Below are 112,506 nucleotides of genomic sequence, written 5' to 3'. Positions count from 1 at the left end.
ACTTTTATTGTTCAGGGGGTTTTAAGCAGTTATTGTACAGTATATTACCTACAGTAAAGGGAAATTTTACCGTTTTCACAGCACGCCTGTTATTGCAGCAAAAGAAGGACTTCATAATCATATTTTCTGTATTTCCTTCTAATTCTTTGAACATGTATTATAGTTGTTGCCTGTCTTTGTCTAAACTATGATTGAGAGTGCCACTTGAACCGAAGGACAAAATCATACCAGCATATGAATTTTAGCTTGGGTGGTCGGTCACAGTTCTGGCCTTTGTCATACATTTGTTTTCACAAAATAAGCATTTATTTTTTTACTTCAAGGGTTATTTATTTTGTTGCCAAGTGTCTGCATTATTATTGTGTTCATTGGTTCAATGGAAATACAATACAGAATATTGTTTTCTTACGGTAGGTATCCCCTCAAATTTCCCTCAGATTAAGGAGGTGAGTTCTGGGATTGGTTGGTCACACACCTGCTGATTGGAAGGCTGTATTTATTTGGCTGTGGAGTTGGCTTTGAGGAAACAGCAGTACAGGACAGCTAATCAGAGCAGAATTGTAGTTCTTCTTTGAGTAGAGGAATGCCAGCATTAAAGCTGAAAGCTTTTTGAAAGCTGCATTTAGATAAATGTATATCTCTGAAGGGCAATTAGCATGGAAGACAACATGTGTGTGGAATAGCTTTATCTGATTTAGAGGACAGCACATGAAACGTTAATTTTATGTTTCAAACTTTAGAATGAACTCTGTGAGCCAAGTTAAGCCTTTAGAACCAGAGCTGAGAAAGTTAAACTTTTCTTTAACTTTCTATTTAACAACTGATGATGAAGTGGAAATATTTTAAAACACTTCTGATTAAAATCTTATTATAGTACAGTATGGGTTGTGACAGAGGGATAAGAGGTGATTATTTCACCTTGCCAAAGGGATGCCCCATGAATCAGCTCCTCGGCTGCCCCATGTGGTTAGTTGCAGTACTGCCCTTGTGAGCTGGGGAAATCATCAACTTTATGCCAGGAAGGTTTTCTTACTAGCCATTAGAGATAGATACGGTACAGTATATGTACTGTAGCAATTTACTTTTACAGTACCTTACATTGAGGAGGTCAGCAGTGCTGATTTACAGGTCTGTAATTCAACCTTACAACAAAATTCAGGGTTTACAAGTATCCTAATGCTGTAACAACTGAGAATGTAGAAATGCTATTAAAATATTAAACTCGTACTAGAGACCAGAACGTACAGCAGTTTGTTGGTAATCAGTATTATACTGATAGTGAGCATAGTGAACATTTCTGAACAGAATGTCCTGTTTGTGAGCAGCAATGGTTGTTTGGAAGTCTGGGTAGGTTCTGAAGACACCCATGAACATTATAAAACCAGTAAAACCTGTTTCTTCTGCCTTTGTGTGCTAAAGAAAGCAATGTGTGTCTCTGGCATTCAGTGTATGAGGTGGTGGCGGGAGACACAACAAAAATGGGAAATGCTGCTTTCTGTGACCAGTGCCGGTGCTCTTGCTGCCACAAACAAGCGGAGAGTGAAATCCCTGACCCTTACAGTGCTTATGCATCTATTTATGACTACAGTCCTCGCACTCCTATGGACCTCACTGTCAAACGAGGGGATATACTGGAAATCATCGACGAGACAGAGCACTGGGTTTACGTGAGAAAACTGACTGTAAAGTCAGGTAGATACAGTCAAGTAACAGAAGAAAAGGGCTATGTCCCTAAACAACTTATCAGGCCTATGCACAGTCTTGAAGCTGCACCGTAAGTATACCATTTTAAAGAACTGATGTTTTTAAGTCTAATTTCTATCTTAAATCACATCAAGCCGCCTACTGTATCTAGAAGAGGCTGAATTGCAGTGTAGGAATAACATTTAGCGAAAAACAGTTGAAGACAGAAATTGACATGAAACATCCTGCAACAGATGTTTAGTAATCATTTGAGATAAACATTGCATGTACTGTATTTTTGATAAGTATTATACTATTTACCGTATATGGGCATGCTTTTCGTCCTAACTCTTATTTAGTGTCATCCATTATGTCAATGATACTTATACAAATGCAGAGTCAAATTCCTTGTGTTTTCAGATTATTTCCAGAGAAATGTGTGGACGTTTCAAAAATAAAAAAATAAGAAAGATTTATTTTTAATAACTGGTTATTGAAACATAGGACAATTCCAAGGAGCTAATGTAAATTTAATCAAATCTTTATACAAACACAGTATATATTTTTTATGTTTGGTCACCAGGCATGCTACATATACAGCACAGTACTCATGTCTGTACTTTTTCTTTAAAACTATGATGAGAGGTATGATAGGAATTCAAAGGAGTTCTTCCTGTTTCTCCAAGATCTGCTTCTTAAGGAAGTCAGGTTGTTTTCTTCTGACTTCAGGGCAGGTTTAAAATAATCATATGTGCAGCATAAAATGAAAGAAGAACATGTAGATAATCTAAATCTCACTAATAATAACAACAAAACAATGGTGTTAGAAATCTTGGCATATGAGTTGTTTGAAGTAAAGTATGGAAATAGCACAGATAGACATAAATTACTAAAACAAAAAAGGGTGTCCCAAATAAGACAAATATCTTAGTATCATTTCATTTAGGCCATTTTCTGGACAAACATATTTCAATGCAAGAAAAAAGATACATTTAGGTGCTGGTGTGTCATTTATTTCTTGACCATGGGTAAATTCAAAGTAGGTTAAGTACTTTTAAATGTCCCAAAGATAGCCATGTGGGTTTGACTCTGGTTTTGACATAGATGGGTCAAATAGCCATCTGTACATAAACAGCAGGGAGCACTTTAAGTTTGACCTATCCATGGCAAATTAAAGATGCATATTTTCTGTGCTTTTTTTCTGATATTGGCATTTGATGCAGAACTAAAACAAGCACTAAGGTGATGATTGTTTAAGAAAAAATCACTGTAGGACTTAGTTAAGTGTGTTTCCACTTTCTACCTTAGTTCCTTGTTATTTATACTGTATATCTATATTTGAAAGGTTTGGGAACTATTTTCCTACCCTCTCAATCTGGAATGACTAATTATTAATCAACTAAGCCGAAAACATAATAGAGTCCACCATCATATTTCACAGTGGATATGAGTGTTTTATCAACATGTATTTCACATTTTACACACCACATACAGTATAATGCAGATGAGCACAAAACCTCAGTTTCCTTTCATGCCATCATAGGATATGGTTCTAATTCTCATTCACATGTATGGTAGATAGTTAATCAGTCAAAAGTCTTGTTCCTTGCAACTTGACCATGATTGTGAGATTACCTGTAACGATGCGTAGGTCAGGACCCTATGCAGACGGTATAATCCAGAAGTAAGTGAAACAGACATGGGGAGGAGACAATGAGGAACTGGGCAGGTTGACAAACAGGAGGGCTTGTCGACTGTGCTCTGGTGCTCAGGGGGAGTGTGGCCATGGTGAACAAGTCCAGAGGAGTCCAGGTGGCAATCCAGGGCGAAGTCCAAAAGTCCAGTACCAGGTGATCAATCCAAGACAAAAACAAGACAGGGTTTAAAAACCGTAAAGGGACCAAGTGCAGGGACGGGGATTAAAAACAGGTTAACGGGGCCAGGCGCTTCTAGCCCCGGACTCAGATGGTCAGGACGCCGAGGTGAAGGCGATGCCGTCAGGTCACTCCAGGACCCGCTGGTAGGCAGGCTTCCTGGCGTCCATCTTCCAATGCTGAGCCCAGAATAGTGAAAGCGTCTGGCTTAAATAAGGAGGGGCAGGATAGGAGGCAGGTGCACATAATCAACTAAAATGTGAAAAATCCACAGCGCCCTTAAAGTGAGGGATTACGATTGTGACTTGTTGTTTTTGAAACTTTGTATCCTGACGATGCCAGCCCATGTCGGAGATCTACAAATCTTTCCTTCCAGATTATTAACTTTAAATTTCTTAATAATGGAAACTATAGAGAAAAGTAGTACATGTGGCATTTTATAGCTTCTTTTACAGCCGCCCCCATCTTGTGGAGGTCAATGACCATTTGCAGTCTTTGGAGAGCTTTTTAACCATGGTGATGCATGCTGATACTGCAAGTCTTACATCCCAGGGAAACTGAAAACCTTCAGAAATCACTATATTGTTCTATACAGGGACACTTATTTATAGGATATATAGAGATAGTTAAAATGTGGTTAAATTTTATTTAAAGAAATACTTAGAGATTTTAATAAATTTAACCCTTGCTTTTTGCAGGAAATTGATTAATGAATCATTTGACAAATTTGACTTTGCTCAGTGCAATGTCATTCTAGAACAAGTAGATTTTATATTTTTATTTTCAATTAAACAATTATAAGAACATAAGAAGGGTCATGATCGAGTCTGCTCATCAAACATCTAGCATGACTGATGATCAGTAAAGGATCTCATTGAGCTGTTTCTTAAAATTAACTAAAATATCAGCTTCAACAGCATGATTTGGTAGCTTGTTCTGTATTCCCACAAGCCTTTGGGTAAAACAAATAATCATTTTTTTCGAACATCAAACACATTTGTCCATACAGTATGTTTACTGGAGAGAAGGTAAAGATAGCATAAATAGAATTTCCTTCAACCTGTCATTGTAGAACATTCATTTGAGCCTTTAAATATATCAAAAAATACTCTTCTCTAGACTTCCAGAGAACTAATATTTTTTAAACATGGTGACCAATATTGTACAGAATTGTCTTAGTATATTGTACAATTTCAATACAACACTATTCAGTTTAAATTCTAGTTTTAAAAATATAAACCATAATTTTTGCCATATGCCAGGCTTAGGTTTTTCATAAGTCTACACCTCATACATTGTATTGTTTCACCTGTATGCAATATTTTGCACCAGCTAATGAGTTTTTGAGAAGTTTTTTTATAAACAATATAGAGTTTTATCATTTCTTAATTTAATCTGCTGCTATAGTATAACATTTATTCAATAAAGTCTTAATACAGCTGCTTCAAAAGGTTTCTAATTTTCTTGATATTAAGAACATACATTTATAAATAAGAGAATTAGGTACTTTGTAAGTGCTAAGGTTTTTTGATGTCCAGTATAGAAACATTATTTTTTGGTCATATTTAAACACAGTTTTTGCACTGTAGTACTAGAGACAGGTCATCTCAGATCTGAGAAGATAAAAAAGATAGCGTATAAATTTAGATGAGATATAGTAATTTGATCAAATGCAGGAAGCATCTTATTATAAACCCCTACTTTCGCAGGATTTTGTTTTTCAGTCCGAAAGAGTCATGTTCAAGTTCAGTCATGTTTGTATTGTTATGGTTTATTTTAATACTGTACATGTAGGTTGCTTGCTGACAGCGGCCTCCAATTTCAACTTTATGAGTCATCAGTATAATTTATTTTTTGTTTTTATTTCATTCTCATGAAGTATGTCAGCTGATTTGTCTTCATCATGAGGCTTTTCATTAGTTTGCTCCGGATAGGGATTGCTGTTTTTAAATTTTAGATGTAATATGATGTGTTTTTCACTATTCAGAAATGTGCCAGATACATTTCACATCAATATATCACACGTTTTTGACTTGGATTAAAAGTTTGCATAGACGCCAGTACCAAAAGTTTTTTTTTTTATTCTTATAGATGCAAAAGTCAATAAAATCAAAGTAATGAGAAAGGAAGACTTTATAGTATTTCATATTCATTTATTGTGGATCCTTATCTTATCTGTACCTCATTGTGTTATATGACGGTTATCATTAAGTTTATTTTTAAGTATAAGTGACAGAAGAAAAAAATTTTGGAACACAAAGATGGACAAGATGATAACGTAATGTGTTGCGAGGGCAACTTTTCCTTTAAACTCTCATTTGTTATGCAAAAATGACATGTGTTTGACATTTATACAGTATAGTGTTTTTTCATGGCAAAGGATTCAAAAGGGCTTTACACATAAGAGGATCCCCATCTCACACACCACTGAAGAGCAGCTCCCTCCTGCTTAATAGTTGATAGCAGCCATTATACTCCACCAGCCCCTCTAGTCAGCAGATCTGAATTAAGGGAGAACTTTAGGTAGACCAGATTGTGCAAGTCCAAAGAGTAACCCAAATGGTGGGTTCAAGACCTTACTGGAGACAGTAGTGTTGTGCCCTTGATTGAAGGACTGTATGAAGTACTTTCTCTTCTCCGCACACCTGTATAAGTGGGGACCAGTGAATTTTAAGGGTGCTAGGCCCCTTTTCACTCTCAACAGGTTACATAATTGGCACATAAGGTACTGCACATAATTGTTCTTTTTATTCCTCTAACATGGTCAGCGTATCACTATGTTCTTCATAAGAGAGCACATACACATCTATGAATTGGCTTCATTACTCTGTTCTCCTCCCCACTAATAGCTGATGTGTGGTGAGCGTTCTGGTGCACTATGGCTCCCTTCGCATCATCCAGGTGGATGCTGCACATTGGTGGTGGTTGAGGGGAGTCCCCATTACCTGTAAAGCGCTTTGAGTGGAGTGTCCAGAAAAGTGCTATACTGTATAAGTGTAAGCAATTATTATTATTATTATTATTATTATTTTTATTATTACACACAATATCTATAGGAGACACACACTTACAGAAATACATGAACATCGGGGTTTGCTGTAACCAAAAACTAATTTTCATTCATCATTCAATCTTTGTTCATTGCCAAATGTCCTACTGTATGTGGGAGGAATAACAAATAAGAAAGACAAACACACCAACCTGGACAAAGATATTAGTCATTTTAAGCATACTTAAAGTCAATATTGTGCCCAAAACCTTTCCCCACACCCACCTTCACCATTCTGTGGCATACAGTAAATACATAATGTTAGGTGCGAGACATAATCACTGAAAAGACAAAAATGGAAAAAAATTGTACTGCTAAGGTTGTGTTGCAGATCCCATTCCTCAAAATATGAATAGCCAGTTTACAAATGCTTGATATAACATAGCATGTCATTTCACATCTGGTTTTCTTATTACGAAGAGATTTTCACTGCATCGTGCGTATTCAAACAGACGCTATAGTATAATTAACTATAATTAATTATAGTTAACAAGTGTCCTCATATTGATGTTTCATGGCCCTGTTAGGTACAAACAAGTAATGCTGGGTGATTTTCTAAACCTCAGGAGCTATATTAACTGGAAGGTTTAACATGTAAAATAATAGAAATTTAATTGTTGATTTACGAATTTCCACCTTATGAACATTTTTCAAAGAATGAATTACTGTACATTCATAAATCAAAGGATGGTTGTATATATAAGAAAATTATAGTAGTTTACAATACAACCACCACTCTTGTTAAAGCTAATGTGCTTGTAAAGTGCATCTTTTACAGATACATAAAGTACAGAACTCTTTATCAACAGTTTAATTTCCATGGATAATTTTCCTATGGGAAATGTAAAGAGTTTTTAAAAGGATCAAACTATGTCTGATTGTAACATTTTAGAGAAAAATTAAATAAACCTGCAACTAATAATTAGAAGCATACTGTATATATGCAATGTGCTAAACATTTCATCTTCAACTTTTCTTTATCAGATGGTACTTTGAAAACATCACTAAGTGCATGGAAGCTAAGCGATGCCTGTTAAGGGAAGAAAATGGTGAAGGAGCCTTTCTTGTGTGGAGAAATACAAGAAAACAGCACTATTTTCTCACAGGTGAGCAGATCTCCTACAGTATCTATCATCTGCCTTAGCAGGACATTTCAAGTGTGATAAAATACTATGGAATTCTATGGCTTGGTTGTTCTATGATCATTTGTAATATTTCTGAAGCTTAATGACATAACTATTGAAAATTGTTGAAGCCCCTTTAGAGCATGACTAAGACATATTTGTGACGGGTGGGGTGATGACTGCAGAAATATTCGCAATGCCTTTAAGAACAGCTTTGTTTGATATACATACAAACAGAACATTCATGTTTCCTGTGTAGAAAATTGAGGTAGAGACTACTTAGTGCCAATTAAAAAGCAACAGATGCTATTGGTTTCAACTTCTTGTAATTTGAATGCCTCTCAGTATATACTGTACTGTATAGGCAGAAGAGGAGTATGTACTGTACAGTATACAGTAGGCAGAGACAGGTCATTACAATTGGTATGCTGTATCTGGAACAATAAAAATATTGGACAATGTGTTTACTTCAATAACGTATCCTCTCTTTCTAGCTGCAGTAGTGTTTAATCAACATAGATACATAGATACTGGATAATAATTTGTGAGACTGTACAAATGCTGGTTGTTTTATTCACTCCACTGTTAAGCTGATTCTTTAGCATTTTAGTGAGACTGAAGTCAGCTTTGTGGTGTAATAAATTCAGTGGTTTAAAGACTTCAGTAAATGTGTTTTGGTTTAACTTAAGTTTTCTCTATTCATAAAATACGTTTTCTTTCCTAGCAAATGTTCTTCAAAGGGGACTTTTCTACATAAAAGAACTATAAATAACTGTTCGAAAATATGTTGCATAAAACAGTTTTTTTATATTTTCCTCTCATGTTTCCTTGTTCCTTGTAAATGTGAATGAATGCTTAAGCTACGAAGTCATAAGGAAAAAGCTGACAATGGATCATGCAGCAAGATAATGGTCTTAAACATACTGAACAAACAAAAACAACAATAACAGAATGGCTAAAGAAGAAGAATTTTTGTATTCTGCATTACTCAAATCAAAGCCTAGCCCAAAAACCAATAGAAATGTTATCTAACAACCTGAAACAAGCTGTTTGTGCAAGGAAATACTCAGATGTCCCTGACCTGAAGCAGCTCTGTAAGGAAGAACCTAGGGGTTTACAATTGGTTTCTCAGCACCGTAATGTTTAAAATAGCAGGTATATTTGAACAATGCTTAAATCTGGTATTTGGTCAATCTGGTATTACATGCTCTTGTGGCATATTATAAAGAATATAATATTTATAATAAATATAGTATCTTTAAAATACTGTATCTATCTATCGTATCAATATACATAGTTCAGGTGGGTAGCTCGATCAGCATGCATAGGCTGCCAAAAAACAAGTAATCTTTCCATACTGAAAAGAGAAGAAAGAAAACACAACGTTTCGGCTGTGGAGCCTTCTCTGGGTGTAAGCAACACCGGAAAAGGCTCCAAAGCCGAAACATTGTGGGGTTTTTTTTTCTTAATGCTATTGTTGAAGCATTTGCAATTTTATTTAACATTTTACAGTGAGGAATGGGAATTTCGCAAGACATTACAGAATTCTGGAATCCGATGGGGACTGCTATCTGGTTAAAGGGATGAAGTTTAAGAATCTTTCAGAGTTGGTAGCAGCATATTCTGAAAACGCAAATGGACTGTGCACTAAACTTCAAAAACCTTGTGTTATGGTAAGTATTAAAAAACCTTTGTTTTCAGATCAATTAGTATGTTTTTCTTATTTCTTTCACAAATGTTTCTCTTGAATATTAAATCTTCATGCTGGACAAAAGAATATTCACTCTTGTTAGCTGTCAAAACATATTCGCCCAGGTTATAAACCCAAAGAAGGCTCCACAGTTGAAACGCTGTGTTTCTTTTCTTCTCTTTTCAGCATGGAATAAACCTTTACTTGTTCCTTGACCTTTTGATAAAGCACTGGCTTCATAGATTCCTTCCCTTGAAGTCATAGGGAAATGGAATGCATTTTTTCTGTCCTGTGTAAATTTTAAATTCCATGCAGTGACGTTCTTGACTTTGATGCATTCTGAATTAAGCAATTATATACACTTGCTGTTGTAATTCGTGTGTTCGCATCTTGGGATTTACAGTAATTATTTTGTTAAATGCAGACCTGCCCATGATTAATTTTCTCATTTTTACACCTTCAAAATAGTTTATTATCAATCAACTCAAATGTTTGGGACCAATCTACCAGCAGGTAGATAGCGGTCTTTGACAGAAATACGTATACTGTACAATGTTAAGCCACTCACTTCATCGTCACTACAAGCCTCAGGCTTATATCTATAACTCAGATAGATTTTGACAAAGTGCCTGGGAAGACAAAGGAAGAGCTAATAAAATCTTTTATCCAACTAACCGGAACAAAATATTCCAGCCTCAAAATAATTATGTCTTACTCTGTGTGGCATAATATGGGATCTTCCAATTACATATGGGAGCAGCTTTTCTAGTTAAACCATGAGGAGCTGAAAGTGTATTTACTATTTGTAGAAGTACACTTGTTTAAGGAGCACTTAAGCAAGTGTAGCTAAACTGGTAAAGGGGATCTTTGTGAGCACATGTGGCATCTATCAATGTGGGATCAATGCCATTAGCCAAATGTAACTTGGATTTCCTAAGTAGTGGTGTAATTGAACCCTTTATAAAATTCTAAATTGTGCACTATTTCGTTTGTTATACATTTGTTTCATTACAAGCAGCATATTATGGAATTAACAAACACTGCAGGATTATACATACAACACTGCACTTCTGTTCAGAAATTGTCATAAAACTGAGGTTTTAGTATTGAGAAGTACAGTATCAGTTGTAGCTGGTGATGCATCAGTATCGCCTGAGCTCCAGAAAGAGAAAGACTGGCCTACATCTAAAACAAGATATACAGTTGGTGTGGGCCTTTCTGTGTCTGGTCAGCTATTACCAGGATTGTATTCTCCAGTTCTCTAATCAAGCCAGTGACGTCACTGAGAAATGTGTCAGGAATTGCACCCACATGAGGAGAATGTGGTTTTTCTGAAAGTTTTATGTGTAGATTTTATGTGTAGAGCCTATACTAGTGGTGCCCAATTATAAGGCAGAATTCTTCTCCAGTGATTCCATGAATGCAAGATACAGATTTTTCATGCTGCCAGATGCTTCATATTAAAAACAGATTATAGAAGAACAGAGAAAAGTTCAAATAATTTTCAGGTAAAGGACACACATGGAATTAACAGAAATAAAAGGAACGCCCTTGATTAAAATGAAAAAAAAAAAACCCTGCATTTCAATAATAATAATTGCTTACACTTACAGTACCACTTTTCTGGACACTCCACTCAAAGTGCACCAGAGCACCCAACACTACCGCTATCAGTGGGTAGGAGAACAGAGTGATGAAGCCAATTCATAGATGGGGATTGTTAGGAGGCCATGATTGGTAAAGGCCAAGGGGGAATTTGGCCAGGACACCAGGATTAAACCCCTACTCTTTTCAAGAAATGTCCTGGGATTTTTAACGACCACAGAGAATCAGGACCTCATTTTTATGTCTCATCCAAAGAACAGTGCCTTTTTACAGTATAGTGTCCCCAGCACTATACTGGGGCATAAGGACCCACATACTGTAGACTGCAGGACCCCCAGCACCGCTGCTGGCCCCACTAACACCTTAGTGCAACCTTAGTTTTTCCCACAAGGTCTCCCATCCAGGTACTGACCAGGCTCACATCTGCTTAGCAGCAGAGGATTGCCAGATGTGAGTTGCAGGGTGATATGGCTGCTGGCTTATTTACATGGGAATACCTCATAATTGCAGGGAAGCACACAGACCAAAGACCAAACTTTTTTATTTTGTAGGCATTACCTTTGTGCTTTAGCTTGGAGAACAAAGTAGAGCCTTTCCCTTCATAGTTTAGGGATAGGAAGGCAGAGAAGGATACGATCAATCTATGGCAGTCCCTAGGTTCTAGGACCAATGTTCATTTGATTCATCCAAAAGAAGCCATTCTTGATGCAATAGTAGGGAGGGTGGGAGAGATTCAATACTTCTCACATTAACCCAATAAACTTCCTTTGGGTCAACTGAAACCCAAACCAGAAGACACATGCACAAACTAAGGGATAGAGCATTTAACACTGAAGGCACTTCTTGTACACAGGTGGCATGGGAATCAGGAACAAGCCACCCAGCTGTGTTGTTGAAATCAATGCTGTTGAAGTAACATTAGCTTCTTTCAAAAAAAAGGTTTTCACATTATTTGCTCTAACTAACATAACAAGATTGTAAAGGCAGACTAACAATTCCTTTTTCATGATATTGTATTCCTCTTAAAACTTGGATCCATCCATTTTCTAATCACTTTATCCCATACGGGGTCATGCCTATCCCAGCAAAGGAACAGGCGCAAGGCAGGGTACACCTTGGATGTGATGCCAGTCCATCACAGGGCACACACGGACACAAACACATACACACTCATACCATGGCCAGTTTTCCCAGAAGCCAATTAACGTACAAGTATGTCTTCAGACTGTGGGAGGAACCAAAGCAGCCAGGGGAAAGTTGTGCTACCAATGGGGACAGCTCCATACAAACTCCATGCAGATAGCAGTGCATGGAGATACCTGGAAACTGAACCCAAGCCCCAGCACTGTGAGGCAGCAATGCCACCCCAGCAACCTTTGCATTTTTAATTATTTCATTAGAGGTATTTGTTTTAGTATTTGAATCTGGAAAACATTTTTTGTCACAAAATGGTATGACAGTGTTGCCTATTCTGGCAGTTTTACTGCATCATTTAAAAATGAATAAAGTTGTTAAATCATAAATCAGTCCATCCGGTGCACACACTAAGTGTAATCTCTGTGCTGCTGCTTTCATCATCCCCTCAAAGGGCAATCTGCTCTCTAATTAGACAGCACCTCACATCTATGATTCTCTTCAAAGCAGATTTTCACAAATGTTCTGCTAATTGTTACATTTGATTGTTACATGTTTAATGCTAAATGTGCCCAGACCTCTTCAAAGCAGTGAAGCTTGGAATATGAGCCTTAGGTGCACCGTGTTTTCGCACTTAAAGAAAATAAAAAAAGAAAAGTTGATGACCACATATTTAACAATTTATGGGGTAGACGGTACAGTACCTGTGTCTCATAAATTAAATTATTTTTTCCTTTTATTTTACCATTTGCATTTACTTGGTCTAATGGTCTGGGGCTCTCAATAATGCCACACCCAAAGAAGGCTCCAGAGCTGAAACATTGCGTTTCTTTTCTTCTCTTTTCAGCATGGAATAAACCTTTACTTGTTCCTTTGCAGCCTACACATGCTGACACAGCTACTGTACCAACTTGATATATATTTTATATATATATTTTTAATTACACTTTTCCATTGATATATCAAACTCCATTTCTGTGATTTTCTTACATAAAGCTTCACAAGAGCTTTACATCTAAATATTTATATGTTTTTATACAATTTATATAGTACAGTATGTACTGTACATGTATGTGTTAACTCGTGTATCACCCTAAATAAAAGCTTTGGCAGTTCAATAAAATGATGAAGAAAATAAATACATTTATCTAAAGTTCAGTCTAGCCACTGTACAAGTTTGAAACTGTAATTGCCCACCTTCTGCTAATCCAATATGTTTTAATGTTTTTCTTTTTTGTTTTTTTATGAAATTGTCTAGCTAGACACACCATCCATCCCCACATTGTCCTACGCATCAGAGTGGGAGGTGGAGAGAAGCTCGTTAAAGAAGGTGAAGCTGCTGGGGAAGGGGGAATTCGGAGAAGTCTGGGAAGGTCTCTGGAACAACACGATTCCTGTGGCCATCAAAGAGCTCATGGGTAAGACCTTGTGACCAATTCAGAGAGATTTCTGTCCATCAGTAATCACTCTGTTGGGCAAATATGATACCTTAACAGTATGTATAAACAACAAAGGCAGTCAGGAGCAGACACTTAGATAACAGTTAGAGCAGATAAGATCAGTAGTATGTTGCTACAAAATCTACAGATGTTTGCCCTGTGGTTTCAAGGTTTCCTGAAATTCCAGGAACTGGAGAAGGATGGCCTCCCCTCTCCATTTTATCTGCAAGCACTGTGGCTGTCAGGATGCGATGCAAGTCTTAAAAATCTGCTTTAAATAACTTTGACCTACAGTAGATTAATGAATACTGTAAGTCTTTGATCTGATAATTTTGTGTCTATAATCTACATACATTTGAAAAAAAAAACAAGCAATGTTGTTTAACTATGGCATTTACGGTGTATGTAATAAAATATGTTTTTGCTTGCTTAAAAAATATGGCAAAGTAACGACCACTGAATGCATATACAGTACTATACAATGTGAGCTGCAAATTTTCTTATATTCCTTCTTTAAATATGTAAGGCCTGTGAGGCAATTCCATCTATTAATAAGAAACACCTCATTGAAAATGGGGCACACCAGGGCTACGTGAATAATTAGCACTCAGACAGAGTGAGATTCCACATGAGCAAGAAGGCTGTGTGTGGAACTGGCTACACCCCTTGACTAATTAATAAGTTTTATAAGAACCATCACGATGAAAAGTGTTTCTAGATTGTGTCTGGGCTTCAGTATGAGAGGAAAGAAAGAGAAAGTCTCAGAGGATGGTCTTGCTTCATAATGGGTGGAACTGACTTACAGGTTTATAGGATTGTGAGAAGCTTGAGAAAACCCAGTTTCAGCTCTACAAATGCTGGTGAGGTGGGCTATGTAGTAGCCCACTACACTGAACTGAACTGAACTAAACATTTTCTATTCAAGATTTGAGAGTCAAAGGATTTCCACTTCACCCCCCTCCCCCCAGCCTAGCCACAGTCAGTCTGCGACACCTTTTATACCTCATTCTCTTCCTTTCACCCTGCCAATTTGCACCTTTTCACCCCCGCCAAACTTCTTGTCAAACTTCTCAAGTTTGCAGACGACACGACCCTGGTTGGTCTTATCACAAACAGTGATGAATCCACATATCGGGAGAAAGTAAACCTCCTGGCTTCATGGTGTGGAGTGAACAACTTGGAGCTGAATACACAAAGAACTGAGATGGTAATTGATTTCAGGAAGAAGCCCACCCCTCTCCTTCCTCTGTTAAGACATGTTTATGTAAAGACGGTTAGCAGAGCACAGTCTTACAAATTCTTAGGAACTGTCATCCAACAGGACCTTAAATGGGACAGAACCATCACCACAATTACCAAGAAGGCCCAACAGTGCATGCATTTTTTGAGACAACTTAAGAAATTTAGGCTGTCACAAGCACTGGTGGTCCAATTCTACACAGCCATAATAGAATCAGTCATTGCATCCTCTATTTCTGTTTGGTTTGGCTCTGAATCATCGTACCCAAAGCAGAAATTACTGCGCATTGTGAGATGTGCAGAGAAAATCATCGGCAGCCCCCCCCCCCCCCCCCCCCTCACAGATCTATACTCGTCTAAGATAAGAAGGAGGTTGGGGAAAATCATGGCTGACCCCTCACACCCCAGCCACTCTCTCTTCCAGCATTTTGTTTCTCAGCAGAGACTAAGAGTGAGAGCCCTAAAAACCAGGACTAACCGACACCTGCACAACTTCTTCCCTCAGGCCATAACTCTTATAAACAAGGACACTTCTCTCATCCGTCCTCTGTGATCAGTTGTACATTTTCATTTAACGGCACATGCTACCGATACTTTCTGTAAATATACACAGTATTCGCTGTACATTTTATTACTCAACTGTACATACTTTTAGATTGTACATATCACTGAACCTTGTTTTTATCTGTATATTTCTTTTTTGTTACTTATATGTTATTGGAATTTATGTCGAAACCTGCACCAAGAGAAATTCCTTGTATATCTTGTTCATGGTAAATAAAGTTTCTGATTCTGATTCTGAATGGGCTGCAAGGGAACATGGCTGATATAGTGCTTTAGCACCTGGATATACAGGACTACAGCATATCTCCCAAAAGATGTGAGTAGAGGGAGTCTAGATAGCACAGCTAGAATTCTGAGCACTCCCTTGTTGCCTGCTCCACACAGTGCCCATTGTGTCTATTCCTCTCACATGTGGAATCTCCCTCTGGGTGCCAACTATTCAATTAGAACAGGTAGATTTTCATTCCATGCTGAATGGTTAAAAAAAGCCTGTGGAGCCTTCTTCAGGTGTGAGGGAGTGTGGGAAAGTAACATAAATGAATTGGCTACATTACTCTGCTCTCCTCCCCACTGGTAGCTGATCTGTGGTGAGCGTTCTGGCGCACTATGGCTGCCGTCGCATCATCCAGGTGGATGCTGCACATTGGTGGTGGTGGAGGGGAGTCCCCATTACCTGTAAAGCGCTTTGAGTGGAGTGTCCAGAAAAGCGCTATATAAGTGTAAGCAATTATTATTATTATTATTATTATTATAAAGGCATAGGAAAGCAAAAGACAGAGCAGGTAAGAAGGGGAGGGGAGTAGGGGGAAACGGGCATAATGCAGATGAGACTTAGTGCACAACCTTATGGAAAACTGGAGGAGACGTGGAAAACTGAAATATCTGAAAATGAATGGAAAGGGTTTAGAAGGATAGATGTGATCCAAATTTAAGGATAATTTTGGTTTTGGATGTCTTTCTGCAATCAGAGTTCTGAAACTACTGTGTGAGGATGCAGTCAAAAAGATTGTGGCCGTTATAGGTGAAATGGGGAACTATCGTTTTGGATCTTCTGTCCTTCTGTTTGGATTCCCTGAAATGGTTTGCCACTCTTCTTCCTGTCTCACCAATGTAAATGCCTGGGCATTTTCTACATGAAATGCAGCAAATGAGGCTGTTGGAATTACATGTTATCCAGGTGGCACAAAATTGTCCAGAGAGGCACTGAATGTGTGTGGTATTGGATATACACTGTACTTATATTTGCCGGTGATGCAGCAGATTCTGCTGCAGAGGAATGTGCCCAGTGTGGATAGCTGCTGTGGGAAGTTAAGAGAACTGTGAACAAGAAGTTTGTGCAGATAAGGTGGTCAGAAACGTGGGTTCCAATGGAAAGTTTATCTTGTAAGATGGGAAAGTTGTCATCCAAGATGACTCCTGGAAGATCAACTGTCTTCCCAAACGATTCGCTCACAAACCACCCATCATAAACCATATGCAGAAGATTTCCTACTAAATTAACCTCTTGTCTTACAGTGGTGAAGTCAGATATCCTGAATGAGGTGATGATCATGAAGAATCTGAATCATGAAAGGCTCCTGAAACTCTGTGCTGTGTGCACCAAAGATGAACCGTTCTGTATTGTCACAGAACTCATGAGGAACGGGAGCTTATCAAAATACTTACAGTGTAAGGTTCTTAATTGTTGCTTTGTCTTTATTTTAGTCCAGTTGTTTTAGTTTAGTTATTTTATTCTACATTTTGTATTAATAGTACAAATGTCTCAGGACACCTCAATATTTATCCATCTACTATGAAGTGGTGGTTAGATCTTCAAAACTGCTTGATCTTTGATTTGCTTCTAGACTGGACCAAACTCCAGTGAATATGTGTGTGAATATTGCATGTTCTTCCTGTGTTAATGTGGACTTTCATCTGTAACCAGTTTCTCCCCACCTGCTAAAGTCTTCGGTCTTGGCTGGGTTAATGGTGCTTGTATGTACTCCTTGCTACTTTTTGGAATAGGCTTTAGGTTGCTGCAGCCCTTACTGAGAATAAATGACTTTCTCAGTCCATGGATGGGTTTAAGAAGTATTCTATTTCTGAAAATAAAGAACAATTACAAATGAGAAGAGGCCATTAAGTCCATATAAAATAATCTCATATTTTACATTCAAATAATTTGGAATAAGATCAACTGATTTGAAGTGATACTTAATGATTTTTAATATGTACCTTTACCACTTTCTTTACAAATGAAGAAGCATGATGGATTATTCAAATACTCTGTGTTGCTTTTTTACATAAGAAAAATACAAAGATTACAAACAAGAGGAAGTAATTTGGCCCTTTGAGCATTTTATTGATCCAAGGATCTAATCCAGTTGGTTTATTTAAAGAAACAGGGTACTATACTTTATCAGAATAGCTACAGTAAGTAGCTTGTTCCATTGTTCCACAAAACGTTGGTTAAGACATGTCTTCTGTTCTAGGTTTTAAAATGACTTCTATGGTTTCTACTTGTGGCTCTAGTTTGTGTTTCACTCTTCATTCAGAAGAAGTCCACTAAGTTGACTCTGTCAAAGCCTTTGAAAATTTTGAATGCTTGTATCAGGTTCCTGTATAGTCCTCTCAGTTCAGGTCTAAAAACATTCAGTTCTTCCAGCCTGTCAGTGTAGGACATTCCCTTAAGCCCTAGAATGTATTAAGTTAGCTCTTCTTTCTTTCACATTAATTGTGTGTTCAGACATTTAATTTAACAAAAACTACATGATTCATTACCAAATTATGAATTACCACAAATGTGCATGTACTGTGAATGAACAAGTAATAGGTTTATTAAATGCTGAAAAGAGAAGATAGAAAACATAGCCGGAATGTTGTGTTTTCTTTCTTCTCTTTTCAGCATGGAATAAACCTATTACTTGTTCCTTTGCAGCCTATGCATGCTGACACAGCTACCCACCTGATGTACTGTGAACGCACAATATAGAGGGACAAAAATCATTGCCCACATTAATGTCTATACTTCTTGCAACTTAGAGGTTAATCTTCCAAAGGTTAAAAAGTCTTGTTAAATCACTGAAAACAAACAATATATATTTGTAACTTTTAATTTGATGTTCAGTAAAGCAAGGCTATGGACCGTGATGATACCAAAGTAGAGAAGTGTCTCAGAAAACAAGGGTGATTATGGATTATTAGGGATTCTTCAAGCATTCATTTGTCCATACTCCAAAGTCATCCCAATGACTTGAACAATCTGCTGAATGAGATAAAGCTATCTGCCTTCCTATCTGAACTTGTTTTCAGCTGAATGCTTACATTGTTCTGTTAGGCACTAGCACTTAACACTGTCACATCCTGTTATGTCATGCTATGTTGTGCCTTGCCTCTGTTTTTATTATTATCAGGGACTTTAACATAGAAATGTAACAAGGTTACAGATTAGGAAAGCATGAATCCTTTAAAAAATAACCACTTCACATTTAGATTAAATTAAAGAGAAGTTTCTATTGCTTGACATTAACTTTAACCAAATATGTATAAACGAATATTGCAAATGTGCACTAGACAATAAATCCAACAGGTAGGTTTACACACTGTCAATACTGGGATGGGAGACCTTTGTGCGATACTACAGTAGGTTGTTGTTGTAAGTGGAATCAGTGGACTGGTATATTGTGTTTTTTCCCTCTGAATCCTGGTTTCTAAAACCAATGTATCATTGTGGTGAGTAGGGGCACTGTTCTATAGGAGATAGCATCCTTTAGTATTTCCATTAAATGTTCTGTTTGGAAATGAACTCTAACTTTCTGGCCAAAATGTGTCTTGTCCTGCACAATCTGGCATACCTAAAGTTCCCAGCAATCCCTTACTTCTAAATCTAATCTACTGTGCTGAAATTTTACAGTACATATTGCTACATAATGCCTGCCAATCACCACCTAGGTGGGTTTTGCCTTCTGTGAAGGATAAAGTGGGTCTCCATATACTGTACAGTAAAACAGCCCACATGTAGAATTGAACCCAGAGCCCAAGCACCACTGTTCTGCCCACCCTACACAAATATATTCCTTAATAGACAGTATATGTATACAAAATAACATACTTCAACTTTTTACTATTTAAACATATCTATATTAAAAATCCTTAATGCTTTTTTTCTCCTCTGTTGTTTAGGTCACAGAGAACAGAGAGACATTGAGTACTCTCTCATGATAGACTTTGCTGTACAGGTTTGTATATATTTCAGATGAGGTAAAATATCTTTATGACTCATATCCTACAACAGCATAAAGAACTTAAACCAAGAAATGAAAGCCTGTGGTGTGAGACTGATTATATAAATGAGAATGGGTTTACTTAACACTTCATCCACATCTGCTTTCCCAGAAATTTACAGCTTTATCATTCTGTAATGATTTTTAGTTTAGGCAATATTAGCAATTGGTCAATTTTATTTTCTCTTCATTTTAATTCCTTCCCTTCCAGATTACTGAAGGCATGGCTTACCTGCAATCACAAAAGATTATCCACAGAGACCTGAGAGCAGATAACATTCTACTCAGTGAAATGAAATCTTGCAAGATTGCCGATTTTGGACTAGCCCAATTTACTTTCGCCGAGGAAAAAAGGAAGGAGATAGGTATTGAATCTGTTCTTTTTGTCTATACGCACAATACAGTGACAGTTGCTTTGGGCATTGATAGTACATTAACTGTTTTTTTGTGTAGCATTTCAATAACTAGAATGATTTTTTTTTCACAAAGTTTCTTTAAGTGCATCGCTGCCATCAAGGAAAAAGAAGTTTCATGTGCTATAGAATTTAGTCACTTTCCATAAAGTGTTAAAGAAAAGTTCCATGAAAAAATTGCCCATTAGCTGTGAAACTATTCACGTATTTAATAATTTTAGTTTAGAAGGGAAGAAAGGATATGTTTTGACCACTTTTGGGATTTTATTAACTGAGGTAAAAACAAGAATAAAAGGTAACTTTGAAATGTAGCTTTGAAATATGAATGTTAAGTACATGTGCAATTATGTGTGTAAGTAAAAACCTAATCTCATCTTTAAAAACACACAAAATAATTCAGATATTATTTTGAAATTAAACTTAGCATCTCTTTACATGAAGATTGTGTTGAAAACTGAAGCTCAGACTCTTTCCCACCCCAGATCTGAAAATTCCTGTTAAATGGATGGCTCCTGAGATTTTCTTAGAAAGAGAATATACATTTAAATCTGATGTCTGGTCCTTTGGGATTCTCTTAACGGAAATTGTAACATACGGCGAGGAGCCATATCCAGGTATTGTGCACATTTTGGGCTGCTGTTCAACCCTCCTAATGGCACAGGTGTTTTATTCTTGATTTAATTTATTTAATAATTATTATAATTAATAATAATTGCTTACGCTTTTCTGGACACTCCACTCAAAGCGCTTTACAGGTAATGGGGACTCCCCTCAGGTATTTTAGGTATTTAGGTATTTTTATCAATTTTTTAACTCAATTTAACAACAGAGCGACAGTTTGTTCCATCCTAATTGAGCACCCTGACCTGAGCAACTAAAAGACACTGTGTTCTGTTCTACTTAATTCAATTTTGGAAAAGTCCCTATGTGAAAACTGCATTTTCTACCTTTTCTAACTACAACTATAATTATAAGACATTAACATAATCATGATTCTTTTTTTATTTTCTTAAGCTCATTTTTAGACTTTTTAAGAATGAACAACAGTGCTGAAATGTCCTCTGTAGATGTAAAAGTGATTGTTACACTTCCCATAACAGTGTTACCATTAAATGCCTGCCTGCACAGCAAAAACTGAATTTATCCCCTACAACATAAAATAATAATAAAACAACACACGTGGATGAATAAATGTTTCTCGATTACTTTACAATTATTTTGGGATCATTTTTTATTCAAAATGCTTCACAGCAACTGAATACCACACTAAAATTGTTACTGTACCTTCAGGAATGTTTTTTTTTTCATTTAAAGGGAAAATCCCAGAATCATGAAACTAGGTCAAAACTCAATAGGTTGGGCAGTCAAGTCATGAGACCTTGTGTCTGTCACGATTCTTAATGATTTGATTCCTTTTAAAAAAAAATCCTAAAGCAAATGTTTCTGTCTTCTAGAAAATTTTATTATTTTATTAATTAAATAACAATTAAATTTTGATTATGGTGACACTGTGGAACAGTGGTTAGCATTTCAGCCTTGCAGGCTGTGGCTCTGGGTTCAGTTCCAGACCTGGGGTGCTATCTGTGTGGAGTTTGTACTGTATGTTCTCACTGTGTGTGTGTGTTTCTTCTGGGTGCTCTGGTTTCCTTCTACAGTCCAGAAGTACACTGGTAGGCTAATGGGATTCTAGGAAAATCGGCCCTGGTGTGAGTGTGTCTGTGTCTCCGTTTGTGTCTGTGTGTGTCCTGGTGTCCTGTCCAGGGTGTCCTGTCCTTGCGCCTGCTGATCCCCCACAACCCTGAACTGGGTGAAGAACTTAGAAAATGGATGGATGGATAAATTCTGACTAAACCATAAAACCTCAATTTAACAATTCCTTAAATTTCTGTCACACTCTATATCACAGTCATAAACAGTATGTTGAGTATGAGCCTAATACATTCCCATGAGTGGAAGAAAAAACAACTTAATTGGAGCCGTAGTTTACATCTTTCTGAATTACATCCTAGAACAGAAAGAAACATATGGGTCCCAAGTAATGATATTTCTATTTACTTTTTTTTTCACTGAACAGGGATGGACAACAAATCATGTATCAGATATATACTCCAAGGCAATCTGATGCCAATACCAGAAGGCTGCCATCAAGCTCTGTATGAGATCATGAGGCTGTGCTGGAGAACTGACTCCCCCGAAAGACCGGGGTTTCTGGAACTGCAGGCAATGCTGACATCGCTCATTGAGTCACAAATAGAGGAGACCTTCCCAGCAGTAGAATAACGAACTCCAGCAATTGACTGCTCCAGGTCCAATACTCTACCTCTGGAAACCGCACCACAGAATACTGAGATCAACACTTTATTTTGGTACAAAATGTGTGATATAAATTCAGTATTTTTTTGTTATTGTCTATATTACTCCTATGCTGAAGTCTGTGTTAGTTCCCATTATAAAAATATTTATTTTAATGAAGGAACTTCAGATGCAAAGGTACAAAGTTTATAAACACATCTTGTGACATTATCTTATAGCAGAGTGTCAGGAAAAGGCTGAAGATCCATTGAGAAATCCACGTTAAGAAAAGAGAATTGTGACCGCAGAATCCCTTCATCAAAACTGAATATGAAAAAATAAAAAAGGGCTGGAGAACAGCGTGCTAATAGATATATATCTATTACAATTTTAATATGATTTGAAGCATATCAAGCTTCCATTGGCTTCAATAATATTTAACTGTATCTCCACTGAATGTGAAGGATGAATCATATATTTTGAAAAAAAAAAGTAAACTCTTTGTGGTCAAAACTACTTTAAATAACCAGTATCAGAAACATTGATTATCAAGTGGAAGCTTGAATAAGCTAACTGCTTAAATTAAACTTTTGGCAACATTTACATGGGGAATAATATCTAATTTAGTCATGAAGATAAATATTACTTATTTCATCTGAAAGCTGGCATTTAGTAGTAAAGTAATGCATACTGTGAATTTGCTACCTTACAGACTCACCAATATCATGCTACTGTAGAGGTTTTGTGCATTTACCTTGCAGAACAACTCAGCAACGCACACACATGGATAAAAATACACAAGAATACATTTATTAATACATAAAATGTGCATAGAAACATAACAGATCTTATAGTGAGGGTTAGCAGAATACAAAAGGTATATTCAATCTTGAAGAGTTACCAAGAGACATACATTCAGTATACCATTAATTTATACCATTTAGTTAATGAGCTTTGATCACAACTTCTACACTAGATACTCAAAAGCAAGTACATCACTCATAGGAATTAAATTGACAACAACTGGGGTTGAGGTAACAATTGAATTCTCGAGCTGCAATGTAGAATGTTGAATACTCATCCAATCAACAGTATGTGGATTCAAATTTCCCGCAGACACAAGGGAACAGAGACAGGCTGTTGCTGCATCCAATTGGAATCATCCAATTGGAATCATCCAATTGGAATCATCTGGCTCAGTGCCAGGCAGTCCTGGTGCAGCTGGAGGTGTGAGAGAATCAGGGAGAGGTTCCTGCTGCATCACACTGGCAGTGACTCTCTGAAGACCGGCTCGTTAGTCCTGGCTTAACTTGCAGAGTTTGTGCACATGAAAAGTGACTGTGGGGCCAAGCAAATCACACTCTTAAGAGGGGAAGAAGACCAGTTCTTTTCCGGTGTAGCGCTAGTCCTGAATCCTGAGATTCAGCTGTCGACAGTTCCGACCGTAGTTCACTCGTTGATCAGGTGAGCATTCACGGTGGTTACTGGTGGTTCACAAGGCTTGCTGCTGGGCTAACCTCAGGCAGATCCTTTGGTTACATGTGGGCGACCTCCGGTCTCGACTCTTAGAACCAAGTAAAGTCCCGGCACTCGGACACACTGGCTATCACATGTTTGTCCAAGCTGAGTCTGAGAATGTCCTGGAGGGGCCCATTCTGGGCCCTGTGCTGCTTCTTTTATCTGGAAGATCTACGGTCGTTCATTGGTTGAAAGTTCCGCGGACATTCGAGACCCACGTGGGGGTTACCCTGCCCTACCAGTTCCTGATTGGCTGATCAAGGTGGAAGATGAGTAACAATGCTCTGTGACCTTAGGGTTGTAAGCACGTTGTGACGAGTCTCTCCTTTGGAATCTCCCAGACAGATAGGCACCAGAGATGACCATTCATTAGGGTGGCTGGAGAATCTCAGCCCTGGGAGTTGTTCCTTATCGGAAAACTCTATCAGACCAGACAGAAAAACACCTTAAATCTGAACCACATGGAATGGCCTCTCTGTGTCGTCCACCACTGAGATGAGGGAGAGAGAGACTGGCAAGGGAGCAGCAAACTTATTTCCTGTATTATTAATAAGCCTTGCCGCTACACTAAATACTTAGATATAAACACACCCCTCTTTAATGAGTTGAGATCCTTGCACTGCTGTTTCTAGAGCCTTAATTTCATTTGCACATGGATGAACCTCCCAAAACAGAATATACCATTGCTAAATTGTTTATTGACTAATGTTTCTCTTTTAATCTCAGCTGTGAAAATTCAATAAAAACAATCTGGAAATTTATATTGTTTGATTGTTGCAGAATCCTTGAAACTAACAGATTGTCAAAGCTGAAAGATCATTTAATGGGAGATCCTGTCTTCAGGTCTGTATTAATTCATTTTCATTTAATGTTGGAATGATATAACATTGATAGGCAACATTTTCTTAGAGTTTAGCACCCAATTAATGTGAAAAATAGGCAAACTTTATGAAAGCTGAGGATATGAAATACTGTACAATTTGTGTATATTAGATGACACCTACTCCAGGAGTTATCTAACCCTGTTGGTGTACACATACAGTACATTATATCACATGAAGAATAATTTCTTATACTGTTATTTCCTCTTGATTCTATGTACACACTGCCTTGTGCTTCATATTTCTGCAATGCTTAACAATTGTTAAGTTCATTTCATCCTCAGCAAGGCACAAATATGTATATCTGTGTATGCTATTGTACAGGTTTAACTTAATGTTAAATGAAACTTTGTGATTATGCAATTTAATGAAAAATGTGAACATTTTTTCTCAATAAAACTTACTTTTGAAATGTGCAATATGAAATTCATGCATTACAATTGCTAATTGTATAAACTGAGAAAAGTTCAAAGTAAACATAATAATAGAGGATTTCACTATCACTTCACACTACAGTATGTTGTAGGGTCCTTTCGCTACACCTGTGACACCTGTGTAGTTTTACATAAGAACATAAGAAAGGTTACAAACAAGAGGTCATTCAGCCCATTTGGTAAAATTGGTCTGGTAAAATTGACATTAGAGTTCTGTTTTCATTTTATCTGTATCAATACCCAGATATTATTTTTGTGAATATGATGTAATTAAAAAAGGTTAAATGTTTTGTTTCAATTTCAATGTACAGCTATGTGCATTCAGCATTATAATGTCTCTGACATAAAGTATAACTCTCAAAATAACACAATTTGTAAAATAATTATTATGACAAGTACCAATTCATTCATTTTCATCCAAACCCCAATATGGAAGAAAATAGCAAACACACTTCATAATTAATATACTGTACTGAGTATCAACATAAGATTGTAATTTCTATCAACAACAAAAACAATACAAATATAAATGATAAAATCTTTTTTTTTGTAAAAAGTGCACTGACATTTTATTGAATAAACATACATATATACAGTATATACAGTAGATATGTATATCTAGGATAATGCAATATGCTAATATTTTTCATCAAAAGAGTTCATCAGCAGTGGGTTGTGACAAATTACACAGATATAGCAGAGTTCCCTGGAGGGATCTGTAGACCAACTGGATTAGTTCAGCCTTGATCTTCAGGAGGGAAACAGTGTAGGTTGGAAGAGAACCTAAGAAAGGATTAAACCCTGCAGCCAACCTCCGCGCAGGGACTCCCACTTGAAGATCATTAAGACTTTTCAAGGGCCAGGAGACCAGCGGAGAATTTCTTTGTGGCCCCTATTTTATGTTTGAAACTAAAAAAAGTTGTTATGTCACTACGGGAGAATGTTTCTCTTTTACCTCCAAAAGATCATGTCTATTTTTTTGCGTCACTTAGTCGTTCTGTTTAATATTTTTGCAGAAGAATAAAGAGACTTGGAGCAGACACCTGGCAGATGATGTTTAGTGTAGATGAGTACAGGGTTTTGCATGCAAGTAGCAAAAGCATGAACTACTGTATAAATACAAATATGGAAAAAAGCAAGATAGAAGTGGCTACATATGAGAGATACAGTAGGTGTTTTTATACTGACGTATCACTTAAATCTTCTAGGCAATATGCAGATTTTTCCTTGCTATTATCTTCCATTATGCTACTGTATATTACTGTATCTTTGCTGACTGCCCTATCTTTTTTACACCCGAAGAAAGATCCACAGCCGAAACGTTGTGTTTTCTTTCTTCTCTTTTCAGCATGGAATAAACCTATTACTTGTTCCTATATAAAGTATATATTTATATCCCTGTATCCTGTATATAAAATCCTCAAAGATTGCAATAAAGTCCCACCAATATACTTCTTCAGAATGAACAACAAAACACCAACCATAGGATGCAGGTCTAAACTATGTGGAAGTGCATTTAAAACCGAGAACAGGAGGCACTTTACACAGGGGAATGTGGGAGTCTGGAACAAGCTACCCAGCCACATTTTTGAAACCACTATTAAAAAATAGTGGTATAACATCCTTGGATCAATGAACTACTAACTACAAAATTGAAAAGCTGAGCTGAATTACCTCCTCTTGCTTGTAACTGTTCTTACTATATCTTATTTATTTATACATATAATTTAATGTATTCAGCTGGTGAAAAATAGAGAAGACAAGTTCTCTGGGAAAAGGGTTGGGAACTAGCCTGCACAAAACTTTGATTCAGCTAAAATCTCCTCATGTCTCCTACCCAATAAGATTTCTCAATTGAGTAAATTGAGTGCTTACGCAACAGACAAAACCCCTGGATTGAACCACGGTCAGTCCTGCATGACCAATTCATCAAAATTACATCAAAAGCGTTTGTTTTTCATTCACCATTTTCCCAAATCTTTTTGCCAAGCAGGGGCTTAACTCAAGTCCCTGTTTAATATTATTGTTCAATTGGGGTTTTAAATCATCAGGACATTGCATTCAGGAATTCAAAATCTTCCAGGGGGCTTCTTGAGGATCCCCTGTAAAACGCAAACCAGGTAGCACAAGGAGAAGAAAAGGATATCAGGACAGACAACAAGGGGCATTACACAAAAACAGGAGGAGTCAGGAACAGCCAGGAACAAGCTACCTAGCCATATTGTTCAAGAGGGTACCATGGGATTATTCAGGACATACACTGTACATGTAGTTTAATAATGACTTTCCTGTGGGAAAGTAAAAAATATACTCCATAGTAATTTCTACACTTTCTTTTTTAACCTATTGATCAATCTAAATTTTGAAAAACGTAAACCTGAATGTAGAATATTAAATTATATTAGAGTTAGAAAGATATATATATATAAACTAAGTAAGATTTTATTTAAAAATAACTTTTTACTTATTTGTTTTTCTCAGGTCTGAATCCTACCCAATAAACATTCATCTTAATACATCTTTGAGCAGTTAACAATATATTGAGGACATTGTTTTAGATATTATTAGTGTACAAAATCAGAATGGTACCTACTGTACAGTATTTCAAATTGAGATGAAAACAAATTAATTTGCCTTTAAAACATAGAATATTCATGCTTTCAGCATGCAACGATTATGAGTAAAATGTTGAGAAACCATGGTTCCCTCTTAATAGCTGTAAAATGGGTATGTATCAATGTTCATGAATGTTCTTTCAGTTTTGATGGCAAATATTTTCCATTGTTCTGAGAAGGTATACAGTATATTGTAAAAACACACCATTGACTTTTTGGAGAATTCAAATTTCTCTCATAGATTCAAGAAAAAATGTGATGTGCTGTGCAAACAAAAGTCAATTGGAAAGCATTGTCAGAAATGGAAACTCAGTTGAACTGTGTAAAACAAAACGAGAAACAAGGAATGCCAAGATATTTTATATGCAGAGAACTGTTTTAAGCAAGATACTTTAAAAGAATAAAAATAATTTTATTTGGATTTTTAAAGAGCTGTATACTGCAGCATATTGGCAACTGCATTGACTTTTAAGGCTTTATCATTCCCAAGCTAAAGCAATTTTCATAAGGAAAGATATTATATTAAATTATCTATTTTCAATAAAGTTATATGCACATTTATACATTATTTCAAGTCCACATAACAAAAATAAACAGTTAACAACAGAGAGAAATATTTATTTAACAGACCCATATTAGAGAAAATGTAATGTCCATAGTGGCATTAAAATAAAAATTCAGCAAAGGTTCACATGAAGTGGAAAACAAAATTCTATAATTTCTCTTTTTGTAGTCAGGAAAGTGAGCCCAAAAGCGGATATTGAAAGAGTTTTAAATAATAGTTACAGTATGAATTCAAATTGCTATCTGTGGGGATATTCTGTAAAAGAGTATCTAAAATGCACCAACCTACTTTACAGGAACAACATATTATAGTTTCTCATGATTGCTTTAGTTTTCATTACTTTTTTATTTTTATAAAACAGCATAACAGAAAGAAAGATTATGTCTATGCCTTTAACTCAGTCTTTTAGAGAAAGAGGTTTCAGAATTCCCACAAATAAGTAAATATATTCCCACTCATCCTTTATCAGAAAGCCACTTAATTCCTGTTAAGGGTCACAGCAAATGTGAGTCTCTAAATCTCAGTGGAACCAAGAAGTGGAAGGTAGGACTACACCCCCGAAAGGACATCGATTCACTGCAGACACACACGCATGGAAAAATTAGTTACCAACCAATATAACCAGCATGTCTTTGGAAGGTGGAAACTATCACCTAGAGAAAATTCACATGCAAACAGGGGAAACACTAAACTACACACTGAAGGCACCTTAGTCCAGAATCTCAGAGCCTGCTCCAGGGGTTCGGCACCAAATGTGACAGACCTAACCTTTAGTGAGCGGTGAGGTACAGTAGCACTGCAAACACCTTACCACATAGTCCACACTTGTTCAGTGATGACCTAGTTCAATACAGGAATGAAAAGACGTGCAGTGTAGCCCAGTGAACAACAGGCACAAGGCAGGAAACCTCCTCAAAGGGATACCTGTCCACTGCAGGGCACATACACATGCTGGAGAATTTAGTGACACCATTAACCTAGATAACATGGCATTGGACTATAGGAGGACACCAGAGCACCCAGAGAAAACCATGCAGCAACAAGGCGAATACACAAAATGCACAACGAAGGTACCCCAGACCAGGATCAAACCCAGGATCCAGGATCAGTGAGGCAGCAGTGCTAACCATAACAATACTGTGCCGCCTGTAAAGAATTGTGTAGCATTAATATCCTTACAACATAACTCTCAATTGCCTCTATTAAAATGAAACTCCAAAAATAACACAAGCTCTTAATTTGAGCTATAATTTAGAATTGCAACTGAGGGATGAAATTAATCCTGAGCTTGCTTTAGAACTCCTGCCACCATTCTGTCAATTTATCACACAACATTATCAACAACACAAACAGGTCCCACAACACACACGTTTTTTTCTTATATTTCCTACCTTCCAGAGAAGAGAGACGAGCATCTTGCACAGCTCGCATTTGCTGCTTTATTCAGAATAAGAATTAATAACTGAAACAATTATTAAAATGAACTTGATTAAAAAATACAATTTAATTACAGATCTTTTAAGATGGGAAATGAATGTGATTTTTAGCAAAATTTCAGTTCTGAGAAAATATAGGCAGGATGAATTTTCAGGTCCAGTTGTGTATCTTTTGGTATGATAGAATAGTTATAATGATACAAGAGTGCCACCTATTGATATTCTTGATTTGCCACAATTTTGTATCATATTAGAATGACACAGAACAAATATGCAAACTAGCTAAGGTTGTCTATAAATGTTCTCCCCTCCTGTTGGTTTCTGGTTCAAACTGCAGTTTCAGATGGCAGGCAAGCAAGCGAGCAAATGTCTGTATTTTGATAACTAAAATAAAGAAAGCACAGTTCACAGATATTTAATTTAAGTTACTTTGGCATAGGAGGTTTCTTTGCTGTTTGCCAGGAAAGTTCTCAATAGGTTCAAATTTTCTGAATTTTAGATCAGGTTTCAGAAAAATAAAGCTGGGAGCAATGTTTTCCTGAAAAAAAAAATCTCATTACGGTATATTTTTTCTTGTCAATGAACACACAAAAGTACAGTATATCCCTCAAATGTATAAGCATACGCAATGTGTATTCAGTAAACAGTATTTACAGAAAGGGCTGTCCAAAAGCCAAAATAATGAAAAAGAAATTATAAGAAATCTGAAGAGTTCTCGCAGACAGACTTCAAGAATTACCAAGAGATTAAATCCAAATAAAAGGAAAGTTCTTCACGTCTGGAAGGTACTAAAGCTTCCTTCATTCTGTGCTCAGAGCATTTCAAGTCAAGGTGCATATCTTGCAGTACTAAGTAAAGTCATTTTCCCCCAAAATACTTCTTTGAATAATATATTTATATATTTTGAAGTCAGGTTCATGGAAAGGCACTGTATCCAAATGGCCACATGTGATTGCCAGTGATATCTTCAACTTGGTTTCAGGAAGTTAGTACTGTATATCATCATTCCTAGGGTTGCAGCTCATACTGTCTTTCTGTTGCAATGTAAAAGTCCTCAAGGGTGCACTGTAAGTATTCAAAGGTAGGTCTATCTTCAGGTCTTTCCTGCCAGCATTTCAGCATAATGTCATACAGTTCCAACGGGCAATGGTCTGGGCAGGGCATTCTATAGTTCCTGTCAAGGTTCCTTATAACCTCTGGGTTGGTCATGCCTGATAAACAATAAGACATTTCAAATTATGTTAAAGTATGTGTACTAAAAGGATGGAGCATTGTATTATAAGCAATTGTGTAAATAATGAAAATATTCTAAAACCTATGCATTAAATACAGTTTGGACATCCACATTTGTTATTTAGTCTTAGTATTAGGAATTTGATTTTTATACCCTCTTAAGATCACACTATAATAATTGTATGTTCACAAATTTAGAATCTTAGAAATACCTGGATAAGGTATTCTCCCGTAAGTAACAATTTCAGTGAGGAGAATCCCAAAGGACCACACATCGGATTTGATGCTAAAAGTACCATAGTTGATTGCCTCAGGAGCTGTCCATTTGATGGGAAATTTAGCACCTGTAGAAGACAAAAATGGAGGACAGATTACTAAGAGGTAAACAGAATTAGGTCAAGTGACAATTAAATTATTAATAACAATCCTCGCAGGAACAAGCATTTCTTATGACATACAAGACATAACCTGTATAGTAATTATAGACGATCCCTGTAAACAACTTACTACTGTAGGTCTCTGTACAGTAGGCCTCACATATCCAGGCAGTACTCATTTAATAATACTCAGCAAGCTCTGCTTCAGTAGTTAGGTACTAACACATTGCTTACAGGTTGCCACTGAAATAAATTGTCCTCTTGAATTCCCACCCACATAATTTTGGCACTTCTTTGTTGTTTTTGGTTAGCTATAGGCAATCACACATGTGGTTCTACTACATACTTCATTTGTTGGTCATTTCTATGTATTCTAGAATGCCTTTGTGTTTTAAGATGCTTACTGTTCCATGACATGCTCAGTTAATATAAGGCCCACACTACAATATCCACACACCTTTTTAAAAAACACACATTATTCACATATTATTTTATGTTCATACATAAAACATTTTATGTTCATACCTTCCTGTGCTGTGTATTCGGTCTCAATGATCCTAGCAAGACCAAAGTCTGCAATTTTGCATTTCAGCGTTTCAGAAACCAGAATGTTAGCGGCGCGGAGATCCCTGTGAATGTAGTTGTTTCTCTCTATGTATGCCATCCCTTCTGCAATCTGTGAAGAAAAAAAAAGAGCTATAATTTTTTTTTAATTTAGAATCACTACTTTTCTTTTCTAATACACAGTTGGTGTGTATTTTGTGCCTCGGCTTCCTGTAATGATCCCCATGTCTGCACAAGGGGAAAATGAGGAAATGTAGGCAGTGCAAACTCCCCTGACCTACGTGGCTTCAATTCGATCCAATTGTATTATAAAACATCAAGTTCCACAGTCCTGTCCACTCAGCACTGGCTTGGAGGAGAGGAGTGCCCTTCGCCAACAGTCCAAGCACCAGGGAGGATGCAAGGGTTGCTGCATTTATGAGACCATCAAGATCCCTTGCGGACTCACCCTGCCCTCAGCAGGATCCAGCATTTGTTACATACTGTATTAAAGGCATCCCAGTATATAATGTTTACAAATCTGAGATCATTTAGTTGCATTAGGTGCTAAAGAATGCACTAGGGAAACACAATATTCTTATACTTATATACTGTAGTGCTTTTCTAGACACTTTACTCAAAGTGGTTTACAGGTAACAGGGACCCCATCCACCACCACCAATGTGCATCACCCACCTGCAACAGCAGCCAAAGTGTTCCAGTACACTCTCTACACATCAGCTATCAGTGGGAGGAGAACAGTGATGAAGCCAGTTCATGGAGGGGGATTTGTAGGAGGCCATGATTGGTAAAGGCCAGGGAGAAATTTGGCCAGAACACCTCAGGTTAACACCCCTACTTTTTTCAAGAAATGTCCAGGGGGATTTTTAATAACCTTGATTTTATGTCTCATCCGAAGGACTTTTTTTACAGTGTAGTGTCCCCATCACTATACTGGGGCATTTGGATCCACAGAGACCACAGGGTGAGCACTCCCTACTGGCCCCATTAACACCTCTTCCAGCTGCAACCTTAGTTTTTCCCAGGAGGTCTCCCTTCCAGGTACTGACCTGGCTCACACCTGCTTAGCTTCAGTGAGTTGAGCTGCACGGTGATAAAACTGCTGGCAATTTATTGACCATTATTGAACTTCTTCATATTTGAAGGCTATTAAAAATGAACTCAAGTAAAGGAGCTGAATTTCATATGGTTGAAATGGTTAATGGTTGTTCATAACCTAGCTTGTGAAAGCAATGACCAGGATGGTCAGTGTATGATCTTAAATAACATTGCTGGGTAACATGCTCAATATTCCCATAACCCTTTGCATAAAGAGTGGTCTCTTGTTCTCAGATTTAAATGTCTTTGTGTAGTTTCCACTTGTGTGCCCTGTTTTGTGTTTCACACTTCATTCAAAAGAAATCTGATGAATTGGATTTGTCAGTACCTTTGAGGATTTTTAATATTTTGCAAACTTCTCTGTTCGAGATTATAAAGGTTTGGTTTCTTCAGTCTGTCAGTAAAGGATATCATTTTTAAGTTCCAAAACATTCCTAAGCAGCAATAGCTCTTCTGTATTATAGTGACCAAACTTGTACACAATATTTTAAACGAAGTATTACTAGGACTTTTATGCAATTGTAGTGGCAATGCTTGTTAATAAGGCAGAATTAAGTGTTGCTGTGCTTTCCCAAATAAGGCCCCATCTCTCTCTTCATCTCTGTGGTGCAGCCACAGAGAAGCTATTCATGCAGGCTGATTTAAAGACGTAACGGACAACCACGTAACGGCCAGTGTGTCCGAGTGCAGGAACTTTCCTTTGTTCTAAGAGTCGAGAGCGGAGGTTGCCACGAGTAACCAAAGGATCCACCCGAGGTTAGCATCAGCAGCAAGCCTCGTGAACAGGTCGGAACGGTGGACAGCTGAATCACTATTCAGAACTAGTGTTTCATCAGGAACGAACCGGTCCTCTTCCTGACCTGCTGGGACCCACAGTAACTTTTCTCCTGAGCACAACTTCGCTAGTTAAAGCCAACACTAACTAGCCGGTCTTCAGAGAGCAGCGCCGCAGGAGTCTCCACCAAGCCGCACAGCACAGCCTGGCACGGAGCCAGAGAGCGCGGATTTGACAGCAACAAGCCTGCAGCTGTTTCTTTGCTTGTGTCCGCAGGAGATCTGAATCCCCTGAGATTGGATGAGTATTCAACTTACTGCATTACAGCTCAATAATTAAATCGTTATCCCAACCAGTTGATATCAATTTAATTCCTAAGAGGTATGTACTTGTTTTGAGTATCTAATGTAGAAGTTGTAACCAAATTCAATTACGAAACGGTCTAAATGAATGATATACTGAAACGTATCTCCTCTTGGTATATGTAACTCTTCGTGACTGATTGAATATATACCTTTTGTATTCTGCTAACCCTCACGATAAGGTCTGTTAGGTTTACATGCATATTCTATGTATTAATAAATGTATCCTCGTGTATTAGTGTCTGTGTGTGTGCGTTGTTTGAGTTATACCAAATGGTTGGATTCCAAGGCCATTAAAAGAATCATTTTGTGACTTACTGCTACAATTAATAATTGTCCCAGTAAATGCCCAAATACAGAACTGGTGGCTTGTGAGAGCACACTACACAATGTAAATGATGTCTCAACCAAACACATAACCCTTTGTCATAAGTACCCTCTTCTATCTAAGCTTCATTTTTTAATTTCATTTACAGTCTATGTTTTTGCTACCTGCATGCAAAACATGCACTGCACTTGTCTACATTAAATGTCATCTGGCAGGTGTTTGCCCAGTCTTGAATTTTATCTCAATCTTTTAAAGATTTAATTTGCTGCATCTGCAGCATTCACTAAACCTCCTAATTTGGAAATCAGCTGTAAATTTGACTAGTTTACTATAACTATACTGTAATCTAGATCATGAATATACTGTACGTAAATTAGTGAGACAGTAGTTACACCACCCTGATTTGAGATTCCCCCTTATCTGTAAGCAATTTTCAATACAAATAACACACATGAACCAGGAAACTGTAGGACTCTTAGTCTTTACTTGTAGAGTTTTGGAATTGTTCATCAGACCTAAAATGTGGAGACTGTCATTTTAAGTGATGACTAACTTGGATTTTGAAAGGGAAGGTCTTGCTTTACTAAGAGGTTAACAAACAGGAAACAGCACATCAACATAAGGCCTGCCCTCTCTTCTTGATCTGTATCAATGATGTAGATTCTGATATAGTTAACAAACAAGTTAAAATTGTAGATGATGTAAAAATAGGGGGGTGGTAAACACAAAACTATTTTGAATTAAACAGAGACTTACACCAAACCATGGATTGTGGAGGCATATTTAATTGCAAAGTGATCTACTCTAGTAGAAGCAGTATTAACTATAGAGATGACCCGGGGTATTGAAAGCTGCATGAAGCTATACACCAGAGGGATCAGGGTGTTGATGTAGATTCTTCTACGTTCTCAACAAAACATTGTGGCAAAGCAAACAGGACCTTGAATACGCAGCAAACGGTTTAGCATTTAAATCCAGGAAAGATACGCTTAAGCTTTACAATGCGCTGTTAATTCACATTACACATATTATATTACAAGCCTAGAAAGCGTTCAAAGACAAGTAGCAAGAATGATGCCTGGCTTACATGTCATGTACAGACTGGTTAAGGTAGGTAGAGAACTTAACAAACAATTTTAAGCAAGAGAGATAGGGTTAACCCAGGGGATTTAAGGTCACAATTTGCAAGTAAATGTGGATTCAATTAAGATGTAAAATAGGAAACGCTTCTTTACAAAAATTGTTGTGGATAGCTGGAGTAGGCTTCTTAGCCAGGCAGTTGAGATCCAAACTCAGGTCACTTTATGATGTTTTAGTTTACCTTAGCTGAAACGACCCCAATGGGATTAATACAGTAGCTTCCTCTCAAGTACAACTTTACTTACGCTTTTATAATTTTTTAATCCTGTAACTTTAAAGGTACATGTTTTTTTTTAATCTACAGGTTTAGGACAGATAAACTAAAACTCGTTCAGTACTCAGAAACAAATCAATAAAATAAAGAGAACTGATACAAATGCTGCCATGAAAATTAGGCTGAGAAACAGCCTAATGCTTCTCTTAGTCAAAGAAGTTAACCATGACGTTATAGTACATAAGCGATCTCTAATAATGAGATAAAACTTGTAGAAGTAGACTTTTAATGGGAATATGTATTTTTAAGTACTTAACTTTGTACTTACATTTCTTCTTGCAGTGTCTGTTACCCAGACAGTTTAGGGGAAAACTAAGGTGTTGCAGCATCTATGATGTGGTTTTTAACAGGATGTATACAGTTTCAGGAAATGAACTTCAAACTGCTGTTACACTAAAATGTGTCTGTATTTAATAGCATGGAAAATGGAAGAAAATACATCACATCCTGTCCGGATGTTAATAAGTGATAGAGGGTGAGGTTTAAGAGCTGAGGCTCATATGTGACTGACCACAACCCTTATCATTGCTACCACTTTCTATGTTTAGACATGAAAATGGGTACCATCAGCAGACGTTCTAAATGGTCTTAGAATAATTACACCTTTCAGAAAAAAAGATCTGAGCTAAATTACACTAGTTACATATTTGAGTCTTGGGATCCAGTGCTGTATTCCCTTGCTCCAATGGTGAACTGATTATTTTGCTAAGGATCCTGCCCCTTGTCATTTTTCTTACTTCTTTACTTTCAATATAAAACGGCTTTAAACAAGATACAGATACATAAAAGACACCTCATACAGTAAATGCATGGTCATTTGAGGGTTGAAGATCAATGTTTAATGCCCATCTATGCAGGAGAATGCCTTTTCTAGTTAATTTAGCATAAAGGACCTCATACGAAAGGCAGACTTTCAATTCACTTGTATATTAAGTTGAAACCCTATCTGTTGAATATCAAAGTGATAGTTCAGTGAAACTCTATGTGTGAAGGTGCATTTGTTTCTCTGTTACTATATTGATTTATAAGTTCGCACCTCAGCCAAGCCATTGAAAAGTGCAACAGTTTTGGACTTGCTTGCTTTTGTACTTTAAGAAGGAGAGGGTTGAATAGCGGGTTTGCACAGTAAAAAGTTTTATTTATTAAAATTAATAATATGCATTACTTAAATTATAGGTGTAATTAAAGTTTTTACCTACAGTACGTACTAACAGAGAATGTTCTGGTTCTGTGCTCTAACTGAATGCAAGTAATTCCAAAATTCTTTAAAGGTTATTTCTATTTTGAATACTTTTCATTAATTACAGCTCAACCTCTTTTTCTTAATTGTCACCTTAACTTGGTGTGTTATCAGCACAATAGCAGCAAATTAATGGTGAATCTAATGTCATGTAGAAAGTTTAAATTCTGAGTGCAGAAACTAAGACACTACAGGCTTTAATGATCATTGAATGAATTATCACTGTATGTACTGAAAACACATAATAATAACAATATGATCCTCTGTAAGGGCTGAAGTGGTGAGTAGTATCTACAGTATGTGCAAACCAGAAAGGACCAAGCATTATATGCTAAGAATTAGAAAAATGAATACAATACACATTATCTTTTGACTGTGTGGGCACAACTAAAGAAAGCTTCGAAGCTAAACACTGTGATTTTTACTTTTTTTTTACTCTTCAGCATGGAATTCACCTTTGTTTTTCCCGTAACCTTTGTTACGCGAATGGGTAAATCTATGCAGTAGTTTAAAGTAATAAACTTACGAAAATTAAATTACAGTCCAACTTGGTACATTGACAAAAAACTGGACAGCTGATTCAGGCAATTTAATCCTTCACTATCAAAGCGATGTGTAAGTGGTTTTGCAGTGTCTCACTTTATCAGCTGTAGAATACAGTATCATACAATGCCATCTAAAGGAAAAGCAGTTATAAGTCAAAGGTCTGTGCCTTATTTTCATTGTTCTCCTAAATGGATCCTGCATGTCCAAGAAAGACTAGTTCATGTCCAAAAGGTACAAGGATCCACTAACCTGTGCCGACATGTCTATGAGTTTGGGAAGTTGCACCCGGTTTCCTTCCTCTGTTTTTAAGAAGTCAAGTAGACTACCTTGACACAGAAAATTGAAAAAACACAAAGTACATTTATAAACACATAATACTAATAATAATAACAACACATGTGTTAATTTTAATTATTTCGACTGATGGTTTTAACCAATCTGGCTTGACCATAGTTGGGACAGCCTGGTTTGATTTTCTGCTCACAGAAAGTGGCAAGCTCCTTCAGTAACTGAAATCAGCTGTCTCCAGAGCCGGGTCTGGTAATTACCATTAGTCAGCCTGAATCGCAGATTTCTAAAGACCCATAGCACCTGTTACATATCGATCAATTAGATAAAGTTGTGCACTTAAAGTAACATGCTCCTTGAGTGATGGACCATATCCAGCTTTGTATTCCAAATCTTCTCTGCATTATGGCATTTCACACATTTTTCAATTGATGGATTTGCAAACACTGCTAGATTTGGGCTTTCCATAACTAACATTTCTAAGTAATGGTACTTGAAATAAAACTGCGGGCTAAAAAAAGGCTGGCTTATTAGCATTGATCATTTTTACCAGACCTAGCTTTTAAGCCTGATACATTTTGATAGAAAAAAATAAACTATTTTTCACTGAATGATTCAGTTTTGCTGCAACACTCTGAAAAAGACTGTTTGAGTAATATCCTGTTAGTCTTCCACAAGGAGAATTTCCTACCGTTCACCATGTACTCTGTGACAATTAAGATGGGCTCCTTTGTGACAACAGCATACAGACGGACCAGCTTATCATGCTGGAGCTCCTTCATCAAGTTGGCCTCTTCCAGAAAAGCTTCAGGAGCCATGCTGCCTTCCTTCAGCGTCTTGATGGCCACTTTCTGGTTGTTCTTGTAGTACCCTGCATGGATAATTCAGAACCCACCGTTACAATGGTTAGTCTATATTAAAAAAGAGTATTTATTCCTTTTTTCTCTTTTAGACTGAAGCATTTAAAAGAAAATGACGGAATGGTTCATTAAAATCCGGGTGCATATATATGAAATTCATCACTAATTACTAGTAATTCATGATTAATAAAAAAACAAAAAGATGAGAGGGTTTACCTCCATATGCTGTTAATGTTACTGATCATTTTCAAGGGGTGGCTGCAATGAAACGTACTAGATATCTTTGTCAAGCGTTTAGAGGAACATGGTGTCATCACTACTCTGCAAGGGCTCCACCTCCGGCCCCCTTACATTCACCAAAGTGAAAGGTTTTAAAGTACAGTTCTGAATATTTTGAGCAGCCACATTCATCAAAGATTGGATTTCCTGAATTTATTCCAGTTATTTATTCCAGTTTTAGCTATTTTTTTTAAGATCCTGCACCTAAAGAGCATAGTGCTTCTGAATTGGAATCATATTACATAATTTAACTTACAGTACTTTCCAAGTTAAAATGCATGATACAGTACATTACATTTTTTATAATTGTCTTTCAATTATTAGAAATTAGTACCCAGAGACCCAGAGAGAGAGACTGCTCATTTACAATGCACAATGTGCCTCACCCATCCACACTTCTCCAAACTGCCCTGCACCCAGTTTCTTCACCATCTTGAGGGTCTCCCGGGGAATCTCCCATTCATCCTGTCCCCAAGGCCTCTGAGGTGTGACAGATTTGCATGGCGCAGTCAGGCGCTGACACAGACCATCTGCTGTTTCTGAAAATGGCACAACAGACCAACGACAGCTCGCATCATTATTACTCTTTGAAGAAAGTAGCTTCAATACATATTTCTCTACTACTTATAAAAGCATAAACTTCAGGCACTGCAAATAAAGTATGGTATACTAAAGAATTCATACTTTAAGGTTTATGCATTCATTCAATACAAAGTCAATATAATAATTTCTAAATGTAATTTATGCTTTTGATTCTTCATTTGTGTTAAATTTCCCTCAATTCATTTTACAAATGCACTGGCAACCAAAACTATCTTGGGGCTTTGTAAATCTAACTGAAAGCCTGCATTTATTAATACAGCTGACACAAAACAGAAGAATGAAGCTAAAATATTGTGGAAATAAAGACAAAAATATCTGAAGTGAGAATCTATGTAAATCATGCAGGTTGCAAACTGCTCTCATATCATTTTCTGTTTCTATTTTTTTTTTCATTTGAAACTAATTATTTTCACTTCATACACTCTATTTGGAGACACAATTTTTTGATCAGCTCAGCTCACCACGCATGGCCCCTGTTCCATCGCTGGGGCCTTACATGCTCTCAATCAAATCCTCACCACTCCATGGTGTCTTGGGGAAAAATTAGCATCAACTAGAGGGATGGCTTGGACCTCACTGACAATACTCTAAGCTCATAGGAACCAGGAGAGTCACAAAGGTTACTACTTCAAACTACCCAGCTGCCAATTTACAGTTGCCTATCCCTGTCCAAATCCATTTATCCATTTAGCCAAGTGGACCCCTTCTCTGGGAAACTCTGTTTCTGTTGGAAAAAAGGGGCCTCTGGTTGAGCCCCTTGTCATTTCCTTTCTAGCCACAACAGAGTACACGGGGAAAGAAACACAATGGCAATGAAGCCTTCAAGACAAGATAAGCAACCACTTAAGAGATGAATATTGTCTCAACTACCTCTGCTTTACATGAACTTACTCGAGTAATGTTTCACCAGGTCTTGCAATGTAGGAAAGGAGATCTTGGGTGAAATGTAATAGCCTCCATTGTCCAGGGACCGTATCTTGTAGTGTTTGACAACATCTCCATGTTGCGCTACCAGGTCTCTCACAGAGAGGGAGAATGCTCCTGCAAGGGAATGGAGGCATTTCAGTAAGATTCTACAACTTTTCCACTCACTGCTTTGCATGACAGAACATTGTGTGCTTCCATAGTTCAACACATTAAGGAATCATGTTAGCCTTCTCATGATTTTCACACAGCCAGTCTTCCCTTACCAGCATTAGGCTGTTTGATTCTCAAAAAACTTAATCAAATATGAATTTGGCTTGCATTGATCAAACATGTTTTAATATCTGAGAGAAATGTGCAGAACATATTCCTGGCGTCTTCCACGCCAGATGAAAAAGGCCTTTTTGTGGTAAGAGCACAGGGAATATTGAACGTGCCAGCAATCTGTAATTCTCTGTCCTACAGCCTTTCAGGTTGGTGCAGCTAATTGTCTGAAATATACTTTGCCAGCAGGGATACAGACCTTTGGTTGTCTCACTCTCTCTGATTAGAAAAGCTCCAGGTTTGTTTCCAGGAGCCAGAAGGAGCCGCTCGGTATCTTTTCGGGTCAAGTTCTTGAAGAACCATCTGCAGTGATAAACAGAATGAAAAACATGAGGATGTTTAATGCAAATGCTATCTGTATCGCAAAAACTGCCCTTACCTCTCAAGAACACACATTAACAAAAACTTTATTTAAAATTTGAATGCTTTTCAGCTCCTTTGCCATAATCATCCTTCAATTGTGTTTTTCCTCAGGTTTTTTATTTCCTTTATGAAAAGCATTCAAAAATATATGAGAAAACAAAAATAGCAGTAATCATAATATATTAAGCAATAAAGAATAAAAAATCAAGAAAAACCAGTAATTTTCTAACTTAATTTAGATAGTGGTTTGCGATACCTGCAACCTCTAAGAAATAAGAATATCATACAATGCCCTGTTCAAGCTGAAGCTGCTATAGAAAGAATAGCTAAAAGTGTTTCATGCAAAACTTATCAAAAAAAGAACAAAGAAAGGTTTTGGATCTCTGTCTTGCTTTGTTTTCATCACAGGATATGCAAGTGCAATACTCAGCAGTAAACATTTCCCTTTAGAATTTCTTTTCACCTGAAAATTAAAGAATAATACTGCTTTGGCCTCTTTTATATATAATTCCTGATCCTCAGAAATTTCCATTACGCAGAGAGGGTGCCATTGTGAGGACGTACAGTATGTATACGGTGCATACCTCTCCACTTCCAGTGTGTCCAGTCTGGCCACATAGGTCCGTGGAATATAGCCTTCATTTCCACTCACCAAAGACTTAGCAAGCCACCAGTCCCCCTTTCTTCAAAGATGAAAAATGCATACAATACACAAAGCCAATGGGATGTTGGAGAGACATCTTAACACAATTTAAGCATAATTTAAGAGTACAGATTATTTTGTATAGGTGCCATCTTTAATGAACAAAATTTAATTAACAAAATATTATTTGTAATAAATAAGTGTGCTTAATTGGTGACTAGTTTTAAAATTTGAATCCACATCAAGCAACAAAGTTGGTGAGAGAATGGCACTGAAACACAAGTAACATTATACAGTACATGAGCATATCTATCGCCATATGTAAATATGTTTGGTAATGGCTCTAACACAAGGGTGAAAACATTTGTGAAGTAGAGGGCAGTATCAGGTAATCAGTTGTATTAACTGAGTGACCACAATGTGGTGACATCAGTGTGAACCATATACACCTTCACTTTTGAAGGACGGAATTGTCTGTATATGAGGTTCACAGTGAAAAGAAATGGGTGGCACATTTTTAGAGCACATACTGGTGGAGTGGGCTAAAGTTTTGTTGTAAAATCTACATCTGTGCATATCCTGGGGGGGAAATGGGATTCAGAATTAAACTCAAGATATTCAACTGATCCATTCATTGTCTATCTCTGAATTTAAGGTTTTACAAATAATGATAACTATATAATGATACTACTATACTGTTATACTACAATATAATCATTTATACTTCAAGTACTATGTGAAAGTGGTGGCTAATTAAAGCTGGTCATTAACACTGTAACATTCAAATTTTCAGTTGTTTGGCTTAGTTTTGATACTTAAAAAAAACAACAATGAATGGCCAAGCTACACAGAATTATAATGTAACCTACTCTTTGAGAATGGATCACATTTGTGTGTGCACAAAGAATATGATGATAAATATACAGTAGATACTCACTCTTGTAAAACTGTAAGCTTATCTCCTTTTTGGAATGCCAAATCATGTTCATTAACTGGCTGGAAATCATGCTGAGCAATCACTATATTTGAATCTGAAAGAAATCATTACTACAATCATCATCATAAAAGATACAGTACATGAATGCTATATCCTTATTTTTTAATGGTGGCCATCATTTATATTCTGATCTAGAAGCCATAATCCACTCTTTAAAGTGATTATACTAAGATCAGTTGCAAGTTGCTATAGTATACAGTATATGTTAACATGCTGCATCAAGTCAGAGAATGTTTTTCATGGAGAGTGTTTTTACTAATAAGCTTTTGAATTAAAAAACATTAGTGAAGAATTTAAATTCTTAATATATAACTATATACTGTATGTGTGTGAGCATAAGAACAAATAGCAACACACAGGGAATGGCATTAACAGAGGGGTTTAATGCTGAACAGAAAGGCACATGATGTTCTCACAGCAAGGCTCATGGCTAGAATCTCATATTATTAGACTGTGCTTTGGTGAATGTACTCACTTACTTGACAATGCTACAGTACGTAATGCAATAGCCCATGATAAACTGATCTGGGTAAGCCAAAATGAGGCAAACAATGACATTCTTTTTGCTACACTTCCTCGATGTGCTTCATCTGAAATCTGTGCTACACTATGTCAGCATACCATATACTAATTAAATGATATTTTTAGAACAATCCGACTTGATATTGATAAATGTGAGTGTCAAATGACAATTGTAAGACCGGAAAAGGAAATATATCTGTTATAATTAAAGTTAGATTTTGGAGCAACTTCTTTTCTTTGGTTTAAAGCACTGATAACTTCAGCATGCATAACATTCTCTTAATGTTTTCAGAAATTCTCCACAATTTGTGTTGCATCTGACTAAACTTCATTTAAATAGTTCAGTTTTCACATGATCAATGTATTTTTGTAAAAAAATGAATCATAAGAGACATTAGGGCACTAGGCATTCATCAAGGCATTGCAGCTGCCCATATTGTAATAATATACTGCTTTATTTCATAGACCCTGCATGGCTTAAGGATGAGACAGAACTCTCAAGGGTATACACAGAGACTTTCAGTCCCTGTCAGACATATAAGTGACCTACTATACCCTGTACTGAGAAATAGAAAAGGCAGGATTTTAATCAGGACCTGAGGCACTTTGAAAAGGTCAGCAATGTTATGACCACAAACCGTGTGATGTTGCTTGCTGTGAGAGACTGTTGTACACAGGAAGCATATGTTGTGGTCTCTATAGCAGATATAGCAATGATTTGCTTGATAGTGTCTTCTTTAGACACTCATTTAAAACAAGAGTGATGTGAATCTTTACAAAATGTCCACGTGTACCCCAGCAATGCTGTTTCGGGGTATCTACAGTTTGGATTTTTGTTTCTATTTGCACATCAAAGGGTCACTACATAAATATATAAAATTGAGACCATTTCAATGTTGGCAGTGCACAATAATTTAAAAAACTCATATTGAATTATACTGGAAGTAATCCCACAAGATGAAATACCCCTGATTTGTGATACTGATTTTTAAGAAAATAGATCTGAAGGAAGCACAGCAGAATATGCACTAGGCATGAAAAAGAAGAGCACTGCATCGCTATGAACTTCTGCTCTTTTTATTCTTTGCATTCAATGTTATACAAGTTAGACAGTACAGGGTATATATGTACTTTACATTCTTTTATCAGCTGAATTAATGTTAGAAAATATTACGACCATGAAGGAAAGATCATAAGCATGATTTACCATGGTCTGGAGAACCCAGTCTGTGATCATTTTGGGGCTGTAAAAATAAAATAGAAATTATGAATTATAGTTGGAATGGACACAATTGTACATAGTTTTTAAAATCTGGGAATTCAATCTTTTATTTTCAAATTTCATTTTTCTTGGAAAAGGGTACCATGACCTAAATACATGTACCCAGATAACAAGCAAACATTGGGCCAGGATGGCAGGAGGTTGGCTTATTTCAGGTTACAGCTGTTGAGCTGCAATTAGCAAGAGCTGGCCCAAACATTGGCTAATTGTTGAAAGGTCTCACTGATCATTCTGGCCCCCACACATTTTTAATGGAAACCACAATGCAGTCAATCTATTTTGTAATTAAACTAACTGAAATTCAAGTAAAATAAAAACCTGTTTGATCTCACTGATTGGATTACTCAGTATAAAAATGAATAGGTTATAACAGTTTAAAATCAAGCTACTCTACAGTAGGACAACGACACTGCGACACATCAGGGAACCTGATTTTGAGCTATTAGTCTACAGGCCAGATCACAGCCTGTTACACTGCACAAATGCAAATACAAATGGGAGGTCTTTGGCCCTTCACATTTGGATGTAAAGCAATATTCTTATAAAAGCACAGTATTGATATTCTTAAAAATACATGGAACTTTCTACAATGTTTTAACAGTCTTTACAGTTGCATATTTTTCAGTTTTCTTGCTCCCTGAAAATCAGTATTAGATTTTCACTTGTAAGGGAAGTTTATTGCAAAGCTTTTGAAAGTCTGTGAGATGTCAAGGTCTCTTGAGATTTATAAATGGGGGAGTGGAGGAGGGAGGGTGTAACAACTCATACAAATCGTTTTAATGTACTAATTTGTTTTCTTAACGTAAACTATTCAGTCAGACTAGCTGCACTGATGTATATCTCCACAGCCTGAATGTTTCTTGTTATTGCATCATGGACATTGGATTTTTTTGCTTTAGTGTAAAGAACATTTTATCCTCATTAGAGAATATTAGAAAAAAACATCAAAAACTATGCCGCTGCTCTTACTTTTTGTCTCAATGCCAGCAAAAACATGTTAAGAAGAGTTTTGAATGACAGTAACCTTAAAGCTTGTCCCAACGATTCTAAAACAATGTTACAGCTTCTTAAACAGTTTCACTGGGATGATACTGTATTAATGGTGCACTTTATTAAATCATCTGAAACCATAAACAGCTCTCTCAGTATAAATCAGCCTACATGCCATCTAAGTGTTTTTATATTCTTCCACACTACAGTATTTTCCACCATATTGTTTTGGATGAATGGAATTTGTAATAACTAATGGAACTAAACGAGGGGTTTACTCCTTTTCTAAGAATGTTTAAAATTATGCAAAAAAAGAATGTGAACCTTCTACTTTATATAAATATCAGACAACAAAGAATATTTTTTAACAATCTCAGCCATGTTAAATTTCAAGACTAAAGAGTAATATATAAAATAAAATTGTACGTATGCAAAAATGTGTGTATGTAAATTATTGTAATGCAAAAGTATTGTTTTATTAAAAAATCTTTCATGGTTATATTATGTCAGAACAGTATGATTATTTTAGCAAAGTTCTTAACATGACGTTAAATACACAGCTGTTGAAACAAATAGATGCCTTTTCATGTCCACTGTAAATAAAATAGGATCATCAAATTGGTTTTATTGTCTGAAATTGTCATTTCTATAAAATGAATACAATACTTGAGATCCCGGCAGTAACGATAGATTTAAAAGCACAATTTAGAAATTTAAGGATCCATTCAGTTGTAGCGGTGAGGCTTAATAATAATGCAGAATTAAGTGTTTCTGAGCTTTCCCAAATTAGGCCTCATTTCTCTGTTCATCTCTGTGGTGCAGCCACAGAGAAACCATTCATGCAAGGTGATTTAAGGCCCAAGGACAGCTCCCAAAGGGGGATGCACTTAGCTAAGCCTGGCTATCATGATCAATGGTTATCCATTGGCGCCTATCTGTCTAGGGAGTGCGAGTTGGACATCTGGACTGCATTACTAAGTGTCAGGACTAAGTGACTCATATCTCACCTTGATCAACCAATCAGGGACTGGTAGGGCCGAGTAACCCACGTGGGACTCTGATGCCCATGGAACTTTCAGCCAATCAATGAGCTGAAGTTCCTCCAGGTAAAAACAGGCAACACAGAGAGCCTGAGAGATTCAGATTCAGATTCAGATTCAGAAAACAAGATTCAGAAGGGATTCTGGAGAGGATTCTGTGGACTGTTCTAAAGGGAATTCAAAGGAGAATTCCAGGGCAGGACGGCCCAGGAGCAGAAGGCTCCCAAGGGCAGGACATCCTCGCAGCGCGCCTCCTGACCATCCTGAGACTCAGCCCGGACAACCACGGAACGGCCAGTGTGTCCGAGTGCCAGAACTTTCCTTTGTTCTAAGAGTCTAGAGTGGAGGTTGCCAGAGAGTAACCAGCAGCAGGCCTCGTGAACAGGTCGGAATTGTGGACAGCTGAATCACTATTCAGAACTAGCTCTTCATCATAAACGAACTGGTCCTCTTCCTGACTTGCTGGGACCCACAGTCATCTTTTCTCCTGTGCACAAACTGTGCTAGTTAAACAACACCAACTAGCCGGTCAGTGAGCATCAGCAGCGCACCGTCGCAAGCCGCACAGCACAGCCTGGCACGGAGCCAGAGAGCGCGGATTGGACAGCAACAGCCTGCAACTGTTTCTTTGTGCCCGCAGGAGATCTGAATCCCCAGAGATTGGATGAGTATTCAACTTCAATGCATTACAGCTCGAGAATTCAATTGTTATCCAAACCAGTTGATATCAATTTAATTCCTAAGAGTTATGTACTTGTTTGAGTATCTAATGGAGAAGTTGTAACCAAGTTCACTTTACGAAACGGTCTTAATGAATGATATACTGAACGTATGTCCTCTTGATATGTGTAACTCTTTGTAACTGACCGAATATATCTTTTGTATTCTGATAACCCTCTCGATAAGATCTGTTAGGTTTATATGCATATTCTATGTATTAATAAATGTATCCTCGTGTATTAGTACCTGTGTGTGTGCGTTGTTTGAATTATGTCGCATGGTTGGACTCTAAAGCCATCAAAAGAATCAACTTTGTGATTTACTGCTACAATTAATAATTGTCTCAGTAAATGCCCAAACCCTACAGAACTGGTGCCTTCAGAGAGCCACTAACATTACATATTTGGCGTCCCTGAAACGGCTATGAATCACTACACAGTGGACAGGCCAATATGATGGGACAGGCACCATATTTTGTGTGAATGTGTAATTTGTGCAAGAGTTTAATTGCATATAATCATTTCCTTGATCAGCAGATAATGGAGAAACTCCCAACAGACATTCCTTTGAGATGAGAGACTGAACAAAGCACTTTGAATTGCTTAGCTTTTAACTGATTTTTGTATACTGAAATAAGGAGCTTGCTTGCCTTTATGTGGGAAGAGTGCCCACTCTAGAGTGCCTGGTTTCTGTAGAAGCATGGTATAGACTGCATAACAATCAAAATGTATATTCTAAAATACGTCTAAAATATAGTAAAGGAGAAACATTGTGCCAGTAAAGTCAAATGAAATCACAGTTAGAGACTCAATACAGAACGTAGAACTCACAGAGGAAAACTAAGAGCAGTTACAGTAGATTCAGCACTGAATGCTCTGAGTGGCTCTTTTTTCTTTTATGGATTTTGGCTTGTGTGGAAATATATATATATTATATATATATTATATATATTGTCCATATAAGTATGGATAAAGCCCAGCTTGCAGACCCAATTTGATATGGTTCTTGAGTAAACCAGGCCCCATTTCTTTGAACCCAGTTTCTTGATGTAGAAGGTACATCCCAATTATTCATTTTGCACTTGCAGGTTTGCTCTTAAACTCAGCAAATGCTTATATCTGGGTAAAATGTTTCTATTTTAATAGACTGGATGAGATCTTTCTCTCCAATGGCCAGAGGAGGCCATTCAATTAACTACAAACCTCCAAAAGGGCAAGATGGACTGAATGGCCTCCTCTCATTTTTTACACACTTACTGTATTAATCCATTCCTGTAATCCTTAAAAGTGTCTCTTTTCCAGGATTGAACAAGGAATGCTGTAATTAACAAAATGTAGATACTTACAGCAAGTGGGCCACGGAGCGGAAATGAATTGTCTATGTGCCCATTCTCTTTCCCCCAGTGATCAGCAGTGTCTTTATCAGGTTTCCGACTACTGCAAATACAGCCCATCCTTAAAAAAAAAATAAAAAAGCAAAGTTATAATAAGACAAAAAACATCTTTTAACATGGCAGCTGTAGCAGAAAAGTATGATAAAAAGGAACTGTCCTTTTTGATTGTTTATTGAATGCTTTTAAGGTTATTGAAAACATGAATTGTTCTTCTCATTTTGAAGAACATTATTATCTGTGTTCCACTAACAAATCATAGGATCTTTAATTTTACAAAAGCTTTATTTAGTCAGCTATTTTGCCCCAAAGGATAACACACAGGAATGCTTTAATCTTGTTCTGCTCTTGTACTCATTTCAGAAGGTCAACAAAGTTGTCTGCAAGACTTGGAACTCAAAGAATTGAACATAATGTAGAAAAACATGCAAAAAATTAATATTAACAATGCTTAGTGCAACCAGTATAGTGTTTTTCAAAAAAAAAAGGGAAAAGGGAAAGCAGCCGGAATTCATGAATTCATGAAAACGTGGAAAATACAGTTCCTACAGCTTTACAAGCTTTACAACAACAACAACAATAACAATAATAATAATTTAGCAGAACATCAGGATGGCCTTTCTGATTACATTTACATTTGGTTCTATTTCTTTTTGTTTCAATTCAGAGTTCTTGTTTTCCTTTTTATCTATTGCACCCCTCTGTGTGTCGCACATCCTCAAATCATGGCGATGAATCTGAACTATTTCGAATATTTTAAAAAGTGGAGATGCGCTTATTTAATTTTAATTTATTTTATTGCCATAAGATATTTTATTTTTAATGACACCCTTTAATTTAACCAGAGAAGTTAATTGATCATAAAATCTCTCATTTACGGCACAATGATAACACTGAAAGCCACAGACAGGTATACTAGGACATTTTCTTTCAGCAGGCTGAAATACATGAATAAAGGACACAGCAGCAGTGTCACTCCCAGCATGTGGGCCCCGAATGTTCCATTTATGAATCCAGAACACTAAACACCAGACCGCATTGGTGCCCTAAATATTTTCATAGCTTGCATTCTGTTTGGATTGTGAGGAATCAGGATAATCCTCACCCAGCTCTTTGCTTGCTTGTTTGTATTATTTAATTTATACTTTTGAGAGAGCAAACTTCTGCTATTCACTTAACATATCACTTGAAAAGTGTTTATGAACTGTGAACTATCCTTTACGTGTTCCTTTATTTCAGGGTAGCTTTTTTTAACCAGTTTGATGGCATAAGGCTACATGCTACAAGTTTTAAAAACCTATAGCAAGAAAATCAAAGGAAATATTCACTAATATACAGTTAAAAGAGGTTGGAGTGGAGAGCTTCATCAGCATGTGGGCTGCAAAGGAATAAGTATATTCTAATTCCACACTAAAGGTCCAAGAAGACAGAAACAAGATGGCCACACGCTGAGTATTTTGCCCAAGATCTTGAAGCAATGAGCTCTTTTCAGGATCAAAACAGTTTGGCAAGTAAACTAAAAAAATTTGTCAGAAAAAATAACCTATGGAACTTCTTGGACCAGGGTTGAAGAGCCCTGCTCCTGTACTTTTATGATCCCCAATGACATTCAAAATATTAATTTGATTTGTTACGTCATCTTAAAAATCGCACATTTTTAATAAACTCAGTCTTTAAACTGTTTCCAACAGCTAACACTTGAACATGGCATGTGAGGTAAAAAGAATAATTAAAAATGTAATCCCATGGAAAACTGCTTTTTTACAAAGATTTGTCTTAAATGCTCTTACACACAGGTATTATTTAAAGGTGTATACTCCCCTACCTACCTAAGGTGTTTCTCCCGTTGCCCTGAGGCCCTGCAGTGTCACTGTCCTCTTTTTGTTTCAGACAGCTTCTTCATGTGGTGTCCACTGGGTTAATGCTTCTCACTAAACGGAAAAAGGAAAATACTGATCAGCATATATATAGTGCATCATTTACTGGATTTGGTGTGTCTCCGAAAAGCTATTTCCTCTGTATACACTTTCCTCTGTATTTAATTACTAAATTAAAATGCTATTGATATGGAACTTGTGTATACAAGATATATACTATATATATATTTTCTGAACTCATATTTATAGGACGTGAGTACGAAATAGGAACAAAAACATCATACAATGGAGTGATTGAATGAGTAGATCATGTCTTACTTGAAAAATAATCCAAAATGTTATTCTGTAATCATAATAGCATTGCACACAGCAAAAAAAATGTCATAAATAACTGTCCAGAAAACAAGAGCATCAAATATATTAATATTGCTGTAGTATTGTTATTTTGTAAATCCTCCTCTGGCATTGATTACACCGACAAGATGCCTCCGGCAGTGTGTAATTAGATTCTAGACTGAGGTCTGGTGATTGAGATGGCCAGTCAAGAACACACACAGTATTTTGTATACAGTTAACCGTTTCTTAGTCAATTTGAATGTGTGCTTTCGTCATTGTCAAGCTAGAAAGTCCACTTTCAGTCAAACTCGAGGTTCTTAGTAGATGGAACTACAGTAGGCCTTTTGGTCAAAATGTACTCATTCATTATTTCCCCTATCTGAAAAAGGGCAGTAGTACTTGTAGATGTACAGTAAAACAGCCCCAAACCAGAATAGGCTTCCAGCCATATTTGTCAATGGACATAAGTGTTTTCTCATCATGACCTTCATATCAGATACAGTATAATGCAGGATATACTCTGCCCTGTGCCCGTTCCCAGGAAAGGCTGGGAAAGGCTCTGGTTGCTGTGACACTGGATAAATTGATGGAAATATAATACTGAAGAGCATGTCCAGAAATGCTCTTCTTTCATCTTTAAAAAGTTTCAGAAAGCTCAATTTTATTGAATTCGAACATAAGACATGGCGTGGTTTGATGCCAAAGGATCAGAATGTATGGAATACTAACTATAGGGCCAGAAATAAATGTGCCCCCCCGCCCCCCCCATGTTTTCAATGTTTTCACTTATGACAAATGTTATTTTGCTGTGAGCAATTGTAATCCAGCAGATTCAAGTTGCCTCTTTTTAATGTTGGAGTTCTCCAGAAAAGGCTTTTCCCTTGTAATCCAGCCATGAATGCTACACGATATGATACGTCTTGGATCCTGAAAAAGCCATTTGTGTTGGAAATCTGAAACATTTGCAAATGAATTTACAATTGCCTTGTTAACCACTTGTCTCTCAGCCCCTAATAGCAAGATAAACATTTGTGAGAAAGTGATAGATTCGGCTTTCTGTGGATTTTTTTATCACCATGCCTCAACTTGTGGAGCTTCAGTGACTATTTTCCAAGTTTCTGAAGTGCACTTTGAGTTAACTATAATGATTTGTGCTACTACTGAAGTTACCTACAGTACTTCTAGACACTAGGATGACAGGAAGTCCTCAAAGGTTCCTGTATAGGTCTTGGTTTCACTGGACTTTGAAACGTTATTATATATTAAGTTGCATTTTATTTAAAGGGATATTAGAGGATTGAATATACAGTATGTTATTCTTGTGTTTTATGGAATTCAAAAATGATTTATGTGATGTATGACATTGATCTGTGCAGTATTACTGAGATTACTATACTGTATATCAGTTTTGGAACTTTTCTGTAGCATGACATATTTTCTAATCTCTGTAATTCTGCTATATTGAGTTTTTTAAATCAGGTAAAACAGTCTATAATCAGAAACTACTATAGTGACATTTGTATACTGTACATCTTCAAATTATGAATTTCATTAAAGATTTTTTTAATTTAGAACACCATCATGTGTATTTTTATATAATATATTTATGTTTGCAGTTTTCATAAACGATTTTAGTGGATAATGTTACGGAGGAAAGAGGTACAGTAACCTTATCGTATTTTAGACAATCCATGACATCTGCATTAGGTGTAGGTCCTCCTCAACTTTGAATCATTTTTTGGACTGTTTCTATTTATGGGAGAATAAATAACTCAGCTTTGAGAAAATGATTGCCAGTTATGCTTACTCTAGAGTGCGAAATGTTTTTATGCTGATAGACAGCAGAGTGTGAAGTGGTACAAAGATAGAACTAGGCCTATGTCTTCAGACAGTGGGGCACTGAGTTCTAGTTATACTGTAAAAAAAAATGAAATTAAGCTGTTGTTACTTGACAGTGATAAAAGATAAAGCTGTAGAGGGGAGAAGGTCTACAGAAAATTGATAATTTTTATTCGCTCAGAAATAAATGGGCTTCATGCATCCAAATTAGGTACTGTATAAAGCAGAGCACAATGCAAAAGCCTGATAGTTTCTGGCATTCTGATTTTTAAGGTGATTTTGACTTCCTGTTAAAATTAGAGAACTGTAAAATAAATACATGCATTATGATACTACATTTATATTTTAAGGAAATAGGTTTCTCCTTTATAAAAGAAATCCTAAAGGACTAGTCAAAGCTGTTACAGTGTTCCATTTAAACCAATAATGAGCTGACTGAGGATAAGAGCCCAGCTGGACCGATAAACATTATACACACCAGTCCTCCAAGATCTGAATTGGGAACGTGTTCTTTATGACAGAAAAATGACAGCTGCAGCATTTCTTTTCAAAAGAAATATTGGCTTGGTATGTTCAGGTAAAAATAACTCAACACAGTAATAATACAAACCATTCTTTTGCAGGAAATATTAATACATAGCCTCATACTAACAGAATATAAAGTAATAAAGCACAAAAACTCACAAAATATATTTTAAATGCTTTTTTCACAATTAAGTAAGAAACACCAAAATAATTCAAAATGTTGATAAAAATGGACAACATATAGGTAATACAATAATGGAAAAGGTCAAGAAGTTCAGCATAGCTTATGATGACATGAACAACATACTGCATGCTACATCAGTGACATAACTTGAGGTTATAGCAGAGTACAATGGTTTAAAATACACAAAATGCTACGGCTATGGTGATGCCATTCCTCTGAGAGTCATAAAACCATTCAAACTTCCTGTGCACCAGGAAGAGCCCAATCTTTAGATGTAGTGTGACAGTTTAGCTCTATGGTATCAGTTCAACTCTGAAGACAGACCACATACAGTACGCAAGGGAGGTCAAAAATAGCTATTAAAAATCAGTAATTAAACAATCTCGCAATTAATTAAGCAAAGCTTTATTTAAAACTCCTTAATAGCACGCACAGTTTTTTCTCAAAAACAGCATCAACCACTCTATTTCATAGGAACAGGTAAAGATTCATTCCTTGGTGAAATGTAAAGAAAAGAAACACAACGTTTCAGCTGTGGAGCCTTCTTCACACCTGATTTCACCATTTATTTTCTTTACCTTTCAGTACAGAATGAACTTTTACCTGTTTCTTTGCAGCCTTACTCATGCTGACGTAGCTACAGTATCTCCTCAAACTCTATTTCATGGTGAGATTCTGGACTGGATAGGTTTCCTGTGACTGTAAACTACATATAACCACTCACCGAGAGAGAACGGCATGAGGACTACTGGACATGCACGGAAGGCTTGCATTTCTGTCCTGTGTTTTGTTTTCCCTTCCTCACTGTGACATTGGCACAGCCAAAGTCAAATAAAGTGACCAAATGGAAACCAAGCAAAATGTCAAGAAGGGTGCTTCTTTACACCTGAAGAAGGCTCCACAGCCAAAAACATTGTGTTTCTTTTCTTCTCTTTTCAGCATGGAATAAACCTTTACTTGTTTCTTTGCATGAATACATACGGATGTTTTAGCTTTAACTTTCTTGGCTTGTGTATTTGCAATCTGGTCATGTAGACAGCAAATTTAGGGCTCCCTCATAAAATAAGTAAAAGAATATATGGGTATACTGTATTACTATATATACCCTTCCGGGCAGTTGATTGGGTGTATAAGTATGGGACTTCAGGCTATCCTTCCAGTGTTCTTTGTTTAAGCAAACCTCCACTAATCCTATAACCACAACAGCAATTCTTCATGCCCTCTGTAAGCACAGTCTTTCTTCCTAACTTTCATTATTAACTCCATTAGGAGTTTCATTATTAATCCTCCATTGTGAATCCTTGATTGAAATGGTCAAGACAAAGTGCTGCTTAACAGAAACAAAAATTAACAAACTATGTTAAGACATTTTGCTGTTAAGAGCCCATTTTGGCCTATATAGCCCATTTTGTGCACAAAAAGACACAGACCAAAGGACAGCAATTAGACCAATACCCAAAATTGACCAATATCAATATAATTTCACTTTCAGTTTGAGAGAGATGAAGTTAGAAACTTGGTTTGGGTATTCAAAGTGCTTAAAGGTGTTGGCCATATCAATCCAGGATATTGTGTCAAGATCACCCACGAAAAACCTTTTAGGTATAAGCCATAGTTATTAATCTCAGACCTAAAATTGTATGCAAAAATTATTTCTAAGCACATAGAAAAATGCCTGTCATCTAATACATCGTGACCACATGGACTTTTTGATCTGTTTCTGATAACATGCAGAGCCTCTTGTATAATTTGGATCTAGCTTCTCATCAATTACACTTCTAACCACGGCGCAGGTCTTATCAGGAGCGACAGAAAGTGTTTGGTTGAGGTTATTGCCAATAAAGGAGGTTCCACTACTTACTAAATATCATCAGATCATATTTTAGAGCCATTTATGCAGAAATCCAGATAATTCTAAAGGGTTCACAAACTTTTTCTCACAACTGTATGCTTAATTGTTCTTCCACTGAGTCAAATGTATACATTTCAACAATTGTTCCTCCTCAACTTTGAGCTGAAAATCAAATTTCTCTGTTCATCTCCAGTTTTAATAATTATTTTCAAATACAGTATAAGGGTAAATTTCACAGCTTTGTGCTGATCATCTTACATCACAGTTTATATTTAGAAAACACTTGTTAGTACAAGCTTAACAGAAACGGCAGTATCTTATTTTACGTACTTTATAAGTAATGAAAGTAAAGTTGAAATCCAAATATAGCAGGTTATTTTCAAATGACTGTAATTGTATGCGTCATAATGCTTTCATTACATCTGCAGAAAGGAAACTTTCCATACAGTAAATTCATTTCCATCCATCCATTTTCTAAACTCTTCATCCAATACAGAGTCGTGGGGGAGCCTTTCCCAGCAGGCAACAGGCAAAGGCAGGATACAACCTGAGCATGACTCCAGTTCATCCCAGGGCACACACACAAAATCAAATCAAATCAAAGTTTATTATACTTATGTCAGGGCTAGTTTTCACAAAAGCCAATTAACCTACCAGTATGTCTTTGGAATGTCAGAGGAAACTAGGGCAACCAGAGGAAAGCCACATGAGCACACAAACCCCATGCAAGTAAAACCTCTCAGGAATCGAACACAGGGCCCCAGCGCTGCAAGACAGCAATACTTACCACTGTGTCACCATGCTGCCATGCATTATGTATTTAGGAGCTCTCTGTGTTTTTAATTTAACACTCCTCAAGGATATGTACTAATTTAGAATTTAAGAAAATTAGTTCTCACTTTTACTCACTTTGGTTTTGGTACTGTCAACAACAGGCAAAGCGATGGAGTGTTCAATATAGTATACTGTACTGTGCGTACCAGTTATGCTTGGGTAACACACAGACTGGTGGACAATCTCTGTCATCAACACATGTGAATGAGTCACTGATGCATAAAATACCTCCTTAATCAAGTGCATAAAATTGTGATCATCTGTTAACCATAATACAAATATCAGCAGTTAAACTTCAGTATCATCGGCCTACATAACTACCTATACAATTTACTGTCTCTGTTTTTAACACAATTATCATCAATAAAAATTCTAAGATTCTTCTCTTTCTCATATTCCAGTGTCATGTACTGTACAATCAAAAAATTGTTTACAGGCTAATTAGTATTTCTGTGGATCCCACATAAAGACAATTTGTTTCAGTGTTAGAAACAGTGCTAGGACCTTTCATTTCATCTGTGGTTTGGGCCCTGAGTTCGGAAACTCACAGATGCACACAAAACAAGCATCCGATCCATACTGTCTGATCGAACGTCAAAGGTGTGGTTTCCATGAAAGAATGGTCCCCTGGCTTATGTCACTATTTGCTCTATCAACAGTTTCAAGTGATGCTCTGAAGGAGTTATAAGTTTAACAACTTTAAGTATTATCCACCTACAAATAGTAAAAATACTAGATATCGTCCAAAACCCTGTTTTTATATACTTTAAAAAATTAAATAAAACTAAGTACATAAAACCTTACAGATTGAATATTTAACACCAACTGTATTTTGAGTTTAATGTTAACACATTTCCCCTTGAATGTTGATTCAACATTCATCCAGATTTTGTAAAAGGTTTGAAAGTTAATTCGTGAGACGAAATATACAGAACCTTGATGAAATAGCATTAGATACTGGTTATTCAAAGTGGTTAATATTTTCTCCTTTTGCCTACCTTGATCATCCGAGCTTGCCTCACATTCTTCTCAATCTGAGCAAGCTCAAAGCATCTTCATTTACTTTCCATCACCCAAGTGTGGTGTGATAGCACTGAGCTTTAAAACTGAGGTGGAGGGGGTTATGTCAAGCAAGATGAGAAACTGCTCGCTTGTTGTAGTCACATCAGAATTGAAAGAGAAGCAGTACAATTAAAAATCTCTCAAAAGTAGACTTTGATATTAAAGAAAAAAACAATTGTACAGTATATGTAAAATAATGAGTTCAGTTTGCACAAACAAAACTGAAAGAGAGGATTTCAGTCAAAGAATAGAAGAATCACAGAAGACACATACTTTGAAAATTTAGGATATTGTATTTTTGTATACAGTAGTAATAGCACATTTTCCTATTGCCCTGTGCATGGAGGGTACAACATAAACATCTTACAGTATGTTTAGTTGATATTAATGAAAAGTGATAGATTCCATCTGCTTACACCTAATAAAGCAAAACCCCTTCTCTGTTCCTGCAAGACATACAGTACTGTAGTATTACATATTATATCTGCTTAATTTCCAAACAAACAAACGCAGATAACACATTAATCAGGTAAAAACTGAAGAAACATTTTTTTCTCTGGTACTAAAAAGGTCTATCACTTATTCTGATAAGTAAACCTCCAGAAAAAAAGTTTAATTTTTTCCTAAATATTTTGATGCAGTTTCTAGACATTTATCACAAGTTCAATCATTAGCAGATTATTTATCTGTGTACTTCCTAGGCTGGATAATTAGACAAGTAAAAAAGCAGCATACCGATAACGCCTTTGTGCTTCTAGAAATTTGTTTGAGGTTGAGTATGAATAAAACAGTTAACTGAAACATGTATCATACTTTATATAAATGTCACAGAGCTTTACCTTAAATAGAAGAGGATCAGTAGGATGCTGTGAACCAGAAAGGAGTTCAGATAGGAGGGAAAAAAGTAGGGCAACACACATAACAAAGACTGTGGAAAAGCTTTGTCTGATTGGGCAGAGAAGCAGATATAGAAGCCACAGTATATGTTCCTTGCTAAAAAAAACTACAGAAATGTCTTAAACCTTTTCCTATTGCATTACCAATACTACAGTAACACTGCTATTTTATCTTGTTTAAATCCAGAAAAAAATTAATTTATTAAAGTATGGGGCTTCTCAGTGACAGTTCCTATAAGAGAAAGATTAAGCTAAAGAAAAATGTTTTCTCCTCTCTATACTAAAACTAAATATTGACACTGCTCCATTTTTTTGGAAATTCCGGAGCCATTTTATTCACTTCATTACATTTTGAAGGTCTATGTTTAGTGTTTAAGAAATTTCAGAAAAAAAAAATGAAGGCTGAAAAAGCACATTCAGCTCGACTTGATAGCATCTGTCTTTTCCTTAATTGACATTACTCTCAAAATGATTTGCTTTTTCACCCCCTACACACATTCAAGAGTCCAGCAATAATATATACTAAATATTAGAGAATGGTGTGTTTCACAGGAGTGACCCACCTTGTTCAAAGAAGAACTTGTACTAAAATGTACAGAAAAGCAGTTGTAAACTTCAATGTGTTGTGGTATTTAGTGACCTTACAAGGGCCATGATTATTTTATCTGTACGTGTGGAGTCAAAGGAAGACCTGCCTAATGCGTCAATTTGAATAAAAAAGCACTAACAGGTAACGCATTTCAAACCACAGGCAAGTATTGAACTACTAACCACATTTCATGCAAATTTGCATCATCAGCTATTGGCTGAGTGGTCCCACAGCTTATGTAGAAAAGTATGAGGGCGATATATTCATATATTTTCAGAAACTGTGTTTACAATTACAATTAGTTTTGTAAACTCCCTTGGTTATAGACATATTAACAATATATCTATATACTGCATGTTTCCAAATCTTCACCCCCTCACCATTGCTGCATAAGCTGGGAAATGAGTAATGTTAGGTCAGCAACAGGGTCAAGCACAGAAAGACTCTTCCAGCACTAGAGCGTCAGCTACTGTAAAGGCCTATCAGGATTCCTGCATCCCCCACAATCACTAAATTGATTGTGATTCAATTGAAACTAAATCCTCAATGGCTGAACAGATGGAAGATCCAAGTCTTATTTTGTCAAGATACTGTATGTGTGCTGGCTGGTGTGCAATGGTTTTGTCCACAGTAGAAGACGCACTGCTCAGCTGCCTTCAATCTCCTTCATATTCTCTAGGTCCTTGGGCAACCAGATAAAAGCAAAGGGTTACTGTATGTCTGCAGATCTTCCTACAGACATCCATAGATCTGTGGGGGTGGAAACTATAGCCACCCAAAAAATTTCTCAGCCCCACCCTGCTACCCTGGAGCCATCCTAGCACAAAGGTCAATATTTGACTTATTACAAATTAATGTACAGTATATAGCAATTGATAAGTAAATGACACACTGTCTAATAACAGTTGCAGAGTGTACGCAATCCCTTCTACCATACATACATTTTCTAACCTCTTCTTCCAATTCAGGGCCACAGGGGAGCTGGAGTCCATCCCAGTAAGCGGGCACAAGGCAGGGTACACGCTGGATGGGATGTCAGTCCATCACAGGACAGACAGATAAAAATAGAGACACATGCACGCTTACACCATGGTCAATATTCCCAGAAGTCAATTAACCTACAGTACCAGTACAGTGTGTCTTTGAACTGTGGGAGAAAACCAGGGCACAAGGAGAAAACCCACGCATAGGAAGAACATACAAACTCCACACAAACAGCAACCCAGGTCTGAAATTGAACCCAGGGCCCCAATGCTGCGAATCAGAAAGGCTAACCACTGAGCCACCCTTATCCTTTATACTAATTTCTGCTAAAGTTCATTACTGTAAGCGTGTCTGTAGACCCTCAGTACAGGGTGGGTACGAATGTCCAGACATATCCAGTTACAGACAGAACCTGTACCTTGGTCTGCAGACATACCCTTCGCCATAACACTTCACCTTACAATGGGTTAGAGGTCAACAACACAAAAGTGACATTGTATCATAGTTGCAGTGAAATACCTTAGTTGTTTATGATGGATTGCTTTTTAAATTAATCCAAGTCAACCAGAGCTGAGTGTCCAATTCAGACTGGAGAACAATTTGAGCTTGCCACCCCTACAAGAAAATTGGAAAGATTACCATCACGTAACCGAATATACCGGCTAACCTTTTCATAGCAATGAGTTGTTATATCTGACAGTGCTTAAGAATAGAGCAGTGCTCTTGCAGTTAATATTGCAAAATGCTTGAGGAGGCCTGATGATGCAATTTTCCAGATGACAGAACACAGCACCCTGAATTTAAACAACATCCTGCACAAATATTTAATGCTAGCACTGGCATTGATGTGACAAGACATGAAGAAATTGGCACATCCACGTAACATACAAGACTTTATTGTGAATTGTGAAACAGTGGAATAAAGCCCCTTGTTTAACAGCTGCTGATTATTAAAACCACTGTTTCTACACAGTAACTCACAATTGTATTGGTTTAACTCAAATGACTCATGTGGCATTGTGTTAGGTTACACATACAAAATTAAGGACGACAACCATGCCACTGAAATTGATTAAGTGTAATGCCATTACAAAACTGTGTATATTGTGGTGACCATACTGTACTGTTAGCTTAGCAGCCTGTCAGTGGTGCCTTTCTTGCTTACATGTAATACATTTAAATTGGGGAGACAAAACTTAACTTTATACATATTATATACGTTATTAATGCATTTGTTGCGGGATATACAGTAACAAGAGAATTTTTGGTGGCTTCATCTTTTTACAAGGTTTTAGTCAGTCTTGCTGGTATAGTGGAACCTTTGAAATTGTGTTTCAGTAAACATCGTTTCCTTCCTTTATCAAACACACCCTTACCAAAAACGTCCTGTTATAGTCTTTTAAACTTCCAGTTTCCAATTAGCTTGGCTTATTTGAGTTTTGATTTGTCAATAATCAGGCTTATTCGGTTTGTTCTGGTCATTTGCTTTTTATTTTGCATAGAGCCATTTTTTATATAGCCATCTGCCTCATTCTAAAGTATGCAGTAAATTGTAATACAGTATATAGGGCTAAAGTAATAAGAAACAATGTATTGTGTATTGTTAATAACATTTTTCATATTTACTGTACTGTATATTCTATCTGTCTGATAGACAGAAATACTCTATCTGTTCTATCTGTTTTGCATACAAGAACTAACCCCCCCACTCTCTCTCATCATACAGATCTGGAATGAAGAGGTAATCCTGAATGACGACACAATTGTTACAGTCTTCAGGAAAGGGTACTAAACCAACTGCGGAATTGATCACTTTCACAAAAAGTATCTCTCTTCTCTCCATCACATCTAGGTCATTACCAAATTCTCTTCTAATTACCCTCGCAAAAGGACTTCTCCTAGAATCCTAGTGTGGGTTCAGACCCTCAAGAGACACAGCCCATGTGGCATTAACAGCTAGTCAATCACAGGACAGATGTCCAGAGAAACATCGTCTTCTCTACTTTGCGTTCAATGATGAAACCAAGGTATTTCACTGTGTCAAGAAGATCCTCCTGAAATATAGGTATGCACAAATTCTCACTAATGGATTCATTACAGAGCCCTTTCAAGTTTCTGACAGAAATCAAATGAGAGTATGCCATTCCCCCAACTCTGTTTTGATGTTTCGGTGTGCCATGTTTCAAGTGAATTAGTTCATCCCTACCAACTCCAGTCCAAAGCTAAAACATTTCTTGTCTTCAGACACTGAGCTATAGTATGCTGATGATAATAAAAGTGCATTAATAACAATGATCCCCAGACTACAGTTAACATTTGTGCTGAGGCTTCTGTAAAGCTACGATTTACACTTAACATTCAGAAGACCAAAATTATCCATTGGCGAGTCCACCTACACTTTCGTATTCTCCACTGCGTGTGGTTCATAGCACCAAGTGTGAACATGAAATTACACCTCCTGCCATTCTAAATCTGGTGGGTTAAAAAAAAATTGGTGATTCTAAATGTATACAGTATACAGTAGAAATGTAGGTAATGTCTTGATACAGTATTTCTGGATTCACTGTGGGGAAGGCTATGACCTACTCCTCATACTAGCAAAACCATCAGTATTTCTTTGTTATTACATCATTAGTCTTTAACAATGTGGACAAGCTCATCACAAAATGCACAAACAAACACTGGAAAGAAATCCATACAATGCACTGAGGTCATATTGTTTAGATATTGATTATACTACTGAAAATATGAATTGATCTGCACTATTACTTTTAGGATTTTTCTCTTTGGAAATCCTGAATTATAAATGTAACCAGATTAAGGTTTTTGGTAAAAACCTTGCACCATTTTTAAGAATAACAATTCATTTTTGTCATGAATGTTTATATGCAATTCTTTGCCTTTTAAATGCAATTGAGACGCCAGGTAAAAGATTGTATACAGTTCATTAGCATCAGAAAGATCTCAAAATGAAAGATTGCTGCAAAGTGCATGAACAAAAAATAGTCTGTAAAAATGTATGCAATTTGCAGGCTTTCAGTAAAAGGAAACTGATAAAATGGTTAGATAGCTCAGGATGCAGTTAGATCATTCCAATTGATACATATAAATGCAAAAAGTTATAATTCTACAAGAAGTGCAAAAATCAGAATTCTATTCCTTTTGTTAATGACAAAATTTAAAATCTACTGTAAGTGAAAACCTCCACACCAGCTTCCATTAAGATTGAGTTTAACATGTAAATGAATATTAAGTGAATACTTGTCCATTTTTAAGCATGATTATCAACTTTCAAAGAGCAGCAGATGCAGCTGATAAAAATGTTCCTTTCCTTTAATAGTATTTTACACTGTGAATCTTTTTTACATCTTTTGCTTCTCCAAGCTGAAATAAGGTAGCAATTTTTCATTTGACATACATGATCTATGAGCATTTTTATGTGCATCAAAATGGGTTGGACACCAAACAACAAAAAGAAAAAGAAAACAGCCATTACTGTTATAATATATTTCAGACAAGCAAAAATATAAATAAAAAGCAGAAACTGAAGGTGTACTGTAAATGTCAGTAAATGTCACTGTAATGAACTGCTATTTTCTAATGAGGAAGACTAGAATCAAACAATACCAACTGACACAAGTGGTAGAAATAAACTCTTCTACTGCTTCTACTGCTAGACACAAGAAATCCATGAACACTTCTGAGTGGGGGCACCATTTTAAAGATTTAAATCAACTCATTCTTCATGATTTAGCTAATGGTGCATTAGTTAAATTTGGTTATTTATTAGCACCTAGTTTCTTAATCTGCCGCCAATAAATGGCTTCATTTACAAAAGGTTTTCATACAATAAGTATAATCCTGGTCCTGAACAGTTGGTGTATCTCTTTAACAAAGTGGGGGTTCAGGGGTAAACACACTTCCTGAAGGGTCTGGTGTCTGCCGTTTTTTTTTCTTACAACCTCAGCAGTCAGTTAATTAACCTCATGGCTTTCTTAGATCGACACTACACAGGATGTTACTTAAAGTCTCTAACAGTTGATTACTCAAAACGCTCACTTCATTAACGGTGCAATTACTAATAAAGCACCTCAGAGTCAAGCAACAAGTACAGTATTACACTTCCACAGTAAATAAAACAATTAGACCCACTAATGTAATGGAAAGTTCAGGTTGGAACAACAAGCAGAGGACATTAGACTCTCCGGCAATCTGACACCACTGCTTCATAGCACCAGAAGAGCTGAAGAGCTTTTACACAGGTCCACGTAAGTCAACAGTGAGCTAATTTAGGTCGTTAAGTGCCCAAAAGGACTGAAAACCTGTTAACTCACCCAACCTCCATAACAAAAATTGGAGACCCATGTAATGAAAGACAAACATATGTGATCTTTCATCCAATCATCCATCCATTTTCTAAGCACTTCTTCCAATTCAGATTCACCTGGCAGGGGGACCTTGGCCAGCAGACACCAGGCTGAATATGTCACGAAGCGTTTTTCATGACCCTACGCGGACGATAGAATCCAGAAGAGAGTGCAACAAACACAGGGAAAGAGACTAGGAACGGGGCTGGTAGACGAACAGGGGGGGTGTCGACCGTGCACAGGTGCTCCAAGGGGCGTGGCCAAGGCGAACAAGTCCAAAGGGAGTCTGAAGGGAAATCCAGAGTGGGCGAAAGTCCAGAGCCGGGTGATCCATCCATGACAGATACGGCAGAAATTAAAAGCCGGAGCAGGACCTGGTGAAGGGTTGGGGAAATAAAAAGGGGTAATGGGGCCAGATGGTCAGGAGGCAGTTGCGAAGCCTATGCCGTCGGGCCACTCCTGGACCCCCTGGTAGGCGGGCTTCCAGCCGTCCATCTTCCAAAGCTGAGCCCAGATTGGAACGAGCATCTGGCTTTTATAGGAAGGGGCTGAAACAGGAGGCAGATGCAAAGAATGAACAGAAACAAGAAAGAGCCAAAGCTCCCTTAAGAGGAGGGACTTACGATCGTGACAGAATACTCCCTTGATAAGATGCCAGTCCATTTCCAGTCCAGACATTGCCAGTCCATTGCAGGGCAGACACACAGACATACACACATTCATACCCAGAGGCAGGTTTCACAGAAGCCAGTGAACCTACCTGTATGTTTTTGGACTCTCAGAGGAGACCCACGTGAACTTGGGGAGAACATACAAGATCTGGAATTGAACCAGATGTGGCTAACCACTATGCCACCATGCTCCGCAAGGTGGTTTCTGTAACATTTATTTTTTTACGGGACAAGGTTGTTAGCCATGTGCCCAACCTCCAACATAGAGGACCTGGCACCCAACATGGGACACAAACCCACTACCCTGAGATTATGAGTCTCATGCTCTACCAACAGAGCTAGTCAGGGCCCATCAAAAGAGAGAAAGAGGAAAAATCAAGAACATGAAGGACAGAATACTCAGAAAGTTATTTCATGTATTTTGGGATGCTTTAAAATCATCATAAAAATAATTGCTTCAGCCTTCTCTCAATCTCTGTCCCATCCATTGCATGTTTACTGCAAAATTACATTAAAGACACCATTTATCTTTAGATGCACCTCCTGATATGGACCATCTACTTAGATGATACACATTCACTGTAATTAGACAAGTGTTAATGCACTGACATACAGTACTGATAATTTCCATCATAGGCTTTTACATAAGGTTGCACTTACCTTTGCTAATACAAAAGTCATGATTATTATGTGTGTCTAACGTGATTATTGCTTTCACATATCTTTCATTGCCATTCACTAAATGTTTGTGAATGAAGTACAAGGTATTTTTCAATACCCTGGTTCACAAAACAATGTTATCTCACCATCAACATTTAAAAATAGCAATAGTTTATTACAGTGGTGTCCACAACTGGTGCTGTAGAATTGGATTTTCTATCAAACCCAACTATTAACAAGTTAAGCCAGCTGGTTTCCAGTTTAACTGGAACAATTTAACAGCCTTTAATTAATAATTCAACTGGCCTTAAATTAGCAACGAAGCTCTCCAGAACCAAGACTGAACACTTCTAGTTTATTATAAAAGATACAAAAAACCTTTAATCACCTTTAATTTGTAATGCAATTTAATTGGTTGGATCTTAACAAAAACTTTAGTAATTTCTTCATTGCTTCTGAAGAAATACAATTTATAAGAAAAATAAGAGCAAAAACCAACCTTATCTGGCCTACTATATGCTGAGATGCTACAAAACTGTTTCTGAAAGGGACCTATTTATAAGACAAAAATCTAAACAAGCTCCTATCAATGTGAAGATCACGACATGACTTTTAAGAGTTCAGCTAAGGTCACATGCAAACATTACATTTCAGAAACAATCCCTAAATTGATGGACACAAATGCACTTTTTGTAGCTTCACACAGATAATCATACACTATATATTACATATGTTCTGCTGTATTCTCCACCTTATTATGTACCAAGAAAATGGTTTCCTTGATTGTTCTGCTTTGTGAGCTTTGACAGCCTTTCTTCTACAGTTTGTTTCAAACTTAATCTTATTCATATTCTTGATACAGTATACTGTAATGTAACTAAAAGTTGGTTTTACCAAAAAATAATTACTTGTGGTCATTCAGTATTATTCTATGAATAATTCAAATGTACCAATATTGTATATCACAAACACACACCTACAGTATTCAAAATAGATCTTATATTTTATATTATCCACACCCCTGCCATCAGCATTTTACTGATCCCTCTTTGATCATTTATGTATCTGCTGAAACTGTTTAATTTTTGCTCCCATGCAGAATGTGCTTTTAATTTGCTGGAAGTATAAGGATGTCCCAGATAAAATGTGGGTGGAAAATGAACCTACAATGCACGTTTATTGTTTTCCACTTTAAATGCAGTTGGCAACACACCTTTGGAAGCAATGATGACAACCAAACTACCCTTCACCTGCTGTTCGTAGTTGTCATCCTTTCCCAAAATACTAGAAAATGTCTGAGTTAATCTCTTTTCTTCACATTTGTTTCCTATTGCATCCCTCCTCCACATCTCCACCTATTTCACTCAGCTTAGGGCTCCTACTTCCTTGTCCTGCAGCCAGGTGGTTTGCCCCCTGCCAGGCAGATTAAGACAAAACTTTTTATGCTCAGTTTGTGCTCAATGAATATTCATAACCCATTTTCATGCAGGGTGTCATTATTCCCTTGTGAATATTTGTTTAGGATTCAAAGTGGACTCTATTTTGAGAAAGAAAAATAACTTAGCAAAATGCTTTGCAATGGGTCTCGTGCTGTACATGTTCCCCGAATCAGTTGTAACAAAGCAGCATGAAGCTTAGTACCAAATGCAATAAACAGCAAAACTTAAGACAGTTACATGAAAACCTAAGAAAGCTACAAACTAAAGGAGAATTGCGCTCATTTACTGTAGTTACTACTGATCCAAAGACCTCCTCCAGCCTTTACAGGGAACTGGCTTCAACAACATGTAACTCATTCCAAACGCACACGGTTCTCTTTCCTAAAAATACCTCCTCATACCTTCTCATTGTAACATGTTCTTGCTTCACCATTTGTGTCTTTCAGTTTTTACAGTCCTGGCATACTCCCATCATAATGTCCGCTGTCAAAGACCGAAGTAAGTAATCATAAAAAATCTCCTTTGTTCCAGGCTGAGGTTGTTAATTTTGCTTCATCTATCCATTTATGACATTCCCTTTACATTTGAAAATATTTTGGTTCCCCTTTTTTGAATTTTTTTGCAGGTCAGTGATGTGTTTTTTTCTTTACACTTTGGAGACCAGAATTGTACAGAGTATTTTAAACAAGTTATAACTAGTGCATGATAGAAGTTCTTTGACCTAAACTATAACCTATTCATTATTTCTCCACATTGCTTGCAGGAGGAGAATGATGAATCACCATGACTGAGTATGAGGAGGCTTCAAAGGCTATATATTTATGAAGTTTACTGTTTCTGGTGGTCTTGAATAGTGTCTCTATTTCTTCTGCCACATGTGTAGTGTTTGCTACCCTTCTATAATTGTGTCATTTCCAAACTTCCTGATTTTAATTACTAAGATAATTGATAACAGAGGTCAGTAGGCCAAATACATCTCTTTTCACAAATTATTGTATATCAATAAACCTAGAGGTTTTTACACCTATAAGTGTTCTCTGTTTTTTATTAACTACATTATCTTTGATATTATGAAATGGTTTCATTTTCAGAGTCAACAAAAATTATCAAACATCTCTGTCTAATCTAATTACACCATATCAAGAGCTCTGATGACGTTCGTCAATGCTACACCCATGTTGACTTCATCTAATGACATTATTTCCATATACAAATTTTTCAGATTTTGCTTTCATTATCATATCTACATTTTACAAATAACTTAATGACTTTACTTATAATTACAGATTTGTTGATCTAATAGTTTGACTACTTTGAATCTCCCAGTTTGTTGGTGGGTACACATGTGCAATTCTCTATCCACTGGGCTTTAAGTGATCAGTGAAAAATCCAAGCTTACATGTAATCCAAGCTTACTTGTCAGTAAGAACATCTTTCATTTCTGTGAGAACAACTGTATAAACTGAATCTGTCATTGGTGATTTATTAGATTTCGGTGCCATTAATCCATGTAAAATTTCAGCACCTTATGAACTTAATTTGCTCAAAACAGCACTTTCCTATTTTAGCCGGAGCCAATCCCAGGGTTCTATTGGCAAGTCCCAATTCTCTAAAGAAGCATATTGGTTCCTGTAGAGATTTGAGACATTTCCCCCATTTCCCCTATGGTTACTCATAAACCATTTTCATAAAGATGGTAGCAGTATCTGATTTTGATGGTGCCTTTTAAATAAAATAAATATTATAATTACAATTGCCCTCTACAGGATATTGAAGCACTTTAGGTTATTAAAGGTACTATTAAGTTAATCTATTACCTTTCACTAAAGAACAGTGGTACTGTATATCACAAACTTGAACAAACGTGAAAAATTCATTAGTATGTTTTCTGAAACATAACCATAGTAACATTAATCATACTAAACACTAAAGAATACCAAATGTCTGCTAATTTTGCCAGTGTTTAAACGATAGAACAGCATAACATTAAAGTACTGTACAATGCAGTATGATTCAAATGCATTATCATTGTCTACAATATACAGTATTCAATTCAGTCTACATATCTACTTTAATATGGATAATACACAGTATGTTAGCACAGAATTGTTAGGATTCTTAAAATGTAATCTCTCCAGAGAAACACATTATACTGTACATCAAAATCATTTGAAATATTCCGAATTGCAACATGATGGTTAATGTTATTCTTCCGTATCTCTTTTAGTCCTGAAAATGAGTTCCCGCAGCCTTTCGCTAAATTGATACCATCTTAATATCTGCACTCTAGTGATATACTTGTACAGTAAACCATGTTGCCTTTAAACCATACTATACTGTAGGTTCATTAGATACAGTAGCTAGCGTCTTCATTCAATAAAATGGATAACAGCCCTGAGACTACCTCTAAATTCAACTCAATTATAGTAGATTACAATTACAGATCACGTCAATTATAGCAGTGCAGGTTGTTGTAAGCGTGACTGCAGGTAATACCACCTGGCATGTCTTTCAATATTCCATGTGCTACTGAAGTAAGTGCTCAGGCCTACTTACTGCATGGTCATCGTCATTTACAATACCCCAAACACGCGATGAAGGAAATCCCGGCCGCCAGATGAACGTGGTTTATGGCGTTTTGGAGCTCTGAACTCGGTTAACTAATCTGCAACTTCATCGGATAATGAAATCAACACATTATGATCAGTCTAGACGAAGCTCAATGGCGGAATTTTAATTATTTGCACTAGCACGCATCCGTACATCCAGTACCTTCTTTTCTAATAAAATATAATCTACAGAACCTTGTTTTTTAATTTATTAATAATTTCTTGCCATTCAAAGATGCCGATTGCTGTAATGGGATATGTTAGTCACATCCCAATACGCCCAATACCCAGGTATTAGCATTTTACTCCACTGCCGCACAAAAGCTTCCGAATCGTCAGGCGGCGATGGGAGTCGATTTTGTTTTTAATGAATAAAGTCCAAAATGTTTGGGGTGTTTTTCTATGAAGCTTAAATTAATAAAAACAAGATAATACTGGAAATTACCTAATATTTTGGAATGATAAAATAATAAAATATTTTTCAATACATTTTACGTAGTTATTGTCTTTCTTATTTCGATCATTAACTCCAAGTTAGTTTTTTTGTGTGCTATAGTTAATAACTGATGTAAAACAACAGACACTCAAACTGTGCTGATACATTTTTTAAACAAATAAAAACTTAAGACATGATTAAACGCAACATATTGTTAGACATGAAACCATAAAACTATTAAAGGTTCGCTTTTATTACTTATGTAACAAAAATGTAATTCATTTGAACACTGGTATAATTTATCAGTGTTCAATGCCTCTTTTTGGGGTAATTTTAAAAAATAATCCATTTTAAACAATGCAATGTGTACGCTTCGAGTAAGACCACTTTGTTTTTTCAAATGTTTCGGATATCGGTGTTGGCGGGGATATATTACAGATCTGGGAATGATCGAGACATGGAAATAATACGTTTCTAACCTATGTAATCAAGGCGTTGTACACAGTTGGCGTTGATTCTACCACTTTTACTGTATGTACAGAATGTGGATTTAAAACCGCTGTTTTTATTCTTTCTGTTGATGATATTAAAAACTGGTTCAAATAAAATACATTTTTATTACAGTTCTTTTAAAAATCTAAAACCACTCGTGGATGTGTTACACACAAAACACAAAAGTTGACCACCTCTAATAATAAATTCGAATTCGAATTTTCATTTAAAGAATACAGGTAAATTAGTCTAATATTAACGTTGACTTAACAGAAATAAAAAGAAATCCGATGATTTTTCAAACTTGAAAGTGTCCCCCTCACTGAATGCATTTTTGCAGTCTGCTGATGAAATAATACAATTAAACAAACAATCGGTCATTAACGGGGGACCGTACTCGGTCTCATTTCTAAATGCCTGCTGTATTAACAGAAATATGATTTTAGATATAATGCATTTTTTCTCCAATAAATTAAGCAAATAACCTGTATTATTTTGAAATTCTGTGACTTTAAAAATTACGTTGTTTGCTCACTCAAACAAAAACAAAACATACTAAAAATAAACAATTATCCGCAAAAGGGCTAAGAAAAGAAAAACAGCCCACATTGACTTAAAAATACTGTTTTTATCAACTCCTGTTTGTGGAAAACTTAAGTGAGCTGGTACATGTCTTGACTGGAAAAAGCAATTTGTACTAGAGTCTCTTTGACCAGGAAAACTAGCTATGCTTGATTTCTCTCTGTGTGCCACAGCAGAGATCGGTGGAACACTCTCTTAGTCACACATTTCTGGGTCAATTATACAGGTAACTGTATTTATGTTAATTTCTAGCGTCAATTACTTTCAGCATAAACATAAAGTGTCTGGAACTCTGTTGGAGGGATGAAACAGCATTCTTCAATGAAAAAATGTTTTGTTAATGATGGTGGAAAATACTGTCTCGGGAACCATTCCAGTAAATGTTCGATTAGGTTGAGATCTAGTGACCGGGATGGTCATGGCATTAGGTTTACATCGTTTTCATGCTCATCAAACAATTCAGTGAGCACTCGTGCCCTGTGTATGGCATTTTTCCTGGAAGTTTCCACTTCCATCAGGATGTAAGTACTTCACCATAGGATTAATGTGATCACTCAGAATGGCTTTGTAATTATTGGCATTTACCATGCCCTCTAAGGCGCTGAGTGAACCCAACCCGGGCCAGGAAAATGCATCCCACACCATAACAGAGCTGCCAGATCCCTTCACCGGTGAAAACAAGCTGTAGGCCTCTTCTGGGGTGTGTCACACATATGCTTGTTGAGAACAGGGTGAATGATGACTCATCTGACCATGTGACTTTTTTCCACTGCTCAGTAGACCACTACTTGTGGTTTTTTCACCACTTTCCTTGCAAAAGTTCATTTTTAACTGTAAAAATGGTTTTATGCACTGCAATCCAACCATAGTCTCCCTCTCTGTAAACTTCTTGACGGACTGTACTTGATGAAACTGCCTGCTCATGCCTTAGATTGACATTTGCAGTCAGCTGATTCAGAGTTCCTGATCTGTTTCGCTTTACATCTCGAACCGATATATGGACATAATGGTCAAGGAGTATGCGCTATTGTCCACAGCTGCCCATAACTGATGAGGTTTCCCTCAGATTTCCATGCCAGCATCACCTTAGCCTCTGTTCCTCATGAAACATCAGAAAGTTGAGCTGATTTCGTCACTGAAGATCCTGCCAAATGTGACAAAATGTCTCTTCTTCTAGCCATGGTAGCCAAAATAATGGGCAACTGGGCCTCCCCAACATTTTCCATCTGTGTGGAAAGCACCTGCTTACAGTAGCTTATTACTTTGTATCCCTCATTTAATCAAGTACTTCCTTCCTTGTATGTTGACCATGATTATGAATATTAGAAGAAAAGTAACAAATTAAAAGAGGACATTTGGGGAATCTATCCCATTTGGTATTTAGTAGTTAATTAATCCAGGGATCCACCCATCCTTTTTTAAAGAAGATAGTCTATTGGCTTCGACATGGCTGGGTAGCTTGTTCCACATTCCTACAACTATTTGGATAAAGAAGTACTGTACCTCCTGTTCACTTCCACGTACAGTAGATAATATGTGTGTCCTTTGGTTCATGTTTCATTCTTCATTCTGAAGAAACCTACTAGGTTGACTTTGTCAGTACCTTTGAGGACTTAAAATATCAGGTAGCCTCATAATCTTCTTTTCTACACAAAAAAATGTTCAGTTCCTTTAGCCTGTCAACCTGTCAGTGTGGGACATTCCCTTAAGAATGTACTGTATCTGGTCAATCTTCTCTGGGTGGATTCCAGAACAGCAGTATCTTTTCTATAATTTGGTGACCAAAATTGTACACAATATTCTAAATGGGGCCTTAGCATTTATATATACAGTTTTAATATGATATCCTTTGATTTACTGTAAATTCTGTGTTTTTTAACTGTACAGTATATCCTAGCATTTTGTTTACCTTTTTAAGTGCTTCCCCACAATGTTTAGAAGATGTAAATGACATGTCAACATAAACACCTGAGTCTTTTTAAGTTTATGGCTATTGTTTCACTGTTCATTCTGAATAGATGTTGGGTTGAAGTTCTTTTGGTGTTTTTACATTATTTGTTAGTAAAAATCCCTACGGTACTCCACTAATTACACCACAATGACATGAGTTACTACCACCTTCAAACTAAGAATTAATGGTTTATGAGGAACTTTATCAGAAGTATTTCTTCTTTATTTCTTCATCATCCATTTACAATTACTGTTGTTGGTTGCACAAAGAATTCTAACAAGTTGATTAGACAAGACTTACATTTTCTAAATCCATACTAATTATTTCCAAGGATATAATTTCCAACAAAATAATCTTATTTCTTAAAATCATTTGCATTATCTTACAAGTGATAGAAGTCAGAATTATTTGTGTATAATTGATTCAGTATTCTCACCCTTCCTATGGTACAACTCAAGCTTAGTAAATCTCCAGTCCCTGTGTACTGCCCTTGTCTTTGACGTCTGTTGGAAGGGTTGTGTTAATGGCATCTGAATAACATCTCTTGTTTCCTTTAGTACAGTTGATCAGATACCACCAGACAACGGGGATTCATTTTGAGTGTTTCTAGTACCAGAACAATTTCTGTCTGTGCTATGCTAATACTATCCAATAAAACTCTTGTCCCTCCTCTGCCTGACAAAGATTTTTTAGTAATTCCTTAGTTAACACCTCTTTGAAATATTCATATAGTATATAGTACAACAGCCATTTTGCTTTCATTGTCTAAAAGTTTCTCAATTTATACAGTATTTTACTGATCCTTGATATTTCCTTTGCTGATGTATTTCTGAAATATTTATTTTATTTTAGCCTTTTTTTACCAATGCTTGCAGTTCATTAAACTCCTGTTTTTCTTATATATTTAAAAAAAACTTTTTTTCTAGTTAATTTGCTGAACCATTTGGGATACTGTTTGTAGCTTTTGATTTATTGATAAATGTGTTCTGTGTTTTGATTTGTTCTAAATCAAAAACTACAAAAACACAATCAATGTGGTGTAATGAATAGTGCAGTCGGCAGAGAAAAATTTAATTAAACATTTGTAAATGCATGAAATTGGTTTAGAAGAGAAATGTTGACATCCAATAACAAGTAAATAATTGTTACATGCATATGTAACAATTGTAACATCATTTATTTTAATTTCATGCATTATGCAAAAGTGAGTCTTTTGCAGCAGCAAAACAACAGTAATCAGTGTACTGTGGAGTAAAATCGTTTTGGTCAGACAACAGACTTGATCACAATCTATTTTTTAGGAGGAATATGGCATAAACTGTGAATCCCTTCTTTTATAAACTCAATCCTGGACCATTTTAATTTAAAAATTATATTTTGAATTATAAAATATATGTTTTATGCAATGATTACTAATAAGCAAAGATAATCCATAAAGCTATTTCATATTGCTGAGTTAAACATGAAGTCATGCATGATATTATCACAGGTGACAAACTTCAGCTATGTTGCAGGGCGACTTTAAGATAGGTTAGTAAAATCCTATAGAAAACAATCTTAAAATTTCTTGGGTACCTGCAAAATAAGAAAGCTATTTCTGTGCTAGTTACAATCAATGTTTTTCTTTTAAACTGCATTTTTGTTATAAAAATAAAGACAGTATATGTGTTTTTTCTCCATGCCATTGTCTATTTTTTCTGAATTTTTTCTTTCTTTCTTTTAGCTCAACTTACCTGGAGACATCTTTCTGACAGATGACTTCACAGTTGGAAAAATTGCGCCTAAATAAACTAACATGACCGCAAGACCTTGTTTCTCGATAATGTTTTCATGTTTTTCGCCAGTACTGCAAATAAAAATAATAAGACTATAGAGTAATAACCTGTTATATCTTTATAGTTTATATCTTTTCCTTAGAGTTTACCTTCATTAGATAAAAATCCAAAACGGAATTAATATGTTTAACTTTCATTTACGGTTACCATAAATAAAAATGTACTGTAAGTAGAATTTTTATGTACATTCTTCCATACATTCATATTAACCTATTCTCATTTATTGTCTGATCTCGAAATATATGATAATGTTTTCTATATCCATTAGAAAGGTGTTATAAATGGTGATACAAAACAGACATCAGTACATATTTTTAAGGAATAATTGGTGATATCTACAGTAAATGGTTTTATGTATTTTCTCCATATGACAATTTCAAGTGTTCAAAACATAGAATGTAGTATTAGCAGGACAGATTGTTTTATTAAAAAAATCAAAAAAGAGATGGGAAACTATATCTTCAATAGCTGGCATCCCTCACTCTACCCAACAACTGCTGTTCAAGTGTTTGTTTGTTTTTTTGCCAGAGTGGCAATTCTGAAAGGGTGGACTGAAAATGAATGCAGAAAAATCTGAAATAATGGTAATGGAGAGAAGAGGAGATACTATGACCAATGTTGAGGAGACAAATGGAGGAAAACTGAAACAAGTTGATGACTTTAAATACCTTGGATCAAAACTGGTAAAGGGAGGAGAAACACTGGAGGCAGTAAAACAAAGAGTGAAAACTGGATGGAACAAGTGGAGAGAAATAACTGGAATAATCTGTGACAGGAAAATTCCCAGAAAATTAAAGTGCAAAATGTACAAGACTGTCATTAGACCTGTACTACTATATGGAGCTGAATGCTTGGCAGTTGGAAAGAGGGAAGAGAACTTGATGAGAAGAACTGAAATGAGGATGTTGAGATGGATTCTGCAGATTTCAATGAAGGATAAGATCAGAAATGAAGAAATCCGTAGACGATGTAGGGTGGTGGATGTGGTTGAGAAGATGCGAGAGGCGAGGTTACGGTGGTATGGACATATCATGAGGAGGGACGTTGAGGAAGTAACAAAGAGGGTAATGGAATTTGAGGTGGAAGGTAACAGAGGAAGAGGCAGGCCTAGAAAGAGATGGATAGATTGTGTGAGAAAAGATATGGAGGTATGTGAAGTGAGTGAGGAAGATGTGCTCGACAGAGACAAATGGAGAAGAGCAACCAAAGCAGCTGACCCCAGGACAGTCTGGGACTAAGGCTGTGAAAAAGAAGAAGAAGAAGTGGCAATTCAGTTGTGACTGTGTGAAGAACTTTTTTCCTGTAACCTTTGGCAACAGATAAGTAGACCAGAGGACTGGTTTGGCCACCTGATCTGGATCCATGTAAATTTTTCAATGTGAGGGTGTCTGAATAATGGTGTATTCCAGACTATATCATACACCGAGGAGTTAAAAGCAGCAACTGTGTTATTTTTCTACATGTAAAATTCAAATTCAAACTTCACAGTGCCTTTCACTATACAACTGTGTAATGTAATGTATTTTCAAATGGCAGACAGCAGGATAAAATAAGGTTTGGTACAATTGGTAAATTGCCAATAAAATTACCAATATGGTAAAATTTGATGAATATATGATGTTTATGCCTGTAGAGATCAGATTCTTCCAGTGATGGTGTTGATTTCATTAGGTGATAATGTACACAAAATTGTATTTATTATATATATTTAAATACAATTCTTAAAATATACCAAATAAAGTTCCGTCCCTACTGTATATTCCAGGTAAAATCCAATGCACACCCTGTACTAATCCAAAGCAGTTGGCATGTGCTGTTTAAAATGAGGGCCAAAATTCGAACCTTTGGCCAAATTGCCAAAAACAAATTCTATATCTGGCACTTCTGGGAGGTTTCTCCTGGATACAGGGAAAAGGGGTTTAAATGCTGGTGTAAGCCTATATTGACATTTGTATGATAGAGTGCATAACGTCATTTCATATTTTAGTACAATAAATAATATAACAGACAATGAATTGTAAAACTCTACAAATACTATTTTAATGTATCTGATTCTACAGCTTCTATCACCAATAATAATAATTATAGTGGGAATCAAACATTAAAATGTGATGTGATGTTCTCCCTAAAAGCAAAATGTGCCTTGGATCTTGGGAGTTAAAGACAGTATTTTATGCTTCTATTTTGTTCTACAAAAACAAATTGTTTGTTCTAAGGTAAAAGCAAATGGTGAATAGTTGCACAACAACCAAAATAAATGTATTTTACTGTACTTCTACTTTTGCTATGCCATTCATCTGATAAGTCTATTTTCCTTTATTGCAACAACTCTAAATAAGGTATTAATATCAAAGAGATATAAATACCAAGAGTTCACCTTAGCTTATACAATGTAGATGTCATGCTACAAAATTACCATGCTGAGCGTTTTGCGTAACTTCATTTAAATTTTAAACAGTATGCTGTGGTATCAGAAGTGGCTTTTTGCTTTATATGTGTGTTCTGGTGGTATTGACTATATTTAAAATAATTTAAAGAATGATATTCCTCATTTCTCACCAGTCAAAGCCCCTGATTACGCCTTTCTAACCAGGACCCAGTTCTGAATAATGAGGAAAAAATCTGCTGGCATCAGCCAACACTCTGGTCCACAGATAACAAAAAAGTTTAAGAATCTAATGATGGACTGATGAAGTACTGTATGTAAATAACTTACCTGGAGAAAATATTCAATTTTGCAAAACTGTCTTGTTTAGAATGTTTTTATATTAGTAGATTTTTCTTCAGACTTAAGTAATGAATTTAAGTCTGAATTTATTATGAACTTAATTTCACTGTACTGTATATTTTTTCAATTTTATACAAAAAAGCATCCACAAACATCCATGTTTGCATTAGAGAGCAAGGAAAAGAATAGGGAGGAAAATAATATGTACAGTACATAAAAGCTTTCACTACAGTATTTGCTTGCACTGTATTTCCCCTACAGATATTGTGTGTAACATTATCATAGTAACTAAATTCATTTTTCAGGCCTTCTGACTGGAAATGCGTTGATGCAAAATAATTTGAAAACTCTATATTAAAAATACAGATATGTATTTTTTCTGCTTGAATCACATTCACCATAATAAAGCCCAGAAAAAAGTTTTTTACCCAACATTTTGGCAGGTTTTTCTTTGCCATATACTCTCTGTACTGTACATGGGTTTTTAATTTGGTCTATCCTGAGGCCTGACCTCAACCTAGCTTGATCTTGGAATGGTGTTAACATAAAATGAGCCTACTGTAAATCTGTCCTTCCGTACATATTATTACAGTGTTACTGCACATTATACTTACATTTCATATATACAGTAATACTAAATAGGTGTTGTCCTTTTAGTTAGCTGTTGAATTAATAGAAATATTCATGTGCATGTGAATCATAGTCACAGATTGTTATAGGTACTAATGATAAAAATCTTAGTTATAGGATATAGATGTGCCACAGTGGCACAGTGGTTAACATTGCTGCCTTGCAGCCCAGAGGCTCTAGGATCAGTTCCAGATCCAGGGTGCCCTGTGCTCATGTGGGTTTTCTCTGGGATTTCCTCCCACAGTACAGAGACATCCTGGTAGATGAATTGGCTTCTGAGAAAATTGGCCCTGGTGTGAGTGTGTGTCTGTATTTATCTGTGTGTGCCCTGTGATGGACTAGTGTCCAGTCCGAGGTGTATCCCACCTTATGCCTGTCGCTTACCAGGGATAACCAGCAGTGTGCAGCTAGTTTAGAATTTATTGGATATAGGCAACAGTCACAATCAGTTAAAATGACTTTAAAACAGTTTTTGATTCTAAGTTTACATGGTTCATATAGTGTCTATAGTTTGACATTTATTTATTGCTTGTTGTACATATGCCTGAGGAAAGGCCTTTGTAATCATTTGTTAATTATGTTTATGTCTTTATAGTTTTTCATTATGTATGTGAAAGCTCGAATTTAAATAATTATACACACAAAATATAAGGCATACCCATGATGCGTTATTTACATCTTGAATTTTGCCATCAAACAAGGTACAGTGTAATTAGAAAAGATTATGTAAAATTACTCGCATTTATACAGCATAGCTGTTTCATGGCCAATAGATCAGGAAGTTCTTTACGTAAAGGTCAGTGCCCACTTCATCCACCACTGATGTGCAGCAAGGGCCTGAGTTACATGCAGTAGCTAATGTGCCAGCAGATTCAGCAGACGATGTTTCACCAATTGACTTTCAGGTGAAATGTACTGTAAGTAGGCCAGATTGTGGCATTGGAAGGACACCTTGTACCATATAGTTTCCCTGCCCATTGTACTGGACGTAGCCTGCCTGTGTATTCAGTTTTTACTTTAGTTCATAAAAGGTGTCTATGTACATGGACCACAGTACATGAGCTAATTTCTCATTTGGTGGAGTTAAGGAAATACCTCTGTGTTCCTGAGTGTCCTGAAGATGATTTTAAGGACTCTTGTAATGTAGTTGTAATTGTATTGCACATATCAAATAAAAACTGCTTTAGTCCTTTTTTTAGAAAAAAGTGGGGGATACAATGTGCTTACAAAATTATAACATCTTCTAAGAGTCTTCTAAGAGTTATCAAAGAATGCAGAATTAAGTATCTGTTGACTTACAGTATTTCACTGCACAAAGTCACTAATAATTACTTATGAGGTGATGTTTTTTTTACAACTAAATTTGACGTAAAATCTTTGTGTGTGATAAAAATACATTTTTATTTTAAGAATTTAAAAAAAATCAATAATCCCTAAAGATTATATTTAAGACCCTAAAGAAAATATTTAAATCTAAAAATATAGGGAATGTCTTATTTCTATTAGACATTAGAGCTTAAAAAACCTTTTGAGAGATGTTAAAGAATTAAGAAAAATCATTTGTTCATTTTCAGTAATTTATCATTTTTTTCTCGTAGACTTTGCTAAGATAAAAAGTTACTCTAGGCATGCGATACATATTCAGAATGTATCCACAATGAAAATGAGACACTACTGTGTCAAAAGAAAATTCTAGCACAAAGCTACGAGAGTGTAACACAGCTAAAAATACATACATGGTTTATTTTTCAAGTCAAGATATTTTTCCGTAGATCCTTGGAAAAGTTTTAAAAGCAGGCTTTTTTTCTTTTAACAAAAGTAAGGTTACAGTTTTCCTGGTGAACAGTAAATACAACTTAATGAGTAACTAGTGCAACTGATACAAATAGTAAATACATTTAATAAATTTAATTATGGATATTTAAAAAAATAGTCATTATAAAGTTCATTTTTTTAATTAGTTCATTTTCCTGAAGAATCTTTTGATTTTATATCCTGAAAGCTTTAGAGACTTCTAAAGCTTTGTGTAATAATGGTAAAAAAATAAGAACAGTATCTGTTTTTGAGAGAAAAAAGAACAAATGGGCAAACTCTATATTTCTTGAGCTTTTAAATCATGATAACTTTCAAATGCAACCCAAAATAAGAGCTTATAGATATAGCCTTCATGTTCATTACTTAATCAAGCACCCATGTACAGAGAGGCTTAAAAATGTGACAAATTATATTGGTTACAGAACTCAGTTCGTGCATTTGTAATACCTCTTCATACTATACAGTATATACTGTATATTCTGACTACAGTCAATCTGTATTTACAGCATAATGCATAATGAAAATGCTAGGCACTCAAAATAGTCAGCTGAGCCATAGTGACACTATTAAGATTGAATGCTAATAAGTAACAGTGTTAATTATACTAAAACCATAACAAGGGGTATTGTTATGTATTTACAGTGTAATACAGTGAATACAAAGTGATGTAATTGTAATATAATACAGTTATTTTAATTTCCAAACTCATGCTACTCAAATGGATTTGGAAAAGCATTAATGTCAAATGTAGACAACATGCTATAAACTTTGTATCAGCCATGTGACTTGTGATCAACTTGAGTAATTCTAGATTTTTTCAAATTAATTTAAAGGTCAAAGACTGCACTTTGGCCATGTTCAATTATTATAAATCTTAATGCACTGGCCAATTTTAGAAAAAAAAACATGATAGCATTTTCAAGGATAGTAAACTGGACCAAAGCATAAAAACTATAAAATACATGTTTGTTTTCCCCAAATAAATATCAACTTGTTTCCTCTGTCTCTGTCTCTCTGTCTAAATCCATTCCTGATTGAACATCAACCCAGTCCTGTAAACACAATACAGTAATTTTGTGTAATGTTAATAGTAGAACATCGAATAGGTTCAGAAAACTTCTAAGTTTCATCACTATCACTGTGCACTTTCTTTTTGTTTGCTTTTTTAATCTCTAAGATATGTTTTTGCAGCTGGTATTTTCAGTAAAAAAGAAACAAATAGAATTGCGAATGACACTCTAGTGAATTGTTCAGCCAAATTAAGAATGCGGGTTATTGTCCTGATGACTATATATATATGAATGATGATGAAATTGAATTAATAGAAAGACTCCCATCACATTTATAATAAAACCTTTAGTATTTACAAAGAAAAGTACAGTATGTGCTGACTTACCTTTTAGGTAGGGTTTAATGCATATTTCATGAATACATAGGAATATCCAAGTAAAGTATATCCATCAAGTCTTCTTTAATCACGCGGGCCCATTCATATGTGAGTTTTCTACGCAAGACAACTGAAGCTTTCTTTAGTACTGCAGAGCTGTTCTCTCTGTGTTTTTCTCTTCCTCGCTCTCACACACACAACTCTCTGTAGCCGGTTGCTTTAGCTTCCTGATGACATCTGTCTGATAGAGAGCTTAGGCAACATTCATGGTCCCCATGAGACCACACTAAAGTATAAATAGATGAATAAGGTTGCAGTTTTATATATATGGTCTGTTTTTCCCCTCTGTTAAGAGTTTTGAGCTATTACATCATGACTTATGGCATGCTAAAAGTGTTCCTTTTCAAAAGTAAAACTAACAATTAATTATTGTAGATAAAGCAACCTTTATATCGGAATTATATTCAACACAATTGTCAGTAAAAGGCAAATCATTGTGGACATGACTTGTAATACATGATACACTAATTCTTATAAGATTACTGTATATTTATTGTTATCTCTGTAGAAGGTGTACTGTGTATGATTGCATAACTATACCTAAGAATTACAGTATTATGGACACAAAAGGCAAAGTGGTTATATAATGCAAAGCAAAAACAATAGAATAACAGAATTTGTGTAAAAATGAAGTGCACCATTATGCATTATTGTGTTGACATGACATTATGTGCAGTCATTATAGTACTTAATCTGAGAGCCAAATCTAATCTAATCAGATTTAATTGAACTAAACAAACAGGTCCGTTTCATTACAGGCAATGGTAGAGCTGTAACGTTTGAAACTTGTGATGAAGGCGCATATTTGTAAATCACACACAAGAAGCATACTGTATGTAGATGAAAGTTTTAGATAAAGAAATTTACTCCATTGTCGAGTTCCCTGAAGAGGGTTAGTGAAACTGGTTGACAAAAACAGTGGTCAATGATGGAAAAATCAGAAAGGTGTGTAAAGTTTCTCTGAGTAAATCATTTGAGCTTTATACCAGCTCAACAACAGACGTTAACATTTCTTTAAGAAAAGTAAAATACTGATCACACACAAACACACACACCCACCCACGGGAAAGTCTCAATGAGCATGTAATTGTCCCAACCTTTTGCTGAGAAGAGGCAAAGTAGACATAGAAATAGATACAGAAAATCTGAAATGGCAGAAAGCAGTGAAACAGAGGGATGTTAAAACCTGGAAAAAAAAGTGCTTTTTAGCAGTAAAAATAAAGTGGTAGACCAGTGCACAACAATTTTAGAAAAGCATGGGGGGTAATACATGTGTATCTCTGACAGGGGTGTAGGGAACTTCCATAAAATTTAATATAATTTGCATCAGATGCCTACAGTACATTGTCCTGTTTTTTATGATGATTCCAATGTTGTATCTACAGTATATTAATATAGCATATTAATGTAGGAAGAATATGGAAAGAAACAGTATTCTCAGCATTTTGTCATGAGGTTTGAGCAAGGACCAGCATCAATGTGCGTTGACAGAAAAAGAACCAGTAAAAGTTAAATCTGTGCTTAAAAGTAGAAACAGAGAAAACACAACGTAAGGCTTTTAAACCTCCAGGAGTCTAGAAGAAAATTAATACTTTTATATTGGCATTACAGTCTATTATGGCACTGAATTGTTCTCATATGGAGTATGTGGACAACAAAATTACTTTCGAATTATTGACAGACATTGTTCATACTGTATGTATTTAAAGGAATATCAAAATTTGTAGAAACTCTAAATATTGGACACTCCTGATTCAAAAAAGCATGCAGACACATGGAGACATGCAATGAAAAGACTAACAGTTAGCATAAATGCATAATGTGCTCTGGGAAAACTATTTTTTTCTAACATTTGTATGTTGTTTAATGCACTGTATTAGTATAGGCACTGTGCATTACACTGCAGGCATCTATGCATTAACTACACATCAGTCATTGTCTGAATTTTGTATGATATTATTTCATAGAGGGGTTGCTTTGGGTAGAGTGCATACTGTATAGTTGAGATCGCTGCACAAACCTATGTAATGTTGTTCAGATTATTCTGAAAAGGTCAGTCACAATACGTGCCTGCTTGAGGCCTCAATGTTTTGTCCAAAACCTTCATTTGAGTATTTCCCTCAGACGAGCACAAACTGTCATCTGGACCATTTGGTGGAATGGAAACATTGTGGCTGACCGTATCTCAGCTTAACGTTGAATAGATATACATCATTTATGTTTGTAGCTGATTCATCAGCATTTTTCACCAATAGTATTTGTCAAATTTCAAAAAGTGTATAGTTTTGTTTCACAGAAGGAACTGGTTACAGTTAGAAAATTTAACATTCTTCCAACGACAGCTTGCTAGGACGATTTACAAACGACACCATGTTTAGCAGACAATATGCTTATAAATAGAAGAAAAGGACTGAGGTAAAGAGCAGCATGGGGCAAACAGGTATATTAAAAGCAGAACAAACAGATGCACGACAACTCAAAGACACCGTATACAGCACAGGATGAAGATTTTAGACAGTTAATAACTTGAGATATCTGGTTTTTACAATTCCTTAAAATTGCAGCAATTGTAGGAAGTATAAGAAATTTTAGGTAAGGGACACCTTTGAGAAGCACAGCAGTGTTTTTCGAGCTGCTTGAATGAAGAAAAGAGTACAAGTTATGAGTGAAAAAAAACATCACCCTGTTTTTGCAAGTTTTTCCCCAATGGTTTCCTACATTTGCTCATGAAAATCAATGTCCCTGATTAGAAATTCCAATAAGGGAGAGTGATGTATTGTGTGGGGAAGGTGTAGTATGATGAAATGCAGCACTGATTAAGAGATTTGGGGGATTCCTTTTCACGGCTCTAGTGACTCATGATAAACACCTGAAAACATATATTTTGACAATAAAATCTCTTGGGTGGAAATTACCATTGGAAAATGTAGTCTCTTGCTAATCACAATACTATAAAATATACATTTCTCTCACGAAATGCAGAACTGATATCATTTAAGAAACCATTTCTTACTTGCATGATGCAAGTTAATCATTGTTTTGTAACATGAATCCAGTTGTATTGGTTTTTAAAATATATTTTTCAGATTGTATGCTGCAATTTCAGCTCCGGGGCAGGCAGAAGTGGATTTCCTCTAATATGATATACCGTACATAGCTTATTACCTCAGAAATGTCCTCATAAGGTTAACTACGAGTCAGGCCTGATGAGGCAGTTTGCTTGGTGAAAACTGATCTACAGTACTTTCATTCTGTATTGACTTTGTGTCTGAGAACATTTTTAGATAGAACAATCACAAACTTGGGCTGAAAACAAATTTTACTGATTAATGAGATTAAAAGATAATGCTAGAAAGTGAAGTAAAAAGCATATAGCATAATGCACATAGAGTTATTTATTTTAACTCTGATATCCAGTTCTAGTACCGTGAACTCTTTTGGTATTGACAGCAATTATGTTATAATGTTTATGACAGGTATTGTGCAGACTAAAAGGTTTTCAGGATCTTTTAGTTAAAGATAAACACTCTACTTCCAAATGTGTGTTCTGGACCTATATTTGGCCACAATAATAAACTGCATTTCTCCCTTAGTGTACAGTGACATATAAAACATTTTGAAGACTGTTTTATATATATATATCTTTCCTGTTTCAATAAAATACTTTATAAAAATACATATATAATGTTTTAATAAAACGTTGATCATAAGTCAGATTTTTTTAAAAGTATATACAATACACTGTTTTATTAAAAGTGAAATCAGATATCATATACTGTATATAAGTTGAAAATTCTTGAGACATACAGTAATAGGACTTTTAGAAAATAGTACTATTTGTACTGTTTTTTAATAATGTATATACATGTATTTCTTTAAGCAAAGGATACAGTCCCTTGCACAGTTTTCACATTTTGTTGCCTTAAAATCCTGACAGTTTAAAGTACAAATTAATTATAGTTCTGCTTCTCATCAGCTGGCTTGTCTCTGACTGATGGGAACATAGACCAAGGTACTGACCATTAAAACTGGGAAAAAGCATGACAATATTCAAAAAGCACAGGTCCAAAGCTATACTTGTGTGATCTAAGAATAAAGAAGTAATATAATAATTGCTTACACTTATATAGCACTTTTCTTGATACTCCATCAATTTGCAGCATCCACCTGGATAATACTACGGCATCCATAGTACATCAGTACACTCACGACACATCAGCTATCATGTGTAATGAGGAGGAGAAGCCAATTCAAAGATGGGGATTATTAGGAGGCCATGATTGGTAAAGGCCAGGGAGAAATTTGGCCAGGACACCAGGGTAAACCTCTACTCTTTTCGAGAAATATCCTGGGATTTTTAATGACCACAGAGAGTCAGGGCCTCGGTTTTACATCTCATCCAAAGGACGGCACCTTTTTACAGTATAATGTCCCCGTCCCAGGAGGTCTCCCATCCAGGTACTGACCAGGCTCACACCTGTTTTGGTTCAATGGGTTTCCAGTTGTGAGTTGCAGGGTGATATGGCTGCTGGCAGTGAACATCCTTGAGTGGTTCAGTCAAAGTTTTGATCTGAATCCTTTTGGGAATCTTTGGAAAGACTTGACAACAGCTGCCCACAAGCAATTCCTAAGCAACTTGAGAGAGTTTGAACAAATAAGACAAACAGAATTGGCAACGGACACCACGCCAGTCTGCAAAGTTTGGACCCAAAAAGACCTGTGGCTATAATTGCTGCCAGAGGTGCTTCAAAAAAAGTTAAGTTCACTGATCCAAATACTTAATGCAGTTCGGTTCAGTTTATGTCATATGCACAAGTGCAATGAAATGCTTATTTACATGTATGCTCCGATAGAAAGAAATTATGGAAACACCAAAACATAAATTCACAACAGCAGCAACAAGTTAAATAACATACAACTTTAAAAATGCAAGTCAGCACAAGCAGTGTGAAAAGAGGAAAAAAAACGTCAGTGTCAACATGTCAGTGGTAGGGGTAAAGTTCAGTAATCTGACAGTTTGCAGGAAGAAACTGTCTCTGAATCTGGACGTTCATTCCTTTATGCTCCTATAATGCTTACCAGGGGGTAGGGGAGAGAAAAGACAGATATCAGGATGATTGTTGTCCTTAGCAATACTTCCACTCTTCCTGAGACAGCGAGTTGTAAAAATGTCCATACTCCAATTATGGACTGGGCTGACCTGATCATCCCCTGTAACACCTTTTGGACAGACAATGAGTTGCTGCCAAACCACACTGTAATTCCACATGTTAGCACACTCTCAATAGCGCACCTGTTACATGTGGTAAGGACAGTTCAAGATAGACCAAAGTTTTTTCAACTATCTGAGAAAGTAAAGGCTTCTCTGTTGTGCCTTCTTTGTAGCTCCAGTTACATGCTGGGACCCAATTAAATCATTAGTAATGAAGGTACCCAGGAACATGAAGCTGCTAACCATCTCTATGGGCACCCCATTGATGTGAAAAGGGGTGTCGTCCCCACCCTCCTTTCTTAATTCCATGAGCAGCTCTTTGGTTTTGCTGACGTTGAAGGAGAGATTATTGTTGAGGCACCACTCCACCAGGTTCCTGACCTCATCCCTGTAGGCCTTCACATCACTACTGGTGATTCGGCCAATGATGGTACTGTCATCAGCATATTTACAGATGAAGTTGGAACTGAAAACAGCAGGGGTCTCAGCACACAGCCCTGAGGGGCACTTATATTGACAGTCAGGGTGGAAGAACGCTTTTCATTGACCCTCACAGTTTGTGGTCTGCCAGTCAGGAAATGTAGGAATCCAGCTGCAGAGAGAGGAGAGATGCTGATACCTACAGTAGGTTGTTAAGCTTGTTGACTACGAATGCAATCAACAAATTTCATTTATTTCTCTTTGTTTTTTCCTGATACGTCCTCTAACTTATCTTGCCCTTAGAAGGCTTCAGCTTGAGTAGGTTTTTAATCTAAAATATTATGTATGCATCATATTGTTACAAATTCAGGGTTACAAAAATTAATAATAATAATCAGGAAATTGACCAACCAGATAACTCAATAAGTAAACTAAATAATCATTGCACCCAACTTGTAAAGATCTCACCAAGAATTTACCAGAGTGCTTGGTAAAGTTAGAGGAACGTGAATTCTTTGCTCTCTGGAACATCTTTGGTGAAAAGAGGATTAATTCAGGTACACTTGGTTAAACAAATATTTTCTGTATTAGCAATGACACATACTAAAGTACATACAACATAAACATACAAGTTACCTTAGGTGCAAATTTACAAATAATGCATGCCAGAGACCTAATATCCTAACCACCTAGAAAACCCCAGACTGTTAACAAGTATTCAAACTCCTATACAGTATAGTGCCTACAAAGGCTGGTCCAAATATCTCTACCATCCTATATTGTCTGCTGGAGGTTGTCAAGTCTGTAATAACTTCAATTACTCATTCTTCTCTTACTCTTTCCCCAGCCCAGTTTGTCTCAGATACCCCAAATGACTATTGGTTCACCTCTCCACCCCAATTCATATTCCTTCATTTGCTTCTGAGCTACTTGACCATCTTGATCTTAGATTCACTCACTATTTACTGGATCATCTTTCTTTTGGTTTTTGTGGTTTTCTTTGGTTTATCTCCCTCCCTTGCTCATTGTCTGGAAAAACCTTTCTTCTCTCCTTTAATGTAATCTTTTCTTCTTTATTGTCCGAAATTCCCTTTAAATTGTTAAATAACACCACACTACCACTTCTGGGAAACTTTACATTGAATCATCTCCTGGTGTCAGAAGGCTTTGGCTTTATGCTCCCCCAAACACTTCACCTTCATTCACCAATTTGTTTACCTGACCTAAAAGACAGCAACCGTTTACCTGACCTAAAAGACAGCAACCCACCACATGACATAGTGGCCATTGTTCACACACAATACTAGTAGGTGGACTCAGTGTTCTGTAGTTTTGCAAAGAACGGGTCCCTTGTTCAGCGTATGGTTGCTTTGACATAGGTATTGCATTAAGGCGCCATTTCAGACATTGTCAATGTCAAACACAGTAATAGTCCATTGTGACAGGCACTTACTGTAGTTTCACCACTGCCTGAAAGAAGCCAGCTGTTGGTTTTTTGACCATGTTACAACCACGCACCACACCTGACCACATTAATTGCCCTCGTTACTTCATTATCCAATCACGTCCCTTTTTCACTATTTAAGCTCCTTGTCCCCACCCTTCCTCACTCTGTATTTTGAGTGACAAGCTAGTCAGTTCGCTGCTTGCTTTCTGTATCTCACCGCGTGCTTTTCCTGAATGATCTCACGGATTTTGACCTCTCCTTTCGATCCTTGGATTTTGCTCTTTTGGACTGCGCCTCACAGACTTGTTTGCCATCTTGGACACTCGCTACACATAGGGCTCAGCTCATTTATCGACACTCCAGTGTAACAGACCGTGATACTGTACCTGACCATTGGGCACTCCCCATTTATACTTATTGAATGCTCCCAATTAGCAAGTGTGTGAGACATCCAGGAGGGAGAAGGCTGGAGATGCTGTGTACTTGGCCTCTGTGAGAGAGCTCAAAACTGATCGACCAACTGTCAGAGACAAATGAACCATTGAAAGAATTTCTTCCACCAGCCTTTAACAGTGGTGTACTGTCTTTCCTCATTCACAAACAAATGAGAAAGTAAATTATGAGGGGTATTCCTAAATTTGTAGAGAACTGCACGAGATATATTAGCTGGACAAGCATCAGAAACTCCACATTTTTCATATTTTTATTACATCTGTAGGGGGAGCAGTACTTACAACACAGATCACATTTTCATGGAGGAAGGGGATTTTACATCAGGAAATTAAAAAGGTTCTATTTTCTCTCATATCCTTCCATCTATGCAAGATTGGGATTATAACAAAGTAGAATCAAGGATGGTGGATAATTGTAAGAGCATTTCCTTTCAGAAAAAAGAAACACTCTGTTGAAAACTAACAATGCCTGAAAACATATCTATCAATTGTGTTTTCCTCCTGATTACAAGTGAAATACCACATGAGGAAGGCTTCTTTATGAAAATATGAGTTCAGTGGTAATGTTTACTATTCCACATATGCATTAGTGCTTCCTGTTTAGTCTAGGCTGGTGGTTACTAAGGCTGGGCTGTTTGTCACAGCACTGTATGGTGGGGTTTGATGACGATGGTAGTTGAATGTCACTAGCTATGGTGGTGATGATATATCTGCTGTATATATTCTGTACTCATAGTGGAAAGTTATACATTATGTCTCCTTCTGTTTTGTGGTATGTACAAGCTGTAATTTCCATGATGTCTATGTTTGGTTGCTTTCAAATGGCTTATTAAAGGTCTTCAACAGAATCTGTATCCCTTGACTAAATGGAGCAGTTTGATTAATTTATGTGTCATGATTTTAACAACATAAGAACATAAGAAAAGTTGAAAATGAGACTGAACAATTTGAGTTAATATTTTTGGTTTTCTTTTTGTTCATTTTGCTTTCTTTTTCCCTCTTCTTTCACTTTAATGATTCTTATCAAAAAGAAGCAAAAGAAATGCCATAATCAACTACGTAAATCTGTTTGCTCACGCTTTCAAACTCAGGGGGGGCGGGGTGTGCATCACTTTTGGCAGAAAGTGTTTGCCCTGTAATGGACCTTCAAATAAGCACGAGGATAGGATCAATATGAGTGTGAGGATGATAATATGACTTACACATATTTTGAATAATGTTTATCGTTATCTTTGTAAATATACTGTATTATTCCTGCTCTACTCAATGAAGTCTGCCTTTGTAAATTTTACACTTGTGCCATACTGTGTGATGATTGATGGTTGACTGGACTCTCTTTAACAAAAGACAAAAACACCCCAATTGTGGGAATAAGGCTAGAAAATCAGATTTTAAGTTCTTAATGGGCACAAAACTTATGGCTATTACTTCATCCAAAATATATAAATGACTGTAAAAAAGTAAAAAGAACAGAGAAAACAAAACTCTTCATCTCTTCTTCCTTTCTCAGTTTGTCTGCTTTTCTGCAGTGTTTAATGTCTATGTGAGACTATAATATCTCCCCAATCTCACAGCTGCAATCAGTTATCACCAAAATTGCAACGTAATCAGTACATCCTATGCCAGTCCTGCTGGCATTCTATATATTACCCATTCCCACATGACAAGTGCATGTACACAAAAATCTATATCTGAAAATGCACTCCTTACTAAATCCATTTTAAAATTAATTCCAAATTGCTATAAAACCCCTTTGGTGTATCCTGTTAACAAATTGTTAAACTACTTTCCAACACCTACTGTATATGACAGGCTCGTCTTTGATTTGATTGTTTATCAACCAACCTGCTAGTAGAAGCTGTTAAGGGCCTATTCTATTGTAAATAGGCACACTGGGTGGTGATACGTTAATAAACATTTGTTTGTCCTAGTTTGCAGCTGACGTATTACACTTTCACCAGAGTTGTGCCACAGAATAAAAAATCATGTGCCTCGAATTATATATAATGACAGTAATGGATACACACAGAGCACACAATATGGTGTTAGTTATGGTTTGTTAGAAAGCTTTTAATAAAGTTCCACATAATATATTGTAATAGATTAATTTTCAATTAACAGGTACTTGGGGAAATAAGGAAATTGAGAATTGGTAATATGGAGTGTACAGATAAGGATTGAATTGCAGTGCTGTAATTAATATAGTACCACAAGAATCTGTACTAGGACCAGTGCTGTTTGTATCTTATATCAACAATCTAGTTTCTGGTATACTAAATAATCCAATCAATTTAGCAGACAATACTGAAACAGAATTAGCAAATACTATAAAATGTTTTCCTTTCAAATTAGTAAAATGCTCATACTTTAAAAGTATGTGCTGTGTTTAAAGTATGTGTATATGTTAGTTATTCAAGCTAGGGAATAGAGAGGTAAGGTCTTACATTTTCTGGTAGAATCATGAATTTCCACTGGTTGATCTAGAATAACAGAGGTTGTCTTAATGAGTAAACAAATATTTTGAAAACTCCTACCTAAGGTGTGATATCATTGTTGTCCACGAGATGGCAGTCTAATAAATAAAATCAAGGCCCACCACCTCATGGAAAGATTAAAGAAGCCTTTACAATTTTCAGACTGGTCATAAAGCTAAATTAATCTCTTCTTAAAAAGCTCTTATTTCAGAAAGAACTATATCTGCAAGTTTCATAACATTTTAAATTAAACGAATAATGTGCTTTGTGCTGTGTAGCAGTGCATTTACAGACAACTTTTTACCATGGTTAGTAAAACATTAGATAATCCAGACTATGTATCCTCATTTTCATAAGTAATTGTACTTGTCTGTTGGTAACAAAATGTCGATAGAAAGCTCTTTCTTAAAAACAACAAAGAATCCCTTAAAATTTTAGCTATTTTTAATACCTATTTTATAGCTATTTTAATAGGTCTCTTGACCAGTGTAAAGTTTCTACATGTTTTAAGTGCAGTGGTTATTCCAGTGCCTAAGAAAGATAATGTCAGCTGTCTGAATGACTATTGGTTCATGGCCCTGACCTCAGTCACTATAAAAGGTTTTGAGTGATGGGTAACCATCTGTCCAGTGCTGAACTGGACCCTTATCTGCTCTTGTATGGGGCCAATATGTCCATAGAGGTTGGTGTTTCTCTTTGCCTTCTGTCCTGCAGAATTGTGACCCCCTGATACCTACACACTAGTCCTTTTAGCGACCACAGCTCAGCGTTTAGTACAATTGTGCCTCTAAATCTGTTTGATAAACTTCATGATATGAGCATCAGTCAGTCACTGTGCCTTTGCATCTTAGATGTTCTGATAGGAAGCAGGTGGCGAAGATGGGTAATATGGTTTCTAAGTCTATGGCTCTGAATTCTGGCGGCTCCTAGTGGTGTGTACTGTTACCACTCCTTTTCTGGTTATACTGTACATGAATGATTGTGACTTGGAGTTTTTGAATATAATAAAAATAACAAAACATCTTTAGGTTTAATCTCCAACAAGGATGAAACAGGATATAGAAGTGAGGTCAGTGCACTGGCAGAGCGTACTGGTGTCAACAGAATGATTTGGAATTAAACACTGGTAAAACCATAGAGCTGGAGGTGATCTGCCACCACTTGTCATTAATGGCCAGTCTGTGGAGAGAGTGGAATCTTTCAAGTTTTTTGGCACAACCATCTACCTCATCGTGAAGAAAGCCCATTAGAAACTGCACTGGCTACCATAGTTGAGGAAGTTTGAAGTTAATCAGGAAGCAATGACACACCTCTGTAGAACTGTGATTGAGAGCATGGTCACCTTCTCAAAAACAAGTACTGCAATACGACTGCCCAAGAGAGGAAACAGCTAGAAAGAGTCATACACACATTGTCCAAGATCATCAGATGTGATCCTCCCTGTCTTGCCTCTGCTTACGACAGCAACATCAAACGAAAAGCGAAGAAGGTGTCCACAGACACTTTCCATCCTAACTGGCAACTTTTTTAAACCGCTCCCTTAGGGGAGAAGGTTTCAAAACATCAGTTCCAAAATAGCACCCATACTGTATGTACAGTCGATCTGAAAGGCTGCAAGTATCATATGGTCTGTGTACAGTAGGTGTAATAATGTATATGTATTTTTTATTGTTGTTGTTTTTATCCGGGCTGTACTGGGGCAAATTCCAATCAACTTTGTTGACATGTCAATAAAGTATTGAATTGAATAAGATCTGTTGTGTTTGCGTTGCAGAGAAATCTAACACGGCAAAAACTATACTACTACTTAAGATGTTAAACATATTTGTCCAATATTCATTATAGAACATCGGTTTATCTTTTACAGCATTCACGGCAAATAAGTCCAAATTCAGGCTTTATCAGCTTTGTTGACGCAAAACATAAAAGTGACAGCTCTTCAACACAGCTAGGTACAATAGTATTTGAGACAGTAGGCCATAAAAACGCTAAAAGAATGCCCTTTCACATGTGTTGGACATAATATTGTGCATGAGTGAGTTTAATAAGGCTTTAAAACTTTAAAGAAGGAGAGAATGATTTACAGTATGTGCCAATATGACTGAAAATGACTGAAACATTAACTATTTCAGACCAATGTGTGAGCTTTTGAGAATTTAAAAGGTACCATCTAATTATTGAAACTTCAGACCAGATAGGTTTAGATTAATTTAGCAGTTCGAAGTGTACTGCTCCATTTGTGTTTCTGCTGGCAGAATGTGAGCAGAATGTGGTAATGTTTGGTAGAATTGTATAAATCTGTTGTAAGTAAGCATTGTAAGTACTTATTTTGGTGTATCTTAAATGATTAAGATATTAGAACCATGTGTATTTGACAGTAGATTAAACATGCACTTGTGTGTTTTAAAGCTCTTTATACATCTCTTTATATTCTTTATACTTTATACTCTTTATACAGCCATCCATTTTTAAACAGCTTTATCCTGTGCAGAAACGGAGGAGCCTGGAAGGGATGCAGTCCATTAGAGTGCACATACTTACACCAGGACCAATTTCAGCAGAAGCCAATTAACCTACAGCACCAGTATGTCTTTGGACCATCTGGACCATCTGGCAGAAAAACCCATACGAACACGGGGAGAACATAGAAATTCCACGCACAAAGCACCCCAGGTTCAGAATTGAACCTAGGGCACCATGAATGAAAAGCAGCGATGCTCACTTGTGCCACCATGCTGCCCTAAAGCTCCTAATATCAATTTGTATTTCTCTCTTACATCATCACTATTATTCACTATATGCATAAAGAGTACAGTACAGTATGTGTTTTTTCCATACAGATTTAGTCAGGCTGTGATATGATGTGGTACTTTTGAAAGATGCATCAGGTAACGACAGGGAAGAATCATTGCAAATGCTCAGATTTAGTGGAGTGATCCAGGGACATTTCCTAGCCTTACAAAAGGAAAATCGGTTCATCTTGAGACTTCTGGTAGCTTTTTCAGAAAACATGTCTGCCCTTCTTTAGATAAATAGAAGTGTTAAAACCAGAAAGGATGAACAGATTTGTTAGTAACCAAGCTCTTTTTCCTCGTGCCCTGTTTGAACCAGAGAAGCTAAGAAACACTTTATCACCAGTTCCCAGCACAATACAGAGGATGCATTAAGCAACTGAGATGAATTTTATTAAGTGGTGCTCCTTCATAACACATTTCCAGGGCAGTTTTCCATCAACTCAGCTCCACAGGCCTCCAGCTATTAGCTCAACACTAAGGGATCCCCAGGTACCTGTGTCCCCAAGCACTGCGGTTATAAACAACCGCAGGATGCCCTGAACAACGGTGGGAAAAGTGCAGATCTTCTATTCTGGCAGAGCTGTCACCTTATACCAAATGTATTGTGAGCAACATTTCAGTTGTGTTCACAAGGGACCCATTGTGTGCCAACGATACTTCATAGATACAAGGTCACCCGACCATAATAGGGTTTAATGTAAACAGAAACACAATAACCCCCAGTGTGCTCATAATAATAAAATACCTCTCCGCACACACCACCACCTCCAAACAACAATATTAGCATCACTCCATACACACAGCACGCTTCTCATCCCCATCCCAAAGCAGCATGCTCATGAATAGCCTGATGCCATTTCCTCAGGAGAGCCCCTGACTCTTGGAGGCCCCACTTCCTATCAGTGTGGGAAAACTCTGCAGCCTGACTCACATCTGGGTCACAAGAAGTGCTTTCTCATTTATTTTCTTTTATTACTAATGAGATGGGCAAGCAAAATGCACACGGTCCACTTAATATGTACGTGCTTCATTGTAAGGGCACGTGTGAGTTGATTAGCCAAATAAGTCCCGAAACTTCCGTGTGTTGTTTTCCTGCTAACTTCCTCCCACTGTATCTTATGAATGAGTCAAAGTGTTTGATTCTGGTGTGCCTGACGGAGGAGGGGGGGGGGGGGGGGGTGTAGGCCCTTAATAAAAAAACAATGACTATCAGCAATTAACCTCTATTTCGTGGTACAAGCAAGACGAGAGTTAAAGGTAATTGAAGAACGGAAAAGAGATGAAATGTCACTAAATGTTAGAAAGTGGGTCCCACATCATGACTACCATTGAAGTTTGAGTATTTTCTACACTGGCTGATGTTCACTGCCCTAAATTCTGTCCTTCCTGAAGAAACTTGGCTTGCTGAAATATTTCTTCTTTGTATCTTTTGTAAAAAACACAGAATTTGGATGCTGCCCTATGGTTAGAACATAACTTTAGAAATTAGAACAGGCCACCTTCCCATTCTATCTCACCTGGCTGTTAGTAGCTAATTGATCTGATGATCTCACCATCTGGGAACTGCATGGTGGTGGAGTGGCTAGCATTGCTGCTTTGCAGCACTAGGGCACTGGGTTCAGTTCTGGATCTGTTGGGTTATCTGTGTGAGGTTTATATGTCTTCCCCATGTTTGTGTGGGTTTTGTCCATAACCCTAACCCTTCCACAGTCCAAAGACCTACTGGTAGGTTAATTGGCATCTGGAAACATTAGCCCTAGTTTGAATGTCTGTATGTGTCTGCCCTCTGATGGAATGGTATCCCATCCTGGGTGTACCCTGGCTTGCGCCTATTAAATGCCAAAGTTCTGGCTCCCCTGTGACCCTGAATTGAATCACAGCTAGAAAAATAAGAATTTTGTTAATAGTCTCTGACCTTTCGTTTCCACCAGACCACCAGATCCTAGGACTTTATCTTAACTTCTTCTATTACTTGTAATAAGTCTACATTACCTATGCTTATGTTTTTAACACTGCCGTTTTTCCTTTGGAAAATACCTGAGAGAAATTTACTTTCATCATCTAACATCTAACTATTATTATGACTGAGACTCTATAGATTGTGCTCAATTTTTTTTTTACCATCCTTTTGTTTCTGTAGTAGAGAAATGAATTTTAGCCTCCATTGCAATATTTCTATTCTCTCTCAGACTTTTAAATAGCATTGTGTTTTCAGAGTAATTATTTTCATTTTCCAATTCAATCATCTCATAAAGTCCTATTTTCGCCTTATGTTTTTTTGCCTTATGTTAATTGATTTATGAAAACATTTGGTGTTTTCGTAACTGGTTTCCAGGTTTTGGTTTACATGCTTTTGGCAAGCATTTATTCTATGTTTAAAGCTACTGGAAACTTATTGAAATGTCACCATTTATTCTCTACTGTATCCATATCTATCCATTTTCTTCTTTTCTTGAACTTCATCATTCCTTTACAGTGTACTTTCCTGAAACTGTAAACTTTTGTTTTGAGCTGTTTTGAACAAGTATAGCTTCATAATTTACCTCAAAGCACAGGTCATTTTACATTAAGTTCACAGTTCCCTAATGTTTCTCTCACCTCTGTTTTCCTTATATTACCTTCTTATTTAAGTACTTAAGAGCCTCTTGCATGCTAGTGAAAGAAGATGCATAATCTGATTAACAGAGGCTCATGGATTCCACATCTCTTCAAACAGTAAGTTTGTAACAGGATTTGTAAGCTGAATTTAAAAAAAAGGTATGTCATTCAACCTGCTCAGCATGTTGTAATATTTTGTACGATCAAGGCTGAGCTTAAATTATAGTTGACAACAATCTTTTTTTTAAATAATGATGCAGTATGAAATAATAGGAAAGTTCTTTTCACAAAGTACTGTACCAAAGTTTATGTGCTCTTTCACTCTGACTCCTTTCTTCTCATCTTCTCATACATACAAGTACACATGCACGTTCAATAGCTCACCTGACACAAACAGAGTTTTCATTGTGCAGAAGACATGAAAAGAGACATTTCAGGACACTGTAAGGGTGCATTGGCACTCTACCATGAGAAAGTTAGAAATCAGTTCTTCAGCATAAATGTACAGCTGTGTGTTGATATGTAAAGGTAAATGAGACCCCCTTTATTGTAGTCAAGAATAGTTTTTAAAAATCTCAGTATTTGGTGTGGAGATGGATTTCCCCAGTCAGCAGGTGCTTCCTTGAGCATTTCCACTTATTTGTCTGCTTTCCCATATGAATAAGGAACTGTGGATATTAGCCAAAGTTTCTGGAGTCCAAGTCTTTGAGCATCGCTATGAGAATGGCTTTATGCAGTATTTTTGTCATGTAATGCTCCTCTGTAAGGTTTTCAGGTCATGGCTTTCTCTTAACAATTGTGATCTGTTATTTTCTATTGAAATAATTGCCAAAAATTTGAACTGTAGTAGGATAATGCATAATTTTAACTGCTAAGACTTTTCTTGGTGAATGTTAAGATATGTTGACTTTCAAGTTCCATTGACTCAGCTTTCTCTCACAAGCAGACATCTGGAGTGGACAGTGACTATGTTTCATCCGAAAAGTGTTAGACTCTTTAAAAAAGTCAGCAGCTGCCTTAAGCTCAGGTTCAAAACACAATTGTTTTCCATATGGATGTCTGTAGCGAAAGACTGCTTAATTCCACTTACTCAGTGCAGGCTCAGTTAATTAGTGGAGTGTGAGGAGGCAGGCCTGAGGAGGTATAAGATATGCAAAGAAATGAAATTCTGTGAAAGAGAGAATTGCTACTTAAGGAGGATGATGAGTTTTGGTAGTGGATATTGGTGGTGAGTTACTGTCTCGGGTACTCAAGGAAAAGCCGCTGCTGAAATACTTACTGTCCTCTTCAGCAATTAAGATGTAGTTCATCCTCTATTTAAGAAGCCAACACAATCAGGGTACCATCCATGCAGGTGCAAGGTTCAGGCAAAATCCATTCAATTTGTAGTTCTTGTGTGGTCATTTTATTCACTTTTTATTGATGCCTGGTTGATGATTACTTGCAGAACTCAATAATCTGAAATCCCTTTGTGTGTAAACTGCATAAATACAGTAATCTACCAATTACTTACTCAGATACTTGAAACTATTGTGAGTATTTCTATTGAGCTATTCAATTTGGTACATTAAGTAGACACCACTCTGTAGGAGTGGATTTTAGGCTCTTGCCTTGGTTTTAAAAGTAAATGGTTTTAATGGGCAATCCAAAGCAAGTGTACTTCAATAATGATATGGTGGTTTTTGAAAATGGCTGCCAGAGTATCTGGATTCAACACTACAGCTGAGCAGCTTGTTCCATACTCCCACTACCCTTTTGGATAAATAAGTGCCTCCTGTTCTTGGTTTTAAATGCACTTCCAAAGAAGGAAAGGGCACCCAGGGTCTCCTATTTACTAGAAATAGAGTTTTAACTATCTAAATCCATGGTGCCACAACTGCACAGTGACTCCAGCAGACCATTTACACTGAATGGGAAGACTTCTGGGCCTCCTGTTGACAGCACTTCAAGTCCACAAGCACTGAGAAGCCAACAACAAGTGTGGATGTGAAGCAGGCCGTGGTTACCCTGGCAGGCTTGAGTGTATCCAAATCTGGTTACGCTCAACTGCACCTGTCGGTCTAGTGTAGTCTAGTGCTAGCGCAGCCTCTAAACATTAATGAGGGTAAATTAAAAGGGTAAATCTCTACTACAAACGACCACTTTTACTGATTTAGCCACTCATAAAACTGCACCTTAATAATAGTATTTTTACAAAAAACTTCTACTGACCTAAGAGACTTAAACTAAAAGTAGTTTTCTGAAAAGTGTTGTGTTTCATTCAGCATTCTTACTGACGTTTGCAAAACCCAGCATTATTCTACTGTATGAATTTTATGGTAAATACTGAATAAACACTTTCACGTTTCTGCCTAATATTATCAATTAAAAACTGATTGTAGGAGAATGTTAATGTTGTCCTTGGGGGATACATTGGAACCTATTGTACATCTGATTTATAGCCATGTTAGCATAAGGCAGTCTTTAGATTAAAAATTTATGAATGTGTAAACTGATATGGACTAAATTTGAAAATGAAAGATTATTGTTTCTTTCATGTTATTTATGAAGGTTATTACATATATGCATTTTGGATTTAACTTGACCTAAAACAGAACATTTATGAAACAGTGTTACAGTTTTACTTTATAGTGTATAAGTCTATTATTCAAAATCCTGATACTGCTGTCATGCTTCAGTCTGTTCAACTTGGCCCCAGATACTGTTAAAATAAGCCAGCTGCAATCAATGTTATTATGAAGTGTTTTGTCAGCTGTTTGGCTCTGCTGCCAGTTGGCACATGATCGATAGAAGTGACACCAATTATTTGTGTCATGTCCCCTCTGGAAGAGGTAGATAGATGAAATCTTGTTGAAAAACCATTCATCAGCTCCCTCCGATGGGGCTCTGAGCTCATGGCTTTGAAATGGTATTGAATAAGAATGGTATCTCACTTCACAGTTTGTTATACAGTCATCCCCACATTTAAAACATTTAAAACACTCAAATGTATTTTTAAAAATAGCTAATTGACTACAAACTATTGAATCATAATCGATAATGACACTTATAAAATTCTGATCCTAGTAAACTTTACTCCTGTAACACCATTAACAGCAAAATATGTTCAAGCAGCAATTTCACTGTGGTTATTGCTATTTAATCCATGCAATGCTTCAGTTACAGCTTGACATTGTTATAGAAGGTTAAGTTTATTGTCATACTGTTTGTACCTGAATACAATGAAATGTTTACATGTATGTTTTTCTCACTTGACAGATGACATAACAGATGACATTAAAGATACCATAACATTGACATAGAAAATGACATAACAAATGACATCACGATTCTCGGAGACAGGAAGAGGGTAGCAGCAAAAATTGTAACCAGCATTTTGAGAGCAGATTACACATAACACGACAGAAAGTAAAATCTCGGAGAAGCGGCACTCAAGACATCGCAGCATGTTCTACCCATGTTGATGTGGGGTATTTTCTGAGTGCTCTGATATCCTTTCACCTCCCAAAGACACGCAGGCTACATTGATTGGTATTTATGATCTCTCTATATCTTCTTGTGTGAGTGTAATGTACTGTATGTGGTGTACGTGTATGCATATATGCCTGGTGACAGACTGCTTTCCCACCACAGCATCATCTTGCCTTTTGGGACAAACTTCTGCGATAGGCTCAAGGTTACCTCAAACAGTTAGTAGGAATAAGCGGCTGTCTGAAAACAGATGCTCTTCTACAATGTACAAAACCACCTAAATACATTTAAACTCTAGCTTCTTTTAAAGGCCCATGTGTCACTCTCAGGCATTGAATCCAATATGTTTAAATACAAACAAATAAGCAAGAGACATAAAATAATTATGAATAGATTCTAGAGTCTATGGATTCTTCATCTTAACAATTACTGTACATTGACCTCCATAGTTACAGGATGAAAATCCCTCACATGGAGATTTTAATAAAAGGGCTTTAAGCCTGTATCAGAACATTGCTGGAGTGAAAAAAATATATATGGCGTGTCACACTAGAATAAGTCAATTTTACAATGGAAAATGTGCAATAATGTAATTTCCACTTTTAAATGCACCACTAGGTAATTGTCATTGCTCCAGAAGGTCCTAAGGATCTGTCCTGGTTCAATGAACCAGTCAAACTGTTGAAATATAGCAACTCAGATAGGAAAACAAAATGCAGCTTCAGGTCTTGGAATAACTGGGAATTGGCTCTAACTAGAATGTTTCAAGTTGATATATGATGCTAGGGCTATTATTAATGGTTTGCTGATTTTTACCTTTAAAATTTTGGGTTGCATTATTTATTATGTCATCACACTGTAGGTATGATCTATGAAAGGTACAATAATCTTTGCTGTTACCACAACTCATTTACCTGGAAAGGATTTAATTAAAATTTTGTTTTTATAAAAGTCAATGTTCATTGTGATGTGGACACCCAGTTTCACCAAAGGAAAGAAAAATGAAGGAGTACAGTATCACACCAAGTATTAAAAAAAAAAGAATTTTAAACAGATCCCATTTAAAGAATGCCAAAATATTGTGACCCACATCTCAGAATGAACAGAATCATCCAACAGTCTTCTCCTTCTGGTTTAGATTTAGCCATTTACACTAGAGCTGAAAATGTATTTATTTTTTAATCCCTTTAAATAGCCTGACATTCAGAGCAGTACTCACTGACAGTTGTCCACAGCTAGAAAGCATGAATGTTCCATTAATAAAAAACTCTTCACATATGTTGACTATCTTAATTTTGTATTTAGCAGGTGGGTTGACTGTATTTGTACTGGGTTTGAATCCAGCCCTGAATTAATACTTGTTAAATGCTAGTGGTAGAAATTTAAAACAGCAAAAGATGAGCCATGGAACTTACATTGAAAGCTTCCTTAAATCCCTCATCAGTTTTGATGAGTCAGTTGTAACTTCGCATGTTATGTAGAGTATCTTAATAATTCATTCAGTCTTTAAAGTTAAATGTCATAAATCACAAAATAACTCTAGATGGCTTTTTACCAATAAGTAAAAATGTTCAGTATTCATGTTCAGTACTTATGTTCAGTATTTTTTACTAGATGGAATAGCTTTCCTGGTTTATATTTTATCTGAAGTGTCATAACATTGATTCCCTACAAAAATAATCAAATTTAAGATGATCAATATTATGTCAAATGCAGGCATGTCTGGGTTATTATAATAAGAAAGTTCACTTCTTACTTCCTTGTTATTATTAGAAGTAGCTTCTTCCTGTAGCATCTACATTACAGCCCCTAAAGAAAGCCAGAGGGCTTGAACTTCACTATATAAATCATTTATAGTTTTGCATTGTCAAGGCTGAAACGTCTGCACCCAGAATGCTGAGGTGGGCTGAAATAGCTGTGACCTGATGAGATAATCACGTTACTTCTCCTTGTTCCTAATCTGCGGCCACTAAAAGAAAATCACCTTACAGATGCACGCTGACAGCCTTGCCAGCCCTCATAGGCAGCAGCAATGTAAGGAAACAGTGGAAGAAATGGCTCTTAGTTCACTAGATTACATGATAAATACATGCATCTATATACTGTATATACTGTACACGACATCGGGAAAGCTCCTAGTTTATGCAGGTTTTAAAATTTGTAGCATTTAAAGGAATATTTAAAAACTATGAATTAATGTACATACAGTAGTGTGTCTTTCACACAGGACAAAGTTTACTGCATTGCCTCCACAGAGTGTGACCATTAAATGGACCAAATGAATATCACAAGAAAGACAAAATTATTGGACGCGTTCCTTGACCGTAACCCCTTATGTATCTCATATCAACCTGTAGTAGGATATTATAAACTAAAAAAACTGGTTAATTACTTTAGCAATATCACATGGCAGGGTCTGCGATTCTTAGGGCTCTGACAAGGTTCTAATGTGTTGGAAAGTATAAATCCAATTGCTTTAAATCACTCAAGAAGTTGCAGTTTCTCGCAACAACATTCTCTGAAGTTTCATATATTTGCAATGAAGTAATTTTAAAGGACATGTTAAAAAAGGCTGGGTAGCCATGATGTTGGATAAAACTCCCACTAGAGTTTGAAAAGACACCAAACTGTTTTTTATACATTTGCAGCCTCTGGTTCCTGGACAGTACATTACTAAGGCTCCAGTCCTGTTGATTCATATTCAAGGCATTAGATGAGGATGTTAACTAGCAAAATTTAATTTAATTTATCTTCCACCATTAACGAGTTTTGCATATTTACTGTATGCCTCTAACAGGGTGTATTTCTGTTCAAAAAACATTACTGTGGTACTAGTGATGTAGTTTGACATCTTCATTTGCTTCAGGGTAACCGTGCCATTCACTTGTATCCTGTCCATCTGGAGCCTTGCTTAATACTATTTTACAAAAACAAGGCCTGAGACTGACATTCGAGTTTTATTTGTTTTTTTATTAACAAAATACAGAGTGTATTGTTTTTAAAGACCATACTTTTATGGGTCTGTATCTGGCCTGGGAAATCCTCTGAGTTAAATAATGAGAAATATGAGACCACATACCTACCAATCCCCAACATTAGAGGTGATACCTAATTCCATTTTAAAAATTGCTTTATCCAATATACTATAGGGTCAGAATACACACTGAATGGGATGCCAATTCATTGTGGGACAGACACACAGACACAGATGCACACATTCACATCAGGGACAGTTTTCCCAGCAGCCAATTGACCTACCAGTATGTTTTTGGGCTGTGAGAGGATACTGGAGCACCTAAAGGAAACCTATGTGATCACAGTGAAAACACAGACAGCACCTCAGGTCAGGAATTAAACCCAGGGCCCCAGCACTCCCAGCAGAACTCCAACTGCCACACTAAAGTGTCACCCATATTTGGAATAATATTCATTATTTACTATTTTTTAAAAACAGTCTCATTATTTTTAAAAGACAGCAAGTAAAGAAATGCAAATTATAAATACATTGTGCATATACATCCTTACCATTTTCACCATAAGAACAAATATAACAAAATCATTTGCTTGAAAAAACATACTGTAGCTTGTTCTCTATCCATGTCTTTTCAGATTACTGATGTCATAGCTTCACAATCAAAGTCAAGGCTGGACACTTCAATGAAGCTGTCGTCCTCAGCTGGCTCTGGGGATTTTGGCATTCTACACAGCCCGGTCATAACCAGTCCTGCTACAAACTCATCATGCCTAAATGGTTAAGACCGGCATTCGGAGCTCTGAGCTGTTACACCAGCAGGTGTCACTACTGAAAAGGAAAACCTTACAGAGGTTATCTAAATGGGAAATGTTCTTTAAATTAACAGCTTTTTTACATTACATTTACACTTGATTTTGACTAACATTTGCACACTACTGTTTTGTCTTAACTTTTTTCTCTAAATATGAGCCTTTGATATTATTTTGCTATGTCTAACTAAGCTCTTGACCATGCACATTCCCACACAGAATACAACATGTGCTGGCCTGTATGGAATACGGATATTACCTGTTCTCAGGCTTGGCTAGTATTTCTTCGAAAGATTTTACTTTTTTCTGAAAGACAATAAAACTGATTTCCTTTTCAATATGGATATTCTAACTAATTTCTTTCAAATCCCAATGTCATGCAGAGTACTCTTAATACTTGCAGACACTCCAAATACAGTCAATGGTGCTTCAAGGTGATTCTGCTGCAGAACAGTTTAGATGTACAGTACTTTGCATCTGAACTTGACACATTTCTCTTTTTTTAATCGTGGTTCAGCAAACCTTGTGTCTTATGGGATGCAATAATGGACTGTATTAGGAGGACTGCTATGCAATTCACCCCTAAAAACAGCACTGTTACCACCTTGTAGGCTGGACCTGGTCAATACCAGGATGCAAGACCCTGGTTGTAGTCTGATCCTAAAATCCTTAAATCCTAAATCCTAAAATTCTTCAGCAATCTGCCGACTGGTGGAAAAGCACACTGAAATTGGAACGACGTGATGTTTGGACTCACCTACTTTTTCTTAATGTTGCCTTTTTTCACCAGGGCTTCACTTTGCCCCAGTCGTCCGATTAGGGAATTCACACAAATGACAGGTTGACATCCTGAGCGAATCTTTGCACGTTCTAAAATGTTTTATCACACAACAATTGCCCAGGAACCTTAATCTTCATTCTTCTTTCTGAAATGCATGCATATGGGGCTCCCTGGAGCACAGCGCTTCAAAAGATTGTTGCATTTTTACTGGATCGTTATGTTGTTTATGGCTGGGGCAGAGGGGTTTTGCAGAGGGTATCAGAGACAGTGGGAGGGGTGCCTAATAGAAAATGCAATTGTCAATTCCCAAAATTCATTTTTATTACCTCATACTGGAAACAAATAAAACCATTATGTTAAAAGATACAAGTAAAGCCGAATTCTACAGATGCAGTCAACACATACAGTACATGCACATTGTACAGTATAATATGGAATGTTTCTCATGTGACATTTTAGATCATTGACAGATAAACTGACGCTGAGTAACATGGATTAACAGCACATTAGCCTAATTACTTAAAACAGTGCCTTTAAAATTAAAAATCTAAATATGTACTGTAACTGTGACAAATGAAAGCTTTATTCAGTACTGAAGCGACACTACCCTCATTTCCATTTTTTTAGTCAGGATAATACATTAAGATTATTATAATTAAAATATGCCCTCTATAATATACAGTATTTGATGTTTACAGCCTGGTCTGCACTGTGAGCACCGTGAGTCCCCTGTGTGTGTAGAACTCCCTGCCTTCATAATTAGCACACATACAGCAGACACACAGTGTCTGTGATGCCATAATACACTGTACTGTAAGTACAGTCCTACTGCTGACGCTGCACTGCAGCCTGGGTCCTGAGGCCTTTAAACCCCAGCTCTAGATTGAGTGTGATGTAAGGCCATCTCAATCCCATCACCTTGCTAAAGATATTTCTTTTCCATCTGAAGCCAGAGGGATTAGGAGAGCTGTGTGCTGCTCTGATTGGCCAGGTTTCAATGTCCTGCCTGGGGCAATTAAGCCTACCATGTGAAAAGTCTAGCATCGTCTGTGAGAGAAAATTATGATTCAAGGAATTTTACAGGATCTACTGTAGGTGTTAATTGCTCTAAAAACTAATACTGTAAGATACATACAGTACAATATACTGTATTTTTCTTCCTTTTATCATTAGTACATCCAGTCCTAATATCAAAGTAATGTAACAGGAAGATATCCAGGAACCTGTGCTTATTCTGCAGGAATGTTATACTTCTTGTAACAAATTGACTGGCAAAATTGACGGCTTAATGACATTTGTGTTGCCTCTCTAGATCCATGAGAACAATAATTTGCCTCTATCAGATTAGCATGCTGATTTATGCATATTTGTTTTAATTGATCAGTCTTCCCACTAGCGATTTAAGAGTACACTACCATTTTATAATGGTTCAGTCAGTGTTGCCTACATTGTATGTGTTACAGTGAAAGGCTTTGTTAAAGATAGCTTTCAAATATTTGCTTCGCAGTTGCATAAATCTTGTTTTAGGAATGTTACTAAATTGGAAATCAAGTTAACTTTTTCAGAGAATGCTTTATGATGGTACCGTATACTTTTAATTGGTCCAAGTCTTCATTACTGCCATTAATCTTTGCGGTGGAGAATGTTGGCATCTGACTGTGCACCTGATTGAACACTTCTGTTCACACCTGACTGGTGTGAGGTTTACTCTTTCACACACACTCAAGGAAAACAGTTTTTATATGTTAACCAGGTACACAGCTGACTTGAACAGCTGACTTCTCTAAATCATTTACACTTTGCATTTCCACAGCAAAAAAATCATTTTATTTTTTAATAAATAATTATAAATAATAAAATAATTTTAAATTCTGTGATTCTCCATTTGTCCTTCTTAGGTTTTAGCAGAGATTGCATTCGAGACTTTCTTCATTCATATGGAAAGGAAAGCAATCAGGAATTATTCAATTTGATACATAATATACACATACAACATACTCACTATAAGATCTTGTTACTGACTTTCAAGGCTCTAAATAATCTGGTTCCATCATACACCTCTGAACTTCTCCATGTTTGAAGTGACCATACTGTAGGTTACTTAGTTCTGGAAAAAAGTATTTTCCACTTCGCTCTGAATAGAGATATTCCTTGTTTACAGTTATTTATCATTGCTGGATGATGATTCTAATAAAAGCCTCTCACAGCAGCAGAAACAGATTAGCCTGGGTTTGTCTGCCTGCCATTGCCAGGACAACGGAGTCTTTTAGTGCTACTGATATAGTCAAAGTTCCATTCCATTTAGTTCAATTGTAGCTGTTTGACTGTACAAATGCCCTGCATGTCCACAATTAGAAGAGACTGAGAGAGGAGTTTACCCACTAACTTCCACTAATGGGAATGGGCGAGAGGTGTTTCATGTTCAGTGTTTTTTTCTTGTATTGCATTTTATTGTGTTCTCACCTTGTGCCCATTTCTAGCCAGCCTTGACTCCATTTCCCCCTGAGACCCTGTATTAAATAAAGTTAGAAAATAGATTGATGTATTATATTGAGTTTGGGAAAATGAAAAAAAAAATACTCTCATACACATTTCCTTCCTCAGGACTAGTTTTTGCTGTAATGTTATTATTCACCAATTGCTGAGTCGTGGCTTGCCAATTCCTTTCCATGTTGGTGTTGAATCATTACCTGTTTGTTGGTGTCCTTCAGTAGTCCCTTCTGTTTATGTACAGTACTTCCTTTTTGTCGATCATGCTCTTTTTCTGAATTCCTATTGTACATATCCAAGTGATTATCACCTTTTACCTTTGAGTTACACAGCTCCTCGCTCTTTTTCATGCTAGTGACATGAATATCTCTCCTGGAGTGAGAATTAGATTACTAATCTTTTCATCCTGTTACCATTCAGTGTCAGTGTGCTTTGGTCCCCATATTTATCTATGTCATATTTACACTGTCTTAAGACAAGATGAGGTGAATCTCTTGATATTTTTTTAACTGCTATGTCGGGTCCTTCAAGGTCTTTGATTGAATTTTAAGGTTGTTGAATTAATTCCTTTCCACTGCTGCATTTACCACAGTTCTGAAATACATTTTTTTCAAGATATAATTTTCACTTAGAAATAACATGTGGTTTGAGAGTGTTTTCATTGTAGAAATTGTTTTGTTTATTTTTTTGCAAAACACAAACCACATTATTTTAATTTGGGATTTAAGTCATTTACCCTTGTTTCTTCAAAACTAATACAAGGGATGCTATCATATTTCCACTCTTGTACAAAAAAAAAACTATAAACCAATTATATAATTCATTTCATTCTATTGAGTCATCTTAAATTAATTTTAAGCTGTTTTCTTAACACATTAATGTGTGCTGTTTCCCATAATGAACACTTGTTACTTAAATAAATGTTACACATTTTGAAAACAAAATTATATGTACAGTATATAGCTATGTTATATTTAAATATATTATTCAGAAGACTAAGAGAATGACGTGAGCCCCAGAGGAAATAAAACAATTGGCTGTTTTATATAACAAGCTGAAGATTCTACATAAAATACATTATAAACAGGATAGATTTTTAATCATTATCAAAATAAATCCCAATGACTAAACGCATGGGTGATGAATTGCTTAACATTGCTGTTTCACAGTGCTGGGGCTCTGGGTTCAATTCCTGGGGTGCTGTCTGCGTGGAGTTTTCTCCCCATGTTTGCATGGGTTTCTTCCCACCATCCAAAGACATGCCTTTAAGTTAATTGGCCCTGGTGTGAATGTGTATGTGTTTATGTCTGCTATGTCACCAGCCCTACTATGGACTGTCGCCCTGTCTATGCCTGTTGCTTGTTGGGATAGCCTCCAGCTCTTCTGCAACCCTGTGAAACTTTGAATCACAGTCCATGTTCAGTATACAGTGTAATTCGAAGATGTTTCTTATTTGCAGAGTTAAAAAAAATCAGAATACTGAATCTGAATATTTCAAGCAGAGTATGGATAATTTATCATGCATGCATTCATAAAACCATTAAGCCATTTAATCCTGTTATGGTTGTGGCAATCTAGAACCTATCCTGGAAGCATAAAGACATTTTACATTTATATTGCAAAATTCCAAGAGTTTTTAATGGCTTAACTACTTGGTTCCTGATATTGCAGTCTTATTTGGCTCTTAACATCACTAATCGTCACTTGGTATTGGTGTTAGCTGTTTTGAGAAAAGTGCTAATAGCATAGTATTGATGACTATGCTTTTCTTACATTAATTATTTGAATTGCTTTATCAAATAAAAATAAAAAGGCAACTGAAATATTACAACATTAGGTGTACTATATGGAAAGGTCTCATGAGCTTAAGGCACATTTCTTATCTTGTTATTTTCTGTTCTGAACATTTGTATTTTTAAAAAAGAAGCCAAGAGAATGGAAAGATAACAATTTCATTTGAGATATTCTTTATTTAAGTTAAATTATCAGTGTTTGTTTAATTTGCTCATAGGGGTTGTTGTTACAGACAAATAAGGTGTACAGTACATTGAAGTTAGCACACAATTATGTAAAACGTTCATGACCCACTTGTATTAACCAGGTTCAGGTTAAACAATTTGAACAAAGAATGTTTAAAGCAGTACAGAACCCATTGTGACTTTGGCAACTTTCTTTTACATTAATCAATTAATTCAATTAATTATTGGATCCAGTTCCACATTTTCCAAAAGTGTTGCCATACATTTACGAGGAAATTACCAAACAAAGGTTTTTCTGATAAAATTCATCTGGGTGTAGAAAGAAATACATTATTATAAATGCTTTAAATTGCTTACTGTAAGTATTTGTCTCACTGGAAAAGTATTTTGCCGTTTGCAACTCTTCGTTAGTTGTGTTTTAAGCATAGTTAAATTGGCGTAACTCTGTGATACCAAGTATAACGTATCATTTGCAGAAACAAATCTCAATCTCCTGGTTAACAAAGTACCTAAGGCATATAGATATAGGAAAATAAACATTTCTGAATTCAAAACAAAACAAGATATCTTGCATCCAATAATTCTCTATTGAAAACTGAAATGGTCATAAAGGTTTTCAGGTTCTTTGGAACTTTAATAAATATTTAACACTGATAGATGTTCACCGTAGCAGACAAGCACAACTGAAATCTGGACAGGGTACATGCTTAAAACTAAAATGACCCTTTTCTGAATATTCTATGGTTTTCAGTTAGAAATACACTGCAGTGCTGACATTAATCTAACCATAAAAAAAAATAATTGATACATACAGTATGGTTTTGCCAAATGTGCAGAGCATCACATTCAATGGCAGATTATAATATTTTGATAACATCTGGTGTGCAATTCAAATCAGAAATTATCGCACCATGGTTTTGTATGTTTTGTTTGATAAATCGTACTGACTCTATTGTGTAAAACTAAATCCCACAGGATTTACACCACACCTTGCTGTGCAATACCATTTTATTTATGGATGAAGAGAAATACCTACATCACACTACCAAATATCCTACTCTGTGAATTTTCAGGATTAGAACAAAAAGATGCATGTTATAGTGAGCTAAGGCATAGCTTTCCTTCTTATTTAAAGGCTTCTGTAGTGGTAATGTGTACATATGGTATGTTTTCCAGAACTGTTGAACTGCTACAATGTTCTATGAAGCATGGTTATTTCACCGTTTACATGTCATTGCACGTTCAACACAAGAGAACAAGAAACTATTTGACTTAGTATTCATATGTGAAGTTTACGGAGGTCAGCTTGGTTTCATAGCAGTAATTTAAACAGTCATATGCTCCTAAATTACAGCACTAGTGTGCAACTGCAATAAATGTTGAAGCAAAATTCAGATGACTAATAAATCAGAATGACTTTAAAGTGCATGATTTAATCACCACAAGACGTGCACATGCTTTTATGTGCAGCTTAATGTTACACTATATACTCCTAAGAACATAAGGATGTTATGTTCAGAGGAGGCCAATTCGTCCATCATTCTCATTTATGGAGGTTTAAACCGAAGTTTAATTGTATAAATATCACACTTCTTGCTTGCAAATTTCAATTTCACATCCCTCCCTCTACCCCTTCTTCACCCTTGAAGCAGCTCCCTAGCCCATCCTAGAAGTTACTGTATATATTCTGTCAATATGGAAATTATTTTCTATGAATGACATTTTATCCAGTTCTTCTATACAGTACATGAAGTTTGTATGTACAGTATACTATATGTCCTGGTATAGATATTTGTGTATTGTCTCAAATATTGTGTCATGTTTAAATTATAAATAGAAATATCTAATGACTGAATAATAGGTTTTATTAATTAGATGTTATTATCTTTAAGAAAAACAATGCATTTGTTCTTGTTAAATGGGAATGATCACTGTTATTAACTGTAATTTCACATTAAAATAAAATGAAACATATATACTGTATGACTCTAACTATTTTGTACCTTCAATGGAAAGTGGAAAAAGCAGTACATATATACTGTAAGTCTACAAAATCTTTAAAAGGATATACAAACAGTATATAATTCAGTATATAATTAATTTACAGATTCAGTTTAATGGTGGAAATACAGCTAACTGAATTTACACTAGTGTAGTCCAAATCTTTAGGACAATGAAATGTAAAATTAAATACAGATCAATACATTAATAATGTAAATTAATTATGTTGTGCATTACATAATCAGTAAATTCAACTCCAGCTTTTCCTTAAAAGTGCTTATGACAGTCCTCCTTCAAATAACCCCAAAAAGTATAAAGACAAAAATAAATTATGAAAAACTGATAGCAACATATCATCACCGAAAAGTCTATGTTTTTTTTCTCTTTTGCTATAATATTGTTAGTATTCAGAGGAAACCCGACAAAGTTTAGGTGCACCTAATTTTGGTCCATTTGGGCAAGAACATTTAGGAACATATTAGAAATTTGCTTGATAAATACGATATGGCAACAAATTCATATGACCAATCCATGTGACAAAGACCTAAGTCTTGGACACAGGGTATCATTTACAGTTTCAACTGTAGCTCTATGTGAGCTCTAGGATTACATGAAGTTTCATGATTCTATCAGATTGTACTATTCCTTTACTGTGACTGCAAAATTGCCCAATGGCTTCAAACGTACTTTGAGGTTAACTTTCCACAAAAAAACTATTGACGTGCAACAGAATTAATGCATAACAAGTTTAGCAACATGTGAGTTTATAGTTTGTTCAAGTGTCTTCTTCAAAGTCAAACGTGATGACAAAACCTTGTTTCTTATCACCTTTTCATAAATGAAGTTTTACCATGCACATGTTGTGATGTGGCCCACGAAGTTTCAAGTCTCAATAATGTTTCACAGAATTTAACAATTTTCAAAAGTCCTCAAAATGTGAGTAAACACCAATATGGCAACCAAACTAGGTTTGGCTTTAACTCT

The 112,506-nt window shown here is 36.4% G+C and overlaps 2 protein-coding genes and 1 long non-coding RNA gene across 3 annotated transcripts; 2 read left to right on the top strand and 1 right to left on the bottom strand.

Moving 5' to 3' along the window:
* The first annotated feature begins 1,402 nt into the window (after positions 1-1,402).
* LOC148675251 (tyrosine-protein kinase Src42A) lies at positions 1,403-24,647 on the top strand. The gene is made up of 9 exons (XM_088626380.1): positions 1,403-1,774; positions 7,591-7,712; positions 9,243-9,403; positions 13,418-13,577; positions 16,917-17,069; positions 19,563-19,618; positions 19,875-20,028; positions 20,559-20,690; positions 22,151-24,647. The coding sequence occupies exons 1-9, from the start codon at positions 1,479-1,481 to the stop codon at positions 22,354-22,356; spliced, it is 1,440 nt and encodes a 479-aa protein (XP_088482506.1). The 5' UTR covers positions 1,403-1,478; the 3' UTR covers positions 22,357-24,647.
* A 3,560-nt stretch (positions 24,648-28,207) lies between these two features.
* blk (BLK proto-oncogene, Src family tyrosine kinase) lies at positions 28,208-81,833 on the bottom strand. Its single transcript, XM_088626379.1, has 14 exons — positions 81,569-81,833; positions 50,809-50,910; positions 48,935-49,043; positions 44,765-44,801; positions 42,976-43,069; positions 41,980-42,078; positions 41,232-41,335; positions 40,676-40,825; positions 39,568-39,720; positions 38,734-38,913; positions 38,004-38,080; positions 31,953-32,103; positions 31,263-31,394; positions 28,208-31,028 (listed from the first exon to the last, which is right to left on the bottom strand). The coding sequence occupies exons 3-14, from the start codon at positions 49,040-49,042 to the stop codon at positions 30,826-30,828; spliced, it is 1,488 nt and encodes a 495-aa protein (XP_088482505.1). The 5' UTR covers position 49,043; positions 50,809-50,910; positions 81,569-81,833; the 3' UTR covers positions 28,208-30,825.
* Positions 33,773-68,108, top strand: LOC148675250 (uncharacterized). Its single transcript, XR_015935480.1, has 3 exons — positions 33,773-34,245; positions 67,541-67,592; positions 67,858-68,108. It is a non-coding gene; the product is annotated as an uncharacterized LOC148675250 (long non-coding RNA).
* Positions 81,834-112,506: the final 30,673 nt, after the last annotated feature.

Source organism: Lepisosteus platostomus, chromosome 3 (genome assembly GCF_059453375.1).
Source record: "Lepisosteus platostomus isolate fLepPlt1 chromosome 3, fLepPlt1.hap1, whole genome shotgun sequence".
NCBI lineage: Eukaryota > Metazoa > Chordata > Actinopteri > Semionotiformes > Lepisosteidae > Lepisosteus > Lepisosteus platostomus.
The sequence above is the reverse complement of the archived record's forward strand: the minus strand, read 5'-3'. Positions and strand labels throughout refer to the sequence as shown.

Excerpts from the sequence above, each read along its gene's own strand:
- LOC148675251 (XM_088626380.1), top strand. The coding sequence starts at position 1,479 with ATGGGAAATGCTGCTTTCTGTGACCAGTGCCGGTGCTCTTGCTGCCAC. Across the intron at positions 13,578-16,916 it reads GGCCATCAAAGAGCTCATGG|TGGTGAAGTCAGATATCCTG; the intron begins GTAAGACCTTGT and ends CTTGTCTTACAG. Across the intron at positions 17,070-19,562 it reads CTTATCAAAATACTTACAGT|GTCACAGAGAACAGAGAGAC; the intron begins GTAAGGTTCTTA and ends TCTGTTGTTTAG.
- blk (XM_088626379.1), bottom strand. The coding sequence starts at position 49,042 with ATGGGCTGTATTTGCAGTAGTCGGAAACCTGATAAAGACACTGCTGAT. Across the intron at positions 38,081-38,733 it reads CACAGAGTACATGGTGAACG|GTAGTCTACTTGACTTCTTA; the intron begins GTAGGAAATTCT and ends TTCTGTGTCAAG. Across the intron at positions 32,104-38,003 it reads TCATAGACATGTCGGCACAG|ATTGCAGAAGGGATGGCATA; the intron begins GTTAGTGGATCC and ends TTTTCTTCACAG.